The following is a 144179-nucleotide window of genomic DNA, read 5'->3' as shown; positions in this document are numbered from 1 at the left end:
CCCGTTTGAAAGGGTTAAGCAAACGAGGTGGGCTTTTCTATCCTACATTATGTGTGGGCTTCTTTCCTTTTTATTTACAGAACTCTATGAGAATAAGTGTGAACTTTTGAATGAGTTGTCATGCCATGTTTTATTTTGTGATTGCCATTCATGGTTAAAACGAATTCGGGTCCCAGTAGGTCAGTAAATCCTACTCGGACTAGTGTACACTTACGGACCGTGAGCTAGCGCAAGGTTGGCCGGTCTAGGGGTCGTGAGCTAGCGCCAGGTTGGCCGACCCAGTGATCGTGGAATGTGGCCACATTCCCGATTCACACAGCTTGACATGGTATATCATCAGAAAGTTAAAAGACTGCAGTCTATTTCAGAAAGAAATAACAGATTTTAGTGACAGGGACTTGTTTTCAGAAAAAACCCCGCGTTCACTCAGCTTGGCAGACAATTAAAAGAAAAACAGTTTTCGGCATAAGCCACTGAGTATATCAAGTACTCAGCCCTGCATATTGTTTTCCTTAATGTGCAGGTTGATCGATCGAGGCAGAGGAGGTGTTGGGACTGAAGATAAAATAAAAGAAGGGTAGCTAGTGTAGTATGTCTCCATACATGTTATACTTGTCTTGGAACTCTTCCGCTGCATAGACCTAGCTTTGTCTCAGTAAAGACAATGTCCCACATTTCACTCTGATGTAATGACTTGCTATCTTGATGACTTTTAGACAGTATTTCCTTAATTTCAGTAACTAGGATGATGTGTTGAGACAGTTTAGTATTGTTAGTCGCGAAATAGCTGCGCTTTCTTTGACTAGGAAGTTGTGGTCGTGACAGAGTGGTATCAGAGCCAAGGTTTCTTTCGCTCTGACCCAAGAACCTTCTTTCTATGCCTCAGTCCAAAAAAGATAGTACTAGGCTAGAAGATGAACAGAATGTTAAGTACAAGATCCCAACACCTCAGCTCGACACGATCAACTGCAGCAGAAACAGGGGTCGACGCCCGCTCGTCCAGAAATGAGAATTTTAAAGAAAGAAAAATATTTTTCGTTTTGAGAAGGAAAATGAAATTTTCTAAGTTTTCAGAAAAAGAAAAGAATTTTCACAGCCCTTTATGGGAATGAAAATGTTTATTTGAAATGTTTGCAAGATGCAACGTGATAGCTGATACTTTGCATAAGATATGCTTAATGTATCTGTGATTTATGTTCAAAGAGCTTGACATGAATGTATAGATGTCATGTGGACTACGTATGCGAACCCAGAGTGCTTCAGAAAAGTACCTTAGGTGAGATGCATACGACCAAGCGCTAGTAGAACGAGAATTCGTTACCGCCTTCCAGGGCGATGACACCAACTAAAACCAATCAGTTTGGGTAAGCTTCAAATTCCAAGGAATTATGAGAAAGAAAAGACGAACCAGAAAGTACTATGGTTTTACCAATAGTCAGAAATTAAAGGAAGTCCATTCCTTTACGCACACAGATAGTATACATAAATATATGTATACTAGATGATGAACCAAGAAGTTCCTAGTGTCTTTACAAAGACCAAGTCATAACAAAAATAGTGTACTTTCAAGCCTGTTCGGGAGATGCATCCCTACACGGAAAGAGATCGTATCCACGATCTAGTAAAGTAATCTAATCTGGCGTAATAGGCCTCAGCATGCTGTGAAGCACGATGAGAATGTAATGTCTTACAAGAATCAGCGTTCTAAGTTATCGAGAACGATATGAAAGCATGACCTCCAGCTGCGATTATCAGTTTAACAACACGAGAAACCCCAGCTTGGAATGTATGGTTTCCTAGAACACAGTTGTCATGTACGAGCTTCACAATAACAGACAAAGGAGTATCACATAACTAGAACCGATGATTATAATCAATAGTGCTTACTTGGATTCCCAATGAAATTCTTTCTATGAGTCCTCCCAAAGGACGGTACCCCCGTCTATTCAGACTTTAGTTTGACTCGCAAGTAACATGTCAGTAGTCCTTATTTTTATGCGAGATTTGACTCACTTCCAGTTTATGGACTGCAGTCCTTTGACTCACCGTCATAAAGAATAAAGTTTTGACTGTGTAAGCTCCGGTCACATACCTTAAATTCTACAGTTGTTCATATCTATGACCTTCAGAATGAGCTTATTCTTCAGACATTCTCTGAACCTCCTGAACAACGGTGTCCTCTTCGTCTATTTAAGACTTGTGATTGACACACAATTTTTGCAAGAAATACGCCACTTTCATTTTTTCACGAAAGCGGTGATTCAGTTTCAGTTCCCAAATTTGGGATACTCCTATGTTTCATGCATCATTATTTGTTGTTGTCTCCTTTGGGCCACAATATAGGGGATCCTTATCCCGATTTCTTGGACTCGTACGATGAAATTTCATTCTTATGACGCTTACAGTTCTGACCCCCAGAATGGTCGCGCCTTTTAAATATTTTTTCAGCACATTTCATGTTGTGTTGGAACTCTTGTTCACTTCTCTACTTTGAAACCATATTGTAGCAATATTTTCCCTACAGAGGTGAAATTATTTTATCTCGGTTCCATTACATGCATTATTCCTAGTCTCGAAAATTTTTTCGGCAGCTTGAAGCTAAGACAAGCATATTGTACTTTTCCCTAACGAGCTTGGCCTAGCTGATTTTTCTTCTGAATAGTTCATTTCAGTGTATTGCCTTAATGAACCTTTGAAATCATTGATGTGATTTTGTTATTCCATATCAAGATGCCTTTCAAGCATGACCAAGGTCCTTCATTGCAATCACCTACGTTTCCTAGATTTTTCGCGGTTGATCATTTTAGGCGGTGACATGTTTTGAACCACTATCCTTGATGCTGCAGATTCTCTCCATTTGATTGGACCATTGTACGTCCTATTTGCCATCTTACTGTGGAAATTACAGTTAGTTCATTTCCATCCCAGTTTTCATGACCTCTCTCATGATTATTTCTAGCTCCCACCAGGGGGCTGACCTCAACTTCTATGAGTTCATTGAAACCAGTTGAGCCGTAGTTCTTTGAATTGACAAGAATACTTGCCTTCAGGTCGAATATCGATGAAAAATTCATATGAGTTGATACAAGCGAGTGTTTATTCTTGTCCAATTGGGTATTCGGGAGCCCTTCAGACTTTCAATCATACTTCTTCTGTATGATATCAGTTCCTATCCAAGTTAAGACTATTAGATTAATCATCGAGTTATTGATACGAAACTATCAGGAAAGACATAGTCTCGTTTCTTTCAGATACGCATAATAATACGTCCCCATGGAGACACGTGCAGGAAATGATGCACCAACCAGAAGCGTCGCATAAACCGACAGCAAAGCTTAAATACTTCGAATCTACGTACCAGCTTGTGACCAGCAGGTGGAAGATCGAATATTTGTTGTATAAGAGAAGCAACTAGCCTTGAGTAGAGAAATATCAACGGACATATTTGTTGGATTAAATGATGTCCGAAGACGTAACAGACCTATATAGTAGTTTGAACGATCAAAAATGCTTACTCCGAGTAAGATAAAGTAAGCCACAAGAACAAAGACTCAATCATGGGCATGTAATGAAAGCCATGGAGAAAGTACGAGTGTATTCGTATAGTTTATGTTTGACGGAACAAATCCCATCAGCAAAGGGATTCGTCTAAGACGTGGCCAGGAAAAAAAGGCTAAAGCTGAGAGACATTCGGGAAGAGGAACGCGTGATAGCACCGCTACCCTCACCATCCCTACTATGAAGGGAAATCAAAAAGTTTTCCTTAAAGAGTTATCGGCAAGAGAACGGGGTTTAGAGCCCTATATTATCGAGCAAGGACAAACGTTGGCAATAAAACGCCGACGAAGTATTCTACGATATGCCACGTCTCAAATTAAGCGGCTCGGAAAGGAGCTGTCGACATAGAGTTTTGTGTTAATCTAGACACGAGATCTAGATCACTTTGGAAAGTCATGCTAGATGATTTCACCACGAATCGCTCAGTCGAACCAAAAGAGCATGGAGACAGTAGCGTTGGGAGAAGAAGAAGCCAATACCTCCACAATGCACAGATCCAGTATTCAAGGTTTACGCGAGTAGAATAACGTCTATGCTAAATCATGACAAAGAATCGCGGTAACACAAAAGCATCTTGAAAACGATAAAAGTAGACTACCTCAACTAAGCGAGAGGTTACGAGGTCGTTAGGCCAGCTCAATGACTACGATTACGATCGATACAAGCATTTGAGAACTTAGTATCTGACGATAAAATCTAAAACGAGGAATGGCTTCAACAGCCAGACGAAATGAAACGTCTAATGGATGACTTGAATCAGTCATATTATCTCAGTCACCAGATAGAATGGCACTTAAGGAACATCAGAACTTAAGATCTAGATACAAGAACTACTAGATCCGCGTTTTATTAGACTCGGTGTGTGACCATGTGGTACACCAGAATTCTTCATGAAGAAGGATAGAACGTTGAGAGTTGAACAAGTTAGCACTCAAGAACAAGTATCCTTTACCGAGAATCGACGATCTTTTCGATCAGCTGCAAGAAGACGAAGAACGAGAAGGAACACGAGGAACATTTGAGGGCAACTTTAGAAATGTTAAGAGCCGAGATACCTATGCTAAGTTCAGCAAGTGTGAGTTCTGGCTTAGCGAAGTGAACTTCCTTGGACACATAGTGACAGCAGAAGGGATCCGAGTGGACCCTGCTAAAGTTGAAGTCGTGCAACGTTGGCAGTCACCAGCGACGCCCAATGAAATTCGGAGTTTCCTAGGACTCACGGGATACTACCGCAGATTCATTAAGGATTCTCTAAGATAGCAAGGCCAATGACTCAACAGCTCAACAAAAGGAGGTAAAGTCAATTGGACCCCAGAATGCGAAACAAGCTTCCGGTTGCCTAAGGAAAAGTTGACCACAGGGCCAGTTCTAGCCGTGCCAGAAGCGGGAGTCGACTATGTGGTGTATACAGATGCATCGAAGGTCGGACCCGGGTGCCGTACTGATGGCAGAAGGGCAAGGTGAGTTGTATATGCGTCACGTCAGTTAGGGCCGCACGAGTTGAACTACCCGACGCACGACTTGGAACTAGCAGCAGTGGTACACGCTTTGACGATTTGGAGACATCATCTCTATAGAGTTCGATCTGAGATCTTCACAGATCATAAGAGTCTCAAATACTTCTTTGAGCAGAAGGATTTGAACATGAGGCAGCGCAGATGGCTAGAATTAGTCAAGGCTACGACTGCGGTATAAATTACCACCCAGGCAAGGCCAATGTGGTAGCAGATGCCTGAGCAGAAAGAGTACACCTCAAGTGGCTACTTCCTCACACAAGAGGAGGAGCTTATCCGGAAATTCACCAAGATGCGACTGGAGATAGTAAGAGCCATTGAAACAGTGGATAGAAGAATTTCCACCTTGGTCATAAAACCAGATTTAAGAGCCGGAATCATCGACGCCTAGAGACGCGATGAGGCCATAGAAAAGGTCTGTCTCAAAGTGAGGACCGGCAAAGGAGATAGTGACCGCGAAGAGTCGGATAACGCTCTCACGTTCGAAGGAAGACTATGCATACCCAACGATGAGACACTTAGGAACGGGATCATGAGTGAAGCTCATGAGACGCCCTACACTGCCCATCCTGGAAGTACAAAGATGTATCAGGATTGGAAGAAGCAATTTTGGTGGGATGGCATGAAGAGAAGCATAACATCGTTTATAGAAAGATGCCTGGCTTGCCAGCAAGTGAAGGCTTTACATCAACGACCCTATGAGAAGTTGCAGCCTCTCGAGATTCCAGAATGGAAATGGGAGCATATAGCAATGGATTTTGTGACAGGATTGCCAAAATCACAGCGAGGAAACACTACCATCTGGGTGATTATAGATCGCCTCACCAAAAGTGCTCATTTCATACCAATTCGTATCACATACGGTTCAGACAAGTTGGCACAGATTTACGTGCGAGAGATCGTACGTTTACATGGTGTCCCAGTAACGATCACCTCAGATCGAGATTCAAAATTTACTTCTAGATTTTGGATAAGCCTACAGCGAGAGTTAGGCACTCAGCTGAATTTCAGCACAGCGTTCCATCCACAGACGGACGGACAGTCCGAAAGGACGATCCAGACATTGGAAGATATGTTAAGAGCTGTAGTGCTCGACCGTGGAGTGAGCTGGGAGTCAGTACTCCCACTTATAGAGTTCGCCTACAATAACAGTTACCAGGCAACTATTGACATGGCTCCATACGAGGCATTATATGGGAAAAAGTGCAGATCACCACTTTACTGGGATGAAGTTGGTGAGAGAAGGATTCTCGGACCGGACTCGGTAGAGGGAAATGATAGAAATTGTCCGACAAATCCGAGGGAGAATCAAGGAAGCTCAAGATAGACAGAAATCCTATGCAGATGCTCGCAGAACGGATTTACAGTTTAAAGCAGGAGACAAGGTCTTCCTGAAAGTATCCCCATCAAAAGGGATAACCAGATTTGGCGTCAAGGGCAAGCTGAAACCGCGTTTTATCGGACCTTACGAGATCCTAGAAACAGTCGGCCCTGTGGCGTACAGATTAGCGCTTCCGCCAAGTTTCGGGAATGTTCATAATGTGTTCCATGTATCACAGTTGAGGAAGTACGTGTTTGACCCTAAACACATAGTGCACCAAGAAGAGATGGTGTTAGAACCAGATTTGTGCTATGAAGAAAAGCCAGAAGCAATTCTGGACAGAAAAGTTAAAAAACTGCGAAATAAAAATATTGTGACAGTGAAAGTCCTTTGGAAGCATCACGACCGCAGGGAGGCGACGTGGGAGCTCGAGGACCAGATGAAGGAGAAGTACCCACAGCTTTTTGCCTAACCGAGACAAAATTTCGGGACGAAATTTTTGTTAAGGGGGGTAGAATGTAATAGCCGAGACTTAGATTTCTCGGGAGTTATGAAATAAAATACTAGAACTTTTATTGACAAATGAAAGAGTATTTTTATTTCTTGAAAAAAAAAAGGGGGTACAAACTACAATTTTCAGAATCTCAAACTAAATTACAATCGTTGACAATGGAAATAAAAGTCGAGCTACACTACTACTTTTAGAAAACCCTAAGGGCTACTGTGGCCTTCGTCATCGGGCCGTCTCGGCCCCAGGGTTTTTCCAAACGAGCCGGGAGGGCGAGGCCACGAGGGAAGACAGCCTCGTTGGCCAGTCGCAACTCCTGCCAAGCGCACGAAAGAGAATTAGTTGCATGAATAGAGACTGTTGGTGGATTGTGATAGCTCGCCACCAAGCACGGCAGTTCGGCACCGAGCTCCGGCAGTTCGCCACCAAGCACGGCAGTTCGGCACCGAGCTCCGGCAATTCGGCACCGAGCTCGGCAGTTCGCCACCAAGCACGGCAGTTCGGCACCGAGCTCCGGCAATTCGCCACCAAGCACGGCAGCTCGGCAGTTCGCCACCAAGCTCGGCAGTTCGGCACCAAGCTCGGCAACTCCGTGATCTGGAGAGAAGATCAAAACATGAAGAAGAGCTCGGCTGTTATGACAACTCGTTTCAACAGATGTTAGATCTCCTCAATCGTTTACAGAGACAACAAGAGAAGTGTATTAAGAAAGGGAAGGGGAAACAATACCTTGCAGAAAGGCGAGTGGGCGTTGGACCGAAAGAAGCAAACTCCAGCCAGCAGGCTCCCCTCCAGCTAATACTCTGCCAAGCTGCAGGTAACAGCCCTTGCTTTCCCTACCCAGACCGGTTATAGTCCGGAAATCAGCCCCACAATGCCACCTCTAGTGTGCACCTGCAAAAGAAGACAAAATCCATGAATGAATCAGAGTACAAGGCAGCACAAAACTCCAAATCAGTTAAAGGATGCTGCAGGGATGGCAGCCAACATGGGGCAGCCTTAAGACTTATTCTTTCCAGCCAAACAACAAACCTAGCAGCTTTCAGTTATACTTCCCCTCTATATAAAGAAAAAACCACTCGGCCTCATTCTCCCTCAACACCACAAACAATCAATACAGTGAGCCAAGAGAGGGAGTGGCCGAGGCAACGGGTGGAAGTGAGGGAGACCAAGAGCCGAGTTACAGATAGCAGCCAAAATCAACACACAGCAGGTAATCTCCCAACAACTCAGTTGCATCATATAGCACACAAATAGCTAAAGCATGAGAACTAAGAGCACAGAAGCTCAAGAACATAGGAGCATGCTTTAGAATCCCACATCTTATCAGACCAGTAAGTGAAACTGAGGATTTAGAACTTAGGACGACAAAATAGTTGTTCCGCAGTCAAGTTTCGCAAATAAATCAAATAATAGGTGAGTGAGGGACTTAGCTTCGGGTGGGCTTGAGGGGCAACGAGAACTGAACTGCGACAAGGCAGCTGGAGCAAGCCGACGGTCCGGGAGAAGACCGCGTGGTCAGACGCCGTGCTGAGTGCACGACGACAGCAGCACGGTCAACCGCGGCCAGGCTCGACAGTGACATTCCTCTTGCCTGCTCTGATGGTGTTGAGAGGTAGCGACCTGACGAGAAACAGCGACAAACGGCGCGACCAGCGTCTCCACCACGAACAAGCAGCGACAATTACTTGCCGAGTCGGGTACAGAGGCCGCGGCGACGGGGTGTCGCGACAGCGGCGGTACGTCAGAGAGAGAGGGATCTCTGGGCCCCGATCAACCCTCGCCGGAGACGGAGGCAGTGGAGACGGCGTCCACTGGAGTAAAGGAAACGCGACGGAGGGGGGCTGTTCCCACCGAATCCGGCGGGTGCGAATCGCGGTCGACCCATGACGCAAAGGGTTCGAGCCAGCGGTGCTCCGACAGCCGAGCCGAGAGGCCCGTCGGCGATTCTCCGATTAGTGGACAGGAACAGTGGTTTCCCGATTAGGGATTTGATTTCCTCAGTTTGAGGATTTCTCCTTGATGAAGATGAAATGGGAGAAACATTAGACGGATGGGAGTATATCTTGGGCCTCAGCCTTAATCAAATAAAAGAGAAGAGATGTAGAGATTGGGCCAGATTAAATAAATTCCCTAGCTGGACCCGGAATTTATTTGAAGCCCTTTTATCTTAGATTATCTCCAAGAGTTAATGGAATTAATTCCTTAAGCCACGGAAGAAAAGAACTTATAAGCCGTGAGTGAAATAAAAGCCAATGAATAATTAAGCGGACTTTAATAGTCACAGAAAGTATTTTTAAAAATACTTAAGATAATCCGGGAATATATATATTATACCCGAACAGATCGGCCAGTTTCAGAATAAATTAAATCACCGTTTTAATTAAAGATTTAAGACTTCTAACTCTAGAAGGGCAGAAATTAAAACAATAAGCACACGCTTAGGCATGCATTCACGCAAGATTGAATGATTACTCAAAGCCTAATTTAAGTACTTTATTTTTTTGAAAAGGGACGTCGTCGCTCGACGAGTAAATCTCAAGTCAGATAGTACCCGTTTGAAAGGGTTAAGCAAACGAGGTGGGCTTTTCTATCCTACATTATGTGTGGGCTTCTTTCCTTTTTATTTACAGAACTCTATGAGAATAAGTGTGAACTTTTGAATGAGTTGTCATGCCATGTTTTATTTTGTGATTGCCATTCATGGTTAAAACGAATTCGGGTCCCAGTAGGTCAGTAAATCCTACTCGGACTAGTGTACACTTACGGACCGTGAGCTAGCGCAAGGTTGGCCGGTCTAGGGGTCGTGAGCTAGCGCCAGGTTGGCCGACCCAGTGATCGTGGAATGTGGCCACATTCCCGATTCACACAGCTTGACATGGTATATCATCAGAAAGTTAAAAGACTGCAGTCTATTTCAGAAAGAAATAACAGATTTTAGTGACCGGGACTTGTTTTCAGAAAAAAACCCCGCGTTCACTCAGCTTGGCAGACAATTAAAAGAAAAACAGTTTTCGGCATAAGCCACTGAGTATATCAAGTACTCAGCCCTGCATATTGTTTTCCTTAATGTGCAGGTTGATCGATCGAGGCAGAGGAGGTGTTGGGACTGAAGATAAAATAAAAGAAGGGTAGCTAGTGTAGTATGTCTCCATACATGTTATACTTGTCTTGGAACTCTTCCGCTGCATAGACCTAGCTTTGTCTCAGTAAAGACAATGTCCCACATTTCACTCTGATGTAATGACTTGCTATCTTGATGACTTTTAGACAGTATTTCCTTAATTTCAGTAACTAGGATGATGTGTTGAGACAGTTTAGTATTGTTAGTCGCGAAATAGCTGCGCTTTCTTTGACTAGGAAGTTGTGGTCGTGACAGCATTGTTGTACTTGTCTCAAACTGTGAGAGAAAAGCAAAAGACAAAGATGGTGAAATAGAAATAAAAAAAAATGAGATTCTTTGATTGAAATAGGTTGTGATTGATATATATTCTTTTCTCATATAGGAAGTTTTGTATGATTCATGTCCAATATTGTTACGTGAGCTTGTCACTCGTTCGATCCAGACTTGTATGCGGTCATGTGGACAAACGCAGTAGTCCATGGATACTTATATTCGGAATTTTTTATTCCTTACGTCCCACTTATGTAATAGCCGCGGTCTGAATTCTCGGAATTTAGACTAGAATTTAAATAAAGAGAATGAAAAAGTATTTATTCTGGAGTAAACAAAACACGATATTCAGAATTTCCAATTTAACTCGGGGATTACAATATTGACAATGAAAATAAAGAAAAAAAAACAGGGAAAAAGAAGTACGCACGCCATTATTCCTTTTTCCACAGTAAACGTGTTGATTTAGTACAAGAAAGAAAATGTAGAACATAAGTGCGTCGCAAACTAACTACAATGCAATACACGAAGAGTTTAAGTTACAAATAGAGAAGTATGAGGTCTTAAAAAAAGAGATAAGCAATAGCCAATCTTATCGGGCTAAGCCACGCCATGCCGTGTCTCGATCGGCCATCGGGCCAAAGGCCACGAGCCGTGTCGCGAAGGGCAGAATTTTCGTTAACTAGCGTGGTGCGTCGCTGCAAAATACAAAGGTGTAGGTGAGAATAAACGAGTCTTGGAACTACCAACGATGACAAACAAGATGGTAAAAGTAAGAGGCAAGTATACTTTCTAAATGAAGAACAAGTTAGTACCAAAATAGGAAAGATGAGTGGCAACACCCCAGCTTTAACCGAAAGCTGCATAATCAGCCCCTTTCCAGCTGAATTGGACCTCAGATTTCAGCCATTGCACAGCCTTGGTGGCGCCTGCTACTGCCGAGAGTTGCAGTACCCTCCTCTGCCATCTTTGTGCACCTACCACACCAACCGAAAGCCATAGGTAAACCAAGTACTACACCCCCACAAGAGGCCAAATGCAGTTAAAGTGCTACAAGGTGTACCAAGAATGCAGCAGCCAATTAAAACCCCACGAGTACACCCTTTCTTCCTATAAGAACCCCCGCACCACCTCCAAAACCCCTCTCTCATACACATCGAACATCATTCCACCACATCAAAGAAATCAGCATACTCCTATACCGTGAGGAGCCGAGAACTAGGCAGCAAGGGGGGAGCTTTTTCCATAACACCACAACAGGTAATCATGCTCTCCACCCAAGTCTTCTCGTTGACATCATGTAGGAACAAAAAAAAATATAGAAAGCATCAAGTTTACACAAGTTCCTTCAAGTAACATTAACCCCTCACCATCAGAATTAAGCTCAAAACTGTAATCCAAAAGTCCAGATTGTTCTTTCTGCCACATGCTCAGAACTGAGAATCTAGTCTAAGACGGAAATTTAGAATTTAAACCGAGACTTAGCTTAATCGCGAGGAGGCTGCCACGCCGCTGGAGCATAGCGCGAGGCGGTGGTGGCGCGCCTCGAATCACGCTCGGACAGCAGCGACGACGAGGGCGACGGGAGCAGGGATGGCGACAACGACTGCGGTGTGCAGCACGGCGAACCGCGCTGCGACTCCTGCTGTGGCCTAACCCTTCGGCGACGACCCGGGAGTGCACGGCTGCCGAACAGCAGCCACCGGCGCGACAGTTGATACGCCGGCTACGGAGGTGAACGGAGAGAGGGCTGTGAACGAAGCGGAGGAGAAACCGCCACTGCCTTCGTTCAATTTGGAAATTTCAGAACTTGAAATTTGGGGATCTTCTAATTTTCGCAAAAGAAATGAGAAATAGAGAAGAGAGAGAGACGCAGGAGGAGATGGCGGTGGGAAACGGGAGATGGGCGACAAAATCGCCGGGGGAGTCGGCGATTTCCGCCGAGGAGGAGGAAGCCGCCGATTTTCTCCTCCAGTAAGGTTGTTGAGTTGGGAATTGAGGAATGATTTAGAAAGGGGAAGCCGACGGCTGGGAGGGGTACTTTGAAGTTGGGCCTTCGTTTTTTAAAATCTGAAACGGGCCGAAATTTAATTGAATAAGGGCCATCTCAATTAAAATACTTGGGCCACTGAAATCATATGAAAATTCTCTGGGCTTTGTTTTTTTTTTTTAAGAAAAGAGAGGAGAAAAGAAAAGAGATAAAAGATTTGGGCCGCTAAATCTGGGCCTTGGTTCTAATATTTATTGGACCATGATAATTAATTTTGATGGGCCATTGCTCGATATAAATTCAGGATTTAAGAAGAGAAATTTCCCCTAAGCCATGGAAGAACAAAAATTATTAAACCGTGTTGAAATAACACTCAATGAATAACTAGATGGGAATTTTATTAGCCAAATAAGTTTTCCAAAATACTTAAAGAAAATAATCCAAAAAAGTTTTATACCCGAACAGTTCGGCAAGACTCCGAATAAATTAAATCGTTCATTGAATTAAAGATTTAAGACTTCTAAATTTAGAAGGCGGGAAGAAAAATAATAAGCACATGCTTAGGCATGCATACATGCAAGATAAATAATTACTTAAAGCCTAATTTAAGTATATTATTTGTTATAAAGGAACGTCATCGCACGATGAGTAATCCCAAGTTAGTAAGCGCCCGTTTGAAAGAGTTAAGCAGACGAGGTAGACTCTTCTTTCTTTTAAAGCGTGTTTTATGTGAAAACATGATTTATTTTGAATGAGTTGTCATGCCATGTTTTGTTTATGATTACCTATCTGTTGGCTATGCCAAACCAGTTTAATCGAATTCGGGTCCCAGTAGGGCCGCAAACCCTACTCGGACTAGTGTACACATAGGGACCGTGTGCTAGCGTCAGGTTGGCCGGTCTAGTGACCGTTGGAATGTGGCCACATTCCCGGTTCACACAGATTAGATATGGTACATCATCAGAAGTTTAAATGACTGCAGTCTATTGTCAGAAAGAAATAACAATTTTAGTGACCGAGACTTGTTCTCAGAAAAACCCCGCATTCACTCAGCTTGGCTGACAACTAAAAGAGAAAATGTTTTCGGCATAAGCCCACTGAATGCATCAAGTACTCAGCCCTGCATATTGTTTTCCTTAATGTGCAGGTTGATCGATGTCAAACCCGAGGAGATGTTGGGACAAAAGACTAAGTAAGTAGGAAGATAGCTGGTGTAGTATGTCTTCATACATATTACATCTGTCTTGATACTCTTCCGTTGCGCAAATTTAGAACTTGTTTTTAGCAAAGACAATTGTCCCATAACTACTCTGATTCAGTATGATTTGTACCCTCAACACATTTCAGACAATGTTTCCTTTGAATTAAGCATCTAATGATGAGTTGAGATAGTCAGTAAGATTTAGTTGTGATATAGCTACACTTTCTTAAATTAGAGAGATGTGGTCGTGACAACTTAAGATGATACATTTTCCTTTTTAGTTTGTCTAGAATAAGATGACACAATTCTATTTTTTGAAACTTCATTTTTCTAATTAATACACCCAACCACTTTTTCTGTATTCAATTAATATTTGTTAAATTCTCTAAATTCTATCTCACATCGACTTGGTGAAGATCTCATCCAATATATCTAAATGTGGATAACTCTCCCCTTTATAAGACCTTTTAAGGGGTAAGTGACTCATTTCTAATAATATTTAACTCTGTTTCTCTCTCCATTTAATGTGTACGCCCACATTTTCTCTCTCCAATTAAATATATCAACCAACAAGTCCTAAAATCTCGTGTCAGACTAAGAAATGTGTCATCGTAGTTTCCAATAAGATGAAGCCCCATCCATGAGTGTCTTTCGTTAATCTTATCTATAATTGAGTAATCACTTCAATCATGAAACACTAAAATCTGCATTTTCCTGGACTTGCAATTGCCATGGCTTTCCGTTCATCTATCATCCTTGCACTACTAGTAATACTCTATCCACATTCCACTTGTACGGGCTCATCCTCTAGGATCCCCATGGCCGCCTTCTGTACAACACTAGCATAGGCGGCCCTGGGGATCAAGTCAGTCATGTATGGTTGAACGTTACCGGAAACTTTGTTATACAGCGCAGAGATTCCTCTATATTATGGGAGAGTTTTAGGCACCCGACCGATACAATATTGCCCACTCAGAGTATCGTGTTTCGCGTAGAAGTGAGGCTAATTTTTCCATTGGACGATTCTACGCCTCCATCAGCAACGACGGACGTTTCGTCTTCAACACCATAAGAATCTGGTGAGTTTGATTGGTTTCTGCGAGGAGGGGACTCATCGCTTGCTTGTGTACGAGTACATGAGCAACGGAACGCTTGCAGACTTTCTTTTCAGGGATCTGAGAGCAAACTGGAGCCAGAGGACTCAAATCGCAATGGGGATAGCGAAGGGGCTAACATACTTGCACGAGGAGTGCAGCAACCAGATCATACACTGCGATATAAAGCCTCACAACATTCTCCTTGATGATTACTACATTGCTAGGATATCGGATTTCGGGCTGGCTAAGCTTCTGACGATGAATCAGAGCAAGACGCTGACCAATATCCGAAGCACCAAAGGCTATGTTGCTCTTGAATGGTTCAGGAACACGCAGATATCGGTCAAAGTTGATGTTTACAGCTTCGGAGTGGTGCTGCTGGAGATCATCTCGTGCAGGAAGATCGTGGAGGAGGGGCTTGAATTTGGAGATGGTGAAAATCCGATTCTGACGGACTGGGCGTGGGACTGCTTTGTGGGAGGGAGATTGGATGCGTTGGTGAGAAACGAGGAGGACACGTTGAGAGAGATGGAAATGGTGGAAAGATTCGTGATGGTTGGACTTTGGTGAGTGCAAGAAGATGCATCGCTTAGACCAAGCATGAAGAAAGCATGTCAAATGCTGGAAGGAGTAGCCCAAGTTCCCAACCCAGTGAATCCTTATCAATTCACCACAGTTGTTTGACATAGTTGAATCTTTATATTCTCATTTTCTGGCTATTCTATCTTATTTTTGGGTCAGAAACTCAACTAGTTCACCACATACTTAGTTCACCACTCTAACTATTCATCTTTGAGTGATGCAAAATTTAGAAGTGCAGTTGGGCTTAAATAGAAAGTGAAATATATGGGATTTGATTCGTTCGTGATTCTTCCCAATCTCTAAGAAGAATCTCATTCTACTTTGCATATGATACTGCAGTCACGTGTTATAACGCATCCCAGCTAATAGGTATATGGTTCCTTCTAAACCCATAAGCTCATCAAAAGCATATAGGATCAAAGATGTCTACAAGTTACGAATCTGAATCTGGAAAGAATCATTACATAACAAATTAAGATGAACATGATATTGGTATATACCTATGAGACAATAATACTACGATGTCTGATAATCCTATCAAACTAGGAGTAATACATATATGAAAACAAGACCTGCAAAATTATGGAAAGATCGAAATCCTCTGTTTGATTATCTGTTATGACGAGGATTCGAAGAAGTCGGGGGCCTTTTCCTGAGCCCATTCACCACTGGCTCAACCTTCACTCCTCTAAGCTTCCCTCTGTTCACAGCCATTAGCATCTTTCTCGACCCGAGTCCGCCTTCATGTGAGATCGTATGAACACCACAACAACCATGTAAATGGAGCATGAGTAAAACTAATAACACTAGACGAGCTCTTGTTTTCTGAAAATTGATGACCATGTTTTCCAACACGATAAATGTGAGTTTGGAACAATGGAGATTCTCTGTGATTTGCAAATAGTTAAGAGTATGATGAGTTACAATATTGATTTTGTTTTCTAACGTGAAAGTGGATTATAATAAGAGATGGTGAGGCGAGGCTTCCTGGTTTGAAAGGAGCCTCGTGCTTAATCCTGACATAACATATGTATTATGGCTAAGTTTTCAACATAAAATAATACAGTCAATTTGGAGCAGTACTGAAAACACTTGCCAGCCGATCACACTAACTTCCTACTGGTAATTTATACAGCAAGGGTTACAAGATTTTTTTCTGTTACAAAATTTTTGTTTATTTATTACTCCCTCCCCAATAGATGTACCATATTTGACTAATACTCCCTCCGTCCATCAAATATTGCTCAAGTTTAACTTGACACGAATTTTAAGAAATATAAAGAAAAATGAGTTGAAAATATTTGTAGAATGAGGGGCCCATATTTTTATATTAGTTTTTCTAATAGAATGGGAGTATAAAGAGTAACTAGAAAGTGGGGACCATTTACAAAAAATAAAAATAAAAAAACAAAATGGACAACAATTCACGGACGGATAAAAATGAAAAAATTGGACAATATTTCACGGACGGAGGGAGTATGATTTTAAAAAATTATTTGCCTTTGTAAAGAAAATTGGGTAGAGAAAGTTAATGGAATCTGAATAATAATAATAACAATAACAATAACAATAACAATAACAACAACAATAATAATAATAATAATAATAATAATAATAATAATTGTGATTAGAATGAGTTAGTGGAACATGAGATCCATTATTTAAAAAAAAAGTAAAACCGCAATGTGACATTGAGAACCGTCTATATAGGGAAATACTCCGTATGAGATATTAATTTAATGGATCGAAGGGTGTACTATTGAATATGGAGATATTTCAATAGTCTATAATTTGAAACAAAAACTTGTGCAAGTCCTGGCACCATGAGTTACAGGAAAAAGTTATTCCCTCCTAGGACTAGGGAAAAATAACGAAATACCGGCCTTATTGTGCTGAAAATTTTTCGAAAATACTGAATTTTTGGTATATCTTGATTTTCGGTACGGTATGATAAAGATTTCGGTAAGGTAACAGTATAAACTTTCATATACTATTGCATACCGAAATTCGGTTATATCATAAATTAAGGTATATATCGTAAAATATAAATAATATTATAAAACTCAAATTATCTATTTTTATTGCTGTTGAGAGTCAGGTATACCACAAAAATACGGTATACCGAACTTCGGTACGGTGTACCAAAAATAAGGTACGGTATCGATATGGAATTTCGCCATACCAAAAATAAGGTATACCGAAGTTCGGTATACCAAAAATTTTGGTAAGGTAAAGGCATGATTTTTTCACATACCGAATTTACGGTATGGTGGTTTTGGTAACGTATACCGTACCTAACCACCTGTATTCCCTCCATTGCAATTGAAATGGTTTATCTTTTCAGCAAGCATACTAAGGAATGTCTGTGACTATAAATTAAAGAATACTCACTTCCAAAACACTTATGGTGCGTTCGGTACCATGGAATTGAGGGCTTGAAATTGGAATTGGAGCCTCCAATTCCAAATCCGTCATTAGGTATCACAAAAATATTTGGATTTGGAATTGAATTGTAATTCCAAATCTTCCAATTCCACAATTTGAATTCCATATCAAAAGTAGAAAATTGTAATTCTAAAATCCAAATAGTCATAAAATTTCACTATATATCCACAACGCACACTTCACACACTACACATATTTCACACACTATACACACTTCACACATAATGTGTGTACAATGTGTATATTTTATGTATAGTGTATGTAGTGTGTTTATTTTATGTGCAATGTGTGTACTTTGTGTGCATGGTGTGAAGTGTGTGAAATGTGTGTAGTGTGTGAAATGTGTGAAGTGTGTGAAATGTGTGAAATATTTGCAGTGTGTGTAGTGTGTGAAATATGTCAAATATGGGTAGTGTGTGTAGTGTGTGAAATGTGTGAAATGCATGTAGTGTGTGAAATGTGTAAAATATTTGGTGTGTAGTGTGTGAAATGTGTATAGTGTGTGAAGAGCGTGTAGTGTGTGAAGTGTGTGTAGTGTGTGTACTGTGTGAAATATGTGAAATGTGTGTATATTAACCAAACATGTCAATTCAATTTCATATCAATTCCTCATTTTACCAAACATAGGATTTGGAATTGAATTATAATTCAATTCCTTTCGATTCAATTCCATATCCAATTCCAATTCAATTCCAATTTCAATTCCGTGTAATGAACGGACCTTTAGGGTGTGTTTGGGAACATGGAATTGGAGCTATGTAATTGGAATTGAAGCTATGTAATTGGAATTGGAGGCTCCAATTCCAATTACATTGTTTGGTACAAAATTGGAATTGATTAATAATTTCAAGTTTTTCAATTCCATAATTTGAATTCCATATCAAAAGTAGAAAATTGGAATTCCAAATAGTTATGAAATTAGATAGCTTCACTATATACCCACTACACATATTTCACATACACTACACACATTTCATACAATATACACATTTCACACACACGTTTCACACACTACACAATTTTCACACTACACACATTTCACACACTACACACATTTCACACACACACTGCACACATTTCACACACTATACAAATTTCCCTCACTACACACATTTCACACACTACACACACTACACAAATTTCATACATTTCCCACACTACACACACTACACACATTTCATACACTACACAAATTTCACACATTTCCCACACTACACAAATTTCACACACCACAAATTTCATACAGTTCCCACACTACACACATTTCACACATTACACAAATTTCACACACTATATTCAAAACACACACACCACACACATTTCACACACTACACAAATTACACACATCTTAAGCATCCGATTTTTGGATTTTTTTTTTAGTTTTATATTTATTTTTCCGATTTGAATAAAAAAATTTAAATTTCCAGAAGTTTAAACAGAACCAAATTTGAAATTTTAGTTTGTGAATAGTGTGTGTATTTTGGGTATAGTGTGCGTAGTGTGTGTATTTTGTGTAAAATTTGTGTCGTATGTGTATTTTGTGTGTAGTGTGTGTATTTTGTGTGTAACGTTTGTAGTGTGTGTATTTTACGTGTAATGTGTGTAGTATATGTATTTTGTGTATAGCGTGTGTGTAAAGTATGCAATGTGTGGAGTGCATTTTTTTGTATAGTACGTGCAGTGTGTATTTTGTGTATAGTGTGTGTGTAGTGTATGTATATTGTGTATAATGTGTGTACTGTGTGTATATTGTATGCAGTGTGTGTATTTTGTGTATAGTGTGTGTAGTGTGTGTGTATGTGTTACGGACACACATGCACCACGAGCCCCATCAACGGAGAACGTAGAGGCCGAGGCGGCTGGCGGACAGACGGGAAGCGTGCCAGCCGAACGTGACGAGCCAGAGGTAGAAGTACCGCAGCAAACCATGGCGTCAAGCAGGGTGCTGAGGCCGAGAGATAAGATAAAGCCTCCCAGCCGGCTCCTTAATTAAATTGAGTCTTTTTGGTTATTTTATTATTTTTGGTAGTTATTTATTAATTATAGAAATTACTTTATTTTCTTGTTTCCGTCGGGTTTTCTTTGTTGGTCCAAGATTTCGGTAAGGTAACAGTATAAACTTTCATATACTATTGCATACCGAAATTCGGTTATATCATAAATTAAGGTATATATCGTAAAATATAAATAATATTATAAAACTCAAATTATCTATTTTTATTGCTGTTGAGAGTCAGGTATACCACAAAAATACGGTATACCGAACTTCGGTACGGTGTACCAAAAATAAGGTACGGTATCGATATGGAATTTCGCCATACCAAAAATAAGGTATACCGAAGTTCGGTATACCAAAAATTTTGGTAAGGTAAAGGCATGATTTTTTCACATACCGAATTTACGGTATGGTGGTTTTGGTAACGTATACCGTACCTAACCACCTGTATTCCCTCCATTGCAATTGAAATGGTTTATCTTTTCAGCAAGCATACTAAGGAATGTCTGTGACTATAAATTAAAGAATACTCACTTCCAAAACACTTATGGTGCGTTCGGTACCATGGAATTGAGGGCTTGAAATTGGAATTGGAGCCTCCAATTCCAAATCCGTCATTAGGTATCACAAAAATATTTGGATTTGGAATTGAATTGTAATTCCAAATCTTCCAATTCCACAATTTGAATTCCATATCAAAAGTAGAAAATTGTAATTCTAAAATCCAAATAGTCATAAAATTTCACTATATATCCACAACGCACACTTCACACACTACACATATTTCACACACTATACACACTTCACACATAATGTGTGTACAATGTGTATATTTTGTGTATAGTGTATGTAGTGTGTTTATTTTATGTGCAATGTGTGTACTTTGTGTGCATAGTGTGAAGTGTGTGAAATGTGTGTAGTGTGTGAAATGTGTGAAGTGTGTGAAATGTGTGAAATATTTGCAGTGTGTGTAGTGTGTGAAATATGTCAAATATGGGTAGTGTGTGTAGTGTGTGAAATGTGTGAAATGCATGTAGTGTGTGAAATGTGTAAAATATTTGGTGTGTAGTGTGTGAAATGTGTATAGTGTGTGAAGAGCGTGTAGTGTGTGAAGTGTGTGTAGTGTGTGTACTGTGTGAAATATGTGAAATGTGTGTATATTAACCAAACATGTCAATTCAATTTCATATCAATTCCTCATTTTACCAAACATAGGATTTGGAATTGAATTATAATTCAATTCCTTTCGATTCAATTCCATATCCAATTCCAATTCAATTCCAATTCCAATTCCGTGTAATGAACGGACCTTTAGGGTGTGTTTGGGAACATGGAATTGGAGCTATGTAATTGGAATTGAAGCTATGTAATTGGAATTGGAGGCTCCAATTCCAATTCCATTGTTTGGTACAAAATTGGAATTGATTAATAATTTCAAGTTTTTCAATTCCATAATTTGAATTCCATATCAAAAGTAGAAAATTGGAATTCCAAATAGTTATGAAATTAGATAGCTTCACTATATACCCACTACACATATTTCACATACACTACACACATTTCATACAATATACACATTTCACACACACGTTTCACACACTACACAATTTTCACACTACACACATTTCACACACTACACAAATTTCACACACACACTGCACACATTTCACACACTATACAAATTTCCCTCACTACACACATTTCACACACTACACACACTACACAAATTTTATACATTTCCCACACTACACACACTACACACATTTCACACACTACACAAATTTCACACATTTCCCACACTACACAAATTTCACACACCACAAATTTCATACAGTTCCCACACTACACACATTTCACACATTACACAAATTTCACACACTATATTCAAAACACACACACCACACACATTTCACACACTACACAAATTACACACATCTTAAGCATCCGATTTTTGGATTTTTTTTTCAGTTTTAGATTTATTTTTCCGATTTGAATAAAAAAATTTAAATTTCCAGAAGTTTAAACAGAACCAAATTTGAAATTTTAGTTTGTGAATAGTGTGTGTATTTTGGGTATAGTGTGCGTAGTGTGTGTATTTTGTGTAAAATTTGTGTCGTATGTGTATTTTGTGTGTAGTGTGTGTATTTTGTGTGTAACGTTTGTAGTGTGTGTATTTTACGTGTAATGTGTGTAGTATATGTATTTTGTGTATAGCGTGTGTGTAAAGTATGCAATGTGTGGAGTGCATTTTTTTGTATAGTACGTGCAGTGTGTATTTTGTGTATAGTGTGTGTGTAGTGTATGTATATTGTGTATAATGTGTGTACTGTGTGTATATTGTATGCAGTGTGTGTATTTTGTGTATAGTGTGTGTAGTGTGTGTGTATGTGTTACGGACACACATGCACCACGAGCCCCATCAACGGAGAACGTAGAGGCCGAGGCGGCTGGCGGACAGACGGGAAGCGTGCCAGCCGAACGTGACGAGCCAGAGGTAGAAGTACCGCAGCAAACCATGGCGTCGAGCAGGGTGCTGAGGCCGAGAGATAAGATAAAGCCTCCCAGCCGGCTCCTTAATTAAATTGAGTCTTTTGGTTATTTTATTATTTTTGGTAGTTATTTATTAATTATAGAAATTACTTTATTTTCTTGTTTCCGTCGGGTTTTCTTTGTTGGTTCTTTTCCGACGTAATTAGGATAGGTCGAATCAACCCTAGGGTCCATAGATTATAAATAGGGCTCTTCATTGTTCCGAAAAGACATGAATGAAGAATTATTTGCCCAAGATATTTGCGTAATACTTGCGAACCCTACTTTCTGCCGACGAAGGACGTTCTTCGCGCCAGATACTGAATTCAGCCGCCGATCTTCACGTCGAAGACGCCGGAATCGAGTGTTACTTGGTGGATTGGACATGAATCTTCACGTTAAGAGCAGGAGCCTCTTAACAGTATGGTATGTGTATATTGTGTGAAGTGTGTGTGAGTGTGTATAGTATGTGTTTTTTGTGTGAAGTGTGTGTGAATGTGTATTTTGTGTATTGTGTGTGTACAATGTGTGTGTATAATGTGTGTGCACAAATTATTTAAATTCAATTCCATATCAATTACTTCACTTTACCAAACTTATGATTTGGAATTGAACAAGAATTCAATTCCTTCCAATTTCAATTCTATAGAATTCCAATTCCAATTCAATTCCATAGAATTCTAATTACCAAGCGGAGCCTTGATTTATTGACTTTAAGTTAGTAATGAAATCGAATTAATAAGTGAATCAATAAAGGTATTGATTCATGGTTAAAACTGGTTGGACTAGTAAATCTAATATGATTTCAATATACTACTTTGAGCAGTTATAAATGAGATTTTTGAACATAGATTTTGAGTCATGTGAAATGCGATGAATGAAGTATTATTCTTGTATATAGTTATTTTTTATGATTAAAAGTTAGTTTGTTAAAAATTGTTACTCATACGTGCGAATAAAAGTAACTGTTATTATGAATAATATGGATTGTGTTTATGAACAAAAATTATGATAAGCCCCGAATAAAAATCAATACTTCTTTTAATTAAAATTGATTATTTTAAAACAAATTTTTTCTTAATAAAGATATTGTTATAACGTATAAAAGCTAGTCAGACCCGAGCCGATACATGAGTGTAGCCCAAGAGTTAATTGTTGTTTGGACTATCATGTGAAAGGGTTGTCCTTAAGTCTAAATTATATTCCTTGGTTCTTATTTCATGTGACGTTTATTTGACTACTATAGAGATCATGTGTGATCATGTGACTTTGCATTACAAACCACATTACTCACTCTCTATCTTAATAGTATTAATTTCGTCGCTACACTGATACTAAATCATAAATGGATTTTATATAGTACTTCAATTATTACAACAAAGAGAACATCTCTTCCATAGCTTAATTGCATAATTTTAGTATATCATGGATCTATTGCATTCAAGATTCAGCTTGACCAGATCTAGATAGACATCACCAAACCGAACCGGCCCGGAACCGTCACCGGCGGTTCCGAACCGGAACCGGAACCGTCGGCGGCGGTTCGAACCGTGACCGGAACCGGCGGTTCCGACGGGCCGGTTCAGGTTCAAGAAATTTGCGAACCGTAACCGCCGGTTCGCCGGTTCCGACACCTTTTCAGGCTACCACCGGCCTATATGTAGCCTTTTCAGAAACCGGGTCAGAAACCGCCGGTTTTCGTCAGAAAACCGTTGACGAAACCGGCGGTTTCTGACCAAAAACCGGCGGTTCAAGAGGTAAACCGGCGGTTCCGCCGGATTTCAAAATTTTGAATTTTGAAATTTGAAATTTGAAATTTAAAATTTTTTCTTTTTTTTTTTTCTTTTTTTAATCACATTTTTCCCCTATAAATACCCCCTCCTCTTCATTTTCTACTTATCTCATTCTTGTGTTGATAAGAATTTCTCTCTCAATCTCAATTTCTCTATTCTTCATCCTCATTCTCTCAAGTTGTTTACGTTATTTGCGCTCATAATTTACTCACGTTGTTCTTGTTCACGTTATCATATTCACATAAACACTACTCTCTATTCTCTACTTCCAATTTCCATAATATCATGTCTTCATCTCGTCGTGGTGGTGATTGGGGCAACGGTAAAATTGCAAATTACAACGGTAAAATTGCAAATTACAACTTTAAAATTACAAATTACAACTTAAAATTTACAAATTACAACTTAAAATTACAAATTACAACTTCAAAATTGAAAATTACAACTTATTACTTAACATTACAAATTACAACTTTAAAATTACAAATTACAACAATTACAAATCGAAAAATTTAAATACAAGTTACTTACAACAATTACAAGTTACTTACAACAATTACAAGTTACAACAATTATAAATCGAAAATTTTTAATATAAGTTACAACAATTACAAGTTACAACAATTACAAATTTACAACTTACAAGTGTTGACAAAAAAGACTTAGAAGATCATTAAAAGATATTCCTCATTTGATAAGTATCTTATTGGTGAAAAAGTGGGTAATGGGTATCTTTGGGGCAGATGGTACTGGAACACAAATTTATATATGGAATCTGGATGAATGAGGATCAGATTATAGTTTAAAATGGGAAGCTGGGTTCATTGGAGGGAGTTCGTTTCATCGTCAGACTCGGATGAATATACCACCCTGATGGCCTGATGAAACGAACTCCCACCAGTGAACCCAACTTCCCATTTTAAACTATAATCTGATCCCCATTCATCCAGATTCCATATATAAATTTGTGTTCCAGTACCATCTGCCCCAAAGATACCCATTACCCACTTTTTCACCAATAAGATACTTATCAAATGAGGAATATCTTTTAATGATCTTCTAAGTCTTTTTTGTCAACACTTGTAAGTAGTAAATTTGTAATTGTTGTAACTTGTAATTGTTGTAACTTATATTTAAAATTTTCGATTTGTAATTGTTGTAACTTGTAATTGTTGTAAGTAACTTGTAATTGTTGTAAGTAACTTGTATTTAAATTTTTCGATTTGTAATTGTTGTAATTTGTAATTTTAAAGTTGTAATTTGTAATGTTAAGTAATAAGTTGTAATTTGCAATTTTGAAGTTGTAATTTGTAATTTTAAGTTGTAATTTGTAAATTTTAAGTTGTAATTTGTAATTTTAAAGTTGTAATTTGCAATTTTACTGTTGTAATTTGTAATTTTGAAGTTGTAATTTGTATCAGTAAAATTGTATTTGTAATTTTGTATCTCTAAAATTGCTTTATTCTAATTTTATTTATGCAAATATATTTACATTTTTTACTTGAATTACATATTTATAATAAAAAAAAATCAAAACGAACCGCCGAACCGGCCCGGAACCGGCCAATCACAGGCGGTTCCACAGTTCACTTGAACTGGCGGTTCCACGGTTCACGAACCGGAACCGCCGCACCTTGGCCGGGCCGGTTCAGGTTCATCAATTTATTGAACCAGAACTGGCGGTTCCGAACCGTGAACCGCCGGTTCTGGAACCGTGGTGACATCTAGATCTAGATATTATTCATCTTACGAGTTTGTGTTGCACCTTATCCACTATCTTCATCTCAGATGAAATTCTACATTTTCAGTTGTATACTTCTGAAAATATCGTTACAATTCAAAAAATTCTTAAGACAACATCATTTAATGTCTTTTTCTTCAAAAACAAATTTTGCATACATGGAACATATATTCTAAATTTAGTATCTCTCCTCTTAATTTGATATGCATCTCTACTTATTCTCGCCTATGATTGATATTCCCCGTTTAGGCATGCACAAACCGAACAGGATCGCCGCTTACCCGGCGGTTCGGAATCGCCGGTTCACAAACTGGAATCGGAACCGGCGACGGCAGTTCGGCGGTTCAAGCGGGCCGGTTCAGGTTAAAAAAAATCGTGAACCATAACCGGCGGTTCAAAACCACCGGTTCACTGGTTCAAACCGGCGGTTCAGCGGTTCTAAAGGTAGGATTCCGGCTAGGGCGTAGGTTTTCAGGCTAGGTGTGCAGAAAAACATGTGGTTTACGTCAGAACCGGCGGTTTTCGGCAGAAACCGTCGGTTACCGACGGTCCAGGTCCTTTTTTAGGTGGTAGCGCATAGGTGGCCTGAAAACCGGCCAGAAACCGCCGGTTCAGGCGGTAAACCGGCCGAAATTTGAAATTTAAACTTTTTTTTTATAATTTCTTCCAATTTTACACCTATAAATACCCCACTTCCCCCATTATTTTTACTCACCCCATTCTTGTGTTAACAAGGATTTCCTTCTCAACCTCAATTTCTCTATTCTGTATCCTCATTCTCTCTAATTGCTCAAGTTGTTTACTACTATATTTGTTGTTGTGTTCGTAAATTACCATTTATTCAATACTCCATATTCCATACTACTTTCATTTTGTATTATATCTTCTTCTCGTGGTGGACCGGGACGTGGAGATCGGGGCAAAGGAATTTCCCAAGATCAAAGTAGTCGTCTCCAAAGATCAAAGCGACCTAGTCGTAGAGAAGTTATGGAAGAGGTTTCCTGAATGGCGGCTGAACGCATGCAAGTAAGTTCTAAAAAATAAAATTATTTTTACATTTCATAATTTCATAAGATTGAATTTTTTAATTTTTTTGTGTTCTTAATTAAAACATCAACTTATATAATATTTATAGATAGAAGAAGATCATAGGACTGCCATGCTACTCGCTCAAATGCATCAAGGTGGGGGGGTGGAGGCGGTGGTAGATCCGTGCAACAAGATGACGAGTACGACATGGCTATATCGTCGGACTCGGACAACAATGATGATAGATCTCGTTCTCGTATTCCGTCTAGCACCGACAGAAATGAGGACATGCCTCCCCCTCCACCTCCACCCACTAAAAAAACATTGAAATCTGATATTTTTGTTAAACAGTACAAGAAGGTCCCGGTGGTAATTTCAAGTCCTAATGATCCGCTCTCTCAAGAAGAGACATCGACGTTTCATGCATATTGTAACTATTGTGATAAAGTCTACAATTTTGCGAGTGGTGGGGATATGGCACCCTCCGTCATCATTTGGTGACAAAGCATCCGATAGAATGTGGCTCTGCCGCTACCCAAACTCAACTAAACTTCCAACCCGGCGGCTCAGGTTCATCAGGTACGCCTCTTTTTAAATATGATCCTAAAAATTTTGCTAACGTTATGACTAGATGGACTGTTGTAACATCCCAAACTTTTGTGACTCTTTTATTTATGTTTTTGAAATTTTCGAATATGAGACTTTTGTTCTATGTGATTAAGTGCTTTAAGTGAAATAAATTGTCGTGGTTCATGTGGAATGATGAGCTTGAGTTTTTATATTTTTTTCCATTGAGGAAAAATATAAATTAATAGGATCATGCATTTATTCTTTTTCGAGTCAATTCATTGAAATTTTCGGCACTTCCTAATTATTGAGATAGTATTTCATTTCTTGGATTTAATAAATTGTTTTGGGATTCTTCTTATCCAAATTAAATCCAAACCAATTGATCGCTAAATTGTATCACATGAAATTCAAACTCTAGCATATTCATCTTGGGAGTTTCGAAAATCCCCTATTTAAAATGGGAGGATGAATTAATTTCTTTGATTTAATCAGGTGCTTTGTTGACTCCCTTCCTTTGAATTGAATCCAATTAAATCATGTCATATTTTATTTCTTCTCCCAACTTAAATAAAGAGTTGAAACAATTCCTTGGCCTTTTAAGCCAAATTTTCGGCCCCCCTCATGATTTTGTAGGGGAGAATTTATTTGTTTCCTTTTTTGTGGAATCCCTTTTTATTCAATTAAATACCATACTAATTTCCTATGTCTAATTAAATGAGGATGTGAATATTTCCTTTTAATTCTTACCCATATCACACGCCCCATGCTCCTATTTTTCCTCTTGGAAATTTATTTAATTGTTACCTATTATATGAGAGTCTTTTCCCATAAAGAAATTACCAAATTCAAATCATATTATATTTAATTGAGGATTTAAATAATTTCCTTGTGCTTTCCTCTAGTTATTTTCGGCCCCACCTTATTTTCCTACTTGGAGATTTAATTTATTTGTTTCCTTGTATTCATTATTTTTATTTCCTAAGTTATGAATATATTCTCCAAGTAAATACCAAATAAATTCCTTGTTGTGTGCTACATGGAATTTTCGAAATTCCTCCCTCCCCACAAGCCTATTTTATTCTTTTAATTGTGGGATTTATTTAATTGTATTTTCCCCACAATTACTTAATTAATTAAATATTAAACATAACCCTAGACTTCAAATACCACCTAAACAAACCCTAGCCCCCATTTCTCCCTCACAAAAATCGTTCCTCCCTCTCTCCCTCACTCTCACACGCCTCTCCCCTCCCTCTCTACAATCTCTCCAAAGATCCCCCATCAAATTCTTGTTCTTGCATCCGATGAATCGCATCGTCTCTTGTCCCTACCGATCCGTTTTCGTCAAAGAAGGTATAATTGCTTCACTTTCCCTCATCCTTTTCGTTTGAACCATGTTCTTGAGTCCTACATGCATGTAGTGGGTGTAGGATTGATAGATCGCAAAATTTAACGGTGGGAAAGTGTGATTTCATAAGAACTTTGATAGTTATGTGTTTTTGATTGAATTCATGTGAAGTTGGATTGGAATATTTGGTGAATGGTGTGAGTCTATGTGCAAACATGTTTATGAGAAACTTTTAAGCATGACTTTGTGTGTTTCAAGCATGAAAAATTGGTGTTTGTTCGATGGAAGAGGAAAACCCTATTTTCGAAACTATGAACCTGAAATCTGTGGCGTACGACCAGTAGCTTCTGATCTGTAATTGACCAATCAAACGATCGAATTTTGATATGAAATTTTTACTGAGTAAACTCCAAGGTGTTTTCTGTGTCTCGTGTGAATTTCAGCCCTTTTTGTCGAAAAATGAATTTTTAATAAATTTTTGAAGTGGACTGCACAAATCTGCCAGAAACTTGTGTTCTCGCCAAGAATGTTTCGTTTGCGCGATCTAACGCTGCGGGAGCTGCAGGAAGAATTCTTGGCTCTTCAAGTCAAGCAAAATGAGATTATGTCTCGCTTTCTGGCTACTAGTGGTGGCGCTGAATTTTAGGGGAGGCAGCAGCAATACTTTGCGACGCGCCAATCGAAGGTGGGTTTTCCCCTTTTCTCTGGTGAGGATCTGCAAGGATGGAACATGCGCTGTGACCATTTTTTTACTGTCGACCTCATTCCAGAGGAGGCGAAAGTCCGGCTAGCGATCATCAACCTCGAGGACCGTGCTTTACAATGGTACAAGAACTGGTCGAAGTATCAGGAGTTTCCTATGGCGACGCCATGACCGTTGTTTCTCCAAGCTTTGGAGAGTCGATTCGGCGATCCCATGTCGGAGCTACTTTCTTTGAGACAAACGGGTACGTTCACCGATTACCACGATCGGTTCGAATTGCTTCTGGGTCTTGTCTCTATTCCCGAATCCTATGCTATCAGCCACTTTATCAACGGGCTCTGCTCCTTCGTCCAAAAGGCAGTCCGGTTGTTCATGCCTCAGATGCTGGTTCATGCGTACGCTTTAGCTCGGTTGCAGGATCTCTCTGCCCCGATGAAGGAGGGTTTTTCTACGCCTTCTCGTCGCTTCAACACTCCGAGTTCCTCTGGTACTTCCCCGACCCCTTCTTCTTCCCCTCTGTTACCTACGCCTACTATGCCTAATTTTAAGAGTAGGAGGGTGTTAACCCTGAGGAGATGACTGACCGTCGGTCCAGGGGTCTATGTTATGGATGTGATGAGAAATTTGATCGGAACCATCGTTGTGTGAAGAAGCAACTGTTGGTTTTGGAGGTTGATGATGGGGATAGAGGAGTTGAGGAAGTGTAGGAGGATGGGATGGATGATGACTGTGAGGAAGATGAAAATCCTCTGATTTCGATCCATGCTATTAGTGGATCCTCATCGTGCAGCTTCAAAACAATACGCATCACTGGCCGGGTGGGTAATCGCCCTCTCCACATCCTCGTGGATTCCGGTAGTACTTACAACTTCTTGGACCTCCGCCTTGCCAAGCGCCTTGGCCTTCAATTGACACCAATTCGACCCGTCTCGGTGGATGTTGCCGTTGGGAACCGCCTTGATGCACTTCTGTGTGCAAAGATCTGCAGTCTGCGGGGGACTACCTTCCACACGGAGGTTTTGCTCCTTCCTTCTGGGAATTGCGATATGGTATTGGGTGTACAATGGTTGGAGACCTTGGGGGTGATCCATTGGGACTTCAAACACCTTACTATGGATTTTACCTTGGATGGGAAACGTTATGTGTTGCGTGGAGGTCAATCTGACCCCCCGGTTATGGCTATCTCAGATCGGGAAATGAACAAGCTCTTGGCTCATTCCGATGGTATTCAGCTTTGCTGCGTTAAAGTGAATTCCAACCGCTGCTCTGAACTTTTGTCGCTGGACAGCTCTGCTCAGGAGGAACAAAGGATTCCTTCATTCATCCATTCTTTTTTGGATAGCCAAGGCGAGGTGTTCAAGGAGGCCACTGCCCTCCCTCCGCCGCACTCTAAGGATCATCGGATTGTACTCAACCCTGGAGCTTCGCCGGTTAATTCTCGGACCTACCGCCACACTGCCCTGCAGAAGAACATTATCGAGAAGTAGGTGGCTGACTTGCTACAGCAGGGTTTCATTCGACCAGCTCAAGTCCCTTCTCTTCCCCCGTGATCTTGGTGAAGAAGAAGGACGGCACTTGGCGCATGTGCGTCGACTATCGGAGGCTGAACAAACTCACGGTGAAAGACAAATACCCGATTCCTTTGATTGAGGAGCTACTTGAGGAGCTGCACGGGGCAGCTGTTTTCTCCAAAATCGATCTATGTGCCGGCTATCATCAGATCCGTATGAAGCCCGATGATGTTCCTAAGATGGCTTTTAAAACTCACGATGGTCACTATGAGTTTGTGGTCATGCCGTTTGGCCTCATAAAACACGCCAGCGACCTTTCTGAGCCTTATGAATGACGTTTTCCGGCCGTTTTTGAGGAGGTTCGTCTTGGTCTTCTTCAACGACATATTGATCTATAGCCGGGACTACGCGACACACCTCGGCCACCTTGTGCAGGTTTTTGCAACGTTGAGGGAGCACTCTTTGTTTGCCGTTCTATGTGTAAGAACTGCATTGAGTATTTGGGGCATATCATTATGAAGGAGGATGTTGCAACGGATCCTAAGAAATTGCAAGCAATGCAAGATTGGCCTACACCGATGGATGTCTCCAAATTGAGAGGCTTCTTGGGCCTCACCAGCTATTACCGCCGATTTATCAAGAATTACGGCGTGATTTGTAAGCCTCTTACTGATTTATTACGGAAGGATGCATTCTTGTGGGATGAGGGTGACGATCTTTCTTCAAAACTCTCAAGGAGGCTATGCTATCTCCTCTTGTGTTGGCTCTGCCCGACTTCTCTCTCCTTTTTTCATTGAGAATCATCAAGCTGTTTCATGACTCTAGTGCGGGTGGTTATTCGTGTATTCTAGCTACCTACAAGCGCCTATGTTCGCTTTTCTATTGGCCTAACATGGAAAAGCAAATTCGCTTGTACATTCAGGAGTGCGACACTTGTCAGCGGTTTAAGCACGATAACAGTGCATCTCCCGGCCTATTGCAGCCTCTCCCTATCCCCGACGGGGCCTGGACTCAGTTCAGCTTGAATTTCATTGAAGGCTTACCGGTTTCCGATGGGAAATCTACCATTTTGGTGGTGGTTGATCGTTTGACCAAATATGCTCACTTCATGAGCCTCGCCCACCCTTACACGGCTCTTACGGTGGCGCAAGCCTTCTTGGACTCTGTTTTCAAGCTCCACGGTCTCCCCACTAGTCTTATTAGTGATCGTGACAAGGTTTTCGTGAGTAATTTCTGGTTGGATTTCTTCAAATTGCAGGGTGTCGAGATGCATCTATCGACCGCATATCACCCTTAGTCTGACGGTCAAACGGAGGTTGTTAGCCATTGTTTGGAGACATACTTACGTTGTATGTGCGGTGATCAGCCTACACTGTGGAGCAGGTGGTTGAGCCTAGCAGAATTCTGGTACAACACGTCGTTTCATTCGGCTATCCAAACTACTCCGTTCGAGGCTCTCTATGGTTACCCGTCCCCGATTCACATCCCATACTTCAAGGGAGACTCTTCAATCCATGATGTCGATGAGTGCTTGGTGGCTCGAGATGCTATGATCGAGGTTCTCAAACACCATCTTGGCCGTGCTCAGGCGCGTATGAAGCAACAACATGATCGGCACCGCTCCGACCGACAGTTTGCTATTGGTGATGGGGTCTATTTGAAGTTGCAACCCTATAGGAAAAATACGCTGCGTGACCACCAGTTCTACTCTTCCGTCTGTTGGAAACTCTACCTTCTTGGAGCCGGTGAAGATCCTCGATAGGCTTTTGGTGAAGAGGGGCAACCAGCCGTCTACTCAAGTCTTGGTCCAATGGGCTAACTCCTTTCCGGAGGATGCGACGTGGGAGTATTTGTTTGACATACAGGATTGCTTTCCGCATTTCAAACCTTGAGGACAAGGTTTATTTCGAGGGGGAGATTTGGTACGTGAAGAATAAGTGTCGAGGTGGATAGCTAAATAATCATGGTGCATGGGTGCATGCAAGCATGGCTCAGCAGGGGATTAAATCACACATGACACACATGATGAAGAATGAGAGTTAGTTAGATTGTGATAGTTTGTTAGATCTACTTTTACTCGTCTATAAGAGCACAATTTCCCTTCAGTTGTAAAAGCATATTATGAATTAATGCAAAGTTCTCCCTCTTCCTCTCCTTCGTCTTCCACAAGTAGTTCCTTTTGTGTAGATGCTATTCCGGTTTCCGTTGCACTCTCCGGTGACCCCAATACCGCACCAGAAAACCATTGGGAAGGAAAAGGCATAAGCTTATCGTTCGTGTTCTTTCTCTGGTGTGTAAAGAGAACTAAAATTCTTCATCTTGCTTTCATGATTCAAAAACATAGGGGTAAGGGTTAGCTATGGGGTTGCTACTGATGTTTAGGTAAAAGACAGCAGCTTAATGCTTCCCTTGTTTTCATTATGTTGTAAGATTATTAAGTGGTCTCCTAGTACTTAGACAAGATTGTGTTGTGGTGTTCTACATGGATGAAAAAGAGTGATAAGGAGGGTTGTGATGAGTTACCTGTTGTGGTGAAGTGGCTAAAGGAAGGAAAAGTGTTCTTGCTTGCTCACGGCCCCTTTTCTTTTCCCAGAATTTCACTCTTTAGTTCTCCCTAAAATTTGCTGGATTTCAATGTGTGTGTGGGAGGGAGAAGTCCGATGGAAACTTGGTGTACTTGGTGCAATTAAAGGGCTGATCCTCTTTTGTTTCCATGTCATAACATATCTCTCTTTTTCTGATTATGCAGCCCATTTACCTTAATGTAGTTTGGTATCTAGTTTGGGTACTTGGTACTTGGCTAATGAATTCCATTGTTTGGTTGTGGCTGGTAGAAAACATGTGTTGCCATGGTGGAGGATTTGCAGGATTGACTTTCCTTTTTGGGTGAGACTTTGGTCCTCCAAAGCTAAAGAGGTGTTGTTCCTTTCCCTCTAGTGTAGTTTTTCTTTGAATTTTTTGTCTTTGCTCATTAACTCTTCCTCTCTAGCCTCCAAAATTTGTTTTGTCTTGCATGGTGTTACGAGGGCTCGGTTGTGCCACTGCTGTCCGCGACGGGCTCGCTGCTCCGGGCCCAACGGCTGATCGGATAGGGCCGCGGTGGGGTTGCGGTTTGGCTCGGGACAAAGTGGCCCAACGTGTAGCAAATGGATTTTTTGTTTCTTAGCTTTTTTTTCGCCCATTTAAGGGTATTGTAAAGTTAATATCCCATAACTCTTTCTTCTATTTATATAAGATGATCATGTAATTTAAAGTATTATTCGAGATATATGCGAACACTTTTCTTCGGGGAACGACTTCGTATCCTTGTACACATTCATTTTATTTTCATAGTATGCATTACTTGTTTTTATTTCGTTCGATCTTGTTTACCCCTTTATTTGCGAATTAAAAACATTAGCATTAATGAGAGCAAAAAAAATCACTAGCTCGACATTAAACATTAACGGAAGAGGATAGTGAAGAAGTGGGTATTACATTTCTATTCATCCAAATGTACAATGCATCCATTCAATTATAGTTCAATATATTTCAATCCGCGTTTATTAATAAAATTTTTAATTATAATGGATCATTCAAAGGATACTCATGTTTATTAAATTGTGAACTCTTATTCAAATCAAGTTAAACAATTCATTATAAAGATAGAAATGACTAAATAGAGATGCTATTAGGGTAGACTTGCCCACGGTTCGAAAACCGGCGGTTCCGGTTCGGAACCGCCGGTTCCGGTTTTGGCGGAAGCGGAACCGGAACCGGACCGTGAGGCTATTTCACGGTTCCGGTTCCGGTTCGAAAACCGGGCGGTTCCGGTTCGGAACCGCCGGTTTTCCGGCGGTTTTGGCGGTTCCGGTTTTTGAACTGGCGGTTTCGCCGGTTCAATTATTTTTTTATTTTTTTTTTTTTAAATTTGAAATTTGGCTTTATACAACAAATCGGAACAAGACAATGCATAATTCAAGCACAAATAAGACGAATAAGGAGAAAATGAAATAAATTTTATTGATTTTGAGTTGTAACGGACAACGATACATTACAATTTACAATACATAAGTATACAATACAACAACATACAACAATGTAATATAATTTACAAGTGTCGTCGGCTCGTCGCCTCGTCGGACTCGGAAGGTAAATTAAAAAAAAAATGAAATGGGGGGGAAAAAGGAAAAATTGAAAAGGGCTTGAGATCAACTTAAACTTTCAAAGTTAAACTTTTCAAATTTAAGTTGAGTTGCCTACGTATCCACAATTTTATTGAGGAATCAAAGCCCACGTAGTTCTCTTACCTTGGGATCAACCCTTTTTTCTTGCAAAATGTTGCCCATTTTCTAAGCAAATACATATCAGCACGCTATATACACATTGCTGCATTTCTAATAGGGGCAATTTGATCTTCCAAAGCAATCAATGCATCTCGAACACACATAGTCAGAATATTATTCAAGCATCTAGCATCTCGAACAACGGCTCGCGTCATTGAAGTTCGACTCAATTTTCTTGCAGCGGCATTATATACTTGCCGCATACTCGACTCAAAAGCATCGTTATCAAAAGCATTGAATGGAAAATGTTTCATAACGGCAAATCTAGACATCACATTAAGAGCATTTTTGTGATCATATTTCAAAAGAGTATTGCTACACATACCTGATGTTTGGGATGAACCCGTCGTCCCACTTCCGACTCCATGTTGAAAGTTGAGTTGAGTTTGGGTTGGAGCGATACCAAACTCGACCGGATGCGCTTTCTCCAGGTGACGGGTAAATGTACCGTACCCTCCACCCTTTCGGAATGTGTATACGTTTTCGCAATAGTTGCAATACACATTATAAGTGTTTGGATCGTTACTATCTTGTACCCTCTTGAAATGTTTCACGAAGATGTTTGAGGTTAAAGACCTTTCAGCTGGTCTAGGAGGTTGAGGAGGTTGTCCACGTCCACGACTACGACCACGCCGACTCCTTGGTGGTGGTGGGGGTGGCATTTCTTGAACCTCTTCTACCTCCTCCCCCTCCTCCTCGTCGTCATCATCATCATCGTCTTCATCAACATTCACAGGGGTTGGACTTGGACTTTGTTGGGAATAGGCACCGCGACCGGGAGCACCACTACCGGTACCAACATAAGCATCGCCTTGGTATTGAGAGCGAGAGAGACCAATAGCATGTGCCACATCTTGCTCTTCTCGAGCCTACAAAATAATATTTGTATTGTAAATACAAAATAAAATTATGAACAATAATGAAATGTAATTCAAAATTAATGAAATTAGTAGATAATAAATATTAACCTGCCACTCATCCATGTTCATTTGAGAAATTTCATCAATAACGGATCTCCGAGATGGCCTCTTGGCCTTTCCCTTTCCCTTATCAACACGACCTTCTCGGGATGAAGACATATTGGAATGGTATGTAGAAATGTAGAAATATGGAATAATATATTTTTTTTGTTTTAGTAATTGAGAAAGAAAGACAACTTATAGAACTACGGGAACAAGTATAACTGTATAAGTGTATAACAATGCGTAATAAGAGTAGCACTTGCGTAATTAAATGGAAGCACAATAGTACAAATGAGAAATTGGAGACAAAGAGAGAGAATTGGGAGATTGAAGAGAGAAACTCTTATTAACACAAGAGTGGGGTGAATGTAAATGAGGATAGAGGGGGGTATTTATAGAAAAAAATGAGGGGGAAAATGGAAGAATTCGAATTTGAAATTAAAAAAAAAAAAAAATTTGAAATTTCACAAAACCGGCGGTTTTGGCGGAAAAACCGCCGGAACCGCCGGTTTCCGGGCCAAAACCGCCGGTTTCCGAAATAAAACCGCCGGTTCAGTCAACGAACCGTCTGCAAAAGCTGCTCCATTGTCGCCTCGTGCTCCGCGCCGCCTCGAAAGCCACTAAACCGGCGGTTAACCGCCGGTTTTTCCGGTTAACCGCCGGTTTTTCCGGTTAACCGCCGAAAAACCGGCGGTTCCGACCGGTTTGGAAGATCAGCACCGGCCCCCATCCCTCTGCCTCGATTTAAGCGCCGGAACCGGCGGTTCCACGGTTAACCGCCGGTTCCGAACCATCCCGAACCGCCGGTTCGGTGACGGTTCCGGTTCGAAATATCTTGAACCTGAACCGGACCGCGAACCGAATTGCGACGGTTCCGGTTCGGGAATATTGCGCCGGTTCCGGTTCCGGAACCGGAACCGCCGGTTCCGGTTTGGCGGTTAACCGCCGGAACCGGAACCGGTGGGCATGTCTATATTAGGGACACCCTTTCCAGTAACACCAGGCCCAGAATATGACTATAGAAGCTCATATGGCACCACTCCAGCCCCCGACATATTCTTCAGCTTCTCATCCGCGTTTCTTGCATCAATAATCCTTTCAATCTCCATCAACTTCCCAATGGAAATGTTCAAACGCAGCTTTAATCACTTTATCATCTCCCCAACAAGCCTCAGCTTGACCGCCGATGTACTCTTCATCAGGGGAATGGTTGGATAAAACATCTAAGATCGCCATCACCGTTATTGCTTCAATCTGAGATGGGAAACACTCTAGTAGAAATGCCTCGGGCCTTTCCATAAACTTCTTCTTATCCGCTGGGCTCGGTTCTTCTATAGGCATTGGAAACGAGCAACGGTAGGCCGTAGGCCTGTTCGGAAAGTATGCTACGTAATCAAACTGGCCAAAGTTCACAGCTGCATGGTGACCGGAAGCTATCCATATAATTGTTGTTAGGATTGAGATCAAATCGTCAGGTGTTTTAAGCCCAGGCCACCATGGCTCGTCCTTCTTGTCACCGTGCCCTACTGTTCTTATTTCCGTCCACCAGGCCTGAAGCTCGGTGTCTGACTGGATGAGGTCCGGCTCAGGGTAGAAGTGTAGAACGTGGTCTGTAACCCATTGCTTGATGGCATCCCATATAAGTAAACCGTCGTTTGCGTAAGGGTAATCCTCAATCGTCAGCTTCAGGCCGTGAGGCGCAGTTGGGTCCTCCACGGCCATTCCTCTGACAGATTAGATGATGAATGAAAATAACACGAGTTTTAATGTACAATTAGTAGAGTAAGATAGAAGAATGGGTAAAGTAAGAGAGATGAGAGAAAAATGGGTAAAGTAAGAGAGATGAAGAGAAAGAGTTGCGAAAGTAGTGTTAGTGGATTGTGTCCACTTCCTGAAATAGAAAGTTTAGAAAGTCTATTTTTAAGTGACGAAACAAAATGGAAATAGTTTCTATTTTCAAGGGACAGAGGTAAGTAGTTACCTGTTAATTAAATCTACTGGCAATGCTTGTAAGTCAAATTGCCAAAGCTGTTCGTAGGCAGCGGAGCTCAACTCTATGGAGTATTTCCCGGGGGAGAAACAGTCCTCAATGATCCCTTTTGCGTTTACAAGTGACTGACGAGCAAATGCATTAATCTCCATTGTGTATCGTAGATGAGGATGCAGCAATCTATGAATCGGATGCATTTGTTACGAACTCGACAGACTCAGGAGCGTCAGGGGTACCCAGCAATGTTGCAATGGCCGAACCATCTCTGACTCGGCCTACTTCACCAACAGCTAATGAAGAAGAGTCGTCGATCGGCGGAGGATTGGATGAGCAGTCTGAGGGAGCTGAGGAGGTCCACAACAACATCTCGGGACGTAAGTTGAGACCGAGGAGGGAGATCAAACAGCCGGGATGTTACAAAGACTTTGTCGCCAAGTAGCGACCCAGCTGCTCGACGAAAGGCGTGAATGAAGTGTCTGAGACGTTTTTTGGTTTCTTTTTCTTTATTTCCTTTTTGTTTATTTATTTCCGTAATTTATTTCAGTAATTCGAATTGTTATTGGGTCGAGCGTTTTATAAGCTCCGTCGGGTTTTCTTTGTTGGTTCTTTCCCGACGTATAGGATTAGGTCGAACCAACCCTAGGGTTTTAGTATTTAAATAGGGCTTTCATTAATTCCGTCTCAATTAATGAAGAATTATTTTGCCCACATTACTTGTGCAATACTCTAAAGAACCCTAGCCGCTGCCGACAGAGAGATTCTCCGCGCCAGCCTCAAGTTTCGCCGCCGACCCCAACGATCGGGGCGCCGGATAATTGGTGTATTGTGTGTGTAATCCACAAGGTTTCTTCGTTAAGAGAATCGTGCTCTTAACAACTGGTGCTTTCACCGTTGAACTCATGGATACCGTGGAAGATTTACAGCGATCGTCGCCGAGTCTAACCGGATGGAACGCACAAGAATTGATGCTCGGGACGGCACGCCGTCCACCATTAGGGACTCGACGTGACATCGGGGGTCCCTCTCGTCAGCCGCCCAGGGGGGAACCGCCAGCCACAGCGCGACAATGGCCAGATTCGAGTGGGGTAGACCCGATCACCCAGGGTTTTGATCGGATCATAGCACGATTTGATCAATTGGAATTTATATTGGACACGAGGGATAGAAGGATTGGTAGGTTGGAAGCCAGACGCCTTCCCGAACCGGATCAGCCCTATTTTTCGGACTACGCGGACTTGGAATGATATCGCTTCCAGCGTGATGTATGGACGGCCGACGAGGATGTCCCACGGAATTTCAACCACGACCGGCGTGACCGTGGTGGGGATATTCGGCATCAACGAGGCACCGTTCGCGTGACACACCGGCCAGAGGGCAGCCCTCCACGACACGGTGCAGCAGCAGCAGCCCCCTACCGCGCTTGCCTTGATTCGTGGCATGGCTCGAGCTGGGATAGGCCGGTAGATCGCTACCCTCAAGGACCTGATAGGGGCTTTAGGAGTTATCAGCAACCCACGTCTTGGGGCTCCCCTATCAACCGCCCGAATCACGGAACCGTGAGAACCGATAGGCCAAAGGATCTCACCGTGAAAGCGCCCCGCACAACAGAGAACTCTCTTGTGCATCAGGAGCCCGATGACCAGCGACTTCATCGAATCGAGGAAGTCGAACAGACAGTTATTGTTGTTACGGATCACAATGTAGATGGCGATCATAGTGACCAAACTTGTAGTGAGTTGCTTATGACTAGTGAAATCATCATCGACGATGATATCAAGGGCGTCGGGTATGACATGGAGCAAGCTGCGCAAGTTCAGGCTCTTACTGTAACCATTCTGCCAAGGGAAGGCCCAACGGACCAGGTGGATAAAGATATAGGTGGTCCAAGTAGTATACCCACTATAATGTCTAATTTCGATATTGCAAATTCACTCTGTGATAAAGACGAGGAGGAAGTACCGGCTACATGGGATCTTGACGGGTCTACTTGCATTACGAGGTCGACAACTGATGAATCTGATAGAGACGGACATGAACCCTTGCACTGTTTGAGCCGGGGCAAAAACGTGTTATATGTGGAGGGGACTAGCATAACACCGATGGTTGATCATGCGCATCACCACTCTAGGGATAATATTTGCGGCTACGGTGTTGTATCCAACGATGATAAGGTTGTCCCCGACGCTGAGTTGCCTAGAGATGCCATCACAGATGCTGGCGTGTTTCTTTTGCTGAAATCCTCACAACTTCGAAGAGTTCCTGTAGTTTTGGAGTCTTTGTCCGAACTTGGCACCATTATCATAAATGTGGACGGAGATAGATGTAGACGGGGCAGTGCTGACAACATGCTTGGTTTAATGATGAATGATTGGGGGAGGCCTAGTCAGGAACATGAGTTTAGCATTGGAGGCTCTGCACTTGGCGGGAATTTTCACTTTGATGCAGCGTTGTTGGAAGCTCAGGGGAGGGGAAGCAACTATGCGTGTATTACTAATCTGAAGCATAGCCGACGTCTTGCAGTTGGACTCGGCCACAAATTAAATATGTCGATTGGGTGGAAAGTAGTTCTAGGGATGACTTTAGTAGGACATGAGTCGACAAAAAGGCTTTATCCAGCTACGCTGAATCTTGATCTGGAGGATCTAATATATCAGTTCGCAGTTTGGATGACGCCACACCAGTGGGAAGATGTGAAGCAGCTCTGGTTGCCGCACACACCCGAGCGGGTTAACAAATGTGAAATCAATTGGACAAGAAGAGGCCACAGGCTGACCAAATTGCAATATTATGCAGGCAGGCCTAATGGAGTTGGATTTATTGGGTTTTTTTGTGTGGAGATTTCAAATTTCGCCGACCAGTTTGCTTCTAGGCAGGGTGAGGAGTTCCAGAAAAAATGTTTGGGGATCTACTATTGCATAGCGTATGCTTATGATATTATTAGCCTCTGTTGTATGTTATGGAATGGTGTTTTGATTGACGTTCAACAGGCGCAGCAGTTTCCCGGTGTTGGTGTTGATAACTACATCACTCTCTCGTATTTTGACTTCGATAAGGACAAGAGTGTGTATATCATAATTCTGGTGGGGGTTGAAGTGGTACAGAGGATAGGACCGGTGGCGTATAAACTGAGATTGCCAGAGGGAAGTCGCATTCACGACGTATTCCATGTCAGCCTGCTACGCGCGTTCGTAAAGGATGACCCGGTCGTTCCGCTCCCGGAGGACTTCATTGGGAATCGACCCGTCGCCAAACCAGTGGCTATTTTGGATTCGAAGATATTGTGGCACAAAGGAGCAGCAGTAGAACATGTTTTAGTTCTTTGGTCAGATAGGACGGACTCCCCGTCCTGGGAACCGTTGGCGGATTTGAGGAAAAAGTATCCTACCCTCTCCCTTGAGGACAAGGAAGTTTCTAAGGACTGGGGAGTTGTTACGAACTCGACAGACTCAGGAGCGTCAGGGGTACCCAGCAATGTTGCAATGGCCGAACCATCTCTGACTCAGCCTACTTCACCAACAGCTAATGAAGAAGAGTCGTCGATCGGCGGATGATTGGATGAGCAGTCTGAGGGAGCTGAGGAGGTCCACAACAACATCTCGGGACGTAAGTTGAGACCGAGGAGGGAGATCAAACAGCCGGGACGCTACAAAGACTTTGTCGCCAAGTAGCGACCCAGCTGCTCGACGAAAGGCGTGAATGAAGTGTCTGAGACGTTTTTTGGTTTCTTTTTCTTTATTTCCTTTTTGTTTATTTATTTCCGTAATTTATTTCAGTAATTCGAATTGTTATTGGGTCGAGCGTTTTATAAGCTCCGTCGGGTTTTCTTTGTTGGTTCTTTCCCGACGTATAGGATTAGGTCGAACCAACCCTAGGGTTTTAGTATTTAAATAGGGCTTTCATTAATTCCGTCTCAATTAATGAAGAATTATTTTGCCCACATTACTTGTGCAATACTCTAAAGAACCCTAGCCGCTGCCGACAGAGAGATTCTCCGCGCCAGCCTCAAGTTTCGCCGCCGACCCCAATGATCGGGGCGCCGGATAATTGGTGTATTGTGTGTGTAATCCGCAAGGTTTCTTCGTTAAGAGAATCGTGCTCTTAACAACATTGCACTTAGTTGTCTGTGTGTCACAATTATGTAAGGCTCGATGGAGCAGTGAGTTCGTAGCCTGAAATTAAACGCAATTCATCAGTCCCGTCTCTCCTTTTACTTAAGAGAAAGTGCGAGTGAAAAACACTACCAATGACTGATCAACTGATGATAACCGGAGTCGTGAGCAAGGACGTGGGTTTTAGCGAGCCTCCACACCCAGATCCTAGTGGGCTCCCAGCTTGGGTTAAATACATGCTTCCATTGGGGCTTGTCGTCCATCTATGGGCCTTAACGTGCCCGATGGCATCAAGAAGAAGAGCGTCCTCGATCCGTAGAGAGTTCTCCCCTTGAGCTCTCTTACCCTTTTCACAAAAGGAAATAGTAGATCATGGTAATCTAGGACAAAAAGTTTCTTCTGTTTCAGTGCCAACATATGTGTATAAATTAACAAGAGGCAGTTTGGTCGAAAAGATAAATAAATAAAACATGATAAAAACACACATATTTAGTACATTACTATTACCTCCTCAATTGTACAGAATCCTCTAATATCTTGTTCCACGAGTTCCGTGGTGATTGCTGATTCCGGCGGTCCATACACCTCGGGATCAAGTTTACTCTTCAAGGGCCATTCCTGTTAGTTAACACATATCATCAACAAAATGTGGATCAAGTTTACTCTTCAAGGGCGATTCCTGTTAGTTAACACATATCATCAACAAAATGTGTTAAACAAAACAAACCTTAATTAATGTACGAAGAGTTGCACACCGTGACCAATTGTACGGCACATGGATTGATGCCGGCTAGAGTTTGTCGAGCGAATTCGGCATCCCTCAACCACTCAAGCCTGTCTCCTGCAGTAAACAATGGCAATTAAAGGTAGGAATTAAACAAAACAATGCAATGTTCAAGAAATGAAGCCACATACTGTCAACGAACTTGGGAGTCTCAAAGCGCAAGATGTTGTTGCCAGTGTCCTCGATTGTTCTAACTAGCCTAGGCACAATGTTGCCAAGGAAGTCGGTGGTGGGAATACCCGGGAGCGCGACTCCTTCGTCGAACAAAGTGTCTATAGCCGAAAAGAAAGGAAATCCGAGATCCGGGTCAGCCAGGGTAGTCTTAAGCGATGGCACGAGATCATGAACCATTGAGTAGACAGGTTTCAGATTGAATGTGGCTTGCTTTATTTCGGAAAATGCTTCATCTCGTGGTATGTATATATTGGAGGACCTAGACTCGGATAATGGATCTGCCATGCGTGTTTACAACAATTTTGAAACGATTACCTCATTTTGAAAAGGCATTTTGGTTTTATGTCTCAAGATTAAATATATATTATGTTTACTTTATAAAATTGAATTTCATAATATAAACCTTAGATAGATAATCATATAATAATTAGTCGTAGTCACCCTGTCTAACAAAAATAATTTCACAACCTATAAAAAAATATATTTATTTAATAGAGAATATTACCTTGTTTGAAAAGAAGACTCTCTTGGTAGGGTTATCGGATTTGGGTTGAACCCAAGAATGACAGTTGATATGGATAGCAGCAGAGGGAAATCCATCCAAAGCAATGCTCTTAACATACATTTCTTGTTGGTGTTGGTTTTCAACAACAACGGCACCCATCTCTCCGAAATCCTCTCTGATTTCAAAAGTGGCCTCGTACAAGGTCGAATTGTCATCACTCCCAATTTTACGTGCATATGCTTGCACTCTAGGCTTCTCCAATCCAGATTCTTCAATTTACAGTAAAATAAAATCGAATTAACCATTTATATAGACGTCGATTCGAATGGACAATTACACTATCAATTTGGCAAAGCAAACTACCAAGATGGTAACTTGTGACAATAGCTTTTGGAATCAATAGACAATGACTATATCACTGCTCTAGTTGATGATATAATTAAGACGAAAGTCTAAATTAAGTAATCAATAGTTTTTAGTTTTTTATTATAAATTCATACGTTTTCATCCATAATTAATTGTTCGGTCAAAAATAGACATTCAACTATATTTTGACTAAATTAGTGAATTAATTATCATTCAAATTAATAAATAAATCAGAAAGTTAATTATCATTTTAATCAATAAATTAATGAGTAAGTTAATTATCATTCTAATTAAAAAAAAATTAAAAAAACTTATTGTTAAAGAACAATTAGTTAGGTTAAATAATTTATTAGAATACTACTTAGTAATTAAAGTATATGATCAAACTGCAATTGATTGTTAATTTGTAACGAAACTATTAGCTATGGATTAAAACAAATTATTTGAGATCTTAAGCTAAAATACTTAATACTCTCTTTATCCCTGAAAAATATGAACATTTAGTTCGGCACGAGTTTCAATGTACAATGGATAAAATAAGAGAGAGTGAAAAACGGGTAGTATAAATAGTGTTAGTGGAAAGTGAGCTCCACATCGTTAGTAGTGTAGTGTAAATGTGTAATGATATAAGTTGTAACTAAAATGATGTGTATGGTAATGTGTTGTTTAACTAATCCAAAATTAGAAAGTTCATACTTTTTCAGGGACGGATTAATAAGAAAATGGTTCATACTTTTCAGGGACGGATGGAGTATTAAATACTTTCCTCGTCCCCGTAAAATAGAAACTTTTGGAACGACACAAGCTTTAATGCAAAATTGGAAAAGTAAGAGAGAGATAGAAATAAAAGTATATTAGTGGAAAATAGGTCTCGTCTCATCATAGAGAAATAAATTTCCTTAAATATAAAGTTTCTATTTTTAAGGGACGGACCAAAAAAGGAAAAAATTAATAAAATACTTTCATATTCTATTATGTATAGAGGGTTAATTGTAATGCGACAATAATGGAAATAAAATTAACTGTGCAGTATGTGATAATTAATGGAAATAAAATCTTAATACCTCTAGCTTAGTTTTAATCTGTAATCCTCTAGGCATTTTTTTATTTTTATTTTCAACCTTTTCCAACTACAGTATTTGGTTTTTAATTTTAATCTATTCTTTATTGTTTATTCACTTCAACTGCATTTCCTTTGTTTTTCTACTTCAATTGGAAAACATTATTTAGTATGATCTTTTCGCAAACTCCAAGAAATAATGCAAGTGTGAACTTTAACTCGTACATTTCAACCAAAGATCGAAATCGTATTCCTTATTAGGAATGACGTGCAATTTGAATGCTGGCTGCATGTGCGTGATCCAAGTAGTGAGTAAAGGTATTGTGTATTATTAGTATACTTAAATTTACATTAAATACCTAAAACATTATATGTACTTTGATTCATAATACGCACTCTCTTAAAAATGAGATATTTTAAAATAAACTTTATTAAGCAGAGGGAAAGAAAAAAAAAAGTAGCTCAATTCCATGCCATTTTTCCATTTTGGACATTCTATAGTAGTAGAGTCATTTTTTTTAAGTAAAAAGTGGTAACACATTTTCTCTTTTTTACTTTTTCATCACTCTTACTTTATTCTATCTATTTTTTCCTTAATCATACTTTATTATTTTTTATTTGTACATTACACACATTTTTCTTAATTTCTGTGTCGAAATGAAAATGTTTCCATTACTATGGAACAGATGAGTATGAGATAATAGTATTAGCAATTGATAAAGTAAAAGAAAGAAAGAATGTAGGAGGCAATATTATTAGCAGTGGATTAGACCATCAGCAGTGGGGCGTCCTAAGGAGCGCCCTATGGCGCGCCACGTCAGCATTTTTATCCTCCTCCTTCTCCACCTGCAGTGGGGCGCCCTAAGGCGTGCCACATCATCAATTTTGTAATATTTACAAAATACATACGAATTAAAAAAAAACTAAAATACATTTAAAATACGAATTTTAAAAACTTCATTCATTTAATAAAAATTAATACATTACAATGCGAAATAATAAAAAACGCAAACTCAGCGACGGCGGTTACGAGCCCACACTTCTTCAATCATGTCGCTCATGAGCTGCGCATGCTCCTGTTGGTTGCACATTGAGGCCTGACTAGATAAAACCTCATCGAAACCTAACGGTAACCCTCTATCGGGTGTCTCGGTCGATGTGCCGGCAGAGCTAGATGCACGGTCGTCGTCATTCCAATCGGTGATGCTTCCGCCTTCACTCTCGACTATCATGTTGTGCATGATTATGCACGCATATATGACATCGGCGATGACTTCCTTGTACCAGAAACGAGCCGGCCCTTTCACAATTTCCCACCGTGATTGGAGCACCCCAAATGCCCGCTCTACATCCTTCCGCGCCGCCTCTTGCTTTTGCGCAAATAAAACCCTCTTCTCACCAATCGGGCAGCTGACCGTCTTTAGGAAAACTGGCCACCGTGGGTAGATGCCGTCGGCCAAGTAGTACCCCATATGGTATTGGCGTCTGTTGTGTCACGACCGCATTTTCTAAGGATAGAAAACACGGTTGATCGCGACTAGGGGAGGATTAAAGAAGCGGGAAAGAAAGGGGAAAACAACGCAACTCGACCATAGCTCGAAGCAAATGGGAATAGCTCGAAATAAAATCAGAGTTTTGAACAAAATAGACTTGAGTCTTTTAAGATGCACAACGGAAGCAAATGAACGCGGTTCCATGTATGAAGACATGAACCTCCGAGAGTCAAAATCTGACTGAATTAAATGTCTTGTTTCAATAGCACTTCCTCCACCACTTCGCTGCTCAACCTGCACATTTAGAAATATATGCAGGGCTGAGTACAAAAAGTACTCAGTGAACACATTGCCGAAAATTACACATATACATTTGAAAATATTGTCAAGCCATCATCACAGTAACACTCGGGGTGTTGTTGAAAAGACTCGAGCTTACTAAACATATCACATTGGACTGCAGTCCCTTTATCCTGTACTTAGACATATCTGATCACATTGTGCTGTTGAGATGGTGTTCTCACACGGTCACCTTACATACATGTGCCGGGAAGGTGGCCACCTTCCACGGTCACCTTCTCTGCCCAACATGTCAGAGGTATCCTTGTGCCGGGAAGGTGGCCACCTTCCTCGGTCACCTGCTCTGCCCATCATGACAGAGGTAGCTTGTGTACACTAGTTCGAGCGGGGACACCACCCTCACTGGGACCCGAATTCGACTTATATCATCATTCATAATTTATTTGGCCTTAGCCAAACAGATAGGCATCATACACAAAACATTTATGGCAAGACAACATCTTTAAAAAAATCACAAACATGTGTTCATGTTTTCATAAAAATACGATTTGTATTTTTAGTATAAGAAAGCTCACCTTGATCGTTTAGTTTCTCTAACTTGAATTTTCCTGACTCCACCCTTAACTCACGGAGATAGCCTTTTGAAAACAAACAACGTACTAATAAGACTCGAGAAATTCACATACTTATAGGAATACATGCCCCTACTTTATTTCTTTTATCATTTGTTCACCGTTAGAAAATTTTAGAAACTTGCATATTAATTAAATTGGGAAATTTAATTAATAGCACTTATTTATTAAACTTAATTATTTCTGTGACTTGAGAACTTCGTCTCCCTCTTTCTTTCCTTTTCCTTAGCGGCCGCCCGAGGCGTCGCGGGGCGATGCCGGTCGGTCGCTTACGCCCATAATTCCTCCATTTGCTCCTCGTGTTTCCCTTCACGATATCGAATTAAAAACCTAAAAATTATAAAAGTGCACAATTAAATTATCGCAAGTATTTCCCTTTACCAAGTTCTTTCGCATTTCGAATTAATTGTGGGAGTGTTCAATTGTGTTAATTGCTTGAGTTATGCGATTAGTTCGGATGATGGTATGTTTATGCATAAACTGATGATTGAAACTCGAAATTGGGAAAGGATTTTACCTCGATAATCCGATATCGATTGTGAAATTGTAGGACCGAAAGGAGTAGCCCACTGGATTTTGCAGATTCAGTTTCTGTCAAAATTTTACATATTTGATTTCCAAAAGGAGTGCGAAATTGTGCTATTAACGGAGGAGTATGGATTACTTGTAATTCAATTGATTGAGCTCTGGGTTTCTTGAATTGAATTCGAGCATGATGTGTTTTTTTTTTCCTTGCTGCAGAGAACGTAGAAAGAGAGAAGAATAGACTGAGGAGAAGATTTAATAGAGAGGGATGGCGGTTTGGAGGAAAATATCTTAGATTTTTTGTTTATATTAATTTACTAACTTGGTGACCAAGTTAGATTATTTTAAATTTTTTTTTTCTTTTTTTTTTCGGTTGTTACATGTTGGCAGTGAACTCTATGGCCGGGCCATTGCCGTTACATTGGTCGGTGAAGAGGGTGGACGAGTTGAGGACGTTGATGTCGTTGTTCGACCCGGCTACGCCGAAGTAAGCATGCCAGATCCAAAGTCGATAGTCAGCGACAGCTTCGAGGATCATCGTCGGGTGGCTGCCCTTGTATCCACTTGTGAATTGGCCTCTTCACGCCGTCGGACAGTTCTTCCACTGCCAGTGCATACAGTCGATGCTCCCGAGCATCCCAGGAAACCCGTGCGCCCTCTCGTGCATCTGCATCAGACCCTAGCAATCAGTGGCTGTCGGCTTGCGCAAATATGTGTCGCCATAGGCCTCTACTATCCCCCGACAAAAGTACTTCAGACACTCGCGGCCTGTAGTCTCCCCACAGTGGAGATACTCGTCAAAAAGGTCCGCCGTGGTGCCGTATGCCAACTGACGAATAGCAGTCGTGCACTTTTGCAATGGTGTAAGGCCGGGTTTCCCGATGCCGTCCTCCCGAAACGTGAAGTATTCTTCACGTGAAGACAATGTACGAACAATGCTGAGAAAAAGGTACCTCGACATTCGAAACCGGCGGCGGAACACAGTCGGGCCCCAACGTGGTTGATCGGCAAAATAGTCTTCTACCAGACGCCTGTGAGCTTCCTCGTGGTTGCGTCAGACATACGTCCTATGTCGAATAGGACGATGAACTTGCTCAGCCGCCGCTGCAGCCGCCGCCTTCTCGTGCTGCATTTGCGAATAGCATGCCGCCATGTCGAATGGGGAAGAATCGAACCCCTGCCTCCAAGTAGGAAAGAGACATCAGCAACCACTAGGCCAATGCAAATTTTGAATGTTGTAACTCAATTAATATATAAGAAGAGATAACTGGATCCCCAGTGGTTGCAGAAAATAATAAACCTTGCAACAGATAAGAAAAAACCAGATTGGAGGTACTGACCTTTAGCTATACTATATATACTCTGTATACTTGCAGGTTTATTTTGTGCTAATAAAAAGTGTATTAATAGTGATATCACTTCTACCTACATCAATGAGAGCTTTGTAAGTGGCTGAAAAGTTTCTGCGCAAGATTGGAGGTACTTGCTTGTCTACTTTCATATCAAGAACAAAGAAATCGGGAGGAAATATGAAATCATTGACCCTTACCAAAACATCTTCGATCACTCCTATAGTCTTTGTTGCAGTGTTATTGGTTATCCTTAAGATCACATTGGTTGATTTGAGTGGCCCAATATTCAGATTTTCATAGTACTTCAACGAAATGATGTTTATGTTGACCCCCAAGTCGTAGAGAGTTTTATCCACCTTGCCATCTCCAATAGAGCACCTACTGATGAATTGGCCGGGATCTCTCTGCTTCACAGCTCTCTGCTTTTATATAATCTCACTATACTCGAGAGGTAACTTAAGCTTGGTCTTTTTCAGCTTTTATTTCCTCATTTAGCCCACTTAATTAATACAAGTAATAATTTTTCTTTTTAATACATGTTTAATGTCTTTAACAACTAATATGAGATAATTAAGACTCTTAGTTAATCTCTTAGTTTCATCACATAGTTTTTTATAGCTCACAATTGTGATAAATTTTAATCCATTATTTCTCATTCACCGAGAATCGATGTAGAGAAATTGAATATACCACGGCATCTATTCCGGACGTGTCAACGCTATATCACTTAATTTTACAAAATTAAAATTCCATCACATTTATAACCCGGTCAAAACCTTTGATCGGTCACGGTTACAACAATATATATACTCCCTCTGTCCTATTAGAAATGAAACGTTTTCCTTTTTGGTCTGTCCCAATAAAAATGAAACGTTTTTAAAAATGGAAACAATACTCTCTCTACTTTTTCTTCTCTCTTACTTTACTCTCTCTTCATTAACTCACAAAACAAGACTACAAAAAATCCTGTGTCGAAAAGCAAATGTTGCATATTTAATGGGACGGAGGGAGTATATATCATCATGTGTTACATTGTGCACCTAACTATAATAGATAATTAGTGAAGTATTCTAACATGTAAACATTTATATATGCAAATGAATCGCCAAAGTTCACAAGTTGGCCTAGTGTATTTCCTAGCTAGTGGAATTTGTGATTATTTTATTAATGGCCTTAAATGAAACACATAACTTCTCAAATGTCGAAAATGAAAAATTGTCGACAAGGGACGCATGAGTTCCCCACCATTGACTGGTTGGTTCTACGAAACAAAGTAATAACAAACCATCAAATGGCAAATAGGTGTGAAATACAAATTACAAAAAAAATGCCACTAGCTTATCCCTAATTTAATTTTAGGAGTTATCTAAAAAGAATAATAGTTACTTCCATCATTGTATCAAGTCTTCACCAAGTCATACAGCTGATCATGTATAAATTGATCCCATATTAGCATAGTACTTCTTATATAGAGATATAAAATTTTAAAATAGAGAAAAAAAGAGATATGGACGAAGTTAGAAAAATTGCAAGGGCATACAACAATGGAGTAGGACGAGCCGAGAAAAACCTAGCTCGGAAATTTTTCCGGGAGCTCGACCATAACGGCGACGGAAAAGTAAGCTAGCGTGAGTACATGAAGGTGTTGGAGAGCTCCTCCTCCTTCAACGACAGCGACCTCTGTCAAACATACCAAAATTGAAGGACACAATTAGAGGAGAAAGATATGTAATTGATATAGAATTAATGTGTATTACATTGTCCTAGAATAGGTTGATCTCTTACCTAAAATACATTGTAATTCACTCCCAAATAAGGAGGTAGAACCGAGACATACACATATCAAAAGAAATACAATTCTCTTCTCCCAAAAGCTTCTAATATGCATGGCCTTTTCAAGTCTCTCGATTACCATCGTTAAGATGGTATCAGAGCAGGTTTGGGACTCAGAAAAAATTCATCACCGTCCCAGGCATACCTTTCCCAACCTTTGTTAACCTACAAAACCAACAAACATGTCAGATTCTGACGAGCTCAAAAATGAACCCACAGAAATCACCCAAATATCAAACACAGCTTTTCCTGCAGAGATTGCTGCACAACTTATAGAGCTCTTAAGGCTAGGCTTCAGCCAGCCACCAAAAACACCATCAACACCAACACCGCAACCAACCCAAACATCAACCCAATCCACTGCCCAGCCGGAATCATTGGGGGAAATTCACCTCTTGGCCAAATTGGATGGAGATAATTACTAGACTTGCCCACGGTTCGAAAACCGGCGGTTCCGGTTCGGAACCGCCGGTTCCGGTTTTGGCAGAAGCGGAACCGGAACCGGACCGTGAGGCTATTTCACGGTTCCGGTTCCGGTTCCGGTTCGGAACCGCCGGTTTTCCGGCGGTTTTGGCGGTTCCGGTTTTTGAACCGGCGGTTTCGCCGGTTCAATTATTTTTATTATTTTTTTTTTTTTTAATTTGAAATTTGGCTTTATACAACAAATCGGAACAAGACAATGCATAATTCAAGCACAAATAAGACGAATAAGGAGAAAATGAAATAAATTTTATTGATTTTGAGTTGTAACGGACAACGATACATTACAATTTACAATACATAAGTATACAATACAACAACATACAACAATGTAATATAATTTACAAGTGTCGTCGGCTCGTCGCCTCGTCGGACTCGGAAGGTAAATTAAAAAAAAAATGAAATGGGGGGGAAAAAGGAAAAATTGAAAAGGGCTTGAGATCAACTTAAACTTTCAAAGTTAAACTTTTCAAATTTAAGTTGAGTTGCCTACGTATCCACAATTTTATTGAGGAATCAAAGCCCACGTAGTTCTCTTACCTTGGGATCAACCCTTTTTTCTTGCAAAATGTTGCCCATTTTCTAAGCAAACACATATCAGCACGCTATATACACATTGCTGCATTTCTAATAGGGGCAATTTGATCTTCCAAAGCAATCAATGCATCTCGAACACACAGTCAGAATATTATTCAAGCATCTAGCATGGAAAAAATTAGTACTAATAGATAGTTTGTTCTGATTTTTTCCATGCTAGATGCTTGAATAATGTTCTGACTATGTGTGTTCGAGATGCATTGATTGCTTTGGAAGATCAAATTGCCCCTATTAGAAATGCAGCAATGTGTATATAGCGTGCTGATATGTGTTTGCTTAGAAAATGGGCAACATTTTGCAAGAAAAAAAGGTTGATTCCGAGAAAAAATTTCATAGATCATTCAGGATGCGGCTAAGTTGTACTTGAAGATCATTAAAATATATTCCCCATTTGATAAATCAAATGGGGAATATATTTTAATGATCTTCAAGTACAACTTAGCCGCATCCTGAATGATCTATGAAATAGGGGGGAAAAAAAAAATTTGAAAAGGGCTTGAGCTCAACTTAAACTTTCGAAGTTAAACTTTTCAAATTTAAGTTGAGGTGCCTACGTATCCACAATTTTATTGAGGAATCAAAGCCCACGTAGTTCTCTTACCTTGCTTACCTTTTTGGTCGGCAGTGCTCGCCGTTCACCGCCCCCGTCGACTCATTGCTAATGTTGAGTGCTATCGCTTCTGACCTCGTCATCGCCATCGGAAGAAAATTCTTCACCATCACTCTCTACACGGAAGTCGAAATCCGGCTCTTGTGCTCTCATGTCCGCCTTTGCCCAATCGTCAAGTAACATAGTGGCTTCCATGTTCTTGGCGGAGAGATTGCTCCTTTTGTCGTCTAGGACACAACCGCCGACACTAAAAGCTTGTTCAACGGCGACGGTGGAAGCGGGAACGGCGAATATCTCCTTAGCCATGATGGAGAGTATCGGAAACTCTTTGTCATGTGTTCCCCACCAATTAAGGACGTCAATTTGTTGAGTAGGAGGACCTGCATCTTGAAAAATAGAGCGCGATTCCAAATATATATCTAATTCACTAGTCGCTCTAGTCCTATTGGTTGTAGTACCGTATAGATCTTGCAATTGTGATACTACGTCGGGATCGATCATGACATTGGAAAAATCCCCTCCACCAAAATCAAATGTAGAAGGACTAGGAGGAGCACGTACCTGGTGAGCGGTGTTATACCGCATTTCATATTCCGCGTAGAGAGAACGAAGTGCACTATCTAACCTATGTTTGATTTCATCAACATCCGGAATACTTAGTTCGAAGCATTCTCCTCTTGTCAAGCCCATTTCGCGGAGTTGAGAAAAATCCAAAGCGTGCAAACAACCATAGTACATGTCTAAAATTTTATAAACACCATGCAACTTCCACTTTGGATCCAAGCATTTTGCAATCAAAAACACATTTGGAATACGTGAAAAATATTTTAACCATTTTTCAACCATGTAAAACAAAATAGCCTTCAACTCAACGAATTGAGTATTTTTCACACAAGTTTTAAAACCAATTGCCACATACATGCAATGCTCCAAAACGCGCACAGAAGTAGGATAATAAACACCGGATAACTCAACAGTGGCATTTTTGAAAGCGCGGAATAATCAAAATAAATCCATGCTGTGGTCCCAACAAGCGGGTATCAAAATCAAATCAGAAGGAACATGAGGACAACTTCTAAAAAAATCACATAAATACTCAATGTGGTTCAAAGTCGACTCCAACATATCATATGTCGAGTTCCACCGAGTTGAAACATCCAAACGAAAGTTGGTGTACCTGCATTGCTTACCATGACAATATCTCTTCCAAGCTCTACCAATAGGAGCTTTGTTATGAATCAACTTCACAGCAGTTCTAATAGGATCAACATACTTTTGCCACAAATCGATGGCATCTTGAACACACAAATTCAAAATATGGGCAATACATCGCACATGGAAATATTTACCATCAATAACAGGAGAACATGCACTGATTAAATCATCTATGCTAGCAGTGTTAGCGCTAGCATTGTCAAAACCAATAGAAAAAATTTTATTGATCAATTGAAATTCATTCAAAACTTGAATGATCAATTGAGCAATTGCTTGTGCAGTGTGTGGTGCGGGAAATTCCCGAAATGCAATCAAACGTTTGTTTAAAGTCCAACTGTGATCAACGAAATGCACCGTGATGCCCATATACAAATTTTTACAAAAACAATCAGTCCACACATCAGAACAAATAGAAACTTTATGCCCTAAGTTAATAATAAACGTACCTAATTGCGCCTTCTTTTCCATGCATTGTCGAACAACGGCTCGCGTCATTGAAGTTCGACTCAATTTTCTTGCAGCGGCATTATATACTTGCCGCATACTCGACTCAAAAGCATCGTTATCAAAAGCATTGAATGGAAAATATTTCATAATGGCAAATCTAGACATCACATTAAGAGCATTTTTGTGATCATATTTCAAAAGAGTATTGCTACACATACCTGATGTTTGGGATGAACCCGTCGTCCCACTTCCGACTCCATGTTGAAAGTTGAGTTGAGTTTGGGTTGGAGCGATACCAAACTCGACCGGATGCGCTTTCTCCAGGTGACGGGTAAATGTACCGTACCCTCCACCCTTTCGGAATGTGTATACGTTTTCGCAATAGTTGCAATACACATTATAAGTGTTTGGATCGTTACTATCTTGTACCCTCTTGAAATGTTTCACGAAGATGTTTGAGGTTAAAGACCTCTCAGCTGGTCTAGGAGGTTGAGGAGGTTGTCCACGTCCACGACTACGACCACGCCGACTCCTTGGTGGTGGTGGGGGTGGCATTTCTTGAACCTCTTCTACCTCCTCCCCCTCCTCCTCGTCGTCATCATCATCATCGTCTTCATCAACATTCACAGGGGTTGGACTTGGACTTTGTTGGGAATAGGCACCGCGACCGGGAGCACCACTACCGGTACCAACATAAGCATCGCCTTGGTATTGAGAGCGAGAGAGAGCAATAGCATGTGCCACATCTTGCTCTTCTCGAGCCTACAAAATAATATTTGTATTGTAAATACAAAATAAAATTATGAACAATAATGAAATGTAATTCAAAATTAATGAAATTAGTAGATAATAAATATTAACCTGCCACTCATCCATGTTCATTTGAGAAATTTCATCAATAACGGATCTCCGAGATGGCCTCTTGGCCTTTCCCTTTCCCTTATCAACACGACCTTCTCGGAATGAAGACATATTGGAATGGTATGTAGAAATGTAGAAATATGGAATAATATATTTTTTTTTGTTTTAGTAATTGAGAAAGAAAGACAACTTATAGAACTACGGGAACAAGTATAACTGTATAAGTGTATAACAATGCGTAATAAGAGTAGCACTTGCGTAATTAAATGGAAGCACAATAGCACAAATGAGAAATTGGAGACAAAGAGAGAGAAATGGGAGATTGAAGAGAGAAACTCTTATTAACACAAGAGTGGGGTGAATGTAAATGAGGATAGAGGGGGGTATTTATAGAAAAAAATGAGGGGGAAAATGGAAGAATTCGAATTTGAAATTTAAAAAAAAAAAATTTTGAAATTTCACAAAACCGGCGGTTTTGGCGGAAAAACCGCCGGAACCGCCGGTTTCCAGGCCAAAACCGCCGGTTTCCGAAATAAAACCGCCGGTTCGGTCAACGAACCGTCTGCAAAAGCTGCTCCATTATCGCCTCGTGCTCCGCGCCGCCTTGAAAGCCACTAAACCGGCGGTTAACCGCCGGTTTTTCCGGTTAACCGCCGGTTAACCGCCGAAAAACCGGCGGTTCCGACCGGTTTGGAAGATCAGCACCGGCCCCCATCCCTCTGCGGCTCTGCCTCGATTTAAGCGCCGGAACCGGCGGTTCCACGGTTAACCGCCGGTTCCGAACCGTCCCGAACCGCCGGTTCGGTGACGGTTCCAGTTCGAAATATCTTGAACCTGAACCGGACCGCGAACCGAATTGCGACGGTTCCGGTTCGGGAATATTGCGCCGGTTCCGGTTCCGGAACCGGAACCGCTGGTTCCGGTTCGGCGGTTAACCGCCGGAACCGGAACCGGTGGGCATGTCTAATAATTACTCCTTCTGGGCAAATCTAAGGGAAAGGGCGATTGGAGGAAAGGGCTTAGTATCTCACATCGATGGAGCTCTCGGCCCTCCCCCAACCGACAACCCAGAAAACTGCTGGAAAAGGGCGAGGCAGGCCCGGAGTGGAGGCCGAGGAGGCGGAAGAGCCGCAGCGGCCGCCGCACATGACCCTGCCACCAACACCGATCCTCCGACGGGCGGCAGCGGTGGCGGCGGCATCACCGGTAGTGACGGCAAAAAGAGGGCCGCCGGAGAGGCGAGGATTCCCACAGATAAGAATGGGAAGGCGGCTAGGGTTCCCTCACAAAAACCCCATTTGTGTGATCTTCTTTCCATATCCAAAAAATCATCCCACATTAAGCCAAAATCCGAAATACAACCCCAACCGAAAAATATCTCCCAAAATACACCCCACATATTTCATGAATACCAGACTCACCCCCATCCGAAAACTAACTCCCAAAACCCACCCCATAAATTCCGTAAATAACAACATCCACCCCATCAGAATTATTCTTCCCAAAATCCTCCCCAAACTTCGGATAAATTTCAATCTGACCTACCACTAGCCAAAACTTTGCAAATTAACCCCCAGTCATCAACCCTTGTCCAATATCAACCGAGCATATCGTGTCACAACTCCTTTGACGCATTAGCTTGCTCCTCCACCTCCAATTCCGGCCCAAAAGACCCGCACTGGATTTTTGACTGTGGGGCAACAAACACGATATCGTTTGAAGCCTCAGATTTTGTTTCCATATCCAAATCAAAAAAATCCTATGTCCAAACTGCCAGTGGGGACCTAGCACAAGTTATGGGGGCAGGCACAGTCAATATCTCGCCGACTCTATGCCTCTCGAATTGTCTTTTTGTTCCGTCTTTATCACATAAACTGTTATCAATAAGTCACGTGACTAGAGAACTGAACTGCAAATTACTGATGCAACCTCGCTTCTGCATGTTACAGGATATCAAGACGGGAACGATAGTTGGGCGTGGCACTGAGCGAGACGGACTATACTATGTGGACGAGATAGCCCAACAGAGTGCTGCAATGATGCTGACTCCCGGACCGACAGACAGACAGGCTTGGCTTTGGCATCGTCGGTTAAGGCACCCATCATTGGGATACTTTCGTCTTCTTTTTCCTAAATTAGCTAGATCCTTGAACTCCTTTCATTGTGATACTTGTGTGTTGGCTAAGAACCATAGACATTCCTTCAAGTTGAACAACACGAGAGTAAAATCCCCGTTTGCTTTAGTACATTCGGATGTTTGGGGTCCCGCTCCTATCCCGGGGGGACAAGGTTTTCGTTATTTTTTGCTTTTTATTGATGAATACTCCCGCATGACTTGGATCTATTTCTTGAAAAATAAACATGACGTGCTTGATAGGTTCATAGATTTCTATAATCTTATTCAAACTCAGTTTCCACACACCATCCAGATCCTTAGATCAGACAATGGGGGGGGGGAATTTGTCAACAATAAAATGCAAGAGTTTTTTAGGAGTAAGGGATTAGTCCATCAAACCTCGTGTGCGTACAATCCAGAACAAAACGGGGTAGCCGAAAGGAAAAACAGGTACATACTAGAAATTACCCGAGCTCTCTTAATTGAATCTACAGTACCGAAATCTTTTTGGCCAGAAGCTGTAGCAACCGCTGTGTATCTCCTAAATCGCCTACCCACAGGCATACTTAACTTCAAACTCCCTTAGATATTTTTTCCCAACACTTCGACATCCCATCATCTCTATCCCCGGAACCCAAGGTTTTCGGCTGCTCGGTCTTCGTCCATATCCCTAAACACGAACGTTCCAAGTTTGATCCATGCGCCCTTAAATGTGTCTTTCTTGGCTATGAAAAAAATTAAAAAGGATACCGATGCTATGACCCGAAAACTCATAAAATACACACGACCATGAATTGTGATTTTGTGGAAGGGGAATACTTCTATGCCCAATCTAGCGGTCAGGGGGAAACACAACCTTTAGACAGTAGTCCAAACAATGACCTTCTAGATTGGTTACCAGATATCCAACTCCACACCTTAGGGGGAGAGCCAACAGGGGAACCACAGACAGGGGGAGAGCCATAGCCAAGTCCTGTCACAGACGTTGGTCCACCTGAGGAAGTTAGCAACACCACCGGGCCGTCAAATCCGGTAATACAGAATGTCGAGCAAGGTGAAACGGACCAGCCGTCAAACCCGTCTTCGATCCCAGAGGTAACTAATTCAGTTCCATGTGATAATGTACCATCGGATGATACTAACATTGATAGGGACAATAATGTACCATGTGATAATGTACCATCGGATGATACTAACATTGATAGGGACAATAATGGGGAATGTGGAACTACTGGAAGAAGTGGAGACCCATACGAGTTGCCCCCAAGGAGAACAAGAGGAGAACCTCCTCGACGATACTCACTAGACTGGAAGGGTAGAAAGGCAAAGTACGCAGTATCCAATATTGCGCAAAGCCACCTATCAGAATCGGTCCGGGCCTTCGAAACTGCTCTATATGAGGAAGAAGACATTCCAGTGACATTTCAGGAGGCAAGCAAACATAAGCACTGGAGAGAAGCCATGAAGAAAGAGATAGATGCCCTAGTCAAGAATGGCACATGGGAGAAATGTACATTGCCAAAAGGAAAAAAAACCAGTTGGATGTCGGTGGATATTCACCATAAAAAGAAGAGCAGATGGATCAATCGAGAGATATAAGGCGAGACTCGTGGCGAAAGGTTACACCCAAGTCTATGGGTAGATTATGAAGAGATTTTCTCTCCTGTGGCTAAAATGGAGACGGTGCGAACACTGCTATCTGTTGCGGCATGCAAAAACTGGAATCTACACCAGTCCGATGTGACTAATGCCTTCCGAGAACTAGAAGAGAACGAAGAAGTATACATGGAGGTCCCACCAGGTTTTTCTGGAGAATATGGAGATGAAGAAGTGTGTCGGCTGCGGAAGACCTTGTATGGGTTGAAGCAGTCCCCACGGGTCTGGTTCGGCAGGTTCTGCCAAGCCATGCTCAAGCACGGATTTCAACAAAGCCAGTCCGATCACACACTCTTCACAAAAAGAAGAGACAACAAGGTAACTTGCCTGCTTATCTACGTTGATGATATGATTATCACAGGAGATGACGTAGAGGAAATCCAGAGGTTGAAGGAGAATCTGTTCAAAGAATTCGAGATGAAAGATCTAGGAGCACTGAAATACTTCTTGGGGATAGAAGTGTTGCGATCCAAACACGGAATATTCCTAAGGCAGAAAAAGTATATTCTAGATCTATTGGCTGAAACAGGTCTCCTTGAATGTAAGTCCGCAGACACTGCAATGGTTCCTAACCATGGTTTGAAGATAGAGGAAGGAGCAGAGCTCGCAAACAGAGAAAGGTACCAACGGCTTGTCGGAAAACTCATCTATCTCTCACACACCAGACCCGACATTGCATACGCCGTGGGTATTGTAAGTCAGTTCATGCACCTACCTCAAGCTAATCACATGGAAGCTGCATTGAGGATCGTGCGTTATTTAAAAGGAACTATAGGATATGGGGTTTTCCTAACAAAGAGAGAAGACTTGGAGATTGATGGATACACCAATGCCGACTGGGCAAGCAACCCGGTGGATAGAAAATCTACGGGAGGCTACTTTACTTTCATAGGGGGAAACTTGGTGACATGGAGAAGTAAGAAACAAAAAGTTGTAGCACTGTCTAGTGCTGAAGCTGAGTTCCGTGGAATGAAGAGTGGACTCATGGAAATCCTCTGGCTAAGGAGGTTGCTCACAGAAATTGGGTTCCCACCTACTCGAAAGAGTCAGTTGTTTTGTGACAACAAGGCCGCCATAAACATCTTAGAAAACCCAGTGCAACACGATAGAACAAAGCACGTGGAAGTGGATCGGCACTTCATCAAAGAAAAACTAGACGGCAGTGTTATCTAGTTTCCGTTTGTCCGTTCTGAAGAACAACTCACGGACATACTCACCAAAGCAGTTCTGCCTAAAGTCTTCAAGGAAACATTGGCCAAGTTAAGCATTGGAGATACCATTGCTCAACTTGAGGGGGAGTGTCAAACATACCAAAATTGAAGGACACAATTAGAGGAGAAAGATATGTAATTGATATAGAATTAATGTGTATTACATTGTCCTAGAATAGGTTGATATCTTACCTAAAATACATTGTAATTCACTCCTACATATGGAGGTAGAATCGAGACATACACATATCAAAAGAAATACAATTCTCTTCTCCCAAAAGCTTCTAATATGCATAGCCTTTTCAAGTCTCTCGATTACCATCGTTAAGAACCTCTTCAATGAGCTCGACGCTGACTGCAACAAAACCCTCGATTTCGATGAAGTCTTGGCTCTTTATTACATTGAAAAAGTCTCGGTTCCGAGGTGCAGAGCTTGCAAATCTCTTCTCTTGGATGCATATTTCTCGTGCTTGTAATGTCAGGTACACGTTTCTTACTACCTCTGCTGCGACTGCTACGGCCGATGGAGCTTCAAGCACCATCACCCTTCCACCAAGTTCGTCGACACGAGGGCCATGCTTCAGCTGCTCGATCGAATCTTGAAGCAATCTAATCAGAAAACGAATGATCTCGTCCAGGTATATGCACTCTTTACTTTTTAGTATGTCCCTCAAGAATATGCACTTTTTAATTTCGGAAACTCTTTTCTCTCTGATTAGGTGGGACCCTTTCTGCATTAGCAATACGTTAATTACTTTTTCTCTCCACCTATCTCTTACTTTACCAATTTTGCATTAAAATCCATGCCGAATCCAAAATTCATATTCTTTTGGAACGGAGGGAGGATATTTTTTATTACTTCATCTTCATCCATCTAAGAATAAATATCTCATATTTGACCGACTCGGGTGTAAGAAATTATTTGACTTATGAAAAAAGTAGTTTGAAAAAGACAATGGAAAAATGAGTTTTATTAATTTTATAATAAAATATAATTAAAATGAGACATTTAATAACGGACTAATGTCCTAACTTAAATGCTTGCATGTAGTAGATTTATTGTAAGTTGTATGCATGAGGACGTATATGATGATGTAGACGTAGATGTATATGTAATGTATAGAGCCACAGAGGGGCGATGCAAATTTTGTTTTGGAGGGGGCTTGACCATATAATCTAACTCTAAATAAATTCGATATAATTATGGATCCCCCTCTGCTAAACATATTAAGGAAACTATACAACTAAACTAAGATATGGTGAATATGTCTTATAGCCTCTGCTCATTAACCTGCTAAACATATACTCTCTCCTTCGAGCTCTAAGTGGAGCATTTCTAATTCGTCAAAGAATTTTATGTAGTGTTGTTTTTTTATAAGTAAAGTGGAGAGAATTAGAGAGAGTGATATTTCTATATTTAGAAATGTACCATCATTTAGAGTGGTATATTTCAAAAAGGAAAATGTGTCACTTAGAGTGGGATGGAGGGAGTAAAAGAAATTGCAAAATTAAGATATGTAAGAATACTTCTTGCCCATGTACTAAGTCATTCTATTAGCATAATAATTTGTATTTTTGAATGTATTTTACTTAAGAACGACGTGGAGGGAGCCGAGGAAGATGAGGAGGACGAGGAAGACGAGGACGGGGAAGACAAGGAGAAAGATGAAGATGAGGAAGAAGAGGAGGATGAGGATGAGGATGAGGATAATGAAGATGAAGATGAAGATGAAGATGAAGAGGAGGAGGTTGGATCCGAGGAAGACGAGGAAGAGAAAGATGGAGTACAAGACGATGACATGGACAAATGTGACAATCCTAATGTCACTGTCAAAGATGTCAGTTTTCTGTCCAGACCACGGGACCGGCTTTCACATTTCAGAATATATGGGTGAGACATGAGACTTTTAGGGGCGAGATTGCCAGAATCTGGGAGGCAGAGACAGGATACAATGGCATGATGAACCTCCAGCTCAAGCTTATCAGGATCAAGAAGTTCTTAAAGGTTTGGAACAGAGAGGTATTTGGCAACATCATCCAGAACCTAAAGGATGCAGAGCAGACAGTTCTTTAGGCACAGATTCTATATGATACTGACCCGACCCCTGCACATAGAGCCGCTTTCAGTAGAGTGTCTGCAGAGCTCATCATCACGGCCAAGATGGAGGAAGAGTTTTGGAGGTAAAAGGCGGCGATTAGATGGGCTGCTGATGGGGAAAGGAACTCCAAATTCTTTCACGGATGGGTCAGACAGAAGAGAGTTAAGTCGAGGATACATACGGTCGAGTTTGAGGGACAGGCACTGACGGAAGAGACAGAGATCAGGGAGTCGGCGGCAGGCTTCTTTCAGCAACTTCTGACATCGGATGTGGGGGACCTGGCAGAGTCCGACTTATCTCTTATCCATACACTTCCAGACTCAGTTGATCAGGACGCTCTGTGTTCGCCGCCGCAGGATAAGGAGGTTAGAGATGTAGTGTTTGGGATCAGTGGTGATAGTGTGTCCGGGCAGGATGGGTTCACTTTGTTATTCTTTCAGTCATGCTGGGACACCGTTGGGAGGGATGTGATTGCAGCTGTGGGAGACTTCTTCAGTGGGGCGTTTATGACCCGAAGCTTCACGGCGACCATGATCGTCCTCATCCCAAAGAAGCTTAACCGGTCACGTGGGGAGATTTTAGACCGATCAGCCTCTGCAATGTTACGAACAAGATCATCACAAAGATCCTTGCTTCGAGACTTGCACCTCTACTACCCCTAGTCATTGCACCGAATCAGAGTGGGTTCATCGAGGGCCGTCTGCTTAGCGACAATGCTCTTCTAGCTCAAGAGTTGATACATGACATGGGGAATGAGCTCTCGAGTAGAGGGAGATCGCCCAATCTGGCTCTCAAGCTGGATATGGCGAAGGCATATGATAGAGATCAGTGGCCGTTCCTACTCAAGGTTTTAGAAGCGATGGGATTCTCACAGGCCTGGGTGGATATGATCAGGAGATGCATCTCGTCATGTTGGTTTTCTGTCCTGGTGAACGGTGGCCCGACAGGCTTCTTTCAGTCGTCCAGGGGTCTGAGGCAAGGAGACCCCTTATCGCCTTCCCTCTTTGTTTTGGCGGCAGACTATTTATCGAGATGTCTTGACAGATTGATCAAGGGGGATAGAGAGATGGTCTACAGATGCTGGAAGAAGGCTCCCGTTATCACTCATCTCTCCTATGCGGATGACATCATCATTTTCTCGAGGGCTCATAGAGAGGCGGTGGAGAAGTTGGTTGGCTTCCTGGACCACTACATAGCCGTGTCTGGTCAGCTGGTGAACAATGGGAAGACACAATTCTATTTGTCGAATGAGCACATGGAGTTCGCTGACATTGTGGAGGAGGCTGGAGGTTTTCAGAGAGGGACGATGCCTTTCACATATCTTGGGGTCCCGATTTTTCGAGGAGCGAGGAGGGCAGACCATCTTTTGCCCCTTAGGTAGAGGCTGATGGACAGGATCCACAGCTGGTCTCACCGACATCTTGCTTTGGAGGTCGTCTGGCTCTGATTAAGAGTACCCTGGCTGCCATTCCGCTACACATCTTACAGGTTATGAACCCTCTGCTAGGATTTCTTGACGAGTTGGAGCAGATATTGGCTAGATACTTTTGGGGCATAGTTGGAGATAAGAGGAGGCTGCACTGGATTTCTTGGCGACAGATTTGCTTGCCTTTTGATGAGGGTGGCTTGGGTATTCGCCGCTTCAGGGAGGTGGCAGTGGCTTTTGGGTTCAAGCTGTGGTGGAGACTGCTAGCTCAGGACTCTCTCTTGGCCCAGTTCATGACCTAGAAGTACAGTATCCTTCCTTGTCATTTGCATACATCCCCTTGTTGGTCACATGATAGTCCTACTTGGCGTCGCTTGCGTCGTATTTTGTCATACATGCATGAGTATATTCGTTGGTCCTTGGGTGAGGGGAAGATCAGCTTCTGGGATGATGTCTGGCTTGGGGCTAGCTCCATTCGGAGTCTGTGCATCCCGGGAAATGATCCTCCCCAATCTCAGGCCGTTGCATCATATTGGCATGAGTATGCATGGGATGAGGATATGCTGCATAGTTTATATTTCAGGTTTGGCGTACCTCTCGATGTGATAGACCAGATCAGAGCCACGCCGATCGAGTTGGGGCGAAGGATGTGAGGCGGTGGAGTCTGACTAGCCATGGCGAATTCTCTGTGACCTCAGCCTGAGAGAGCATCCGGACTAGACTGCCGAAGAGGGAGATTTTTGGTCTTATTTGGAACCAGGGGTTGACTCCAACCATGTCGGTGTTCATTTGGAGGTTACTATTTGGTAGGCTGCCGGTGGATGAGAAGTTGCAGAGGAGGGGAATTGAGTTAGCGTCTAGGTGTCAGTGTTGTAGGTCTCCTTCGGTCGAGTCTCTCAGCTATGTCTTTTTTTCGAGTCAGTCGGCGATTTCTGCATGGGAGTATTTTGATGCCTGGTTTCCTTCCTCGCACACACCGATTCACACGAACACCGATATTGCACTTAGATTAGGTCACTGGCGGAGGTCCTCTTTCCAGAGGGCTCCCGCCATGCATATTAGTTTTCTTGTTCCTTGTTTGATTGTTTGGTTTCTTTGGACGGAGAGGAACGACTGCAAGCATGACGGTCGTCCTTTTTTTCATTCACATGTTATTTGGCAGGTCACTCATCATCTGCATGTGCTAGTTCTAGCCGGCAGGATCACCTCGACTCATTGGAGGGGATGCTCGCTGTCGGTTGATTTCATGCCTCTCTCTCCCAGACAGCGTGTTCTGCGGTCGCTCATGGTCCTATGGCATCCCCCTGAGGCACCTTGGGTGAAGCTGAACACAGACGGTGCCTTCTCTACATCAACACTGGCGGCGGGGGAGGGAGGATTGGTTCGTGGTTCTGATGGAGGCCTTCTGCGGGCTTTTTGTGCTCCGATAACTGCATCATCGAGCTTTGAAGCGGAGCTTTAGGCTCTGATTCGGGGTTTGGAGATGGCTATGGAGCTTTCTACTCACATTTGGATAGAGCTGGACTCAGAGGCTCTGGTTAGGTTGTTGTCATCTAGACACTTTGGCTCCGCGGATTTTAGACACCATATGGCTTTGATCCGGAGCATGACAGCTCAGCGGCATGTTCGATTCTCACACATCTACAGAGAAGGAAACCGGGCTGCTGATTTTCTGGCAGGTAGGGGGTCCAGACCCTACCTTACATATTTTGATCCAATCTCTGCGCCTCGGTACCTGAAGGCGTTAGTTCGGATGGACCAGCTGGGATATCCTAACTTCCGCTTCCGACGTAGAGATGTGGGTTGATCTAGCTCTTCTGGTGGTTGGCTTTGGTCTTTTTTCGTTTTCCCTTTAGTGTTTTTAGTCCTTTTTTACCCACTTGATAGAATGGATGATCCCGGCTTGTGGGACCTCTACTCTGCTTCTTCATGTTCTTGTTTAGATTTTAGTCACTTTTGGGCTAAGATCATGTTTTTGGAACATATATTTTGATTTTATTTACGGGTTGGGGGTCTGCCTAAACCCCCCGCCCACAAAGAGCGGTTTTATTAAAAAAAAACAAAACAAAATGTCACTGTCAAAGATGGGGTACAAGACAATGACGTGGACAAATGTGACAATCCTAATGTCACTATCAACCCTAAGGAAAGAAAGGTAAACAATAGTGCTACATATATTTTATGATAAGATTTAAAACACCAATAGAATCACAAATGAATTACTAAATGATGCATTCATTAAATCAAATTTGTTTTTTTTTATAGTATATTGGACTGTTCTTTAGCAAGAACCAAACTCTTGTTGTAATAATCATAGCAATAATAGAGACTCACTTCATTAAATATCTACCTTGTAAATTTAAATCTAGAACACTTTCACCACCATCGTTTTCCGAAGCAGAAAACCAAGAAAAATGGTAAAGCCAGTGGAAAGCAATCAAGCCCTCGGCGTTCACGTAAAAGGGTAAGCTTCTGACTTACTTTCTTATGGCGTTGTTCGATTTGATCGATTAGATTCTGACTAAAAAAACGGACACATGCACATGTAAATATATACTAATGATCAAAAAAATTTGTCCATTGTGAATAACTTCAGGATAAAATTGCTAAATCTCTTAAAGCAATGGATACAGCACTTTCCGTTGGAAGTGCTGTAGTAAGCGTCGGGGCAATAACGGTTGCTGCTACAGGCTGTCGTATCATGTAGATGGTGGTTTGTCCTAAATAACTTTTTTCTATTTTAAAAATTGCACATTTTGATTTTATGAATGCGTCGATCTCTATGTGAATTGTTAAGTAATATTTCTTGATAGTCTCCTTGTAATATCTTTGTTTTATGTATGAATGCAATGTTTCTATATTTTGTAAATTAACTTATGCACGCTGTATTACTTTTCACTTATTTGTAATAATATTTGATATGGTGTGATATTGGATATACAAACTCTTTAAATTTTACAAATTCTAAACTATAATCTAGACCATTATACTTCAAAATATGATGGCTATGGATGAAAAATGAGGTAAATGGAAAATGTCAACACAACGTCAACATTGTCAACCGATTGACGTTGTATTGATATTTTCTGTTGACGTTATTTGCCATCTAATGACATCAAATCTTGAAATCTAACGATCCACGTTATAGTTTGAAGATTATAAGGAAGATGCAGTTTGCATTTTATCTCCACTCGTGTGATATATTTTTAACTGCAAAGGGTGTAAACTATCCCTAATAATGTCATATTTCTCTCTCAAATTGCGCTATAATAAAATTGGATTTGTTTTTTTTTAATTACTCTTTTAGATCAGATTTTTGTTAGAACATATTCACATAAATTTTTACTAGTATGTAATATAAATCATAATCCACTTCTAATGAAAGTATAGTATTTTACCCGAAGTACATGAATGTAAACTAAAAAGTGCATGAAAATCTGAAGTCATTAATATTTTATTTTAATAATTTATTTTGAGTAAATGTATAGAAATCGAACACATATTAGTTAATTCATAAAGTTAATTAATAAAAACAATAAAATATTTGCCATTTGGGGTCATTTGTATACAACTTGGCAGGTTGGTTCAAAAAATTGTGGTTTGTCTATCATTAAGTGTTGAAGATCACGGGGGATATTCACGAAGATCACGGGGGATATTCTCCAAATTACAAAAGATCACGGAAGATTATATTCTACCAAACATGGAAGATACCAAATCAATGTAATTAAATGGTTTTCCTTGTATAGCCTATCCTAATACTATTTAATAGTACTCAATGTACAAAGAACATATCAGTGAATATATGAAAATTCCCCTTTACCGATCTCTTTTTGACATGACATCCAAGCCAGAAAACCAACGACGGCTCAGAGAATTCTCATCATAGTTGCGATACCAATCCCGACCTTCCTTAGCCAAGAACTAGAGCAACCAATCCTATAACAAAAATGTCAGATACTGAAGACAAGAAAACCGATCCAGAATAGCCAACAAAGTTGAAGAATAGCAAGAATGTCACGGTGATATTCAAGCTTAATGGAAAGAACTACCCATTGTGGTCGAGACTTATGAAAGTCAAGATAGGAGGCCGAGGGGCCTATTCACACATCCGGAAACAATCCCCAGAACCAGGGAGCAAAGGATACGACGATTGGGAAGAGGATGATTTGGTGGTATTCTCGTGGATCGTCGACAACATTGAGAACGGAATTATTGCAGATTTCGCTCATCACCAGACGGCAAAGGCATTGTGGGATAGCTTAGCCATAACTTTCGAAAGCAAGGCCGACAAATATCTCATCTACGACCTAGAGGAGAAAATAATCACGATCAAACAAGGCAGTATGGACTTGGAAACGTATTACCGGAAGATCCACGGACTATGGATCAATGTCAATCGCTGCCAGAAGCAGCCAATTACGTGTTGTGACAAAGGAGTCAATCAATACCGAAACCACTCAAACGAGAATCGGTTGTTCATGTTTTTGGCTAGATTAAATCCAGAATACGACTCAATCAAGCGCGACATCCTCAAGGAGAAACCCTACCCATCAGTTGAATCCACTTACGGGTGGGTGAAGACGGAGACGACTCGACGCCAAATCATGCCACCAGCGTCGTCATCCCCCACCCGCGAATCCATCGGCGGAGACTCCGGAAATACATCATCTGAGGACGGCATCGGGATTGGATTTGTTGCCCAGAGTCAACGCCCACCATACCGAAACGGAGGACCACCTTGATCCACCGTCGCTGCCAACCGGTCGGGAGGACGACCGGATAAATCTGGTCTCTGGTGTACACACTGCCAGAAACCCAAGCATACATTCGAGACGTGCTTTAAATGGCTGTCGGAGTAACCGAGGAGAAGCAGAGGATGAGAGCGGCACAGCCGCAAGCCAAAATGGCTGTCGGAGTAACCGAGGAGGGCTAACCACGAAATCAACATGGAAATCGTGGGGAAACGACCAGTTGCGTACCAGTCGAGAGTCCAGAGGGCCCAACCGACGGTGGCAACGTCCGGGGAGCCGGAAATTTTGCCGGAAGGGAAGGAGCGGCGCCGATCAGTGGAGGTAACGGGTTTGGTGGAAAACCAAACCCTAAGTGCTTTGTTAAATCATGCCTCCATCCCCTTCATTTCTCTAAAAGAGAGATTTCAAGTAGAACTACTCTATTACAATATAGAGAGAAAGGAAAAAAAGGAAAGACAAGAGAAAACTACTGTTGGGCCTCTTCCTTAGCTTGGATTTCGGCCCAGTTTTTCCGACAGCCCGATGGATAGAGACATCAAGAGAACGGCTCTCGGTAGTTAGCCATAGCCTCTGCCAAAACCAAACAAAATAGACTGGAATCAAACAAGGAAAAGGGGGCAGCAATCCTTTACTTAGAGGGGACCGAAACCCTACCGAAAAGAGTAAAAATGAATGTAGCAAGGACTTGCAACAGCCTGCAGAGACCTGCCCTCTCAGCCAGTACCGAAGGCTGCTTTAAGGCACGTACAACCGGCCTCTCCACCCCAGCAGCTGCAGGAGCTTTCTCCTTTAGATTCAATGGCCTCCATTCCCTATTGTACCTGCAAAAGCCACAGAAAATGCAGCAAGTGTGTAGCCAAGAAGGAGGACTGAGAGAACCTACAATGTGGCAACAAAAGAGGTTACAAACTTCAATTAATACACGAGTACATGTCTGCAACGTTGCAGGAAAACCAACCAACAAAAAAGGGCAGCCTAGGACCCCTTTCTCTGGCATCAAATAACAACCTTGCAGCTTTCAGTTACACACCCTCTATAAATACAGATAACCCTCGGTTTTACCCTCATTCATCACCACAAACCAAATACAAGGCAGTGAACTAAAGAGTGAGAGAGGGGCCGAGTTAGAGACAGCAGCCAGAACAGATCACAGCAGGAAAGTCGTCGCATGACAAGTAATCTCAAGTCAAGGAATGATCGTTTGAGAGAGTTTAAACAAACCAGGTGGGCTTTTCTTTCCGAACGTGATTTTACGTGAAAACGTGAATATTTTGAGATGAGTTGTCATGCCATGTTTTATTTATGTTGCCTATCTGTTGGCTATGCCAAACCAGTTAAATCGAATTCGGGTCCCAGTAGGGTCGCAAACCCTACTCGGACTAGTGTACACATAGGGACTGCGTGCTAGCGCTAGCGTTGGGAAAGATTTTCAGAAAAATCCCGCGTTCACTCAAGTTTGGTTGACAACTAAAAGAGAAATGTTTTCGGCAATGAGCCTACTGAGTATACCAAGTACTCAGCCCTGCATATTATTTTTCTTTAATGTGCAGGTTGAACGTGGTCGAAGCAGAGGAGGTGTTGGGAGAGAAATATTAAATAAGAAGCTAGGTAGCTGATTTAATATGTCTTTGACAAACTAATAGTTTATGATGGTTTTAGAGGTGATTAACCCATGTTTTGGTGAATTAAGGTGTTTATTATAGGTTTTCACCCATTTAGTCATCAAATAGATGAAGTAATGAGTTTGTTGGAGTTTTGAAGTGAAAACAGGTTAAAATGGGCAAAACGGAGCGAACGAGGCTGACTCCAGAAAAAAGACCCGACCGAGTGTTTTCCATTTTCCAAATCACCCGGTCAGGTGTTTTGAAGCAGAGAAACGGGGTCCAGCGAGAAGACCCGACCGGGTGTTTCTCCACTTACGGATCACCCGACCGAGTGTTTTATACGCGTAACCATTTGATCTTGAATTTCACTCCGAGTATAAAAGGCTATTTCACACATTTTGAGTGGTAACTTCCCAGACTGCAAAATCAATAGAGAAGAGATTGAAGAAGGAGACATTTCCCAATATCAATTCAACCTTAGGGAGTTCTTGTATCATTTCCATCATGTTCTCCTTTGTTTCTTTTGTATTTTGTGTTGTTGGGTGTTTGACTATGAATAGCTAGACTTTTATTAGGGATGTAGTGAAGTTGTATGAATCTATAGGTTGAACCTTGAATTATGTTTATCTATCTCTTGTGTGGTTTTGTTGTTTATTGGTCTCTTATTATCCAATTGCTTGATTGCCAATTTAATACATCATGTCTAATTATTGTCATTGAGAAATGCTTGATTAGATTGTTAAATAATCAACAACTCCATGCGTTTTATGTGATCGAGAGATGCATAGCTAGAGAGAGGGCTTGGGTTCGTAGAATCAGGGAGTCGGACTTGAAGTGTTGGGAGGAGACTCTATCATTAGAGTCCGATCAACGTGATAGATGCACCCGAGAGGGTGTCTATCCAATTGTCCCGACCTTCCTAACCATGCATGAGACCCAATAGATGAGCATAATCTCTAGGTGATACCCTTGATCCATACCAACGGATCCATATCGTTATTTTTCCTATATTGTGTGAAAACCATTCCATACTTACTTTAATTGGTTATTTAGTTTAAATAGTGTTTATCATCATCTTTAGATATCAAAAATCAAAAACCCCTTCATTAGTCTAAATAGTGTTTGAAATTGCATCATAGTATTCATTCGAGCACTTAGTCTTCGAGGATCGATAATTTCAACTTGCCACTTGCTACATAACTCGTGCACTTGCGGGTGACGCTTTTGATTGCTAAATTAGCATGAGTCAAGTTTTTTGCGCCGTTGCCGGGGACTAAATTTGCTTTTGTGGTTGATATTGTGATAAGATAGAGAATACTAGTTTAGACATTTTACTTGCTTTATTTAGTTAAGTTTTCTTGTTTAGCTCTAATTTGACTTTGTTTCCTCTCTTGTGTTGTATAGGTTTTTATGCTCATGCGTTCAAGACGTCTACCCCTTGAGCCAATCAATTTAGAGATAGAAGCTGCCAATAGAAGAAGAGGAGGATGAAGTAGAAGAGCAAGAGCTCAACCTCTAGTTGAGCCAATGCAAAATCCACATGGAAACAACGGAGGAGGCCCACTTCCACCTCCTTTGAATCAAGATCAAATCATTCTCCAACTACAACAAGAAATAGCGGAGATGAGAAGGGAAAGAGAGGAGGAAAGGAGGCGAGAGGCACCAGTTAGAGATGCATTTGGGAACGTCAATATCCCAATTCCACCTTATGATACAAGGGTGAATGCTAACACTTTTGAGTTGAAGACGGGATTGATTCAATTTGTAGAGCAACGTGTTTTCTCGGGAAGGCCCACGGAGGATCCTAATATGCACTTAGCTAAATTCTTGGAGATTGCCAATACAACTAAGCTTAATGGGGTTCCCGATGATACAATCAAGCTTAGGCTATTCCCATTCTCATTGTCGGGATATGCTAGAGATTGGTTTGATAACCTTGAGCCGGGCTCGGTTACAAGTTGGAACGACTTAGCCCAAAAGTTTTTGGATCGGTTCTTCCCTTTAAGTTCCACTCTCAACCTTCAAGCGGAGATCTCCCACTTTAAAATGAAGGGTCAAGAGTCTATGTTCGAGGCTTGGGAGAGACTCAACGCCTTGTTAAAGAAATGCCCCAACCATGGACTATCTCCGGGCCATCAAGTGAGCCTCTTCTACAATGGATGCTCGGATTTTATCAAAAGTCAATTAGACTTTGGCTCGGGAGGATCATTCTTGGACAAGGGGGTCGATGAGTGTAAGAAGATGCTTCAAAGGCTTGCCTATACTAGCAAGGGTTGGAGCTTGGGCTGAGATAGTTCAATGCCGGTAGCTTCGGTTGTGAATTCAGATGCATTCAATCTCCTCAACCAACAAATAATGATTCTCAATCAAAAGGTGGATAGCATTAGTTCGGGGGTGGCACCCATTGGAGAGCCTCAACCGACCGTTAAAGATGTGAATTACATCCATCAAGGAAGAAACCAAGGGGGAAACCAAAGAAAAGGTAGGGGGCTCAGACCCCTGCCCTTACTTATTATGATCCAATCTCTGTGCCTTGGTATCTGAAGGCGCTAGTTAGGATGGACCAGTTGGGATATCCTAACTTTCGTGTCCGATGTAGAGATGTGGGTTATTCTTGTTCTCATGATAGTTAGTTTTATCGTATTCATTTTTCTTCCTTTTTGTTTATTTAGTCCTGTTTTTTCCCTTGATAGCATGGAGGATCCCGGCTTGTGGGACCTCTGGTTTGCGTTTCCATGTTCTAGTGTTTGATCTTAGTCACTTTTGGGCTAATGATCATGTTTTGGAACATTATATTTTGATCTGATTTACGGGTTGGGGGTCTGCCTAAACCCTCCGCCCACAAGGGCGTCTTTGATTAAAAAAAAACCAAAGAAATTTTAACAATTATCGCCCTAACAATGGGGGTGGTAATTATAAAGGCTACTGTCCACCTTCAATGTGCATCCAAACCTCTCATATGGAAATCCAAGTAATGCTATCCAACCACCTCTACCTCCCTGATTTGGAGCATAAAGTGGGGCCACCAATGTACCTAGCGCCTCAAGATCTTCAAGTGATGTCACAAATGAGCTTCTAAAAGCTCTCATGGAGAAGAGCGATGGGATCACGACACACTCTACTATGAGGATTGATAAAGTTGAGACGGCGGTAGTTGAGGTGTCACGACCGCCCATACTAGAGTTACTACAAACGCGGCGATCGTGATACAACATGCAAGGATAGAGTTTTATTTGAAAACTTAATTAACTTAAAAGAATGGAAAATATTTTGGTTTAAAGAAGTTTAAAGTTATAACTTTTCTATTAAATAAAAACGACTCAAAATTTTAATTATTAAAAACCCATAAACTTCTAAGAAAAACATTTAGTTTACTTCGCGGGAAACATCATTTTCAAGTAACATTGTAAATACTCGTTTAAAACCTAACACAACCAAACATACTCAAACACAGTACGGAAAGGATTAAAGTATTGGAACATAGTTCAAGACATAGCAGCGGAAATAAGGTTCAAAGAGAGAGTCAAGGATAGTGCCTATGTATGGAGACACATCGTATCCTAAGTTCTTAGGACGACTCAACATCCTCCGCAACATCCCGCTCAACCTGCACATAAGAAAAATAAAATGCAGGGCTGAGTACTTGTTGTACTAAATGGGCTCATGCCGAAAACATTTTATATTAGTTATGTGATCCATACCAGTGATCTCGGGTTTTATATGTAGTAAGAAAAATCACGAGAACACAAAAACATTTCAAGTCTGGCCAGACAATTTATCTCCCCACTTTTCACATCATTCCATCAATCACAATCATCATATCACAGTGCGACGAAAGTGTGGCCACACTATTCGCCCACGAGACCGGCCGACTAGCAAGAACGGCTCACGATCCCACCAGTGTACACAGCCTGTTAGGGTTTACGGCCCTACTTAGACCCGAATTCGTTTCACAACACAACCATATAGCCTAACGGAGCAAGCTCAGACGAACTAGGCATCAGGCAACAATCTCACAAACAAAATAACATGGCATCACATAACAAGTTAAACCACCCTTATAACACCACATCGTATTTTCGGAAAATAAAAAGGTTTGAAAAGAAAGCCCACCTCAATTGCTTAACAACACAATTCCAACTTATGCAACTCTCGTTCCTCGAGCTCACATATACTCAATCACCCCTGCCAACGACAACACAATTAGCTTTCCATAAACTTATGTTATCATGCATGTCCTATTGTTCCTTTTTCGTTTCCCTTAAATTACCCATCCCATCATTCATCGACATAAGGAAAAACATGTCATAATATTTCTCAACGTGTCACACATAATCACGTCATAGGATACTTTCCCAAATCATACATGCATCATATAGTTCATCAAACATAGCAACAAGTGATATTTTCACATAACAACAAAACTGGCAGAACTGCGCGGTTGGTTTGTAAAAATCACCAAAAATTCATCTGACCTCATATGAAGCTAAAATTTGGTCACAACACAGTAGACACATTAAAGTTCACTCAGTTAAAGTTTCACACTCAAATCATGGCATTTGGTCAGTCAAAACATTTATACAACTCTCTGGTCGGAACATAAAAATTCTGGCAGCATTGTGCAGTTTATTTGAAAAATTCACCATAAATGTATCCGACGTTCAATGAGGCTGAAATTTTTACACGACTCAGAAGACACTTCAAATGTTCATTTAGTTCAAGAATCACATCAAACGGAGGTCATTTGGTCGGTCAAACAGAATACGAAACTTTCTGGGCGAGAACTCAAGTTTCTGGCAGAATTGCGCAGTCAACTTCAGATATTTATTAAAAATCCATTTTTAGACAGAAAGGGCTGAAATTCACACGAAACACAGAAAACACCTTGAAATTTACTCAGTAAAATTTTCACATCAAAATTATATCGTTTGATAGGTCAATTACACATCAGAAACTGCTGTTCGAACGTCACAGATTTCAGGCTCACAAATTCGAAATTAGGGTTTCTTCCTCAATCATCCAGATACAATTTTTCATGCTTATAACACAAAATCATGCTTCAAAAAGGTTCTCATAATCATGTTTGCACATAAACTCACATCATTCACCGAAGATTCAAATCAAACTTCACATAAACTCAATCAAAATCGCATAATTATCAAAGTTCTCATGCAAACACACTTTCTCACCGATTAATTTTGCAATCTATCATTCCTACACTCATTATATGCATGTAGGGTTCAAGAACAATGATTATATGAAAAGATTGAGGGAAAGTGAATCAAATATACCTTTCTTGATGAAAACGAATCGGTAGAAACAAGAATTGATGCGATTCGTCGGAGACTCTTGAAAATAAACTTCAACGGATGCAAGAACAAGGATTGAAGGAGAGTTTTTGGAGAGAATGTGGAGAGGGGGAGGAGGCGTGTGGGAGAGGGAGAAAGGAGGAGGGAGCGTGTGAAAGAGAGGAATGGGGGCTAGGGTTAATTTGATTTTATAGTCTAGGTTTAATCCTACACTTAAATTAAATAATTAAAATTGTTGAGGAATAATAAAATCCCACAATTAACATGGAAATGGGCGTGTGAAATTGGAGTAATGAAAGGAAAATACTTAAACCTGAATTAAATAAGAATATGTTTTAAATTTGGAAATTTCCTTGTTGGAAAAAGGCTCCCACAAAATAGGTAACAATTAAATTAATTCCACAAGGAAATTGGATGCATATGGGGCGAAAATTTAAAGGCTTTAAAGAAGGAATGAGTCAAATCCTAATTAAAATAGGATATGGAGGAATTTAAAAAAAGATTAGATTTAATTGGATTTTAAATTTAAGAAGGAAATTAAACAAAGTACCAATTAAATCTACAAAAATAATTCATCCTCTTATTTAATAGGGATTTTCGAAAACTTCCAAAGAACAAGCTAGGTTCGACATTTACGTAGAATAAATTAGGGATGATTTGATTTGGATTTAATTTGGATAGATAGCCACTTTATTTGGCTAGAACAAAATGCATGCTCTTATTTAAATTAACTTCCCATATTGAAAAGTATAAATAACACTTCATTCCAAATCACTCATGAAAATTTATTCAACATTTCCAACTCAATCACGTAGCAACCATTAGATTTCATAAATGAAATTCCCAAACGACATATTTAAATAAAAGTTGCAAAAAAAAAATTGGGATGTTACAGGAGGTCAACACAAGATTGGGGGCCTTAGAGCACCAAGTAAGTCAAATTGCCCAAGCCGTTGGGCAAATACATCAACCGGGGCAATTTCCAAGTACTACAATTCCAAACCCGAGAGATTGCAAGGCAATCTACTTGAGGAGTGGGACAAGCTATGAGAGTCCTCCTATGCCCGAGGTGGAAGCTAAGGAAGTGCCGGAAGAAGAGATAGAAGAAGAGGAGATAGAGGTGGAATCACCTAATATGCCATCCGAGGTTCAACCCGAGGCAATTGTTCTACCTAAGCCAAAGGAAGTCAAAATTCCTTTCCCTCAAGTGGTGCAAAAGAAGAAGTTAGATGAGAAGTTTGCAAAATTCCTTGAGATCTTCAAGAGGGTGCACCTCAATATTCCTCTTATTGAGGCTCTCCAACAAATGCCCGACTATCTCAAGAAGAAGAAGTTGGTTGATTATGAAACCGTGAGCTTGACCGAGAATTATAGTGCAATCATCCAACAAAAGATGCCGGCAAAGATGAAGGATCCGGGGAGCCTCAATATCTCTTGGGTGATTGGGAATGATAGGCAAACCAAGGCCTTATGTGATTTGGGGGCAAGCATAAATCTAATGCCCCTAAGTTTCTTCCGGAAATTGAAGTTTGGTGTCTTGAAGCCGACCACCATAACCCTTCAAATGACGGATAAATCTGTCAAGTTCCCTAATGGAGTCCTCGAGAATGTCTTAGTGAGGGTGGATGATTTTATCTTCCCCGTGGACTTTGTCGTCTTCGATATAAAGGAAGATCCAAATGTCTCTCTCATCCTTGGATGACCCTTCATTGCAACTGGGAAAACTCTAATTGATGTCACTAAGGGAGAACTCACCCTTAGACATGGAAACAAGACGGTGATCCTCTTTATGTTGGACAAGATGAAACGACATGAAATGGAAGAATCCAAAAGAGTGGAAGAAGTGCCCTTGAAAGTTGAAGATTGCAAGATGATACAAGTGACACATGAGAAAGCTAAGGATGATGAGGTTGAGAAACCTTTGGAGGGGATATCTATCCCCAAATGGTTGTTTAAACTTGAGGATGAACAAGGTGTGGGTGAGAAAAGAAGAAGGTGGCCAATTTGGCAAATGGAGGATCTAAAGAAAGTGTTGTTGGCAAAAATGCGAAGCCCAATTGGTGGAAGAAGTGGCTATACAAGCTCTATTTGACCGCTAAAGCAAAGACAGGCCCCGATGATATTATCCGAGTGAGATTGAAAAATAAGTGCTAAACTTGAAGACCGTCGGGCAAACGACGTTAAACAATTGCGCTATGGGGGAGGCAACCCCTAGTAGGTACAATTTTATTTGAGTCATTGTGTTGTGTCGTTTTATGTGCGTTTGATGCACCCAATTTCTTTTGAGTTGGGTATTTTTTTTGTTTTTTTTAGTGTGTTGGAACAGGAAAATAGGTTTTGATGGGTGAAAAATGGCATGAAAGAAAAAAATGGGTTGGAGTCTAGAGAAGAAACCCGGCCAGGTGTTTTCCATGTCACAGAAAACCCGGTCGGGTGTTTTAAAGAAGCCGTCGGTAGTCCAGAGAGAAAACTCATTTTCTCCTTGTGAGAGTAAATTGGCAAGGTTGAGTACATAATAGTAACTTGAGGCTATATTTCATACTACTTTACCTGCATACGAAGCCATTGATACTTGTTCTATTTTATTTCTACTGAGGCAATGATGACGCTCCACATTCCTACATGAGTTTGTAAGTCTTGCTTCTTTCTTCTTGTTCGAGGACAAACAAGTGTTTAAGTTTGGGGGAGTTGACAAACTCATAGTTTAGGATGGTTTTAGTTTGAGAGTGAGTGAAATTTCTAAAATGCACCTTGCATTTTCTCCTTGTGAGAGCAAATTGGCAAGGTTGAGTACATGATAGTAACTTGAGGCTATATTTCATACTACTTTACATGCATACGAAGCCATTGATACTTGTTCTATTTTATTTCTACTGAGGCAATGATGACACTCCGCATTCCTGCATGGCTACATGAATGAGGATTAATGATGAAGTTGTATGGAGTGATGTAACACCCCGAGTTTTTGTACGCGGATTCGGAATATAAAAAAAATTTGGATGAAGAGAAGGTTGGAAATTTAAGTGCAATGAAATTTAAGTTTTTAAATTGTTGGAAATAGAAATAAGAGAAGATGCTAAGAGTTATCAAATTATATACTACACATATACATAAGGGAATGTATGGACGTGTATAATGTTTATGTATGCATGGGAATTTGCAAGTCCTAATTAAACACTTTCCCAAACAAGAAATTCAAAAGACACCCTTTACAAGGAAGAAGTCCATCTTTCATGGAAAAAGGTTACATAAGAATTTTGGGGAAGAAGACATATTTACTTTACAAAAGCTATCCTACATACAGAGCTATAAAGGGGCAAGGAAACAATTGCTATGAACTACACAAATCCTTAAGGATTTCCTCCACACCCATCTCGATTCTTGCTTCCATAAAGCTCCAAGGAGGCAGCTAGTGTACCTACAATATTACACCAAAGTAGGAGTTAGAACAAATGGGTATAAAGAAAAGAGCCAAATGTACATGCTCAAAAAGAACATGGATCAGAGCCCTTTTCCCATCGTCCGAGGCGGTGGAAACAGCCAAGGGGAATCAACCCAGCCATTCACCAAATTAGCATGAAGAGCACCATCATCAAACTCAAAAGGAAGCCAAGTGTGTAGCCTCAAAATGGAAGCACAATCCCCCAAAACCCAAGGCTGAAAGGCAGCCATAGAAACAGCCCATAAGTTACACCAAAAAGGCATAGATAGCCTACTTACAAAGCTCAAAATGGAGCAAGCTGGCAGCCAAAAATAAGAGACTTTGTCCCCAAGTTTTCAGGCACAAGCTGCCAACAGTTGAGAGCTATATAAGGAGCCACAACCCTCCTCTTCTCCCCCACTTTTCGGTCAACACAAGTTTCACATTATATCATAAGAAGAGAGCAGCAAGGGGGAGGAGCGAGCAGAGGAGTTAGCAGCAAGAAGACAACAAGGAATTTCCAACCGAGAGGTAATTCCCTCAACACCAACCCCACCCTTTTTGCATCACGTTAGAACGCCACGAAATTTCCAGAACTTAGAATCATAGGCGACATGCTCACGTAGGAAAATCATAGCGATAGAATCAACGAATAATCAGTTACCATAGCCACTGCCTTCAAGTAGAACAACAAAAATCGGAATAATTAAAGGGAAAGGGGGAAAGGTGACTTAGCTTTAGTGTGAAGGGCTGTCCGACGAAGAGCTCGACGGAAGGAGCTGACGCGGGTGCCGGCGTCGATAAGAGTCCGTCGCAGAAGAAGGGCGACGGCACAGCGTCGACTGCGAACGCGAGACAGCAGAGAGAGAGGCGCCGATTGGGGGAGAACCGGTGAAGCCGAACGTCGGACGGCGATTTCGTCGGATGGGAGAAGAGTGAGAGAGGCGATGCCTCCTCCGCGTCGGTAACCCCGTCGGGGGCCGCGGGAGCTTCACAGGCATGGAAGGGAACCGGCGCTGCGAGGATTCGATAGAGGGAGCGAGCGGCGAACGGCGAGGGGCGCACGACGGAAGGAGCTGTTGCGCAGAGTAGAGCTCGGCACAAGAGCTGGCTCAGGGCCTCGACCACTCCGCCAGAGGAATTCGACGGAGAAAGTGAGGATGCCGGCGAATCTGACCGGCGATAAAGGGAAGTGAGGGAGGCGGTGGAGGCACCGCCGTTTCCTCTTCGATTAGGGCTCTCCAATTTTGCAGATAGAGAAATGTGTTTGGGGAGGAAGGTACCGATGGATTAAGGAAAATGGAGTGTTGGGCTGGTTTAAGTTTATTTAGGCCAGATTTTATGGACTCATGATTAAGTTAGTTAATTAATGTTTGGGCCTTAATAAATCATAAATGGGATGATGGAAGATTATTATTTAATAGTTGGAGTAATTGAGTTCTGGGCCTCTAAATTAAATGGAGAAGTTGGGGCCAAATTAAATGGTAGCTGGGCCATTTTATTCAATTGTAGAGTTGGGCCGAGAACTTTCAATCATTATTTGGAAAGGAATTAATTTAAGGAATTAAGCTTGGAGCTTAATTAAATTAATCTCCGAATAAATTGAGTTTCGAAGATGGAAGAATATTAAAGCAGAGACGCGAAGGGCCGACCGGCGTCGCCCCGCGACGCCATGGACGGCCTTAAGAAAAATCCGAAGAAGAAGGAATTTAAGGAGGATTTTAAGAATCCACATTTTATTAAGAGATAATAGAATTTCTCCAAGATAAGTAAAGCGAACAATTATGTACTGCCGCACAATAAAGCCGAGTTAGGATTTAAGGAAAAATTCCATAAGCCGAGACTAAGAGATAGATGCTATCCTGTAGGATGCATGCATTTTTTTCAGAAAAATAGTTCGAGTACTAATTAGCGTGTTACGCTATTTATTTCTAAAGGAGAATTTATACAAGGGCAAGTGAGGCCAAACTAGGAATTTTAATTGGAGATAAGCATACTGACTCAACTTTATTTTACCCAATTAATACCCGCAAGTGTACGGGGTTATTGTAGCATTTAGCAAGCAAGAGTATATCGTATCCCACAGAGACAAATAAGTGTCAACTTAAGTACCACGAACCAATTTCAACTACTATCCAGACAATCAGAAATTTTTGGTTTTAAAACTAACAACTACTAAAAGCATGTAAAGTCAGAGAATAAAATAGAACACTTAAACACGAAAGCAATTAAGAAAGCTGTGTAACATGGTGGAGAAATATGCAGAATTCAAGGATCCGATGCACAACTCATAGCCTAACCCAATTGAAATCGATTTACCATTTAAAGTCTCTAGAATTATTGAATCAATCACACATGTAGATTAAACCCCCTCCCGAGGTGAGAAACCTGTAGATTAAGTGTAACAATTGAAGTCCCCTTCTAATTCTTAGACCTAACTCCCAATAGATCGATTAGATAACAGATTCCACTCAAAACCCCAACTCTCCCGAGTTCTATTGAATTAAGGTGTGAATTATTCTTCTTTCAAGATTAATTATTTCATCTCCTGATTACTCTAAGAAACCCTACACTCTCAATTGGTGATCAAGCAATTGTTAGGAAAAAGCACAAGAATAATTCAAATAATTACAAGAGCAAGATAAAAACGAAGTCAATTGGATTAATAACTATGAATCAATGCATTTTCACCAAGAATTCTACACAAAGTGTTTAGCTACTCATGTTCAAAGTAGAAAACAAACAAAAACTAAAGAAAACAATAGAATTCATGATACGGATTACAATTGGCGGAGGAATCGAAGCTTGAATCTTCAATCTTCTTCCAAGAGTTCTTGATAGAGAGAGAGTGTGTGTTTTTGCGGCTTGTAGAGAATGAATCGAGTTGCCCTAGCTCTTGCCTCTTATTTTTCCTCCAAAAATCGCGTCTGGAATTCAAAAAATCGTCAAACTGATGGACCCGGCCGGGTGGAATTAATGTACTTGAAATTCACCCGGCCGGGTGAAACTCTCTGGAGTCTTCATGCACAAAACTGGTGACCCGGCCGGGTGGAATTAATGAACTAAAAATCCACCCGGTCGGGTAGCACTCCTGGCAGTCGCGCACGGCTTTCGTAGATCGGCCATATCTCTCTCATCCGAACTCCGATTGGGGCGTGTGAGGTACCCACGCGAAGCTCTTTCGATGATGAAGACAATGGTTGTCTCAAAATAGGATTTGGACCCCATATTGATAGGCAGATTAACATTTGAAGCAGACCCCAGCCTTGCCTTGGCTCATTTCGACCCTTTTTTTTACCTATTTTACTTCAAACACTAGATAAACTCATCAAAGCACCTTTATAGTGAAATATGGACATAAACTCTAAGATAATGCAATGAAAGCACACAAAAGATCATGTTTCATGTCCAATAAAATAGTAAAAATCTGAGTTTATCAACTCCCCCAAACTTAGACTCTTGTTTGTCCTCAAATAAGAATAAGAAATCATGAAGAACATACTCATGCATAGAGGTGGAATTGATGTATTGCTTCAGACAATTTTTTTTCAAAGCAAGCTCGAAGGTAGGAAACATACAAAAATCAACCAAACATTAATTGAAGCTACTGTCTCGTATATCACTTGGTGTCAATGCTCTCACAAGGTTTAGGGAGTGTGATTTTTTCTTTTTATTCATTTTCCCTCTCACTCAAGTGTATAAGAGATAAAAACACTCAAATCAAGTAACATGTAATGCTTACCATAGGCTTGCTCAACGTCAAACGTCTCCTCTGCTCGGATGTGAAAGTGAACCTAAGATCTGAAAGGTCTTTATTCGGGTTGTAATGTAGGCTCTTTGGACGGTAGGGAACATTTAGGCTATAGTGACTGAAGAATATACTTGAAGCACACAATCCAACACTGACCATTTCCAAAACAAAACTCAAATAAGCTCGATTTCAACATGCTTCCTCCTAGCCTCCAAGACCCACTTATTGATGTCTCCAACACCACAATTTTTCATTTTTTCATCATTTTTTTCCCTAGACTTCGTCTAGCTTATAACTCCTATTTTTATTTTTGTTTCTTTTATTTTTTTTTTTCGAACCCCTTCCTTTCACTTACTACCATTGTGCTTCCCTTTTCTCAAGGCTTTCACTTTAGAGAGTGATTTAAGATATTACTTTTCAACAATCAAATACATTTTGGCTATGAGAGCTAACTAGGGATTTACAAGTGTATGAGGATAATCAAAGAATGCCTAACTTCATCTCCTAAGTTCACATCCACTATATATAGACTTGACATTACGAGAAACAAGTTCTAGAAGTAAAAGCATGTACCCAATTGTATCACACATGAACAAAATATGGCTCAAATCTCACCGGGATTAGCATTGACCAAGCAAACAAGCACTTCACTCACAATTAAATCATGAATTGATCACGCAGGTCCCTAACCATTCTAACCAGAATTTTCAAGACAAAACAATTATCATCATCAGCTATCAACCCTTCTCTTAGCACAAATTATCTTACATTCATCCATATTCGAATTCGAGTCCCACAGGCGGGACTTACACCAAATGACACCAAAAATCCAAAATTAACTAAAAGAAGAGAAAGAAAAAGAAAAACAATAATCTCAAGAACATAATCTTTAAACAAGCAGGGGAAGGAGCAACCGATCCACGTCAGAACCCCCCAAACTTATTCAAGACAGAGAATAGAATAAGTTTGAAGAGCAGTGGATGGTTGAGGTACCTCTATTCCGAAGGCGGCGGGAATCTCGCGTAGTAAGCTTGGTAGAAAGCCTGTTGTGCTGCATCACTAGCGTCGAGGCGAGTGTGCAGGTTTTGCAGTTGTTCCCCATAGTGATCAAGCCGGTTCCCAAAGTTGTCCAACCGGGTGTCGCACTAGGCTCTCCAAGCCATCGCCTCCGCATTCGCCTGATTCCAGCGGGCCTCTTGTTGATCATGGCTCACCTGAAGCGAGCGTACTCCTGCAGCAATTTCCGCCAAATAGTCGTCCCTGGACGGTCTCCCCCGCGGTCTACTCCTCTTGGGCCGACTGCTTTGACCCACTTCAAACTCCGAGGTGGTCTCCTCACCTTCCTCATTCATGGCCGCCGGCGCATCTTGAATTTGCAGAGGCTCCTCGGGGATATTAGGCTGCGGCAAGTAGTCCGGTTCCATAAAGACCGGCCTAGCATCTGGGGCACCTTCTCCTTGAGGAGGGTCATTTTCGATCTTCTCCATATGAGCCGGGGAGTTCAATTTCCAGTTCTCTTGGTAACTCCATCCTCCGACTGCGAAGAGCTGAGGGTCGGGGAATCTGATGCACATCCCCGGTTCTATCCTGAAATACCCCACGCCCCGGCTATCAACCATTATAATGGCCGCCCTCTTGAGCGTATCCCAGTCCAGTAGGGTGGGTCCTTGATCCTGTATCCGATTTTCAAAACTGACCCCAAATTTATATGCCAAAGCTGCCACGATTCCCCTACAACAGAGCTTTCCCGTCGTCCTCTTCGACTGTCTCTCCAAGTGCTTAATCATGTAATGACCCATGTTGATCCTCCTTCGGCTGAGCATTCCCCATAGTAAGAATAGCATCTCTGATGAAATGATTCCCGCTTCTGTGTGGCCAAAGGGTAGGTAGACCAGGGCCTTCGCCATATATCTCAACACTGGGTTTCTGATGGCATTGATTTTGGCCCTCGATGGATTGAAAGCCGCTTCAGTGGTAATCAATCGCCAGAACTCGTCCCTCCTATAATCCGCAGGCCGAGGGTCCTCCAAAAGGCCTTCTTCACCTTCTTCCCTCAACTGGAAGAGCTCGTTCATTTCATCGACGGTAAGATCGTGCGCTTCATTCATGAGTCGAAAGGACATCGACTCAATCCGTTTCCCGGAGTACTCCACCTTGAGTGTGGTGAAGAACTCTACAGTCAGGGCCCTGTATGACCCGAACTTCCTCGCGAACAAGTGTGTGAGATGGCCGGCCTCGACGAGGATTTCCCAAGAATGTTTGATACCGACGCCGTTGAGTGCGCTTCGACTCGGATATCTAGATGGCATGCTATCCAATGCCGCTAAAGCATCCCATTTCTTCGACTCACCTTTGTGGAGTGTGACACCCACTGTGCGAGGTTTTAGGGCCATCTGATGGGTACCTAGAATGAGGCATGTTAGAACAACCAAGTAAGGGAGATAGACTCAATCCCTATGCATACCAAATAAACAAGTAAGGCAAAAGTAATTAGGAAGATAGACTCGATTCCTACAATTACTTTCATCACAGACAATACCGAGGAGATAGGCTTAATCCCTCAAACAAATCACACAATGAGGGAGATAGACTCAATCCCTAAAACTCACAAAATCATCTACAACCCCCAATATAGAATAATGACTCAAACAATACTTTCATCAACATTGATCTCGCAAGCAATAGCAAACTCATAACTTAAACACCAAGCATCAATTGCAACAATTTAGCTCATGCACTCGTACAAGTGAAGCACCTAACCAACATCAATTCAACTTGCATAAACTATAACATTCCTACCCATCACAAAATACAACTCCATATCCATGGATAGAGAAGCAGAGAGGTGAAGAACATACCTTTGTTGTGTAGATTAAGAGAATTCGAAAATTAGGGCTTTTTCTTTGAGCTCTTGAGTGAAATCCAACAATTGCACAAATTAATCGGGCCAAAATACTCAAACACTGGATAATGTGAGATGGGTGTGGTGAATTTTTGATGGGGGTGTGAAATTAGTGTGAATTTGTGTGTGTTTTGTGCGAAAATTGAAGAGGAAAAGAAGAGGGGGAAGGCGTCGGGTGAGAATAGGGAAAGAGAGGCCGGGTGTACCTGTTTTATACTAGGTTTCGCCGAGTCGGACCCGGCCGGGTTGATATATTGTACTTGAAAATCACCCGGCCGGGTGAAACTCTCTGGACCCTTCCTTCACAAAAGCAACGACCCGTCCGGGTGTATATAATACACTTGAAAATCACCCGGCCGGGTGAAACTCTCTGGACTACCTCTTCGTTATTTTGATGACCCGGCCGGGTGGGAATATTTGGCAAATAATACACCCGGCCGGGTGTAAACTTCTGGGCATTTTTTTTCGAGTTTTTCCACAGCTAATCCTGCACAATGACAACTCCCAAGCAAAACCAACTCCACTTTTGATAGACTACTTAACACAAAAAAACAACTAAGACCTTAAACAAAGAAGATGAAAACAAAGAGACTCAAAAGAAAAGAAACACACAAAAAACGATAAAGTTACCTACTAGGGGTTGCCTCCCCCGAAGCGCTTTTGGTTAAAGTCGTTAGCTCGACATCTCCACAGCAGATTACTGGGGCTCCAAGGAGAGTTGGAACACTTCTCCCTTCTGCTCCATAGTATGAAACGTCTTCACATTCTGACCATTGGCCGTGAACACCCTCCCATCATCAGCTTCAAGTTCTAAAGCTCCATTCTTCATCACAGTTCTAACTTTGAAGGGGCCGGACCACCTCGACTTAAGCTTTCTGGGGAAGAGCTTCATCCGAGCATTGAATAACAACACCAAATCTCCTGGGAAGAACTCCCGCTTGTCGATCATCTTATCATGATAAGTTTTGAGGCGCTCCTTGTAGATGGCAGAATTTTCGAACGCCTCATTCCGGAATTCATCGAGCAAATTCAGATAAGATTGTCTTTCCTTTCCCGCCTTGTAGTAGTCGGCATTTAACTGCTTCACTGCCCAATATGATTTGTGCTCAAGCTCCACAGGAAGATGACAGGATTTCCCAAACACCAATTGGTAGGGTGACATGCCGATTGGCGTTTTATACGCCGTTCTATACGCCCACAATGCATCATCGAGCTTCAAAGCTCAGTCCTTTCTATTCGCATTCACCGTCTTCTCCAAGATACCTTTGATCTCTCGATTGGCCAATTCAGTTTGACCATTGGCTTGAGGGTGATATGGGGAAGTGATTCGGTGCTTGACACCATATTTACTCAACACGACTTCCAACCACTTGTTCTTGAAATGAGAACCCCCATCACTAAGCAGGGCTCTCGGCGCCCCAAACCTCGTAAAAATGTTCTTCTTGACAAAGTTGATCACCACCTTGGAGGAGTTGACCGGAGTAGGGATTGCTTCCACCCAACGGGACACGTAATCAATCGCCAAAAGGATGTATTGATGGCCATAGGATGGTGGGAAGGGACCCATGAAGTCAATCCCCCACACATCGAAAAGCTCTATCTCCACAATAGTTGTCATCGGCATTTCCTTCCTCTGGGAGACACCCCCCGTTCTTTGGCATTTATCACAATGAAGAACGAACTGTTGACAGTCTCCATAGATGCTAGGCCAATAAAATCCACATTGAAGTACTTTCATCACCGTCCGATTAGCTCCAAAATGTCTTCCACTAGGACTTGAGTGACAGTTTCTGATCACCGCTTCCCATTGCTCATTGGGAGTGCATCTCCTAATCACCATATCCGCGCATCTTCTAAATAGGAACGGCTCATCCCAAAAATAGAACTTGACATCATGAAAGAACTTCCTCATTTGATGCTTGTTGATGCCCTCTGGAACCACCTTGGCTACTAGGAAGTTCACAATATCTGCAAACCATGGTACGGAGCTCTGAGCATAGAAGAGATGCTCATCAGGGAACTCATCATTGATAGGCTTCTTCAAGTTCTCCCCTTCAAAACAGTGCTCCAATCTAGATAAGTGATCGGCTACCACATTCTCACACCCCTTTCTGTCCCGAATCTCCAAGTCAAATTCTTGTAGCAAAAGAACCCAACGAATTAATCGAGGCTTGGCATCCACCTTAGCAAACAAATAGCGAATGGCGGCATGATCTGTAAAAACAATTGTCTTCGCTCCAATGAGGTACGGTCGAAACTTGTTGAAAGAATATACCACAGCCAACATCTCATTCTCCGTGGTAGTGTAATTTGCCTGAGCTGGATCTAGAGTCCGGCTTGCATAGTAGATCACTCTAAACACTTTATCCCTCTTCTGCCCCAATGCTGAACCCACGGCCACGTCACTGGCATCGCACATAATCTCGAAAGGTTGTGACCAATCTGGAGCTATAAGTACGGGAGCACTCACCAACGCCTTCTTCAGAATTTCAAAGGCTCGCAGACATTCTGCAGAGAAGTTGAACTTGACATCCTTGGCTAGCAGATTGGAAAGGGGGCGGGCTATCTGAGAGAAATCCTTAATGAATCGCCGATAAAACCCCGCGTGACCCAAGAAACTCCTCACCGCTTTCTCACTAGATGGTGGTGGCATCTGCTCAATCGCTACGATCTTGGCTCTATCGACTTCTAGCCCTGCAGCAGATATTTTGTGCCCAAGCACAATACCATCCCGTACCATGAAGTGGCACTTCTCCCAAATCAGCACCAAGTTGGTCTCCTCGCATCTCTGTAATACTCTCGTCAGATTATCCAAACAATGATCATAGGAAGACCCAAAAACCGAGAAGTCATCCATGAAGACTTCCATGATATCTTCCACCATGTCGTGGAAGATGGACATCATACATCTCTGAAACGTGGCAGGGGCGTTGCACAGTCCAAAAGACATCCTCCGAAAGGCATAGACACCATACGGGCAAATAAAGGCCTATTTATATTGGTCCTCTGGGGCGATCAGGATTTGATTGTATCCGGAATAGCCGTCGAGGAAGCAGTAGTACTCATATCCCCCTAGTCTGTCAAGCATCTGATCAATAAATGGAAGAGGGAAATGGTCCTTCCTCGTGGCTGCATTGAGAACTCGGTAGTCGATGCAAACTCGCCATCCTGTCACCAATCTGGTGGCTATCATCTCATCATTGCCACCTTGAATCACAGTCATTCCACCCTTCTTGGCTACGACTTGGGTGGGACTCACCCAATCACTGTCCGAAATAGCATATATAATCCCGGCTTTCAACCACTTCAATACCTCCTTTTTCACCACATCTTGCATTATCGGGTTGAGCCTCCTTTGATTCTGAGCTTTAGGTTTGGATCCTTCTTCTAATAGAATCCTGTGCATGCAGACAGTAGGGCTGATTCTCTTGAGGTCCGAGATAGACCACCCTATGGCTCCCTTATGCTTTCTGAGCACTCGCAGCAGTTTATCGAGTTCAGTGGAAGTAAGTGATGAAGAGACAATTACCGGATACGTCTCATTCTCTCCAAGGAAAGCATATTTGAGGTGTGAAGGCAACGGCTTAAGTTTCTCTTTCTTCTCTTCTTTCTCTTCCTCGTCTGCCGGATCTTTGAGAGATAAAAATTTGTTGTTCCTTCTTGGAATCTCCCCACCAGAATTAAGAGCTCCCACAAAATGAAGTAGCTCTTCAGCAAATTCAGACACTTGCAGACTGTCTGAAGCCAGTAAAGACTGAGATAGGCATCGCTCGAGCCTGTCTTGATAAGAAATAGCATGGGCTACCTCTCTCACACAATCATCAATCACCTCGATCATGTTACACTGTTTGAACCTCCAAGCATCCTCGTCATCATATTTCTGCATCGCATCATAGATGGAAAATGTGATACTCTCATCATTCAGTCGGAGAGTAAGTTCTCCTTTGTGCACATCAATCAGTGCTCTCCCTGTGGCTAAAAAGGGCCTGCCTAAGAGAAGTGGGACGTGCCTATCTTCCTCCATATCAAGTACTACAAAGTCGGCTGGAAAAATAAATTCCCCGACCTTGACAAGTATGTCTTCAACGATCCCCTTCGGATATGACACTGTTCTGTCAACCATCTGCAATGATATAGTAGTGGGTCTGAGCACTCCAATCTTCATTTTCTGGAAGAACGAATAGGGCATTAGATTGATACTCGCCCCCAGATCACATAACGCTCTCCCTTCTTGACAATCTCCCACTATGCAAGAAATGGTAAAACTTCCTGGATCCTTCAGTTTAGCTAGTAGCTTCTTTTGAATAATGGCGCTGCAGCTTTCAGTCAAATTCACCGTCTCATACTCCATCCATTTCCTCTTGTTAGAAACCACATCCTTCAGAAACTTGGCATAGCTGGGCATCTGCTGTAATGCCTCCACCAATGGGATGTTTATCTGCACCTTCCTAAATATATCCAAGAACCTCGAGAACTGTGCATCTGTCTTCTTCTTTTGCACACGTTGAGGGTAGGGAATCCTCACGTCAGTGGAAGTGTGAGCTGCAGGTGGTGTAGGTGGAGTTGGAACCACGTTCTCCTTAGGTGGGGGAGTAATTTGTACTGTCTCGGTCTCAACTTCCTCGACTAACTCCTCCTCTTCAGGTGCCTTTTCCGTTACTCTGTCCTCTGATGGCATTGCAGGTCCCTCATAACTTTTTCCACTCCTCAGCTGCACAGCTTTGCAATCTTTGGGATTTATGATGGTGTTCGAAGGGAATTTTCCCGGTTGAGTCATAGTACTCACAGTCTGGGAAATCTGGCTGATCTGTGTGTCGATGTTCTTCATATGAGTGGCCATGCTTTGCACATCTGTCTCAACCTTCTCCATCCTTTGATTATTCTGCTCCATGAGCTTGTTGGACTGTAGCATGAAAGACTTGAGTATGTCTTCCGTGGTCATCTTCTTCGGATCATTAACCACTCCATTAGTAACCGTGAACCCCGGAGGTGGTTGCAGAGCATTATTGGGGTTCCCATAAGAGAGATTGGGGTGCCCCTTGTTCCCGAACTGATTATATCCTCCACCCTGAAAGTTGGGGCGTTGATTATTGTAGTAGCGGTTGTTGCCCCCTTGATTCACGTAATTCACGTCCTCCATACTTCCTTGAGGCTCTTGAGACGGTTGTCCCATTGCCATGCAGTCGAATTTCATAGTCAGCGCATCCAACTTGGCGGATAAGGTGTCCATGGGATCATGATCTGTGGTAGACGCCACCCTATGCACTTTACTCCTGTTGTTGCTCCATCCGTTGTCATTAGATGCTAGCTCCTCTATTACTTCCATGGCCTCATCCACTCCTTTCTTCAGGCACACACCCCTTGAAGAATGTTATGACTTGAACAGTTGGGGTTAGCCCATGGTTAGGACATCGCTTCATCAAGGCTTTGAATCTCGCCCATGCTTCTCTGATATTCTCCGCAGGGTTCATCTGAAAGGCAATGATCTCATGTTGCCTCTTAATCGCCTCACTGGGGGGATAAAACTTTTCTAAAAACTTCTCTACCATAGCATCCCATGTTCTGATTGAGCCCGACTCCAAGCTCTCCAACCAATCCTTTGCTGAATCCTCTAAGGAAAAGGGAAACAGCCTAAGTCGAATCTGATCATTTGTCACTCCATTCAACTTCGTAGTGTTGCAGATCTGAATGAACTTGGTGATGTGTTTGTTCAGATCATCTGTGGATTTGCCCCTAAAAGCAATATTCTCTGCCATCTGAATAAGTCCTCTTTTCAGCTCAAAGGTGTTGGCAGCGATGTTGCTATGGACAGTTGGATTTGCCTGGCCTTGGTATGCATACTGATTCTGAACAGGCACCACAGCTTGTCTATGATTGACTTGTTGACGCAGCTCCTCCAGCTGTCGTAGAAGCTCAGCATAATTGGGAGGAGGGGGTGGTGGACCGTTGTTGCCCTCTTCGTACTCCATCAGACTAGGAGAAACGGGATCAAACAAAATATGGTCCTGAACTGGTGATCGGATGGGTGAAAGGTCGCTTTGAACTGAAGATGCTCCTATGCGGTTAGGCGAAGAAGCTTGAATTTTCTGCGTGAGTCTCCTATAGGCGTTCCTCTTCCGGTTTGTTGCTTCGATCTCCGGATCGAAAGGTTCTAGAGGCAAGCCTTTAGAACGTGTGTGCATACACCTGAACAAGAAACACAAATGTGAGAACTCAAAAAAATTAAAAATGAAGTAAAAAGAAACAAAAAGCAATAAAATCTGAAGTAGTAATCTTGATTATTATCACGATATCAAGTTATATAACACAAAATTGTCCCCGGCAACGGCGCCAAAACTTGACTCAACTTTATTTTACCCAATTAATACCCGCAAGTGTACGGGGTTATTGTAGCATTTAGCAAACAAGAGTATATCGTATCCCACAGAGACAAATAAGTGTCAACTTAAGTACTACGAACCAATTTCAACTACTATCCAGACAATCAGAAATTTTTGGTTTTAAAACTAACAACTACTAAAAGCATGTAAAGTCAGAGAATAAAACAGAACACTTAAACACGAAAGCAATTAAGAAAGTTGTGTAAGATGGTGGAGAAATATGCAGAATTCAAGGATCCGATGCACAACTCATAGCCTAACCCAATTGAAATCGATTTACCATTTAAAGTCTCTAGAATTATTGAATCAATCACACATGTAGATTAAACCCCCTCCCGAGGTGAGAAACCTGTAGATTAAGTGTAACAATTGAAGTCCCCTTCTAATTCTTAGACCTAACTCCCAATAGATCGATTAGATAACAGATTCCACTCAAAACCTCAACTCTCCCGAGTTCTATTGAATTAAGGTGTGAATTATTCTTCTTTCAAGATTAATTATTTCATCTCCCGATTACTCTAAGAAACCCTACACTCCCAATTGGTGATCAAGCAATTGTTAGGAAAAAGCACAAGAATAATTCAAATAATTACAAGAGCAAGATAAAAACGAAGTCAATTGGATTAATAACTATGAATCAATGCATCTTCACCAAGAATTCTACACAAAGTGTTTAGCTACTCATGTTCAAAGTAGAAAACAAACAAAAACTAAAGAAAACAATAGAATTCATGATACGGATTACAATTGGCGGAGGAATCGAAGCTTAAATCTTCAATCTTCTTCCAAGAGTTCTTGATAGAGAGAGAGTGTGTGTTTTTGCGGCTTGTAGAGAATGAATCGAGTTGCCCTAGCTCTTGCCTCTTATTTTTCCTCAAAAAATCGCGTCTGGAATTCAAAAAATCGTCAAACTGACGGACCCGGCCGGGTGGAATTAATGTACATGAAATTCACCCGGCCGGGTGAAACTCTCTGGAGTCTTCATGCACAAAACTGGTGACCGGCCGGGTGGAATTAATGAACTAAAAATCCACCCGGTCGGGTAGCACTCCTGGCAGTCGCGCGCGGCTTTCGTAGATCGGCCATATCTCTCTCATCCAAACTCCGATTGGGGCGTGTGAGGTACCCACGCGAAGCTCTTTCGATGATGAAGACAATGGTAGTCTCAAAATAGGATTTGGACCCCATCTTGATAGGCAGATTAATATTTGAAGCAGACCCCAGCCTTGCCTTGGCTCATTTCGACCCTTTTTTTTTACCTATTTTACTACAAACACTAACTCATCAAAGCACCTTTATAGTGAAATATGGACATAAACTCTAAGATAATGCAATGAAAGCACACAAAAGATCATGTTTCATGTCCAATAAAATAGTAAAAATCTGAGTTTATCACATACCAGGTGGGCTTTCTTTTAATATCCAGCACTATAGTGTGGATATAAAGCAAATATTTGGAAGTTATGAAATATCATCTTTTCTCTAAAATGAAGATGTGATTTATTTTAAAGTTGTTGTCATGCCATAAAATGTTTATTTTTGAGACCTGTCTGTGAGGGCTATATGCCGGGAGTTTGGCGATGCAAAAAATTTTAGTAACGAATTCGGGTCTGAGAGTGGGTAAAATCCCAACACAGACTTACACGCGCGAGCGCTGTGAGCCATCCTAGAGAGAGGTTGGCCAGCAAGGGTGCTTGTTGAAGGCGGCCACCTTCACAGCACGTTAGATACTCAGACATGGTGAGATATATCAAGAACTTAGACTGCAGTCGGACTTTTAAGATCGCAAAGAATTTAGTATGCTCGGGCCTTTTAAGAAAACCCCGTGTGATACTGTGGATGGATGACAACTTATATTTGTATGTTTTGTTTTCGGCAAGTGTCCACTGAGTACTCCTGTACTCAGCCCTGCATGTATTTATAAATGTGCAGATTAAGCAATAGGGTGGAGGCGTGCTGATGAGAGTCGATGTTACTTAAGTAAATAAGTGTGGATCTCTCGACGCTTCGTGTCTTCATACGAGAGGTTGTTCTTTGGACTTTTCCGCTGCAGTTTGTTAAGAGAGTATAGTGAACTCTCATCATCGAAACTCTGATTCATTTTGATGAAATGCCATTGTTATTCAAATCCTTGTAATCGAATACTTGGATCTTATCTATCATATTGTTTGACTTTTCAATGTGCAAGTTCTATCTTCATTTCTTCCATATTTCTTTAAATCCTTTTATTAGTCGCGATTCATCCGCTTTTGCTTTCCTTGGCAAAGTGCGGTCGTGACAAGTGAAATGTTTGATCTTACATGTTAGGACAAGTGTAGGATGAATTCTTGCATCTTTTGAGCTTCAATTGTGAGGTTGTGCTTAGCTTCTTTGTTATATGCTTTAATTGTTGGTATATAAGCACATGATGGGGGTGATGCTTACACTTAGTTGTACTCCATATGCTACCTTGTGAATATTGATTCAATTGGAAAGTTTTTGGTTACACTATAGGATAATTCTTTGCATTTGTAGGTACGGTCATGGTGCTTACAGTAGCTGGATGTTCGGTCACTCTAAGAACTGCAGAGGAGCGGGCCACTTGGAAGGTCCTGGCCAAACAAGATTATAAGGTTGCGAGGCAACCTTGTCGGGCCCTTCTACACAACCAAGGCCTACTTCAGTGCTTTGATGAGCTGTGCAATGTGGGGGAACTTAATAGGATGTTCACGATGGATATCGTTTCCCACCACCGTTTGACTCTGGAGTTCTTAACCACGTTGGTGGTGGTGATGCGGGGGGAGCTATTGCATCCATCAAGTTCCGCCTAAGGAACACGGAATATGAGCTACCAATGGAGGAGTTAAAGGAGATTTATGGGATTACAACGGATGAATTTAATATACCAAGGGAGTTCAAGAATGGGAGATTCTGGAACGACATCATCGTGGAGACTGAGAGGTTCAAGGCCGCTCGGGCCAAGAGCTCTATGATCAGGAAGCTCTGGTACTATATGTTGCGGTGCTGTGGTGGGCGCCATTGCGCGCCACTTGGGCGTGAACACAAGGGGATGAACACGGTTATGGATATTGAAGCACTCCGACGATCACATGATCTTGGAGTAGAGTATAGGGGCCGAGCCTTTTTCTTGCAAAGGTTGAAAGATCACTTCCCTCTTCCGGACCCCGTCAACACGTATATCAACGGGCCCGTGGATAAGAGAAATTGGCAGATGAACTCCCCAATCCACCAAGCCAGCACAGCCCGATATCCAAACAGGAGATTTGATGAGGTTGATCCGGATGAGTATGAAGAATTTGATCGTGCGGAGTTTCCTGAGGCTCCCGAGGTCCCCGAGAACTTGATGATAGGGCATGTGGGTGAAGATGAAGATGAGGATGAAGAGATTCCACCGTGTGGTGACGATGGAGTCGGGACAAGCACTCATAGAACACGAAGCCTCCAAGAGCGAGAAGAGGAGGACTACGGCTCGATCAATGAGAGGATGACACGGATGGAGCTTCGCTAGGAGGAATATTGGGCCCGGAATGAATCGCGGTGGAACCAGTTCGAGACTAACTGGACCCAATTCAATGAATTCAACAATGCGCAATGGGCCAACATCAACGCCCGATTCGATGAATTCCGTGGCCAGTGGCAGCATCCGTATCCTCCTCCGCAATGAAGGTCCATGGGAGATCCACTCTCTTTCAAACTTATCCTAGCTTTCCTTGGTATAAGTTTGGGGGGGTGTCTAGTGGATTCCCTCTTTTACTTCTCTCTCTTTCTCATACTCTTTATTTATGTTGCCATGTTTCCTTATTCCACTTGTTTTTGTGTTTTTGTTTTCTTTTTAGGTTTGTTTTTCTTGTTTTCTTTTGTTTTGAATAATCTCCCTTAGGTAGGATGATAGTGGGGTGAGAAAATGGAAGTTTGAATGAGTGTGAGACATGTTGGAGGAGTTGCCAATGATGATTTTGTGCAAAAATTTTCAAATTTTTGAAAACCTTGTTGATATGGCTAAGTAACATGTGACTTTTCATTCCAAATTGCCTAAAGTGATTTGCATGGTGCCTTGTCTTTTACCCAAATGACCTTGTGAGAATTGAGCTTATATTGTTCCTAAATGTGTGTTTTATCTCAAGCATGTCACATGTTTCTAGAATTTGCTCGTGATCTCCCTGAATCTACATAGTGGTTATAGAGATAGGGGAGGATGTTAGGCCATCTTTGTTAGCCATATCTTACTTTTACCCGGTGTTAATAATCCTTGATAACCCATTTTGAGCCAATGACCCTTTTCTTTGACAAACAAGGGGTTGGATTTCTTGTGTGCTATTATGAAAAATCAAAAGGAAATGGAAGTTTGAAGGGGAATTAGTAAATGAAATAGAAGCTTATTGAGGTAGAAAAGCATATAAAAAAAAGAGGAAAAGAAAAGAAAAATGAAAGTGAGAAATAGTGAATAATTGGCTTTTATTGAAAAGGGTGTCTTGAAGGTTGTAAAAGGGGTGAAGAACAAAAGTGGAATGTTGATAGATGAGAAGAGTCGAGGCAAGCCTAGAACTAGTTAAGATTGGGGAAGAAAGTTGGTGAAGTTTGAACAAGTTAGTGTTGGGAATTAAAGTCACTTTAGCCAAAAATTACCTCACCTATCCAAAGAGCCTACATTACAACCTATAGAAAAGACCTTTCGAACCTTAGATCTTTAATCACACCGTAGTAGAGGAGAGTGTAGATTTTGAGCAAGCATATGGTAAACTATGCATGCTTTGATGATTTGAGAGTTATGTCATGAGCTTATACACTTTGAGAGTGAGTAAAATTTCTAAAATGCACATTCTATTTTCTCCTTGTGAGAGCAAATTGGCAAGGTTGAGTACATGATAGTAACTTGAGGCTATATTTCATACTACTTTACATGCATACGAAGCCATTGATACTTGTTCTATTTTATTTCTACTGAGGCAATAATGACACTCCGCATTCCTACATGAGTTTGTAAGTCTTGCTTATTTCTTCTTGTTCGAGGACAAACAAGTGTTTAAGTTTGGGGGAGTTGACAAACTCATAGTTTAGGATGATTTTAGAGGTCATTAACCCATGTTTTTGGTGAATTGAGGTGTTTATTATAGGTTTTCACCCATTTAGTCATCAAATAGATGAAGTAATGAGTTTGTTGGAGTTTTGAAGTGAAAACAGGTTAAAATGGGCAAAACGGAGTGAACGAGGCTGACTCCAGAAAGAAGACCCGACCGAGTGTTTTCCATTTTCCAAATCACCCGGTCGGGTGTTTTGAAGTAGAGAAATGGGTCCAGAGAGAAGACCCGGCCGGGTGTTTCTCCACTTACGGATCACCCGGCCGTGTGTTTTATACGCGTAACCGTTTGATCCTGAATTTCACTCCGAGTATAAAATTCTATTTCTTACATTTTGAGCGGTAACTTCCGGTAACTTCCCAGACTGCAAAATCAAGAGAGAAGAGATTGAAGAAGGAGACACTTCCCAACATCAATTCGACCTCAGGGAGTTCTTGTCTCTATTTCCATCATGTTCTCCTTTGTTTCTTTTGTATTTTGTGTTGTTGGGTGTTTGACTATGAATAGCTAGACTTTTATTAGGGATGTAGTGAAGTTGTATGAATCTATGGGTTGAACCTTGAATTATGTTTATCTATCTCTTGTGTGGTTTTGTTGTTTATTGGTCTCTTATTATCCAATTGCTTGATTGCCAATTTGATACATCATGTCTAATTATTGTCATTAAGAAATGCTTGATTAGATTGTTAAATAATCAACAACTCCATGCGTTTTATGTGATCGAGAGATGCATAGCTAGAGAGAGGGCTTGGGTCCGTAGAATCAGGGAGTCGGACTTGAAGTGTTGGGAGTAGACTCCATCATTAGAGTCCGATCAACGTGTTAGATGCACCCGAGAGGGGGTCTATCCAATTGTCCCGACCTTCCTAACCATGCATGAGACCCAATAGATGAGCATAATCTCTAGGTGATACCCTTGATCCATACCAACGGATCCATATCCCTATTTTTCCTATATTTTGTGAAAATCTTTCCATACTTACTTTAATTGGTTATTTAGTTTAAATAGGGTTTATCGTCATCTTTAGATATCAAAAACCAAAAACCCCTTCATTAGTCTAAATAGTGTTTGAAATTGCATCATAGTATTCATTCGAGCACTTAGTCTTCGAGGATCGATAATTTCAACTTGTCACGTGCTACATAACTCGTTCACTTGCGGGTGACGCTTTTGATTGCTAAATTAGCATGAGTCAGTCTTCATACATATTATTTCGTCTTGAAACCTTCCGCTGCAAGTTCTAGAATTGTTTTAGCAAAGACTATGCACTCAGTTAATTACTCTAATTTCGATGAGTTTGTACCCCTTTCATCATGAGACTTTGTTTCCTTGAATTGAGTACTTATTTATGACGAGCTTGTGACCATTGAATTAGTTTAGTCATGAAATAGCTACACTTTCTATTACTAGGGAGTTGTGGTCGTGACAAGTAAAGTGGTTAATGAAAAGTTCAGCCAAAAGATGAGTTTTGTTGTTTTTGTTACACTTCTTCCAACCAATCTGATGTGGAAGTCTTCTCCACTCCCAATAACGGTAGTTGGTTTGTTTTTCTTTAAAAGTGGCTCTGGTGAGTGTTGGTAGCAAAAACAATCGTCGATCTATCTTTGAAGTGCTACTTTGAATAGCTATCAACTTTCCTTAGAACTGGCCAATCTATTCGATTTAGTAGTTTGTGTCTTATGGACTTCTCAAACCTTCGAAGTTATCTCCAATTTGCCTCTTATTTGCATGTTTTCCGGGCTCCATTCCTTTAGCATGCTCGTCGGTCATCACACCATTCCATTCATTCCCTGCCAAAACACGCATCTTTTTCATGCAAATATTCAACATATGTTGCAAATAGTCATCAAATACAAGTGACAAAAATTAGCCTATCAGAGTCATACATTAGTTTTATACTTGTTCCACCTTAATAGATGCGTTTTATTTTCTACACTTGTTTTGGAAAAATAGTACTCCCTTCGTCCCTAAAAAATAGACAACATTTGAAATGACAGGAGTTTTAATGCACAATTGGTAAAGTAAGAGAAAGATAGAAAAAAAAGTGATTGGAGTATTGTTAGTGGATAATGAGACCGATCTCATTATAGAGAAAAAAAATTTCTTTAATAGAATTGGTATATTTTTAAGGGATATCCCAAATTGTCAAATGTTGTCTATTTTTAAGGGACGGAGAGAGAAATAAATACTTAAAGTAGAGAAAGAGTAAACTAAGACTGAGAATAATAATAATAATAAAAAAATGTTAATATAGTGAGTTAATGGATGTGAGGTCCATCAATAAATATAGTAAATATGAAGTGGATCAATTAATAAGGGACGTCCGAAAATGGAAAATTGGGGCACATGGACATGAGAAGGTGTTTACTATATAGTACTCCCTACGTTCCGCGGTAGTGGAGGCGTTTCTTTTCGACACACGATTTAAAAAATTGTGTTAAATAAGTTAAGTAAAGAAAGAATAAAGTAGGAAATGAAAAGGTCTGGGAGATAAAGATAGAATAAAGTAAGAGAGAGTAACGTAAGTGAGAAGAAATGTGTTGACTTTCACTAAAAATGGAAATGACTCCATTACTATGGAACGTACGAAAATGGCAAAATGACTCCACTACCATGGAACATAGGGAGTACTATTTGATCATGACTAATGAACTGCTTGCTCTTGTTTACAGATATTAATGAATGTGAGGATACAAATCGAAACAATTAGACCTTGAAGGAGTACTGCAAGAATGAAGAAGGGACTTATCCTGTCCAGATAAACATGATAGTGATGGAAGAGGTGAAGATGAATGCATTCTTCCCCAAAAGAAACATCGTACGAAGATTGCATATTTCTTGATTGATAATTATACATTAACACTTTTATTTTTGGAACTCAAGCAAAGATCACATAACAAAATCAAGCATACATTCTTTCTCCAAAAACGAAGGACATATGTTGCAAGATAACTCGCAAGGAGAGAGGCTTCACCGGAGATGTTCACCATTTTCAGCTAGTACGAACTAGAAAAGGCGAAAAACAACTTCCATGATAGTATGATCATTGGTTGAGGTGGCTTTGGCACCGTGTACAAAGGCGTGCTTGGTTGTTCTGTGTCAGATCAACCATAGGAATGTAGTTAGGTTGCTTGGTTGTTGACTGGAACAAACGTCTTAAGATCGCTAAAGAAACTGTAGAGGTCCTCTCGTATCTTCACTCTTCAACTTCTACTCCCACCATACATAGAGATGTCATGCCTAACAACATCCTTCTAGACCATACTTTCACAGCAAATGCGTCTGATTTTGGAGCTTTAATGTTGGTTCCCGTTGATCTAGCACAACTATCCACAATGGTGCAAGGGACTTTCGGATATCATGATCCTGAATACATGAAAACAAACCAGTTGATAGAGAAGAGCGATGTTTATAGTTTTGAGTTGTTCTGTTGGATTAGAGGGTGGAGTTTGTAAAAATCATGGATTAAATATGCCCGGTCAATAGACTTTGACCAAATAATAAATATGATGAGACGTTTAATTTTGTGAAATTAAATGATATAGCGTCGACCTACATTTTACGTAGATAAATGTAGTATATTCACTTTCTCAAATCCGATTTCCGATAAGTGAGAAATAGTGGATTAAAGTTGGCATAATTAGCTTTTAATTAAAGCTTGGAGTTTGAGCTTAGGGAATAATTAACAAGTGTTAATTATCCCAAATAGGAGAAGTAACACATATTTTAATGTGCTTAAATTAAGTGACCATATGTTACTTAATAATTATAGTGGACCAAGATGGGTAAAAGAGCCCACACGCCCGCGCCGCCGCCGCCGCCCGCCTGAGCCCGTGCTCGTGGTCGCGGGCCGCGGGTCTCGGTCACGATCCCAATCCCAATCCCGATCCCGATCCCGGACACAATTGGTCTTTGGGCTTGGTGCTTGGCCCAAACTTAATCTATTTAGACCACCGCTGAGTCATAAATCCAAGTGGCTTGATACATCGTCAAGCGTGGCACAATCAAAGCCTACACGGCTGACACGTGAGAATTCCACACGCTCCACACGCGAATGGCGCTCTCCTGCCACAAGCTCTTGTGACGGTTTGTAACGGTCGGCAGTTACACTCTCGCAATGATGACAGCCATCATGGCTGTTGACCCCCCAGCAGTGGACTGAACCTATAAATAGGCTAGTCATTCCATGCATCTTTAGAATATAATACACAAGCATTCTGCATCATAAGCTCTCCCTCTCCTGCATTGTTTTTCTGTCGAAAGCTCTGTCCTCTCCTCTATCCAGTTCGCCTGAGCTCTGCTGATAGTTGTGCTGCTTCACCAGAGACGTAGCCGTTTCATCTTTGGGGATGACACGCCAAACCGAGAGCACTACCGGGGCGTATCTCGTCTTGCGGAAAGAGGTCTCCTCGACTCGGCTAACTACTGTTTCACGGTTTATCTGTTTTGAATTTTACATTGTAATTCAGTTTCAGTTTTCCATTCTGTTTTCCTTCTTCTGGGTTGTATTACGCCCGGCTTTTATCTCTTGTAATCCAGAAACCAAAAATCACAAGACGAGATAACTTGCCTTTGAAGGAATTTGGACCATAAAACTGAACTAAAACTTTCGAAACTAAAAACACCTTTTGCTGGAGATGTCGACTGAATCCAACACCGCTGCTGCCACCTCCGCCGTCGCCATTTCCTCCAACATGGCGACCACTGGACCTGTCAACACTTCGTCGATTCCGACAATGATGCCCACTCCCGGGCGCTATCCATCTTCATCAAAAACCCCTTGGGAGTTTATTAACCCCCTTGGGCACACTGGTGGATCCACCTCGAGTAGATTGGTTGGTTCCAATTTTAGTGGTTCCTTTGGATCCTTTAATGGATCGAGTGCTGGGGCCTTCGGGTCTCACACGAATGCTGGGGCCTTCGGGTCTCATGCGGGTGCTAGTCCCTTCGGGGATAGTACGATCATGGCGGGCTCTATGCCCAACATGAATGGTGGGGGCTCTATGCCCAACCATGTTGTTGGCTCCTTCGGGGGCAACGAAATTGGTTCCTTCCATGGACCAAGCTCGGCACCTTTGGCACCAAGAATGATGCCACCTGCCGAGAAGCCACCATAGTTTGGAGGATCTGACTTCAAAAGGTGGTACCAAAAGATGTTGTTCTACTTGACAACATTGGGCGTCGCCAACTTCCTCACGGAAAACGAGCCGCCCGCGCCAAGTGATCAAGAGACTAGGCTCGAAGTCATTGCGGACTATGAAGCTTGGAGGAAAGGAGATTATCTTTGTACAAATTTCATTCTAAGTGCTTTAGATGATAGTTTGTACAATGTATACTCCAATGTAACCATATCTAAACAAATGTGGGAAAGCCTAGAAAAGAAGTATAGCATAGATAATGTTGCAGGTACTGAACAAGTTGTAGCATCCAAGTTTATGGACTACAAGATGGTCGACTCTCGACCCATTATGGAGCAAGTCCAAGAGCTCTTAATGATCATCCACGCATTAGTGGCTGAAGGGATGACCTTGCCCGACAAATTCCTAAGGTGCACGATCATTGACAAGCTTCCTCCAAGTTGGAAGGACTTTAAGAGCTATCTCAAGCACAAGCGAAAGCAGATGACCCTTGAAGACTTGATCGTGAAATTGCGCATTGAGGCTGATGTGCGCAAAATCGACCAAAAGGCTAAGGGCTTCACCCCACTTGAAGCCAAAGCCAATCTGTTGGAGCGGGGCGGTCCCTCCAACAAACGCCCTCGCCCAAATCGTCCAAGCGACAAAGGGAAGGGAAAGCAGCCTACAAAGAAGTTTGAAGGCGATTGCTACAAATGTGGCAAACCGGGCCACTTTGCAAAGGACTGCCGCAGCAAGAAGAAGAAGCCGACTGCCCACGTCGTTAAGAACGAGTTCAAGGACTGTGATGAAAACGACCTCATTGTTGTGGTCACTGAAGAGGTTAACCATGTTGATAACAAGGGTGGCTGGTACATCGACACCGGCGCTACTGCTCATGTCTGCTCAGATAGGAGCAAGTTTGCCTCCTACACTGCTGTTGAAGGGAGGAAGATCAACATGGGGAATCAAGCATCGTCCGAAATCCTCGGCGTTGGCAACGTGATTCTCATGATGACGTCTGGCGTCACAATCACTTTGAAGGATGTGCTGCATGTCCCAGACATCCGCAAGAACCTAGTGTCAGGATCAATACTAGTTAATAAGGGGTTTAAACTTGTATTTGAGTCTGATAGGTTTGCATTGTACAAATTTGGAAAGTCACTCGGAAAAGGTTATGTAACCGATGGACTTTTCAAGCTTAGCGTAGCAACTCGCAGTGTTGCAAAGCCGTTGGCTAATAATAATAAAGCATTTACTTCCTCTTATTTGACTGAGTGTTCAAATTTATGGCATTGTAGATTGGGACATGTAAATTCAAATGCCATCAAAAGATTATTAAATTTAGATTTACTAAAGGCTAATGAAGTGGATACTCAAGATAAATGTGAAATTTGTCTTGAAGCAAAAATGACTAAGTTGTCGTTTCACTCGGTGGAACGAAGTACAAAACCCCTTGAATTAATTCACACGGACGTATGTGATTTAAAGATGGTGCAAACTAGAGGTGGTAAAAAGTACTTTATCACTTTCATAGATGATTGCACAAGGTATTGCTACATTTATCTTTTAAGAAGTAAAGATGAAGCAATAGAAGCGTTCAAAAATTATAAGAACGAAGTTGAGAATCAACTTGGTTGTAAAATCAAAATGATTCGAAGCGATAGAGGAGGCGAATATGTAGCCCCGTTTGAGGAGTTATGCAACGCAAGTGGTATAATCCATCAAACGACTGCACCATATTCACCACAATCTAATGGTGTTGCAGAACGCAAAAATCGAACTCTAAAAGAGATGATGAATGCACTGCTTCTGACTTAAGGATTACCACATAACATGTGGGGGGAAGCTGTATTGACAGCCAACTATATCTTGAATAAAATCCCTCTCAAAGGAAAAGATGTTACTCCTTGTGAGTTGTGGAAGGGAAGGAAGTCATCCTACAAATACCTCAAAGTGTGGGGGTGTTTGGCTAAGGTGATGGTTCCTCCGCCCAAAAAAGTTACAATCGGACCTAAAACAGTTGATTGCATCTTCATTGGATATACACTTAATAGTAGTGCATATCGATTTGTTGTTCACAAGTCTGAAATATCGACTGTTACTGTAGTAACAACAATTGAGTCAAGGAATGTTGTATTTCTCGAAAATACATTTCCTTGCAAAGACAAAGAAAAAGTCTTAACCAATTCTGAGACAAGAATTGAAGAAGAAGCCACTAGTTCTAAACCAGTGGAGATTGAAGCCACTAGTTCTAAATCAGTGGATGAGAACCTAAATCGCGCAAGCGTGCAAGGCCCGATCCAAATGACACAGTACTAAGACGTGGTAGTAGGGTCAGAACACCAAAAACATTTGGTCCTGACTACATTACTTTTATGTTAGATGAAGAACCGACATCTATAAAAGTAGCCTTCGATGGCCCAGACGGGTTACATTGGAGAGAAGCCGTTCAAAGCGAAATTGATTCAATTTTGCTAAACCACACTTGGGTGATGGTAGATCTACCTGAAGGTGCGAAACCTCTAGGTTGCAAATGGGTACGTAAAAGGAAATTTAAGGCCGATGGAACAATGGATAAGTATAAAGCCCGACTAGTAGTAAAGGGTTTTAAACAAAAGGAAGGACATGACTTCTTCGATACCTATTCACCTGTAACAAGGATTACATCTATCCTAGTGCTTCTCGCTATTGCTGCATTGCACAATCTTGAGATTCATCAAATGGATGTAAAGACCGTGTTTCCAAATGGTGAACTAGAAGATGAAATCTATATGGAACAACCCGAAGGGTTTGTAGTACCTGAACAAGAGAAAAAGGTATGCAAGCTCGTAAAGTCTCTATATAGATTGAAACAAGGGCCATTGCAATGGCACTTGAAGTTTGATAATGTGATGTTATCAAATGGGTTCAAGATCAACGAGTGCGATAAATGTGTCTACATCAAGAGCACTAATAACGGTCATGTTACAGTGTGTCTATACGTTGATGATATGTTAATCTTGGGTAGCAACACTCAAGTAATTAACGATACAAAGACCATGTTAAAGAGGAACTTTGACATGAAAGACATGGGTCTAGCCGATGTAATTCTTGGAATATGAAGATTTAAGAACGTCTGATGGAATCATCTTATATAGATTAAAACAAGCGCCATTGCAATGGTACTTGAAGTTTGATAATGTGATGTTATCAAATGGGTTCAAGATCAACGAGTGCGACAAATGTGTCTACATCAAGAGCACTAATAACGGTCATGTTATAGTGTGTCTATACGTTGATGATATGTTAATCTTGGGTAGCAACACTAAAGTAATTAACGATACAAAGACCATGTTAAAGAGAAACTTTGACATGAAAGACATGGGTCTAGCCGATGTAATTCTTGGAATGAAGATTCTAAGAACGTCTGATGGAATCATCTTAACACAATCACATTATGTTGAGAAGATTTTGAACAAATTCAAAGCCTATGATGGCGCGCCGTTAAGACTCCAATTGAACTCGACGTTCACTTGAGCAAAAACAAAGGTGAGCCCGTTGCACAAGAAGAGTATGCACGGGTCATCGGATGCATTATGTACTTAACTAATTGCACTCGACCTGACATTGCTGTGCCGTGAACAAGTTGAGTCGTTACACGAGCAATCCAAGCAAAGAGCATTGGAGAGCTCTTGTGAGGGTTTTGAGATATTTAAAACATACTCAAAATCATGGGCTACACTTCTCGAGATACCCCCCGGTACTTGAAGGGTACTGGGATGCAAATTGGACATCCGATAATAGAGACTCACTTTCAACAAGTGGATACGTCTTTACTATTTGGGGTGGTGTTGTATCGTGGAAATCCACAAAACAGACATGTATAGCCCGATCAACCATGGAATTGGAGTTCATCGCCTTAGACAAGGCGGGTGAGGAAGCCGAGTGGCTTAAGAACTTCCTTGAAGACATTCCATGTTGGTCTAAACCAGTGCCACCAGTGCTGATCCACTGCGATAGCCAAACAACTATTGGAAGGGCAAACAATGGTTTCTATAATGGTAAGTCTCGACATATACGTCGACGACATAACACCGTGAGACATTTGATCACAACAGGAGTGATTACAATTGACTACGTGAAGTCAATAGATAATCTAGCGGATCCGCTAACCAAATGGTTAAACCGTGATCAAATGAATAAGTTGCTAGAGGGAATGAGTTTGAAATCCACAAACTAAAAAATTATCATAGTGGTAACCCAACCATGATGACTGGAGATCCCAAGAACTTGGTTCAAAGGGACAACTAAGCTATGAGAGTTCATGAGAAACACTCAATTATATCTATTCCCTAGAGAGCAATAGAGTGTTGGAGAACTTGCCTAGTGGTAAAGTCTAAGTCTATGACTTTTAATGGTTCTTAAGGATCTCAAAGAGATGGAGTTCTCAAAGAGACCAATTATGGCAAGGTACTTGACTAAGAATCACCTATGTAAGTGCGAAGTGTGGTCGCTTCATAAAACGTACCTATGAATCCAAAGTGGTGTCCAAGACCGCAATGGACACAAAACGTGAGAACGGGTGAGGTTGAGGTGTTTAAGCGTTAACACCATTGTCTCGGTGCACGCCGTGGGGGATTAGTTCAAAGCATCGCGCTACTAAGCCGCCTGTGTATCCGATGGTGTCGACTATGGAGGGTTCAAAGCCAACAACTACCTATCCTTATGCTTATATACCTCTCGAGGGTTGAGCTTGTGTCTGCATGCATATGCATTCGGCTATTTCCACTCATGTGGGGGATTGTAAAAATCATGGATTAAATATGCCCGGTCAATGGACTTTGACCAAATAATAAATGTGACGAGACGTTTAATTTTGTGAAATTAAATGATAGCGTCGACCTACATTTTACGTAGATAAATGTAGTATATTCACTTTCTCAAATCCGATTTCCGGTGAGTGAGAAATAGTGGATTAAAGTTGGGCATAATTAGCTTTTAATTAAAGCTTGGAGTTTGAGCTTAGGGAATAATTAACTAGTGTTAATTATCCCACATAGGAGAAGTAACACATATTTTAATGTGCTTAAATTAAGCGACTTTATGTTACTTAATAATTATAGTGGACCAAGATGGGTGAAAGAGCCCACACGAGCGCACCGCCGCCGCCGCCTGCCCGCCCGAGCCTGAGCCCGTGCTCATGGTCACGGTCGCGGGCCCGGGCTCGGTCTCGGTCGCGTGCCCGGGCTCAGTCTCGGTCTCGATCCCGATCTTGATCTTGGACTTGGACTTGGATCTTGGATCTTAGTCTTTGGGTGGTCTTTGGGCTTGGTGCTTGGCCCAAACTTAATCTTTTTAGACCACCGCTGAGTCAGCAATCCAAGTGGCTTGACACATCGTCAAGCGTGGCACAGTCAAAGCCTACACGGCTGACACGTGAGAAATCCACACGCTCCACACGTAACGGTTTGTAACGGTCGGCAGTTACACTCTCGCAATGATGACAGCCATCATGGCTGTTGACCCCCCAGCACTGGACTGAGCCTATAAATAGGCTAGCCATTCCATGCATCTTTAGAATATAATACACAAGCATTCTGCATCATAAGCTCTCCCTCTCCTGCATTATTTTTCTGTCGAAAGCTCTGCCCTCTCCTCCATCCAGTTCGCCGGAGCTCTGCTGATAGCGGTGCTGCTTCACCAGAGACGTAGTCTTTTCATCTTTGGGGACGACACGCCAAACCGAGAGCACTACCGGGGCGTATCTCGTCTTGCGGAAAGAAGCCTCCTCGACTCGACTAACTACTGTTTCACGGTTTATCTGTTTCGAATTTTACATTGTAATTCAGTTTCAGTTTCCATTCTGTATTCCTTCTTTGGGATTGTATTACGCCCGGCTTTTATCTCTTGTAATCCAGAAACCAACAAAGTTAATTACAGGGTGGAGAGCTTTGAGTTTTGATAGGCCGATAGAGGAGAAGAGCTAGCCTTGCCAATTATTTTCTTTATGTATTCAAACAAGAACTCATCTTTGACATTCTTGAATAAAAATTGTGGGGTTGGAAAATATGGAGCAAATATCTGTTGTTTCTAAGCTCACGAAAGCGTGTTTGAACGTGAGAGGTGAGGATAGACCTAGTACGAAGGAGGTAGCGATGGAGCTCGAAGGGCTAATACTCAGAGGGAAACACTCGTGGGAATGCATTAATGTATACTATGAAGAAAAGATGGAGTCTTTGATTCCAATTGATGATGCAATGAGTCGCTCTGGTGTAACTCAAGTGTCGGATATGACAGCATCTCCAGTGATGATATTCTTTTGCTAATGTATGGAGGAAGATGATACTATTTGAATAGTAATTATGCATTAATTAAGTATGTATATTCATATTGAGTCTTATTGTAAATAATAATTTATTTTTTCCCATTTGGTGTAATTTAGTAGTTCTATACCTAGTCAGTCAAAAGTATGTTGGAATAATAATTATGCCAGTTGTGAAAGAGGTCTTTTTAGTCTTTAAGTATCAAAATTTTGCAGGAGATATGAAATTTCAATGCAATTTGGTGTTGTTTATGATATTTCCTTCAATTTTGGTGTCCCGCCTTAGAGAAAATATTCAATAGTCCTTCCATACCAAAGTGGCAATATTTATGATATTTCCTTCAATTTTGGTGTCCCGCCTTAGAGAAAATATTCAATAGTCCTTCCATACCAAAGTGGCAATATGAGTTAGTGTGTCCAACTAATAATTCTTTAACAAATGTAAAATTCACATCCAATTAGACAATCACTATTTACAGTAAATTGCTTAACACTAGTATTTATATTTGGAAATTATACGTATACTTATTTTGTGGTAACTATCTTTATATTAATCATCCATGTGCAATAATAAATGTAGACTTTTAAAAGCGTGTGTAGCTTATAAGTCACTTAGGAGATTGTATATATTAATATTATTTTATGTAAATGTTAATTATCATATAACTAATAAATATTATCCAAGTGTCAATTTAGATGATGGATTATTAAGTTGATAATCATTCATGAAATTTAAAATCAACTAATCTTCTAACTATTCCGTTTAAAAGAATAGAAAATGAATTACCTTTGATTTTTTAATTATCTTATTTTTATTTTTATTTTTAATTTTTGACATGCTACCAAGAAAGATAAAGTAATTAATATGCTAATAAAATTTAAATTATGATCATGCATTTTATTTGTGTATATTTTTCACTTTAATGAGTATATCTATATTTATATACATAAATAAATAAGAAATACCCATAAAATTTCAAATAATTATAACAAAGTGTTATTGTAGCATAAAAATTTTATTGACGCTAAGAGACGAAAAGTACATATAAATATATTGTTATTTTATTGTGCATATATATTATATGGGAGGTGAAAACATATGGCGGTAATTTCCATATATTAAGCAATTTTACATAAATAGTGTTGTCTAATTGGATATGGATTTTTCCAATTGTCATAAAATTATTAGCTGGACACAACAACTCATGTGCCACTTTGGTATTGTTTCATGTATATTTACGTCAAATCATTAAATGTATGTTGGAAATTAAATACTCCATTGTACTAATGTTTTGAAAAGATGTAAAAATCTTATTTATTGTAATTTGGTGTTGTTTTTGTTACTTTTGTCTCAATCACGTGGCCACTCTGATGTGAAGTCTCAACTAGTGATATTATTGCTATAACTTGTCAAGAAGGGCAACTTTGACTTTTTTTAATTAGCTTATTAATAGATTATTCTCTGTATTATATAAAAATTATTTATAAAATTTAATTCATCTTTTATGTTATGCTATTTTATTTAAAGACAATAACATAATATAATTGATTATCATCTCTCACGTTTGTGATGCACAAACCGTATTATATTCAAAATTTTAAAACAGTCGAAACAACACATTTAATTTCCAAATTTATTGATTTGCAAAATGAAAAGAAAACGACTTCCAAATTTTATCCGTATGGAACAATTAAATAAATCTCACGGGAAACACATTGAAAATATGAGGTGAATTCTAATATGTCTATAATTATCCTTCATTATCACTTTTATAAGTATGGATGAATCTCACCCAAAGTAATGCATATACGTATGTACCTATACTGACCTCTCTTCGTGAACAAACTTTACATTTAATTTATATAAATATCTTATATTTTATGAATGTATTTTGATTTTAATACATACATAAAAAAAATTTACCGACATAAATAATTTTAAATTTTATTCATTTATCTTTAGTTAAAGGAGAAAAAATTCGAACACATATCTTGTACATGCAACAATTTTGAAAATATTAAATATAAGTAAATATAATAAGTTATAATTGAACCAATAATATCGTGGCGAAAAGGGGAGGAAATGGGGTGGTATCCCTTCAAACCGAGTAAGAGTTAAATTAAGTTATAGATGTTTACATTGAAATTAGATTAGAGGCGTTGAATGAGTGAGTGCTAGTGGAATAATATAGAAGACTTTGGGCATCCATTGACTTAGCTATATAAAATGAAGTATGCATTATCGAATAGCATATCACAATTCACAAGCCTAAACTAGACAATATGCAGGCATCAATTCTTGTGATGATCATCTTCACATTACCCACGCTAGTACTTTCATCGCAGAATTTCCCGTTATCGAAGGAAAACTGCGACGACTCTTGTGGCGACATACGCATCCCCTTCCCTTTCGGCACTACAAAAGAATGCTACCTGGCTATTCAGTTCTGGGTCACATGCAACCGCACAACAACCCCTCCAAAGCTCTTTTGGTGGAACACGACTATCCCAATCATAGATATATCCCTGGAGGGCCAAATCACGTTGCTGCAGCGCATAGCCAAAGATTGTTATCATCTCAACGCCTCAAGTTCTTTAAGCATCGATACGCGGATAGAACTAACTACTTCCTTCACCGTCAATTATACTGCAAACAGGTTCACAATTGTGGGTTGTGATGCCTACGCCTTGGTTTCCGGGAATAGGCTTGACCGCACCTTCATGACCGGCTGCACCGCCATGTGCAGCTCCCGGGACGATCTCACGGAAGGGTCGTGTGCCGGAGTCGGATGTTGCCAGACTCCCATCCCTCAAAATGTGACAACGGTGGGGATTAGGGTCAATAGTTATTCCAATTATACCGATGTTTCGGACTTCAACACATGCGGTTACGCTTTTGTTGTTAAGGACTCTGCCTTTAACTTTTCAAAGGATAATCTAACTAACTTGTTAGACGTTACAAGACTTCCTGCTGTGATTGATTGGGCCATCGGAAATGGCACATGCGAGCAGGCTGAGAGAAACGCCGACAGCTACGCTTGCGTCAGTGCAAACTCTCAATGCTACAAACCCACCAATGGCTATGGCTACCGATGTCGTTGCAAGGACAGATTTGAAGGAAACCCTTATCTACCTAAAGGATGTAGAGGTATCAGTATTACTTTACTTTTTCTCTTTGTAGTATTATTATTCATCATGTTGAACTAGTAGTATTAATGTTTGCAGATATTAATGAATGCTTAAATGAGTCTTTACATAATTGCAACAAGCATGCACTCTGCACCAATGAAATAGGCAATTACACATGTACTTGCCCCGATAATTATGATGGTGATGGAATGGGCGTAGATGGGTGCAGAGAGAAACCGCCCAAGGATACCAAGATTACTTTTGTCTTGATTGGTAAATATTATTGGTTTGTTTTATAAGTAATCTAACTAATATTAATATATTTCTGATCATTTTCAAACATGGGCTTCTTAAAATAAACAAACAAACAGGGATTGCCTCTGGGATCATTTGTTTGCTACTTGGTATCATCCTCCTCTATTTGGATCTCAAGAGAAGATCACATAATAAGATGAAGCAAAAATTCTTTCTCCAAAACGGTGGCAATATGTTGCGAGAGAAACTCGCTATGAGAGAAGCCTCACCGGATATGGTCACCATTTTCAGCTCATCCGAGCTACAAAAGGCTACAAACAACTTCCACGACAGTATGATCCTTGGTCGAGGTGGCTTTGGCACGGTGTACAAAGGAGTGCTAGCGGACAGAAGAACAGTTGCAATCAAGAGATCTATAAGAGTTGATCCCACACAAATCGAGCAGTTCATCAACGAGGTTGTTGTCCTGTCTCAGATCAACCACAGGAATGTAGTAACGTTGCTTGGTTGTTGCCTGGAGACCGATGCCCCCCTTTTGGTCTACGAGTTTATCAACAATGGCACCCTTTCATCACACTTGCACAATGAGGCTAAGGCGCGCATTCTTGATTGGAACACGCGTCTTAAGATCGCTACAGAAACTGCAGAGGTCCTCTCGTATCTTCACTCTTCAGCTTCTACTCCCATCATTCATAGGGATGTCAAGCCTGACAACATTCTTTTAGACCATACTTTCACAGCGAAGGTGTCAGATTTTGGAGCTTCAAGGTTGGTTCCCGTTGATCTTGCACAATTATCCACAATGGTGCAAGGGACTTTCGGATACCTTGATCCTGAATACATGCAAACAAACCAATTGACAGAGAAGAGCGATGTTTATAGTTTTGGAGTTGTTCTGTTGGAGCTAGTTACGGGGAGGAGAGCATTGAGTTTTGATAGGCCGATAGAGGAGAAGAGTCTTGCCAACTATTTCCTTTATGTACTCAAACAAGACCTCTTGCTTGAAATTCTTGATGAAAATATTGTGGGGTTGGAAAATATGGAGCAAATATCTGTTGTTTCTAAACTGGCAAAAGAGTGTTTGAATGTGAGAGGCGAGGATAGGCCTAGTATGAAGGAGGTAGCGATGGAACTCGAAGGGCTTATACTCGGAGAGAGACACTCGTGGGCACGAATTAATGTACACGATGAAGAAGAGGTGGAGTCTTTAATTCGAATTGATGATGGAATGAGTCACTTCGGTAATGGTGATATGAGCTCAAATGTGGGATATGATAGCATCTCTAGGGATCATATTCCTTTGCCAATGAATGGAGGAAGATGATGCTATTTGAGTTGTTATGCATTGATTCTTGTTGTAAATAATTATAAAATTTCCCATTTGGTGTAATTAAGAATTGTATACTAAGTCAACTGTATGTTGGAATAAAAGTGATACCAGTTTTGAATGGAGGTTTGTACGTTTTTTCCTATTAGTTACATTTGGTGCAATCATGTGGTCACTGATATCGTTGGTGTAATATGCCAAAGAGTGCAATTTGACTTTTTAATATGAGTAATAAATTGGTCTTTACATAATATATAAAAATTAGTAAATACTCCCCATTTTTTACTTTTTTTTCATGCTAAAAATGCTTTAATTATATTAGAATGGATTTACCCCATTCGCAATAATAGGTTCGAGTCATCCTAAAATGTTAATCTCTCCCGAAAATATTTTTATTTCCCATATATCCCACTCAATACCTACATCTTAATGGGTTTATTCTTTTTATTATTCAAGGTAGCTAATGGAATTCCATAAGTGTATTGCATTTTTTTAGATTTCCAGTTTGTAAGCGACGCATGTACGTCATACGTCGTTTTTTAACGAAACGTATGAGGATCATGCGTCTCATGCGTTTATTTTCTATATATTTTTTATTTTTATTGAAAGATGCATGAGACTCATGCGTTTTATTAATCGAAAACGCATGAGCAACATGCGTCACTCACTAAATATGAAGAACAAAAGATTTCATCACTAAAATGGAATTCCATTGTTGGGCTATAACACAAAAAGAATTATCCCGCATCTTACTCCACTATTTGTACACTACTTTTCTGAGTGAATCGAATAAAAAATCTGAATTATTATATGATCGAAAATAGTACCCCTTTCAACGGGCCACACTGAAAAATTAGAAGGCAAATCAAACACTAGATAAGACCATTAAATGCCTTTTAAATGTCCCTATCTACCAATTCAAACATACCCTTAGTCTGTTAGAAATATTATTCCTTCCCATAGTCATAGAGACTCCAGAAAGACTATCACTCTCCACCTCTAACTTCCGATATCCCACCTCCTTGGCTAGCTTGAGCCTATAAAATATGCATCAAATTTTTGCAGCTGGGATATCGAAAGTTAGATGCGTATAGTAATAAACTTGTCAGAGTCTCTACGATTATGGGAAGGAATGAAGTGTCTATAAATTCTCTCCATAGTGCAGAAGGTCGGTGGGTTATTTCAAGAGTTTGATGCATTAACAATTCACCATGTGCATAGATAAGTAATTACTCGGCGGATTTTTTGTCGCATTTTGCCTATAGTTTTCAGAGAGGAGTTCATGTTTTTGAGACGCAATCTTTAGGCCTCAATAGCTGGTTGATTCATGATAAATTAGGTATTTCTTATTCTCGTTACTTTGTTTTGTTACCGGCCTTTGCCGCTTTTATTACCAAAACAAAAGAAATACTAATATTATTGAATTTCTTTTTACAATTTTATTTAAAATTTAATTCTTCTATAATAGTTTGTTAGTATAATATATATATATATAGAGGTTAGTGATCAAGATATAACTAATTTTAAGTGTATAACTAGAGATAAAATCTCAGCAACACATCTTAATGGAACAAATATTATTTATTTTAATTATATAAAATAGACTAAAGGTATTTTTGGAAATTACATTATGAGATTTAAATCAATTAAGCGGTTTCCTTTCCTTCTCCTTCCAAATCTGCGACCAAGTGCGGCGAGGGAGATGAGGAACACGGCGGCGGCGCGGTTTCCTTTCCTTCTCCTTCCAAATCTGCGACCAAGTGCGGCGAGGGAGGTGAGGAACACGGCGGCGGCGGCATGGAGGTGGAGTCGTCGGGAAACATATTAGAAACGGAGAGGCTGGAGAGGGAAAGAGACGACCAATCGTAGGCGTAGATTATGAGATACCAGAAGACGAACATGAGGCATGACCCGATCCAGAATTTGTTCAGTGATCTAGGATGATCCTCCATTGATGTTCTTCTCGAGAGCTTTCTGCTATGGATCATCAAATTATTGGATCATTTTTTTGGAGTGATTTTTCTTGTGTGCATGCTAGCAACAGTGGAACGGAGTGAGAGAGAAACACGGTATATGAATTTAAAGAATAGAAAATTTAGCAACAAACAGAAACATATTAGAATCCATTGTTCTTGATGTTAATGCCACCAATTACTGGAAGATTTTAGCATAATTAAAATCAAAATGTCGTATGAAGCAAAAATCACTATTAGCATGATTTTACTTCACTGGTGTTAATAAAACACATCACTATTAAGATGATTTTACTTCACTGGTGTTAATAAAACACATCACTCTTAGCATGATTTTACTTCACTCTTGTTTACAAAACACATCACTCTTAGCATGATTTTACTTCACTCTTGTTTACAAAACACATCACTCTTAGCATGATTTTACTTAACTCTTGTTCACAAAACACATCACTCTTAACATGATTTTACTTCACTCTTGTTTACAAAACACATCACTCTTAGTATGATTTTACTTCACTCTTGTTTACAAAACACATCACTCTTAGCATGATTTTACTTCACTTTTGTTTACAAAACACATCACTATTAGTATGCTCCTTGCTTTTGTTCATTGTATCCAACAAACACGCATTCTGAAACACAACATCTATCAACCACCAATGCCCATTATCCTCCAACTTGGTAGGCGCCAAGCCATTCTCCCTCACGATCTCATCCCAAACCGGACCTTTATCCTTCATCAACTCTTGCACTTTAACCTCCTTCCCTTCCTCATACTGCCCACACTCCACCCCAAACTGCTCCGCCAACACCTTCCAGAAATGCTTCCATTTGAAAACATCGCCATTGCTCACATTGAACGCCTCATTCTTCGCATGAGGATCCACAGCTGCCCATATCTGAGGCTCCGCAACCAAGTCTGCATCCGAGCAATCCGCGTATCCATCCCAAGTAGTTTTACTACCGGGATACCTCAAAACTGCACCCCGCTTTACGCTTTCGGCCACCCCGCTCTAATCGACCGCATCGACCCGATCTCCCGCCGCCGCTGCGACGATGGCGGGTACAAGGCGGCGATGAAGATGGAGAAGAGAGAAGAAGAAAGCGCGGTTGTTTTTCAAATGAAATCAATTTGGCGACCTAACCTGATTTTGGTATCAAGCTTTTACAAAATTACCATAATACCCCCGCCTTGTTATTATGGAGTAAATTTGTGATTGAGGGAACTAATTTCTCCTTAAATTAGAAAATTACATGTATTAATACTAGCCCTTGATTTTCTTGATCCTGTGGCTATGATTTGTTCTCTAGTTATATGTTTAAGGGGCTCTTGCCCTAGATCACTACTATATATATATATATATATATATATATATATATATATATGAGAGCGTTATTCTCTTATTCATCTCTTAGATCCTTTATTCTTCTTAATATGGGCCGTTAGATCTCATTCATCAACGGTCCAGATGATCTGCATTATTACACTATAATGGTGCATTATTAGTCAGTGTGCATTATTCAACTGAAAATCTGCATTATTACACTATAATGGTGCATTATTAGCCGGTGTGCATTATTCAACTGAAAATCTGCATTATTAAATGACACGTGGCACCAATCTGACCGTCGGATGACAAAATCGTGGGGATGAGATTAAAAAGAACAAAGAACAAAAGATAAAAAAGGAAATGAATACGTCCCTATATATATATATATATAGTGGTGCCACCCTAACACAATCCTTCTAGATTTTAAACAGATACTTGTTTTGATCATCTCCATATATATATATATAGGGTCCTGTTAGGTTGAAATTTTTTAGCTTAATTGAGAATTGATATGCATTTTCAGCCACTCATCCACAACATTTGTCAACCGCAAGTAGATTATGTCAACTCGGGGGTATTATTGTCAATAGCCTGCACATCAAATGTCAACAACTTATAGTTGACATTATATGTGTATAGTTGACATGAATTGTATATGTAGTTGACATTATATATGTGTAGTTGACATTAATAGTATCTGTAGTTGGCATGGACTGTACACATAGTTGACATTATATGTGTGTAGTTGACATGAATTGTATATGTAGTTGACATTATATGTGTGTAGTTGACATGAATTGTATATGCAGGGGGCGTTTGTTTGGTATGATAGCCGTAGATATGGGCTGCTATCTAGGTTCTATCTAGTGTTTGATTGGTATGATATAACTACACGAGGACCCGGTATAAACTCCATGACCCGGAAAAATTTAAGATAGCTAACTGCCATTTTCATATACGCCTAACCAGGCTAAAGGCTGTGATTGAAGTTATGTTGTCAATCCAGATTGTGTTCTACACATCTGTTGTCTAAAACACCCCTCCCCTTCCTCCCTCTCCTTCTGTTTCATACTGATTTGTGACGAAAAATTGCACCGGCGTCAAAGTTCACATCCGCCGCCGAATTGAAATCCTGTAATTCGACGTAGCTTGTTTGACAATCTGAGAAGCTCGATTAACTACACGGTTCTCCATGGCTAGAGAAGAGGGCGTTCATAAGGTACACAAATTTCAGCCCTCAGCCACAATCAAGTCTTTATAATTTTGTCTAATTGTACCTAAATAGGAAAATTGAAATTGGGTACACAATTAGACATCATTTGAAATTGGGTACAAATTTTCCAAATTGTGATGGGTGGCTGAATTTGTGAATTGCTGGAGTCACAGTCTGTGTTTAAGTTTGTTATTTCGTCAATTTCGTCAAGCGAAGCCCCAGTCTGAGTTTAAGTTTGTTATTTTTTACGGAATTTGAATACAGTTTTTTTAAAATATGATGGGTGGATGAATTTGTGAATTCCTGGAGTCAATTGCATTATACGTGGTGAGTGAATGAGTTCATTTATGGAATCTGATTTTAGGACCTACTTCCCAATTTGGCTGAATCAGTCAAGGGTTTTAGTTCATTGATTACCTTGTAGTTGATTGGCTGTTGTTTTTGGTTTTGTGCTGAATTTCATTGAGTTTACACTGACTTGGGTATTGACACTTTATTATCAATTTGCTTCTTTCAAATTCTGTAAAAGTCCATGAGATTACTAATATTTATGTTCAAGTGGTTGTTGTGTATCTGTGTGCTTGAATTACCATCCTGGACTTTGTCGAGCATCTTCACTTTCAGTGACTTGCAAATGTATGTATTGCTTCAACAAGGTGATGGTAGGCATCATGAAATGACAACTTTGTTGATTTTGCATCTTCACTCCTCCGTCTGTTATGTATATATATGAGTGGGGATTAATTTTTATCAATGCAGGGTTGTCTTGGAGTTCGCAGGTGACAACCACACAAAATATAATCTGAACTATAACAACACTCTGAAGTTTGGGCGGCGGTAATGATAATACAAGAGATCTTACCGGTATAGTTGAACTCGACACGATGATCGGCCTTTGATTTGCGGTAATCAAATCGCGACCAAGCTGCGACCTTGGGTGAGCTGAAAATATGTGAGGGGCGCGCGCCAGTTTAATTTTTGGTGAGGATGACATAGGGTTTCCAAGGATGAATTCATCAATAGAAAATGTTAATGAGGGCATATTTGTCCATTACTGCTGCTATCAGTAGTTTCTGTAAGCCAAATCAAAGTCTGTATAAGTTATCTGAGATGGACTAGCAGGCCAACCAAACATCGAACTGGGATATGTATGTCATAGCACTATCATGCAAAACTGGTTTGAACAACCCTATCATACTCGGCACTCTCAGGGCAATCAAACGAGGCCGTAGATGACAAAAAAAAATTAAAAATTTTAAAAAAAATTAAAAAAAATATTTATTGAATAAAATATACCATGAAATTACCATTCTGCCATTTCATAATTAATTGATCTAAAAATGTCACGACCGCCCATACTAGGGGTACTACGGACGCGGCGATCGTGACCAACATGCATGGACAACATTTTAAATGAAAACTTAATTAACTTAAAGGCAGAAAAAAATGTTTTTGTTTAAAGAAGTTTAAGGTTAAAAATTTACTATTAATTAGAAATGACTCATGATAAATACTTTTAAAAGAAACAACGGAGAAAATAAACTTAAAGAAACCCAATTAACTTCTAATGTAAAACATTTAATTTAATTCACGGAAAACACCATTTTCAAAAACGACGTAATTACTTGGTTAAAACCTAACACAACCATACATGTTCAAACACAATACGGAAACGATTTAACGTCTTGAGACATAGTTATTAATATAGCAGCGGAAAATAAGGTTTAAAGAGAGTCAAGGATAACGTCTATGTATGAAGACACAACGCATCCTAGGTTCTTAGGCCAACTCAACATCCTCCGCAACATCCCGCTCAACCTGCACATAAAGAAAAGAAATATGCAGGGCTGAGTACTTGTTGTACCCAATGGGCTCATGCTGAAAATATTTTATTATTAATTATGTCATCCATACCAGTGATCTCGAGTTTTATGTGGTAAGAAATATCACGAGAACACAAAAACATTTCAAGTCTGGCCAGACAATTTATCTCCCCACTTTCCACATCAATCCATCAATCACAAACATCATATCACAGTGCGACGAAAGTGTGGCCACACTATTCGCCCACGAGACCGGCCGACTAGCAAGGACGGCTCACGATCCCACCAGTGTACACAGCCTGATAGGGTTTTCGGCCCTACTCAGACCCGAATTCGTTTCACAACACAGCCATATAGCCTAACGGAGCAAGCTCAAACGAACTAGGCATCAAGCAACAATCTCATAAACCAAAAACAACATGGCATGACATAACAGTTAAACTGTCACGCCCGCATTTCCTAAGGATAGGAAGTACGGTGGACCGCGACTAGGGGAGGAGTAAAGAAGCGGGGAAGAAAGGGGGAACGAGAATATTTGACCCGAAAACATTTAGTAAAAGGAAATTCAATTCAAAACAAAGTACTGTGACGACATTCTTGAGTTAAAGTATTCAGAGTTTTAAATGAAAACATCGTGACGGTTTACAAGCAGCGGAAAAGACCAAAAGACAGATGATGCCGGGTATGACGACACGACACCATCCAAAAGATAAAAACACCCTTTGGCTTTAACTGCTCAACATCCGTCCTCCCCATCGCCGCTCAACCTGCACATTAAGAAAACAACATGCAGGGCTGAGTACTTATTGCACTCAGTGGACACACGCCAAAAACATAGTTTGTCATGCCATAACAGTGTAACATTGGGGTTTTGAGTATAATGAAAATAACCCAAGTACACAAAATACATTTCATAAATTCGACTGCGCAGTCATTTTTCCGATATTGCCACCCTTATTCCCTCAATCATACACTATCTGATCCAAACCATGACAAGGGGCGTGGCCACACCCCAGGTCATCTAGACCGGCCAACTTGCTCTCAGATGGCACCCAGTCTCGTGTACACTAGCCTGAGGGTTCGCAGCCCAACAGACCCGAATTCGATTAAACATATGTGGTAAACCACTTCAGATAGGTTTCAAAACAAAATATTGGCAAGACAAACAGTTCACCTCCATAAACATTTCCGGAACAAAGTCCGTATTTAAAGATAACCCACTTAAAAGTAGGGTAGAAAAGCCCACCTCGATTGCTTAGCTTTTAAAATAATTCTCTTCAACCACACTTTCCTTGTAAACGATCACCCTTTTGAAAGATAAATAATATCATGATTAGAGTCAGAAGAGACGAGACTTTAAACGACAATGCATGAATCCTACGTGGACGACTTCAACATCTAGCACGTTACACGTACATACACTTAACAACATATTACAAAGCAACACACAACGTCACACGTTCGAAACACACCCCGCACGCAAACGACGTACCCAAAACGCGCACACGACACACGAACACCGCACTCCAAGTCCTGGCATACCCTTACTGTGCAAACGGCTCACTTGGCTCGGAAAAGGTTCGGAAAAAGCTCGGAAAAAGGATCGGCGTCTCGGCCTGGCTCGGTGTCTCGGCCGCCTGGCTCGGCACCTCGGCCGACCGTCTCGGCCGCCTGGCTCGGCACCTCGGCCGACCATCTCGGCCGCCTGGCTCGGCACCTCGGCCGCCTGGCTCGGCACCTCGGCCGACCGTCTCGGCCGCCTGGCTCGGCACCTCGGCCGACCGTCTCGGCCGCCTGGCTCGGCACCTCGGCCGCCTGTCTCGGCACAGCTCGGCACCTGTCTCGGCACAGCTCGGCACTTGTCTCGGCATAGCTCGGCACCTATCTCGGCACAGCTCGGCACCTGTCTCGGCATAGCTCGGCACCTGTCTCGGCATAGCTCGGCACCTATCTCGGCACAGCTCGGCACCTCGGCCGACCATCTCGGCCGTCCGGCTCGGCACCTCGGCCGACCGTCTCGGCCGCCTGTTCGGCACCTCGGCCGACCATCTCGGCCGTCCGGCTCGGCACCTCGATCGACCGTCCCGGCCGCCTGCTCGGCACCTCGGCATCTTATGCTCGGCACCTCGGCCGTCTGTTCGGCACCTCGGCCATCTGTTCGGCACCTCGGCCGCTGGTTCCGTGTACACTCACTTTCCTTCAACTTCCGATTCTCAAACCCTATACGACATTCCCACCACGCATTCTACGTCCCAAAACACACCCAAACACCTGGGATCATCCCTTCAAAATTTCCCACCAGCCTGCCCTAGGCCGGACCCTAGATCTCTCGGCCAACCCACACAAAACCCTTGAGCCAAACACAGATTTCTCCGAGCCATCTCTTGGCCAAACACACCCACATTCAACACAAAAACATAACACTCAGAAACCCAACCATTGCACATGAAAACATCACCCAGAACACACCACACGCAGAACTGCGCAGTTTACTTGCAAAAATCAATATAAATTCATACGACATCCAAAGAGGCTGAAAATTACACACCACACAGAAGACACACCAAAGTTTAAACAGTTAAAAAAATCGTACCAAAAGGAGGTCGTTTGCTCAGTCAAAAAGGGGTCGGAACCCACTGTCAGTTATCACCGAAAACATGTTCAACACAAGCACATAGCCACAAATCCTACTCAACATCTAACCCATCCAAAAACGTCCTATATGCATGAGTTTTCGAATTAAACAAGGGTTAGGGGTTACCTTCCCCGGATGGTTCAAACGAAACGCAAAAGCTTTACTTCCTTTTCCGACTCCGATTCACGACGAAGGAGGGTATCACCTTGAGGAATTCAAGACGATGATGAGAGGGAGTGAATGAAAAAGATGAGAACCGAGAGGGAGAAGGAGAGAGGGAGCTTACCGGTGTTGAGAGCAATTGCAAGAGAGAAAAGAGAGAAAACGATGTGGGGAGAGATTGGAAAGGGAAAGATGTATCGGTTAAGAGGGAGTGGGGGAGGTTGAGAAATTAGTGGGGAGGGGGTGAGAAACCGAGAGAGAGAGAGAGAGAGAGAGAGAGAGATTTAATTTTAATTAGGATTTTTAAAAACATGGCTTAATTAATTATTTAATTACATTTAATTTGCCTAGGTAGAAAATACCACATCCACAACAATCAAATAAACACAAAAACATAGAAAAGAATTTCATCCTTAATTAAAAGAATAAAATTCCACAAATTTTCGGGTATTACATAAACCACCCTTATAACACCACAACATATTTTCGGAAAATAAAGAGATTTGAAAGAGAAAGCCCACCTCGTTCGCTTAACAATTCACAATCCAACTTATGGCAACTCTCGTTCCTCGAGTTCACGAATACACAATCACCCTTGTCAACGACAACACAAGTTAGCATTCCACAAAATCATATTACTATGCATGTCCTATCGTTTCTCTCTCATAGTTATTCTCAATTTACACAACCAAACATTCGTCACAAAGGTGGAAAAAAACAACATAATATATTTCAACGTATCACACGTGATCACATCGTTAAACACGTTCCTTGGACTTACATGCATCCTATAATACTTTTAAACTTGGAAATAAGTGTCATTTTATCAAGGCAGAAAACTGGCAGAACTGCGCGACAGTGTTGTAAAAATCACTAAAAATTCACCCGACCTCATATGAAGCTAAATTTTGGTCACAACACGGAAGACACATTCAAGTTCATCCAGACAAATTTTCACACTGAAATCACTTCGTTTAGTCAGTCAAATCAATAATTAAATTCTCTGGTCGGAACATAAAATTTCTGGCAGTGCGCAGTTCATTTGAAAAATTCACCATAAATTCATCCAATGCCCAATAATAAGGCTGAAACTTTTACACGACTCAGAAGACACTTAAAATTTTCATCTAGTTCAAGAATCACATCGAACGGAGGTCATCGGGATGGTCAAACAGAATACGAAACTTTCTTGGCGAGAACACCAGTTTCTGGCAGAATTGCGCAGTCAACTTCAAAAATTTATTAAGAATTCATTTTTCGACAAAAGGGCTGAAATTCACACGAGACACAAAAGACACCTTGAAGTTTACTCAGTAAAAATTTCATATCAAAATTCGATTGTTTGATAGGTCAATTACACATCAGAAACCGATGTTCGAACGTCACAGATTTCAAGCTCACAATTTCGAATTTAGGGTTTCTTCTTCATTCATCCCAAATACCAAATTTTTTCATGCTTATAACACAAAATCATGTTTAAAAGGTTCTCATAATCATGTTTGCACATAAACTCATATCATTCACCAAGGATTCAAATCAAACTTCACATAACTTCATTCAAAAACGCATAATCATCAAAGTTCTCATGCAAACACACATTCCCACATATTAATTTGGGTTCTATGATTCCTACACCCTCTATATACATGTAGGATTCAAGAATAAAGTTTAAATGAAGGAGATGAGAAGAAAATCTGAGTTATACCTTCTTGAATCGAGAAAACGAACGGTAGAAGCAAACGTTGACACGATTCGTCGGAAATTCTTGGAAAATCCACTCCAATTGAAGCACGAACAAAGGTGGAAGAAGTTTTTGGAGAGGATGGAGAGTGAGGGAGAGGAGAGGCGTGTGAGGGAGGGGGAGAGAGGGAGGGGGCCGAAAATTTGTGGGAAATGGGGGCTAGGGTTTAGTTTAGGTGTTTTTATAGGGTTAGGGTTAGGTTTAAAATTAATTAATTAATTAATTGTGGGGTAAATACAATTAAATAAATTCCACAATTAAAAGAATAAAATTGGCTTGTGGGAAGGGGAGGAATTCGAAAATTCCATGGTAAAATTAACAAGGAATTTATTTGATATTTACTTGGAGAGAATATATTCACAACTTAGGAAATAAAATAATGAATATTTCATAAACAAGGAACAAAATAAATTAAATCTCCAAGTAGGAAATTAATGGGGAAGGGCCGAAAATTCCCATAAGAAATTGCACAAGGAAATTATTTAAATCCTCAATAAAATAGAATAGGATTTAAATTTGGAAATTTCTTTATAGGAAAAGACTCCCATAAAATAGGTAACTATAAATAAATTCCCACAAGGAAAAATAATAGCATGGGGCGTGTGATATGGAGGGTGCAACACAAGGAAATATTCACATCCCCAATTAATTTGGCTTAGGTATTAAATTGAATAAAAGGTTCTCACAAAAAGGAAACAATAAATTCCCCTCTACAAAATAATGAGAGGGCCGAAAATAATTAGGCCTAACTGGCCAAGGAATTATTTCAAATCTTTATTTAATTTGGGTGAAGAAACAAAGCATGACATGATTTAATTGGATCTAATTCAAAACAAGGGAGTCAACAAAGCACCAATTAAATCAAAGAAAATAATTCATCCTCTTATTTTAAATAGGGGATTTTCGAAACTCCCAGGGATAATAGGCTAGATTTCGAGTTTCATGGAGTACAATTTAGGGATCATTTGGTTTGGATTTAATTTGGATAAATCTTCCAAAACAATTAATTAAATCCACGAAATGAAATATTATTTCAATAATTAGGAAGGCCGAATATTCCAATGAATTGGCTCGAAAAAATATAAATGCATGATCCTATTAATTATTTACCCACATTGGAAAATATAAAATATCAAGCTCTTCATTCCACATCACTCACGACAATTGTTTCACGCAATTCACTTAATCACATAGAAACAAAAGTTTCGTAATCCAAATTTCAAATAAACATATAAAAAGAGTCACAAAAATTAGGGATGTTACATCCTTCCCCTCTAAACAGAAATTTCGTCCCGAAATTTGATCGTCTCACATAAATAACTCGGGAAATTTTTCTTTCATTTTATCTTCTAACTCCCACGTGGCTTTCTCGGGACCATGGTGCTTCCACAACACCTTCACGGACGCTACCGATTTGTTTCGTAACTCTTGTACCTTCCGATCTAGGATCGCCTTGGGCCTTTCCTCGTAGCTCATGTCGGGGGTTAAGACCACTTCTTCTTGATGAATTACATGTTTGGGGTCGAACACGTATTTGCGCAACTGCGACACATGGAACACGTTGTGCACGTTCCCAAAGCTGGGAGGTAACGCCAATCGATACGCTACAGGACCAACTTCATCGATAATCTCGTACGATCCTACGAAACGCGGTTTCAGCTTGCCTTTCACTCCAAACCTCACAACTCCTCTCGTCGGGGATACCTTCAAGAACACTTTGTCACCAACGTCGAATTTGATTTTCGTTCGACGCACATCAGCATACGACTTCTGCCTTTCTTGAGCTTCCTTGATCCTTGCGCGGATTTGATGCACAATTTCGGTCATCTCTTTTATAGCGTCGGGTCCTAACATCTTCCTCTCGCCAACTTCATCCCAATAAAGTGGGGATTGACACTTCCTGCCGTACAAGGCTTCATACGGAGCCATATCGATCGTCGCTTGGTAGCTATTGTTGTAGGCGAACTCCACCAACGGTAGAACAGTTTCCCAACTTTCCCTTCGATCTAAGACAACGGCTCGTAGCATATCCTCAAGCGTTTGAATCGTCCTCTCTGACTGCCCGTCCGATTGCGGGTGATAAGCAGTGCCCAATTCTAGTGAAGTTCAATTGCGTGCCCAATTGCGTCCGATCTAAGACAACGGCTCGTAGCATATCCTAGTGAAGTTCAATTGCGTGCCCAATTCTCGTTGCAAACTCATCCAAAACTTTGATGTGAACTTCGTATCACGGTCGGACACGATAGTCTTTGGCACCCCATGCAAACGCACAATCTCATTCACGTACAGTTTTGCTAACTTGTCCGCGCCATAAGTAATTCGAATTGGTAAAAAGTGCGCGTTCTTCGTTAGTCGATCGATGATCACCCAAATCGCATTGTTGCCCTTCTGTGACTGAAGTGCGTGGTTTGCGTGTGTGGTGAAAATGCGATGTGCTAGGTCGAGATGTCAGGTCCTATGAATCAACTAGATCACTTGGTCTAGGAACTCAATAGAACACGGAATGCTCTGTCGTTGGACACACTAATTCCCCTTCAAAGATCCCTCAACACTAATACTATGATTTAGTATAGAGAAGCAGGGGTCGATCCCACGAAGATGGACACGTAAGAAAGCATTTAGAGACTCTTGACAAAAGCGGTTGCTGCCACGCAAACAGGGTTGAGGTATTACTACTACTAGACCTAGGCAGGAAATCTAAACATTAGACCTAGAAAACTGTAAACATGCTGAGATCAAACATCATCAAGACTTCGGTATATTAAATTCACTTACTAGACCGTGTAAACGACTACCTAATTTAGTTAGACAGGAAACAACTAACAGTGGGGACCATGACCGAGAAATAGCAAGAACGCCAGAAAAGTTGCAAATAACTAACTGAGCATTTAACTAACACAGCATGCATTTCTTCAACGGGATTAAACACGAAAATGAAGAAAACAGAGCACATACCCAGATTCGAACAGAATGTAAAAGTTTGGTCATCGGAAACTTACAACTAACCGGAAATAACTCAGATCTACATATATTAGACGAAGCGAAATGAAAACACGAAGACTAGGCATTAAAATAAACCAACTCTGCTCAGATCTCACGTCGAACGCTTAATCCACTCCGGATCCAAGCAATCCGAAACCAACAACAGCTAGATTCCACTCCAGAACTTCCGATCTAACAGATCTACTCCGATCAACATCAAATTTAAACGTTTCCACAATCAAAACTACAAAACCAAATTCAGACCTCCGATTCATTCACCAACAAACTCCGATCACTCCGATTCAGTCATTACTCTGCACAGATTCAATAAACATTTGCGAAACGCATCCAAAACAAGCAAGCTAGCTCAAAACTCCAGAAAATCACAACAGCAAAATCAGACATCGACATAACAGAAAATTAAACTTGCATAAAACATGGAAATAGTCGATAAAACAGAATGCTGAGCTTCGAACAGCGAAGCTCGGTGGAAACCACAAAATGCGAGAAAAGTAAACGAGAACTTGTTTCTTCGCCCTCAACAGGACGGTGTTACAACCCAACTTGAAATGAGAAAGCCGAAAGTAAACCCCAGCGCGGAACCCCCTGAATTTCCCTCTAAAAACCCAAGTGTATAGAAAAGTGAACTAGCTGCCGACTGTTAGTGAGGTCTCCCCCCGAGAAGATCCCTACATGCAACCTTCCTTTTATAGACACGGACATAATCTTCTAGAACCTTCGTAGAAATCTCCATTCTACCCTTCATTTTTGAGATTTACTCTGTCTTGCAATTTCTTTCACAATGTTCACTTATTCGCCAGTTTCCTCGGGCGTGTGATTGCCTCCTTCTTTTCCTGGACCTGGCGAATTTCTTCTATACACCTGGCTTAAAACATGTGTTAGACCGAGCAAATTCACAAACTTATCCCCTAGACCTATGCATGAAATTAGCCTTATCAAACTGCTCACACTTAAACCATGCTTGTCCTCAAGCATGAAAGACAAGAAAAAGAATAAGACAAATTTCAATGCACGGTCCCCAAGAACGACTCTACAAACAAGACACTAACACAAAACAGACTCCTAGACCTAGACAACTACAGACTCATAAAAGAAGACAACACACAAAAAGAAACAACAAACAAGCACGAACTAGTTTCAACTTTTAGGCGACTATCCCCACAAGCTTAAGTTCTCTCCGATCGTCTACAGTCTTCAAATCCTCCCCCTTCCTTCTTCTACCTAAACGGTCCGTCAGTTCTTCAAGATAGCCTATTGATTTCCCAGCGGTTAGGTTCGCTCGATCACTCATTCCTCACCAGGGATGTTAGGATCGAAACGCTCCAAAGTTAAAGTTACACCACTGATGCGTCGGGTTATGAGAGTTTTCTCCTTTCTATCGTCTCCCGATTTTTCTATATTTTTTTTCATTCCTGGGTCAGGTAATTATCACTTCCTGCCCTTGGGTAATTAATCTTCTTTTTCCCATTTTTTCCCCTGGACTTCGTCCAGCTTATACCTCCGATTTGTTATTTTATTCCTCCCCTGGACTTCGTCCAGCTTATACCTCCTTTTCCTGGACTTCGTCCAGCTTATACCACCAGTTCTGGACTTCGTCCAGCTTATTCCTCCATAACTCATTTTTTCTCCTTTAGACTCTACTCCGTAAGCATCAAGTGGCAGCCCATTTTTTTCATGTTAGCTCAAAGTGTTTAGGCTTATAACTCGCTTTTATAGTAGGGCTGCACAGCTAAGTTATCTAAGGCATTTTCTATCGTCCTTACTTCATTCAGACCGTTTTTAGTTTATTAAGGAAAAATGCATCAAAGTTGACGTGTATCCTTTCTTCAATCGCTCTCACTAAGGGAATTCTTTGCCTTATTATATCCACTAGCTCATGCAACACACAAACACAAAAACTTAGAGACTCTAAGACTCTTATTAAAAAAACAAAAACAAAAACTAACAAAAACAAAAACTGCACTTACTCCCCCCCCCTCCTGCTTCACTCAAGCTTGTCCCCAAGCTATCCTAGTGAAGGGGGGAAATAGGGAAGTAAGAACAACACTACACAGAACAAACAACACAAAACAAACAAACAACAAACTTCTCACACTTAGACCGTACACCGGGCTAAGTGGGAGAAATCATAACAAACAAAACCAAAACATGCAAAAACAGAACAACCCCGTCTCACACTTAGACCACGGAGTGGGCTAAGTGTGGGAAGTTGCAACACGTATATACAGACAGAGCATGCTGGCACAGATAAACGCAAACAGAAAACGAAAAAAAATAAAAGATGAAAAGTAAAAATTACTTGGTTTGGGGGGGGGAATCAATTAGGGGTCTGGCCCCTGCGGGAGCCAGACTTGGGCGGGGCGGAAGGTTGGGTCACCTTGGCTTTCTTCTTTGCCGGAGATTCCTGCGTCTCCTTCTCTGTCTCACTCGGTCTGGGGACTGTCTTCTTCACGATCAACGGTCTAGTAGAGGATGGGGTAGTCAAGGGCTTCGATGTCTGTGGGGGTTTCGGAATAGCTACACTTCCTGGACCCGGTGATTTGGAACCGCTGCCAGGTCCAGAAAGTGACTTTGGTGAATCAGGGAATCTGTCACGAAACCACTTTGCCATCATCATCATTAGCGAGACGCCCTCCGCTATCTTCTCAGTGCGCTTAGACGATGTGTCCACAAGATCATTAATGCGCCCCTTGAGGGCCACAATTTCCTCCCTGACTCGCTCGACTTCCATTCTGACTTCAGTTACCTCCTTCCTTATTTTCTCTACCTCGACACTGTCCTTTTTATTACCCTGTAGGGTCACAATCCCCTCCATAACCATCTTAATTTCGGATCGCATCCATCCCACCTCCGTCTCATTTCTTCAACTCCGATCTTAGCACCTGCCTCCACACTCGCCGTTTCCTGCTTCCCCGGAACTTCTGACCCGCCAACCTCGTAAAAACATACCTCCTTTCCATGCGTATATAGGAGCCCCTTGTTGAAGAAATAATCCATATTGAAAACTTCTGAGGGTAGGCACATCTCCACTCCTCGGCAGACTTTATGGACTTTCAAGATCACGTTGCGCTGCAAATAAGCCCCTAGGAGATGACATGTGTATAAATGCCTGGAAGGGTTGGCAGTTACCTGGAGGCAAGCCTGGGCAAGCCAATAGCCTAGATGAACACGGACCCCCTTGGCCATACACCAAGTAAAATAAAGGTCAGGGGTTGTCAAGGCGTTGTTGGCGGTGCCCATCAGATTATAGGCAAATCGCAAGATTCTATTCTCGATGTGGTGGGCTTTCGAAAGCTGGTCTTAAACTGACCCACCCTTGGGTGGGTAACAAACTCCCAAGCACTCTGTGGCTTGAAACCGGGTGTGGACTTAGGCGGTCCTACCATTCTCTCATTCCATAAACCTTTGTCGTCCTATGTACGTGTCAGCAAACCCTTCCGGAGAGTCCACTCTCTGATGCTCATCACGTGCTCTTCATTGAAGAGGCGAAAGTTAATGGAGTCAGCATCCAAGTCAGTGGTGCACTTAAACCGAAAGGTCGTGCCAAGGCTATCGGAACCTCGAAGGTGTTGTGCTTGAGCAGCCAGTCAAATCCGATTGCCTCTATGTACTCCCAAAATTCGTTGTTGGACGCAATCTCCTTGAGCTCCTCTGGGTCATACATCTTCCCGGACTTAGCATACTTTCCCACGGCGCTCTTCTCTTTGTACGTCGCGGCACGTTTTGGGTCAGTGAACTTCCTCACAGCGTCCAGCAATTCCTTGGTGATCCAGATTTCTATAGGCTCGAAATTGAGCTCCTCTTCTTGTTCCTCGTCGGAATCACTGGACCTAGCAGGGCTTTCGGATCCAGCAGCGTATGGTACCTTAGCAGGTGGAGGAAGAGAGGGTTCAACGGACTTCCCTTTTGCTTTCTTGGTCGAGTAAGGAGCAATCTGTTTTCCCTTCCTCTTTCTCTCGGTCGCGTGGCGGCTTTCCTCCTCTTCTTTCTCTCCACTGCTAGGTCTGGGAGAGTTTGCCTGCTCAGGGGCTGCGGTTGCTAGACCCAGCGATCCTTCATCCGTTTGCTGGACGGATTCGTCAATCTCATCAATCAAGCTCCGACGAGCTTACCTCCTTACTTCTCTTGCACTTATCGGCGAAACAGTCCCCTCTGGAACATCGATCAGATCTACCAACAAATTCATCCCGTCGCCTGCGGGCTCCTGTACATTTTCAGAAATGAGGGCTTCTCCCTCCTCATTCAACAAAGGGGTTGCCCCCTTGATGTAGATAAGGGTTTCTACCCCAACCAACTCTTCCTCATCCTGGGCCTTAGTACCCACAGCTTTTTCAGGGGTCTTCCCCTCACTTACATTCTCAGAAACATGGGCCTTACTGCCCCCAAAAAACTTCCAGGGTTTCCCCCTCCACAGCCTCCTCAGAAATTAGGGCTTCGTCACCCTCTGAAACACTCACACAAACACCAGGGGTTTCCCCCTCTTCGAATTTCTCAGCAACATGGGTTTCCCCCTCAGTAATACTAACAGGCAAAACAACAGACAGATCCACACTCACAGATGTACCTAGGGTTTCTTTCCTAACAAAATCCACAGCAGCTGTAACAGGGTTCACCCCTAAGAGACAACAGCTTCTTTATCGGACAAAATAGGGGTTTCCCCCTCAACGAACGAATCTAACCTTGGTTCGCTTACAGCCAACAGTTCCAACCCCGCTGCCAGATCTGTCTCCTCTCCTCGTATGTCTGCGGCGGTTGTTTCTGCGACGGTATGAACGGCCTCTGGTTGGGGTGGTGAAGCCCCTGAAATTTTTGGTGGTGGTGGTGCGGCAGATGTTGAAGCAGCCTGTGCGGTCTGTTCCATCATGGTGGTGAACATAGCAAATGCTTTCATCGCTTCTTCCGGCCCCCCAAGCTTTTGCAATAGGTCGGCCATGAACGCCGCTGCGTTAGAATCGCCGGATCCTGAAATGTTTCCTGTGTTCTTTGTGTTCTCCATGGCAGATTCTGTAGAATTGTTACAAGAACTCAGAAGAAAATTGCTCCGATTAGGGTTAGAGAAAAGATAGGATTTGAGAGAGAAATTTGGGGAATTTTTGTAGAGAGAGGGTGAGTTATGATATGGAAAATAAAGGCTACAGCACGGTTATAGCCTGTGGGTATGGGAGAGGACGGTTTGCAGGCTGTTGCAGGCGTGACGCTAGCAACCATACGCCTCCCCATAAAGTTACCTTTTGAAATTCGAACCGGCGCTGACTCCCTCCAAAATTTTAATCCTCAATTCCCTGCCCCATGTGAATATCTCTGCAATACCATACTTAGAAAAACATCAAACTGAAAATGAAACGCCAGACTCCCAGGTCAAGGATATGACAGTATAAAATTTCCCTTAAGGAGTCTGGTATTCCGAATTTTTTTTTTTATTATTTGTTTGGGTTTTCTTGATTTAAAGAAAAAGATTAAATATTTACAAATTTTGTTTTCAAGTGCTCTCAAGATTCCCTAGGTCAAGATATATTTATAAAAAAACTTCCTAGTCACCTGACCGAGGAATTCACTGAGAACACTTCCTTCCCAAGCCAGTTAGGCGATATCAGGGAGTGCGCGTAGCGGCACTTCGTCCACTACACACATCTCCGAGTTATCCCTAAATACCTTCACCCTATGACCATTGACAAGAAAAGGAGTAGAGTTTGAAGCACTTCCCTGGATCTCTACTGCTCCATTTGCACGAAGACTCACAATAGTGTATGGTCCAATCCATTTAGACTTCAGCTTACCAGACATTAACTTGAGCCGGGATTAGAACAGGAGAACTTTCTGCCCAACTTTCAGTTCCTTGGTCCGGAGATTCTTGTCATGCCAGAGTCTCGTCTTTTCTTTGTACCACATTGCCGATTCATATGACTCCAGCCTCAGCTCCTCCAACTCCTGTAGCTGCAATTTTTGTTCTTCTTTGCAAGACTGGGGTCGCATGTTGATCTCCTTGACCGCCCAATATGCTCGGTGTTCTACTCCCACGGGCAAGTGGTACATTTTGCCAAACACAAGCCTGTAGGGTGACATCCCAATAGGCGTCTTGTATGCTGTCCTGTAAGCCCATAGTGCATCTCCAAGCCTCTTACTCCAGTCCTTCCTAGACGGATTAACCATCTTCTCCAATATCGCCTTTATCTCCCTGTTGGAGATCTCCGCTTGCCCATTTGATTGAGGATGGTAAAGTGTGGAAAGGCGGTGGTGCACTCCGTACTTTCTCATTAGAGCTTCAATAGTCCGGTTACGGAAATGCGTCCCATTATCAGATATTATCGCTCTGGGCACTCCGTACCTGTTAAAGATGTTGGCTCTAAGAAATTTCGCTACCTCATTAGCTTCACAAGATGTGGTCGCCTTGGCCTCTATCCATTTCGAAACATAATCAACTGCCACAAGTATGTACGTATTTCCATATGAAGACGGAAATGGACCCATGAACTCCATTCCCCAGACATCGAAGATCTCACAAACAATCACTGGAACTTGCGGCATTTCGTCTTTCCTGGAGATTCCCCCCGTCTGTTGACACCTCTCACAGTTCTGACAAAACTCGAAAGCATCCTTGTGCAATGTAGGCCAGTAAAACCCGCTATCTAACACCTTCCTTGCAGTTTTCCTAGGTCCAAAGTGACCTCCACAAGCTAGGGCATGGCAATGATTCAGCACATCCCTCTGTTCCCACTCCGGGATATACCTCCGGATCACTTGGTCAGCTCCCATTCTCCACAAATATGGGTCGTCCCAGAATTAATACTTGGCTTCGCTTTTGAGCTTCATCCTCTGGGCCCGGGAGATTTCCTGCGAACTGGGCACCTCTCCTGTGACCAAGTAATTTGCCAGGTCTGCGAACCATGGCTCATCGTTCAGTTGACATTTTCCCTTCTCAGAATCTCCTGGACCTGTTAACGCCATGATCTTTTCCCAACTGATAGGTCTAGGAAATATCCCTACATAGTACAGATGCTCTTCCGGAAATGCATCAGATATAGCTTCGTCGGTCTCACCTTGAAAAATACGACTCAAGTGGTCGGCTACCTTGTTCTCTGTTCCCTTCTTGTCTCTAACTTCCCAGTCAAATTCTTGTAAAAGTAACACCCAATGGATTAACCTTGGCTTAGACTCCTTCTTCGCCAGTAAGTACTTTATTGCAGCGTGATCAGTGAAGACTATCACCCTCGACCCAAGCAAATATGGTCGGAATTTTTCAAAGGAATACACGACTGCCAACATTTCTTTTTCCGTGGTATCATAGTGTTTCTGGGCATGATTGAGCGTTTTTTACGCATAAAAAATCACGTAGCTTTTCCCATCCACTCTTTGACCTAGCACCGCTCCCAATGCGTAGTCACTTGCGTCGCACATTATTTCAAATGGCAAACTCCAATCTGGTGCTCTGATAATGGGAGCAGAAACTAATCTATCCTTCAACAACTGAAAAGCTTTCTTGCACTCCTCATCGAAAACAAAATCAACATCGTTATGTAACAAGTGAGTGGGTGGTTGAGCAATCTTTGCGAAATCCTTTATAAACCTTCTATAAAATCCTGCGTGCCCTAGGAATCATCTCACTTCTTTCTGATTCGTCGGGTAAGGCAGTTTTGAGATCACCTCAACCTTTGCTCGATCTACCTGTATTCCTCTTTCTGATACCACATGCCCTAGGACAATTCCCTCAGGGACCATAAAGTGGCATTTTTTGAAATTCAAAACCAAATGCTTTTCCTTACACCTCCTCGGCACTATATCCAAACTTGTCAAACATGAGTCAAATGAGTTCCCGTACACAGTGAAGTCGTCCATAAAAATCTCGATGCAATCCTCCAGTAGGTCCGAGAAGATACTCATCATACACGGCTGAAAAGTGCCTGGCGCATTGCACAGACCGAATGGCATCCTTCTGTAAGCATACGTTCCAAAGGGACACGTGAAAGTTGTCTTCTCTTGGTCCTCGGGATCCACATAGATTTGAAAATACCCATTATATCCGTCCAGGAAATAGAAATATTGCTTGCCCGCCAACCTCTCCAACATCTGGTCAATGAAAGGTAATGGGAAGTGATCCTTCTTAGTAGCCTCGTTCAGCTTACGGTAGTCAATACACATCCTCCACCCAGTAACAAGTCGAGTGGGGACCAACTCATTTTTATCGTTCTTGACCACCTGTATTCCTGACTTCTTTGGTACCATATGCACTGGACTAACCCATTCACTGTCGGGTATGGAATAAATGATTCCTAGGGATAGCAGCTTCAATACTTCCTTCAGCACTTCTTCCCTCATGTTCGGATTCAACTTGCGTTGCGGATCTCTGTAAGGTTTTGCTCCTTCTTCTAATCGAATGTGATGCATGCACAGATCTGGGCTGATTCCTACCAAGTCAGAGAGTGTCCACCCAATAGCTTTCTTGTTCCTCCGAATCACCTTCAACAATTCCTCTTCTTGTCCCTTGGTCAAGCTGCTGTTAATAATCACCGAGAAATTTTCATTCTCCTCTAGATACGCATACTTGAGCCCAGGTGGAAGTGTCTTCAGCTCTTTCTTAGGAACGTCTTTTTCTTGAGGTAAGAGATTTTTCTCTGTCGACTCAGTCGTTATTCCATTCGTAGACTTAGTAGAATTTTCCATGCTCGCCACATAAGGTGTCCTCCTTGATCTAGCTAGCTCCGGGTTCGTGCAGAATTCCAGAATCGCTTCAGCTAGTTCATCATCTGATAACTCACTCGTTTTCATGGCTTCACACCAACTGGCTACTTCTCTATCAATAGTATGACTCAGCTCGAATTTCTCGATCTGTACCTGCATTAATTTTATCTCAAGATATTCCTGGACCAGGGGGTTAATAACATCTACAGCATGCAAATTTTCAACGTCAAGAGGTTTCTTCATTGCCTCATCTATGCTGAATGTATATTTTTCCCCATTATAATCAAGGCAAATGGTGCCATCAAAGACATCAATGATAGTCTTGGCTGTACGTAAGAAAGGTCTCCCTAAAAGTACTCCGCCAGACTCTGCAGACTCATTATCGCTCATCTTTATCACATGAAAATCAGCTAGGTACAAGAAATCATGTACTCTTACTATCACATTCTCAAGCACTCCTTCAGGACAGATACACGACCTATCCGCTAGCTGGATCACTACTTTCGTATTCACCATGCTCACTCCTACTAATTTCTTGTATATAGACAGTGGTAACACATTTATCGAAGCCCCTAAATCACACATGGCATGCTCAATTTTTATTTCACCAATAGAGATGGGCAAAGTAAACATACCTGGATCATTGCACTTCGAAGGCATCCTCCGCTTTTGAATCACTGCGGAGACGTTCTCGCCTATCAAAATTTTTCCACTGGGTCTAGCCTTCCTAGCTATAAATTCCTTGATGAACTTGCTAAACACCGGCAATTTCAAAGCATGTAAGAATGGTAGATTGATCTCCAATTTCCCAAAAATATCCATGAAGTCTACCGGTTCTTCCTTCTTCTTCTTGGCTTCCCCCCGGCTTGGGAAAGGTTTCAGTTGCTTCCCTGCTCCTGTAGAACTTTCAGCCGAGAACTCTCCAGTTTCTTCCCTTACTACATCGTTCTCCATCTCTGGCTCTGGGTTAAGGAAGAATGGTTCAGTTGATCTAGGCAAGGGCCTCTCCAAATCTCCTGCTTTAAAGTCATCCTTGATCAAGGAATTTTCACCCTCCAAGTTCCTGGGCCTCGGAATTGTATCCTCTTCCTTCTTGCCTTCCTTGGGATCTGTCGCTTCCTTCGTTCTTACCACTGGCCCCTCATATCCTTTCCCGGATCTCAAGGTAATCTGACTTATATTCGCTGTATCAGGTGGTCTTACTGAGGCGGGAATCTTTCCTTCATTCCCCCTCATATCACTCAAAGAAGTGGCTATCTGGGATAATTGCTTTGCCAGCATATCCATTGCTGCCTTTTGCTCCTGCTGAGCATCTTGAAGCTTGTGCACTACGTCATTGTTCGATTGCAGGTTGTTTTGCATATGTTGCTGAGAACTGAAGAGGCCGTGCACCATATCATCGATACTTTTTGGTGGCTTTGGTGGCTGACTGGGCCCTGGCCCCATACTCAGGGTCGGTCCACTCACTTTATTCTGACGAACGTTTCCTTGACCTCCTGAAGAGTTGTTGTACTGATTTCCTGGACCCTGGTAATTGTTTTGAAAATTCCTTTGGTGCGGTGGTACATAAGAGTTCCCTTGATTGTTCTGATTTCTGTTTCCCCAGCTCGAGTGGTCTCCTTGGTTCCGATAGATCCAATTGTCATGCCACTCTTGGTTCCTTCCTATCCAGTTACCTTGTCTCTCGGGTTGAGGTGCAAACTGCTGATTCGGTTGTGGTGCTGACTGGTTCTGTTCGTTGTCAGTCCATCTGAAATTTGGATGGTTCCTCCAGGGTACATCTCTCTGTCTCCCTGGATTCCAGCTCCCATCGGGATTCCAACTTCCCATTGCATTGACTTGGGCCTGATAATCTCCTTCCTGGGTCCCGTAATATTGCTGAATTTGATTATCTCCTGGACCAGGAGATTTCTCCTTCCCTTGTGAAGCTAGTGGATTTGTCTTTTCAATCGCGTTCAAAAGAGCCTTCTCGAGCCTGTCAATCCTTGCCTCAACTTTATCATCTTCTTGCTCTCTTATGGCATTCACCGATCCTCTCCTCACTGCATTCCTAGGGTTATTGTACGCCTTCTTACTGGTGAAATTCCCCCCGCTCGAGGAATTCATTAAATCCTTCGACTCAGGAGTCTCCACTTCGTAAAACAGAGAGTAGGTCTCTGCCTCTATCATTCGGTGATTAGGGCACGCATCCAACAACCCCTTGAATCTCGACCAATACTGACTCAAGGATTCGTCGTAATCCTGCTTACACTCTAATATTTCTTTTTTCAGCGCATTCGTCTTGTTGGACGGGAAGAAATAATCTAAGAATTCCAGCTTGAAATCCCTCCATGTGCGGATAGAATCCAGGGGCAATCTCAATAACCATGTGTTGGCCTCTCCCTTTAGAGTGAAAGGAATCGCGCGTAGGCGATAATCCTCTTCTGTTGCATCATTCGGCCTCTTCTTAATACCACACAACTTACTGAATTCATTTAAAAATTCGTACGAGCACTCACTTCTTCGCCCAGAAAATGTTGGCAAGATGCCGAGTACGTTTGTCTTGATCTCAATAGTCCTCTGGCGTGGATTCATCACTATAGCCTGAGCTGGTTCTCCATCTAAATGAGCGGTTAACGAACCGATCTCTGGATCTGGATCTACTACTTGCGCCATGACTACTTCCTCTGTTTCCCTTGTTTCTGACTCTGGTGGTGACTCCAGATCTTCACGTCCTGACGACGCCCAAGATTCGTCGCTAGTAAATCCACTCGGAAACGGCTCTCCCGTGGTGAAACCTGATCTGGTGGTAACTGTGGAGGCGGTTTCCTTGACCTGCCAAATGAATTGACCTTGCTCCCACCCAGACGAGTTACACCAGTAGGTAGACCGTAAACCTCTGCTCATAAACCAAAAATAAAAGAAAAATAAATCAAAACTTTGTACGCCAAAAACCTCTAAAAACAATCACAAAATACGCCATCCATCCCCGGCAACGGCGCCATTTGAAGTGCGTGGTTTGCGTGTGTGGTGAAAATACAATGTGCTAGGTCGAGATGCCAGGTCCTATGAATCCACTAGATCACTTGGTCTAGGAACTCAATAGAACACGGAATGCTCTGTCGTTGGACACACTAACTCCCCTACAAAGATCCCTCAAGCCGAATACTATGATTTAGTATAGAGAAGCAGGGGTCGATCCCACGAAGATGGACACGTAAGAAAGCATTTAGAGACTCTTGACAAAAGCGGCTGCTGCCACGCAAACAGGGTTGAGGTATTACTACTACTAGACCTAGGCAGGAAATGTAAACACTAGACCTAGAAAACTGTAAACATGCTGAGATCAAACATCATCAAGACTTCGGTATATTAAATTCACTTACTAGACCGTGTAAACGACTACCTAATTTAGTTAGACAGGAAACAACTAACAGTGGTCCCAGAAATAGCAAGAACGGCAGAAAAGCTACAAATAACTAACTGAGCATTTAACTAACACATCATGCATTTCTTCAACGGGATTAAACACGAAAATGAAAAAAACAGAGCACATACCTAGATTCGAACAGAATGTAAAAGTTTGGTCGTCGGAAACTTACGACTAACCGGAAATAACTCAGATCTACATATACTGAACGAAGCGAAATGAAAACACGAAGACTAGGCATTAAAATAAAACAACTCTGCTCAGATCTCATGTCGAACGCTTAATCCACTCCGGATCCAAGCAATCCGAAACCAACAACAGCTAGATCCAACCCAAGAACTTCCGATCTAACAGATCTACTCCGATCAACATCAAATTTAAACGTTTCCACAATCAAAACTACAAAACCAAATTCAGACCTCCGATTCATTCACCAACAAACTCCGATCACTCCGATTCAGCCATTACTCTGCACAGATTCAATAAACAATTGCGAAACGCATCCAAAACAAGCAAGCTAGCTCAAAACTCCAGAAGATCACAACAACAAAATCAGACATCGACATAACAGAAAATTAAACTTGCATAAAACACGGAAATAGTCGATAAAACAGAATGCCGAGCTTCGAACAGCGAAGCTCGGTGGAAACTACAAAATGCGAGAAAGTAAACGGGAACTTGTTTCTTCGCCCTCAACAGTACGGTGTTACAACCCAACTTGAAATGAGAAAGCCGAAAGTGAACCCCAGCGCGGAACCCCCTGAATTTCCCTCTAAAAACCCAAGTGTATAGAAAAGTGAACTAGCTGCCGACTGTTAGTGAGGTCTCCCCCAAGAAGATCCCTCCAGAATGCATGCAACCTTCCTTTTATAGACACAGACATAATCTTCTAGAACCTTCGTAGATCTCCATTCTACCCTTCAGTTCTGAGATTTACTCCGTCTTGCAATTTCTTTCACAATCTCCATTTCCACCGCAGGCATAGCACCGAATGCCTCCAACTCTGCATTCCCCAACATCATACTTGGAACACCGATTACAGTAGGGTGTTCTCTGTGGGTTTCCCCTCTGATGTGGCACAACTTGGCGGCCATGGTTCTGCGGATGCCGAAAAGTGGAAAAATGCCGCTTGTTGTCAAAGGAGCTCGATTTCCCTCCCACTTCCTCTTGTCTCTATAGTTCGATGGGGGTGCAGGTGGTGTAGGATTTATCACCCTCTCATTCTTGGGCAGTGCTTCCTCCACATCTAAGGCACAACCCAACACCTCGGAATAAGGAATTCCCCTGCGGCTGGCCACAGCTGCCCTTATCTCGGGTCTAAGGCCAGAACGAAACTTCTCCGCCATCTTCTCGTCTGTGTCTACCAATTCTGGCGCATACCGGATCATCGCACATAGAGTGCGGTCGTACTCCGTGACCGTCATGTTTCCTTGTTTTAAGGTGTGTAACTCCACTACTTTCGTTCGCCGATAACTCATGGGAACATACTTGTTGTACACTTCTCTTTTCGAACTCTGTCACGACCGCCCATACTAGGGGTACTACGGACGCGGCGATCGTGACCAACATGCATGGACAACATTTTAAATGAAAACTTAATTAACTTAAAGGCAGAAAAAAAACATTTTTGTTTAAAGAAGTTTAAGGTTAAAAATTTACTATTAATTAGAAACAGCGGAGAAAATAAACTTAAAGAAACCCAATTAACTTCTAAAGTAAAACATTTAATTTAATTCACGGAAAATACCATTTTCAAAAACGACGTAATTACTTGGTTAAAACCTAACACAACCATAAATTTTCAAACATAATACGGAAACGATTTAAAGTCTTGAGACATAGTTATTAATATAGCAGCGGAAAATAAGGTTTAAAGACAGTCAAGGATAACGCCTATGTATGAAGACGCAACGGATCCTAGGTTCTTAGGCCAACTCAACATCCTCCGCAACATCCCGCTCAACCTGCACATAAAGAAAAGAAATATGCAGGGCTGAGTACTTGTTGTACCCAATGGGCTCATGCCGAAAACATTTTATTATTAATTATGTCATCCATACCAGTGATCTCGAGTTTTATGTGGTAAGAAATAAACTGGCAGAACTGCGCGACAATTATGCCAGTTTAGTCAGTCACTAAAAATTCTATAATAGTTTTAAACTGCGCGACAATTATGTCATCCTATAATACTTTTAAACTGCGCGACAATGTTGTAAAAATCACTAAAAATTCACCCAACCTCATATGAAGCTAAATTTTGGTCACAACACGGAAGACACATTCAAGTTCATCCAGACAAATTTTCACACTGAAATCACGTCGTTTAGTCAGTCAAATCAATAATTAAACTCTCTAGTCGGAACATAAAATTTATGGCAGTGCGTAGTTCATTTGAAAAATTCACCATAAATTCATTCAATGCCCAATAAGGCTGAAACTTTACACGACTCAGAAGACACTTAAAATTTTCATCTAGTTCAAGAATCACATCGAACGGAGGTCATCGGGTCGGTCAAACAGAATACGAAACTTTCTTGGCGAGAACACCAGTTTCTGGCAGAATTGCGCAGTCAACTTCAAAAATTTATTAAGAATTCATTTTTCGACAAAAACGGCTGAAATTCACACGAGACACTGAAGACACCTTTAAGTTTACTCAGTAAAAGTTTCATATCAAAATTCGATTGTTTGATAGGTCAATTACACATCAGAAACCACTGTTCGAACGTCACAGATTTCAGGCTCACAATTTTGAATTTAGGGTTTCTTCTTCATTCATCCCAAATACCAAATTTTTTCATGCTTATAACACAAAATCATGTTTAAAAGGTTCTCATAATCATGTTTGCACATAAACTCATATCATTCACCAAGGATTCAAATTAAACTTCACATGACTTCATTCAAAAACGCATATTCATCAAAGTTCTCATGCAAACACACATTCCCACCGATTAATTTGCGATCTATGATTCCTACACCCTCTATATGCATGTAGGATTCAAGAATAAAGTTTAAATGAAGGAAATGAGAATAAAAACTTAGTTATACCTTCTTGAATCGAGAAAACGAACGGTAGAAGCAAACGTTGACACGATTCGTCGGAAATTCTTAGAAAATCCACTCCAATTGAAGCAAGAACAAAGGTGGAAGAAGTTTTTGGAGAGGATGGAGAGTGAGGGAGAGGAGAGGCGTGTGAGGGAGGGGAAGAGAGGGAGGGGCCGAAAATTTGTGGGAAATGGGGGCTAGGGTTTAGTTTAGGTGTTTTTATAGGGTTAGGGTTAGGTTTAAAATTAATTAATTAATTAATTGTGGGGTAAATACAATTAAATAAATTCCACAATTAAAAGAATAAAATAGGCTTATGGGAAGGGGAGGAATTCGAAAATTCCATGGTAAAATTAACAAGGAATTTATTCGATATTTACTTGGAGAGAATATATTCACAACTTAGGAAATAAAATAATGAATATTTCATAAACAAGGGAACAAAATAAATTAAATCTCCAAGTAGGAAATTAATGGGGAAGGGCCGAAAATTCCCATAAGGAATTGCACAAGGAAATTATTTAAATCCTCAATTAAATAGAATAGGATTTAAATTTGGAAATTTATTTATAGGAAAAGACTCCCATAAAATAGGTAACTATAAATAAATTCACACAAGGAAAAATAATAGCATGGGGCGTGTGATATGGAGGGTGCAACACAAGGAAATATTCACATCCCCAATTAATTTGGCTTAGGTATTAAATTGAATAAAAGGGTCTCACAAAAAGGAAACAATAAATTCTCCTCTACAAAATAATGAGGGGGCCGAAAATAATTAGGCCTAACTGGCCAAGGAATTATTTCAAATCTTTATTTAATTTGGGTGAAGAAATAAAGCATGACATGATTTAATTGAATCTAATTCAAAAGAAGGGAGTCAACAAAGCACCAATTAAATCAAAGAAAATAATCCATCCTCCTATTTTAAATAGGGGATTTTTGAAACTCCCAAGGATAATAGGCTAGAGTTCGAGTTTCATGTAGTACAATTTAGGGATCATTTGGTTTGGATTTAATTTGGATAAATCTCCCAAAACAATTAATTAAATCCAAGAAATGAAATGTTATTTCAATAATTAGGAAGGCCGAATATTCCAATGAATTGGCTCGAAAAAAATATAAATGTATGATCCTATTAATTATTTACCCACATTGGAAAATATAAAATATCAAGCTCTTCATTCCACATCACTCACGACAATTGTTTCACGCAATTCACTTAATCACATAGAAACAAAAGTTTCGTAATCCAAATTTCAAATAAACATATAAAAAGAGTCACAAAAATTTGGGATGTTACAAAAAATATTTTCCATGTGGCAAATTCTGGACCACTCATTTATTAAAAATGAGTGGCTAATATTGCATCTCAATTCTCAATTAGGCTAAAAAATCTCAATTAATCACAACCATATATATATATATATATATATATATATATTAATTTATTAATTAAAAAATAATATAGTAATATATTCGTCCAATATAAATATGCCTAAACAAAGATGCATGAATTTTAAAGATCAAGTGTTGTGTCTATTATATGTATATTACTATTAATCTATTATAATCATCATAATTGTAATTAAATTACAATATATTCGATTATATACACGTAACACTGCTATTACGAAATAGTCAATTTTATAACCATGAGAGTTGACATTAGTAAATTTAATTTATAGAACATATTAGCTAGTGTTAATATTAATCAAATTTAGATAAACAAAATCTATGTTAAAAGTAATCAAGTTTTGCCTAATTTTAACTACTTTATATGAACAACTTACAAAAAAATATACTCTCAAGAGCAAGCACCAATCAAGAGTTGAAGCCCAACATAGATCGGCCCATGCTAGTAAGCGGCCCATA

The 144179-nt window shown here is 41.3% G+C and overlaps 7 protein-coding genes, 3 long non-coding RNA genes and 1 pseudogene across 14 annotated transcripts; 6 read left to right on the top strand and 5 right to left on the bottom strand.

The window, feature by feature from the left end:
• Positions 1-10718: 10718 nt before the first annotated feature.
• LOC121765867 lies at positions 10719-12327 on the bottom strand. The gene is made up of 3 exons (XR_006042869.1): positions 11359-12327; positions 11111-11272; positions 10719-10993 (listed from the first exon to the last, which is right to left on the bottom strand). It is a non-coding gene; the product is annotated as an uncharacterized LOC121765867 (long non-coding RNA).
• Positions 11422-15440, top strand: LOC121765866 (G-type lectin S-receptor-like serine/threonine-protein kinase RLK1). Of its 2 annotated transcripts, XM_042162142.1 has the most exons (3): positions 11430-11555; positions 12915-12981; positions 13433-15440. In XM_042162142.1, exon 3 carries the CDS (start codon positions 14623-14625, stop codon positions 15151-15153), a length of 531 nt encoding a protein of 176 aa, XP_042018076.1. In that variant the 5' UTR covers positions 11430-11555; positions 12915-12981; positions 13433-14622; the 3' UTR covers positions 15154-15440. The 2 variants fall into 2 exon arrangements, with proteins under 2 accessions (XP_042018074.1, XP_042018076.1); XM_042162140.1 differs by lacking the exon at positions 12915-12981 and having other exon boundaries at positions 11422-11555.
• A 13021-nt stretch (positions 15441-28461) lies between these two features.
• Positions 28462-34189, top strand: LOC121765658. Of its 4 annotated transcripts, XR_006042849.1 has the most exons (3): positions 28462-28621; positions 33665-33746; positions 33820-34189. XR_006042849.1 is itself a non-coding variant. In XM_042161857.1 (2 exons), the coding sequence occupies exon 2, from the start codon at positions 30036-30038 to the stop codon at positions 30804-30806; it is 771 nt and encodes a 256-aa protein (XP_042017791.1). In that variant the 5' UTR covers positions 28462-28621; positions 29182-30035; the 3' UTR covers positions 30807-32999. The 4 variants fall into 4 exon arrangements, 2 of the variants coding, with proteins under 2 accessions (XP_042017791.1, XP_042017792.1); XR_006042848.1 differs by having other exon boundaries at positions 33665-34189; XM_042161857.1 differs by lacking the exons at positions 33665-33746; positions 33820-34189 and adding an exon at positions 29182-32999.
• A 114-nt stretch (positions 34190-34303) lies between these two features.
• Positions 34304-43459, bottom strand: LOC121764163 (annotated as a pseudogene).
• A 22749-nt stretch (positions 43460-66208) lies between these two features.
• Positions 66209-66894, top strand: LOC121764999. The gene is made up of 2 exons (XR_006042684.1): positions 66209-66422; positions 66555-66894. It is a non-coding gene; the product is annotated as an uncharacterized LOC121764999 (long non-coding RNA).
• A 9617-nt stretch (positions 66895-76511) lies between these two features.
• LOC121764162 lies at positions 76512-77327 on the top strand. Its single transcript, XM_042160222.1, has one exon. The coding sequence runs from the start codon at positions 76512-76514 to the stop codon at positions 77325-77327; it is 816 nt and encodes a 271-aa protein (XP_042016156.1).
• A 9069-nt stretch (positions 77328-86396) lies between these two features.
• LOC121764161 lies at positions 86397-86861 on the bottom strand. Its single transcript, XM_042160221.1, has one exon. The coding sequence runs from the start codon at positions 86859-86861 to the stop codon at positions 86397-86399; it is 465 nt and encodes a 154-aa protein (XP_042016155.1).
• A 2291-nt stretch (positions 86862-89152) lies between these two features.
• LOC121765506 lies at positions 89153-97758 on the top strand. Its single transcript, XM_042161688.1, has 2 exons — positions 89153-89267; positions 94594-97758. The coding sequence occupies exon 2, from the start codon at positions 94913-94915 to the stop codon at positions 95585-95587; it is 675 nt and encodes a 224-aa protein (XP_042017622.1). The 5' UTR covers positions 89153-89267; positions 94594-94912; the 3' UTR covers positions 95588-97758.
• Positions 97759-110763: 13005 nt separating this feature from the next.
• Positions 110764-113408, top strand: LOC121765500 (wall-associated receptor kinase 2-like). The gene is made up of 3 exons (XM_042161680.1): positions 110764-111724; positions 111802-111978; positions 112077-113408. The coding sequence occupies exons 1-3, from the start codon at positions 110860-110862 to the stop codon at positions 113282-113284; spliced, it is 2250 nt and encodes a 749-aa protein (XP_042017614.1). The 5' UTR covers positions 110764-110859; the 3' UTR covers positions 113285-113408.
• Positions 113409-115136: 1728 nt separating this feature from the next.
• LOC121765513 lies at positions 115137-119092 on the bottom strand. The gene is made up of 3 exons (XR_006042840.1): positions 118670-119092; positions 118398-118521; positions 115137-115261 (listed from the first exon to the last, which is right to left on the bottom strand). It is a non-coding gene; the product is annotated as an uncharacterized LOC121765513 (long non-coding RNA).
• Positions 119093-127991: 8899 nt separating this feature from the next.
• LOC121765508 lies at positions 127992-132526 on the bottom strand. The gene is made up of 4 exons (XM_042161690.1): positions 132400-132526; positions 131851-132175; positions 129471-131749; positions 127992-128032 (listed from the first exon to the last, which is right to left on the bottom strand). The coding sequence occupies exons 2-3, from the start codon at positions 132165-132167 to the stop codon at positions 131545-131547; spliced, it is 522 nt and encodes a 173-aa protein (XP_042017624.1). The 5' UTR covers positions 132168-132175; positions 132400-132526; the 3' UTR covers positions 127992-128032; positions 129471-131544.
• Positions 132527-144179: the final 11653 nt, after the last annotated feature.

The sequence above is a fragment of the Salvia splendens genome, chromosome 14 (assembly GCF_004379255.2).
Source record: "Salvia splendens isolate huo1 chromosome 14, SspV2, whole genome shotgun sequence".
In the NCBI taxonomy this organism is placed as follows: domain Eukaryota; kingdom Viridiplantae; phylum Streptophyta; class Magnoliopsida; order Lamiales; family Lamiaceae; genus Salvia; species Salvia splendens.
The sequence above is the reverse complement of the archived record's forward strand: the minus strand, read 5'-3'. Positions and strand labels throughout refer to the sequence as shown.

What these genes read in the sequence shown, in the direction of transcription:
- LOC121765500 (XM_042161680.1), top strand. Translation starts at nt 110,860, where the DNA reads ATGCAGGCATCAATTCTTGTGATGATCATCTTCACATTACCCACGCTA. An exon ending in TCTACCTAAAGGATGTAGAG is followed by an intron (nt 111,725 to 111,801) that starts GTATCAGTATTA and finishes TAATGTTTGCAG; the next exon opens with ATATTAATGAATGCTTAAAT. An exon ending in GATTACTTTTGTCTTGATTG is followed by an intron (nt 111,979 to 112,076) that starts GTAAATATTATT and finishes ACAAACAAACAG; the next exon opens with GGATTGCCTCTGGGATCATT.
- LOC121765866 (XM_042162140.1), top strand. Translation starts at nt 14,623, where the DNA reads ATGAGCAACGGAACGCTTGCAGACTTTCTTTTCAGGGATCTGAGAGCA.
- LOC121765508 (XM_042161690.1), bottom strand. Translation starts at nt 132,167, where the DNA reads ATGGAGAACACAAAGAACACAGGAAACATTTCAGGATCCGGCGATTCT. An exon ending in TTGGCTGTAAGCGAACCAAG is followed by an intron (nt 131,750 to 131,850) that starts GTTAGATTCGTT and finishes GGATTTTGTTAG; the next exon opens with GAAAGAAACCCTAGGTACAT.
- LOC121764162 (XM_042160222.1), top strand. Translation starts at nt 76,512, where the DNA reads ATGTTACAGGAGGTCAACACAAGATTGGGGGCCTTAGAGCACCAAGTA.
- LOC121765658 (XM_042161857.1), top strand. Translation starts at nt 30,036, where the DNA reads ATGGATGATGACTGTGAGGAAGATGAAAATCCTCTGATTTCGATCCAT.
- LOC121765506 (XM_042161688.1), top strand. Translation starts at nt 94,913, where the DNA reads ATGGAGGAGTTAAAGGAGATTTATGGGATTACAACGGATGAATTTAAT.
- LOC121764161 (XM_042160221.1), bottom strand. Translation starts at nt 86,861, where the DNA reads ATGTCACCCTACCAATTGGTGTTTGGGAAATCCTGTCATCTTCCTGTG.